Source organism: Bubalus bubalis, chromosome 15, assembly GCF_019923935.1.
Source record: "Bubalus bubalis isolate 160015118507 breed Murrah chromosome 15, NDDB_SH_1, whole genome shotgun sequence".
In the NCBI taxonomy this organism is placed as follows: Eukaryota; Metazoa; Chordata; class Mammalia; order Artiodactyla; family Bovidae; genus Bubalus; species Bubalus bubalis.
In genome coordinates this window covers 16,227,023-16,336,592 of record NC_059171.1, presented here as the reverse complement: position 1 = coordinate 16,336,592, position 109,570 = coordinate 16,227,023, and the positions used below count along the sequence as shown (strand labels likewise).

Sequence of the window (109,570 nt, the reverse complement as noted above, 5' to 3'; positions counted from 1 at the left end):
AAATTAGCCTCATATGGGCCTACCTGAAGAACGCATTTAAAGAGACTGTATTTTTCATGTTTGCAATCTTACCACCTAAGAAAATACCTCCTTTACTAAATGTTCACTATTTAGTGGTGGAGTAAATGACTTTGTTAGACTTCTATTTCCAATAACACTGTGAACTTGAGGGACAATATTTCTCTTGCATTTCCTGTAACTGTGGGAGTCACATAACCCACATTTTCCAAGCTAACATTGATTTCAAACCCTCTGTCCCATTGTTACACCATGTGTCCTGATTTTAGATGTAGCAGACATGATGACCATACCTCTAATAAGCAGTTTCATGCTGAGCACACTACTTAAACCTCACCTAACACTTAACTGATTGAAATGGAATTTCCAGCCAGTGGACATTTTGTTTAAAATATGACAAAATACAACTGGGGGAAATTATCATTTCTCATCTATTCCTGAGACACAAAATGCAATCTGGTTCTTGTGTTTTAAATTTTCTGTGTCCAGTTCTCAGGGTGTGGTTATAATGAATTGCTGAGCCGGTATGAAGTAAGATACTTGGTAATCAGGGCAAGTTTAAACAGTGTTGAACATTTTTTTAGGGTGAGTGAGCATTCAGGTTAGTGCATCCAGGAAAGACCTTGAATAGAAAGGGAGGGACACAATTAGACAGGTAAAAATCCCAACTTCTGAATTCTCTATGCAGGTAATAAAAGCTTCAGATTCCAAGAGGAAGGTTGATGAATTTTTTTTAAAGCTGATGGTAGAATCAAAGCTAAATAAAACATTAAGAATTGTCTTTTTTCCAGTAAAAATTACTTGAGGCTTTTCTGGACTGCAGAAATTATTTTCCTACTTTATAATCTGATGTGATCTTTAAAATTGCTGCTTTGTTCCAGAATGATATCTCAAAGGAGTACAAGTTATACCACTTGGAGTTCAGATAGCCTTGGTGAAAATTTAAAGCTATTATAGAAAGATGAGTGATGAATTCAAGGAAGCCAGAAAGTGCTTGAACCAAAAGCTTTCAGCTATTCAATCAAAAAATTAGCGAGAGTCAGTGACAGCTTGGGTGCCAGGGATGAAGATATAGAAGGGATGAAAGATGTCTTAGCTGGGTAGGAGACTAGAATTATGCTGATCTCATTATGAGGGATAGAGAAATTAGGACAGAGAGCCAGTTTGGAATATTTAGTAGAGGAGTGAGGGTGATGAGTGATTTCTGAGAATGTTGATCTTACGTGGAACAGGGAGATACCCTGTAAACAGCTAGAAAATACAGATTAAGAAGGTAGGTAGAGAAATCAGAACCAAAGTTGAAGTTTCCAGTATCTTTACTGTAGAATGTAAATAAATTCGAAACTGTTGACTGTGACTTCCCTATATCTACCCAAGCCAAAGATGTACTTTTCCTGGACTCCAGCTGGATGGAGTGATTTGCAGACCCCCTACATTGTCCTTGACCCTCTGGGACATGTTCCTACTCATTCCTCACCTGTCTGGAAGGCTCTCCTCCTTTCCCTGCCCCACACTCCCCAATAATTTACACCCCAACTTCAACCCAATCTTCAGGTCTTTATCTTTTCTGGATATATGCTCAGGAGTGGGATTGCTGGATCATTTGGTAAGTCTGCTTTTAGTTTCTTAAGGAAATTCCATACTGTTACCCATAGAGGTTGCATCAATTTCCATTCCCACTAACAGTGTAGGAGGGTTGCCTTTCTCTATACTTCAGGCCTTACTTTAGATATTGCCTCCCTGACTGCCCCCTTGCACATGCATGCGCACGTGTGCATGTACACACACACACACACACACACACACACATACACATACACTCCTCTGTTAGGTTAGCTGCTCTCCTACAAACTTTCAGAGTACTGAATATTTCCCCCACTACTCTGTGTTATAAAATCCTGTTTCTTGATATACTTATCCAACTTGAGTTTAAGGTTCCCAAGGGCAGGCCTTGAATCCTTCCTGCATGTGATAACATTCCTAACTCCATTACACATAATAGGCACTCCATAAATTGAATGAACAAATGAATTTTCAGAGAAGGTTGAATGTAAGCCAAGATCACAGTAAATCAAGCTCTCCAAAAAGCATGTCTGAAAAAGAGGATGATAGTTGACATTTGATGATAGTTGATACTTCAAATAACAAGCTTGAAGGGCCTAGAAAAATCTCATGGTATACATGTATCTTGTGGAATGGATATTATGGTTATGGTGTTATGCTGTGATTTTTCTAGTAAGACATGTAAGACTGAAGCACACCCATGTGGGTGGTGGGTATGTCTTCAAAGAAGCCCAAAGCCTTTCTCAGGACAGCCACCTGGGAAAGACCTGGGTTCTCAAACAGGACGTAGAACTGAGGAATGGAATGGATGGTGGAAGGCTAGACTTCATCAAGCTTAACCTGGAGCTACACCTTCCAATACAGCAGCCATTCATTAAACATATGTGGCTTTTGTGCCTTGAACTGTGCTGCCCGAACTGAGACATGCAAATGTAAAATCCAAACCAGATTTCAAGCACGTTACGAAGAAATTAAATATTTAATTAACATTTCCATGTTGACTCTGTGCTGAAATGATAATATTTTGTATATTGTTGTCGATGTTCAATCACCCAGTCTTGTCTGACTCTTTGCGACCCTATGGACTGCAGCATGCCAGGCTTCTCTGTCTTTCACCATCTCCCAGTTTGCCCAAGTTCATGTCCATTGCATCAATGATGCCGTGCAGCCATCTCATCCTCTGATGCCCTCTTCTCCTTCTGCCCTCAATATCGTTGTATATAGTAGGCTAAATAAAGTGTTATTAAAATTAATTTCACCTGTTCCTTTTTACTTTTTTCACATAGCTACTAAGATTTTTAAAATTCCCAAGTGTGTCTTGCCTTATAGTTCTTTGGGACAGTGCTGGTCTAGACTTAAGAGGAGATCTAGACATCTCTGAACATCCTCCTGGGTGAAGCCGTTAAGGCAGCAGGTAGAATAGACCTGAAAGCTTGGCAGCTAAGCCATGTCTTGTAAAAGTAGGATGATGTATGAGCATGTTTGTGTTGGTTCCACCATAAGTAAAGGCTTTCTTTACAGTGACTACCGCATGCGAGCATACTGTGCTAGGCATTGGAGCTTCAGGATAAACCAGATGCACACGGCCCTACGCTCATGAAACATACTATCTGGCCACATGATTTGGCCCTCTCCCCACTCAGGAGATTTTCCTTCCCCTACTGCCATCCCTGGAGGAGAGCCAGTGGAGGAGGGATCACGACATTTATTATTACTATTGTTATTTGTTATTGTGATTAAATTATTGAATGTTTACTCGTAAGCGGGCTAAGCACTTTCGATGCCTTGTCTCCCTGAATCTTCATGAATAATCCTACACAGCAGGAACTATTATTATTTCCATAAAGAGGAAGAAACTGAGGCCTGGGGAAGGAAAATAACTTGCCCAAGGCCACACAAAAGGGACAAAGCCCAGAGTGAAACTCAGATCCACCTGCTCGGGTGCCCCACTTTTAACCACTGTACGTCACACCTCATCACCTCACAAACACCAAGTTACAGGCACCCTCGTGGCTTCAGTCTGTGCAGGTACTGTCCTCAGGACCTAGCTTACATATTTAAGTGTGGTTCTTATTGTTTGTATTATTCCTATTGTGTGCTAAGTCGCTTCAGTCATGTCCGACTCTTTGCGACCCCATGGACTGTCATCCGCCGGGCTCCTCTGTCCATGGGATTCTCCAGGCAAGAATACTGGAGTGGGTTGCCATGCCCTCCTCCAGGGGATCTCTCTGACCCAGGGCTCAAACCTGCGTCTTTTACATCTCTTGCATTGGCAGGCAGGTTCTTTACCCCTAGAGCCACCACAAAAAGGGAAACTGAATCTCAGAAAAGTGAAGTAATGTGTCCAAGATCACAGAGCTACTCAATTATGGCATTATTGAATCTTAGTTCTCCTTTATTTAAAGTTCTCTAAATATTCCATCTCTCTAAAATACCCATACAAGATATTATTTTAAGCGTGGCTGGTAGGTAAAAGCCAACCCTCTTTGATTGGAGACTGTCAGACATCCCAAGACATCTCAGGGAGACGGATTAGTCCCTTCTCAAGTGGCTCTCTCTTCCCCTAAGTAGACAGAAGAGGAAAACAAAAACAAAAACAGTATTTGTTATAATCCAAGGAAGATAAAATTCTCCTGGACTCATCCTTCAGAGTTGGAAGCATTCTGCACGGTCACCTAGTCCAAACCTCTGATTTCACAGATGAGAAAATGAGGCTGAGGGAACTCAAATGACTTGCCCAAGGTCATGCAGCTGATTCCTGGCAGAGCAGAACTGGAGCTTGTGTGGTTTCTCAGAGAAGATGACTCTCTGCAATCCACACTGCCTCCTGAGGACTGACAAGGCCTGGGGGAGATTCAGGGAGGGGGCGCTGCCTCATTGGCTGCAGGAGGCACAGTCTGCACTGTCTTCTGGCTCACACAGTTTCTGTCCCATCCCCCAAGCACTCACTAAGAACCAACAGTGAGGCGGGCCCAGGTACACAGGACTGACAGTATAAAACCAGCACAACTGCACCGGGGAAAACAAGTCGAGGCTTTTTCTTTCATTGCTTTTCTTTCTTTTTAATCATGTGCAAATCCAGAAGAAGGGCTTTGCAGAGGGTGTGTGTATCACTCCATGCAGCGGCCTCAATGCTTGACCTGCTGGGCAGGTTTCAGAAGGCGTGTTCGGGAGGAGACGCCTTTGGGAGATGCAGCCGACATTCTGTGCTGATCCTGGAAAACTTCACACACAGTCAAAAGATTTTAATGAGCAAGCTGGTCCTAAAGCTGTTCCTGGAGGCTGCACCCCAGGCGTCAAGCTGTTCCCTGGCGCCCTGTCGGTCCCCGCCCACACCTGCACTCTCCGCTTGCATCCGGTGTTCCGTACTCCTGACATAGTCTTTCTCCTTCCCAGCACCCATTTTGGTTAAACTCTTCCCTCGGGCCCTGCCCAAGGATCATGGCCTCCTTGAAGCTATTCCAGACCATGGTCAGCCTGCTGCTGCTGCTGCTGCTGAGTCACTTCAGTCGTGTCCAACTCTGTGCAACCCCATAAATGGCAGCCCAGCAGGCTGCCCTGTCTCTGGGATTCTCCAGGCAAGAACACTGGAGTGAGTTGCCATTTCCTTCTCCAATGCATGAAAGTGAAAAGTGAAAGTGAAGTCGCTCAGTCGTGTCCGACTCTCAGCGACCCCATGGACTGCAGCCTTCCAGTCTCCTTCATCCATGGGATTTTCCAGGCAAGAGTACTGGAGTGCGGTGCCATTGCCTTCTCCGGGTCAGCCTGCTAAGCACTCCTTTTTCTGGAATCTAAGATGAACCTATGCATGCTCAGTCGCTTCGGTTGTGGCCGACTCTTTGCGACCCTGTGGACTGTAGCCCACCAGGCTCCTCTGTCCATGGGATTCTCCAAGCAAGAAGACTAGAGTGGGTTGCCATGCCCTTCTCCAGTCTAAGATGAATATCCTCCTGCATGTTGCACTTAGTTATCCAGTTCATACTTGATTTGTACTTTTTATGTACATGTTCTGGCTCCTAAACTGGCAGTTAGCCACTCAAAACAAGGGACAGATCTAGTTTCCCCTGTGGATTCCAAAATTCTTCCTACCACAGAGCCCTGTAAGCAGCAGGCACTTAAGAAACCTTGGATGTTGATGACAAGGACAATACGATGATGATAACATTGCTGGAGGAGGAGAGGGGGAGGACAAAGACAGAAAAGAAATTCTATCCAGGTAGAATGGCCTACAAATCAGATTACTACAGAGATCCAACTCCAGGCCAAAGGAAAATGGTAGAAATAATCAAATTTATGCCTGGGAAAGTTCTGCCTGCCACATTTGTCACTGCCGGCAGGCCATTTTATCAGTTTTAAAAGCAAACAGGACTGTCTCTCTTATTCCCTTTCTTCCAGAGCCTGCTATATATGGTATCTAACTTCATGAGTCAATTTGGGCCACAGGATAAGCAGGTATTTGGTCAAGCATTCCTTTGAGTGTCTCTGGGTGAGATTATCATTTGATTCAGTAAACTGAGAAGAGCAGATTGCCCTTCCTCATGTAGGTGGGCCTCATCCCATCAATAGAAGAAGAGGGAATGATGCTGACTGCCGAGCTGGGATGCTGTTCTTATCCTGTTTTCAAACTTGAACTGAAAAATCAGCTCTTCTTGTGGTAAGATTTGAAGGAAAATTCTGCCTGCCCCACCTCCAACAGCCCCAATTCTTACTCCCTTGACAGAAATACTCTTTTGGATGAAGACATCACATTACCAGGACTCTATTTAGAAAGCAAATAAGCACAAAATAAGAAGAGCTATTACTTTAATATCTTGGCATGGATTCATCCCCAGATGAAAGTAGAGAGCAAAGGAATGGGACCTGAAATGCTACCATTTACGATGAGACAGAGGGAGAGATGCCGGGGACCAGGCCTGAGGTGACACAGCCTTAGGAAGTTGTACAGAGTCCAACATCAATGAAAGCAGGAGGGACAGGGAGCATATGGAGGACAGGGCATGCGGTAGGGCTGGGAAAGAGGTCTTAAAAGAAGTCAAGATAAAGTCAGACTCCTCTGAAGGGGTGGGCACTGGATGAACATTCCATCAGTTGGATACTTGTGTTACAAGGCTGGCTGTGTTCCTGTTTCTCCAGGCCTGGGACCAGAGACTCTTATCAGCTCTCCCCTCCCTTGGCCTCTACCACCTCCTCGTGATCTCTCACTAAACTCTGCTGTTTTAAATTTCCTGTTGCTTGGATCCTGTCTTCACGTCTGGTTCTGCCCACAGGCCCTGAGGGTCATGCCAGAACGGGGCCTCCACCTTTCCACCTGGTTCCACCCTCGAGAGACCTCTCACACCTTGAGAATCGTGTCTTGCAGAGTGTGGATGATCCCTGTCCTAAGCCTCCTGTGGCTTCCAAGTGATGCACAATTAAATAAAACTCCTGGCTCTCCCTTAACAGACTCCTATTCTGCTCCTATCGAAGGTCCTTTTTGGTTATAACTAGCATTCCCATAGTGGATTGGAGTTGACGGAAACATTATTGTGAGCTATAATCCGTCTGTCATCCGATACTCAATTGAAACTGCTCAAGCAAAGATCACCAATGACTTTCACTGGTTGTTATTGCCAAAACCAAAGACTCCGCTAGCCACTGCAGGAGACGCAGGAGATGTAGGTTCAATCCCTGGGTCAGGAAGATTCCCCTGGAGGAGGAAATGGCACCCCACTCCAGTATTCTTGCCTAGAGAATCCCATGGACAGAGGAGCCTGGTGGGTTACAGTCCATGAGGCCACAAAGAGCTGAACATGACTGAGCAACGGAGGACGCACAAGTGCACGTTGCCAAAACCAAGAAACACATTTTGTTTGTTGTCTTGGTGTTCTCTTTGCTGTTGATGGAATTATTCACATACCCCTGTTTTTATTACTCTCTCCTGCCCAAGTTTCCACGGCACCACTCTATGCTGGTTCTCCTCTGCATGGTCTCCTCTGTTCAGTATCCCTGCGCCTCAGCTTAGTAAGTGCCCCACTTCCCTGAAGAGTGAGCATGTGACCTAGGTGGGCCAATCATAATACCAAATCTCTCTGTCCTCACTAATTGGTTCAGAGATGGGCCACGTGTCCCAAATCAGGCCAATCAGAGTTTTTCGCCAGGATTTGCCAATGAAGCTGGTTGGAAATACCTACTGGAGAAGGCAATGGCAGCCCACTCCGGTACTCTTGCCTGGAAAATCCCATGGATGGAGGAGCCTGGTAGCCTGCAGTCCATGGGTCGCTAAGAGTCGGACACGACTGAGCAACTTCACTTGCACTTTTCACTTTCATGCATTGGAGAAGGAAATGGCGACCCACTCCAGTATTCTTGCCTGGAGAATCCCAGGGATGGGGGAGCCCGATGGGCTGCCATCTATGGGGTCGCACAGGGTAGGACACGACTGAAGCGACTTAGCAGCAGCAGCAGCAGGGAATACCTTCAACCAATCACTTTTGTTATATAACAAGCACTCTCAAAATCTCAGTGGCCTGTGACACCCATTACTTGTTTTCTTGCCAATAGTCCACAGTCAGATGTGGCAAAGGCTGCCTTTGGGTATGTTTCACAGGTTTCTTTATTCTCTCTGGACCGGTGGCTACTTGGGACACACTCTTCTCAGGACAGGGCACCAAGCAAGCAGAAACATGTGACGTTTCTTCAAGCCTTGGCCAGAACAGTCACACTGTGACTCTGTCCACACTCCCAAAGCAAGTCATGTGGCCACATCCACAATCACTGGGAAGATACCTCTTGTGGGAGGAATTGCAGGTGTGTCATAAAAATATCCCTGCATGTAGGGGCATGAAGAACTGGGAACAATAGTCAATCTGCAGCGTTCCCTTTACCTCTCTGAGCCCAGGCTCTAAAAATGGACACTGGGAGCCGCTGTGGCCCTGCCCCCCTCATGTGAAGCAGATTTGAGGATGAAACATATACCCAAAAAATCAAGTTCCTCGACCCAGTGGTGTGACTCCGTCTCCCGCTTCCCAGATATTAGTTATGAGCTATTGAATTTCCCTTTGAATTGGGATTCTATCATTCACATGCCAAGAGGCCTGGAAAATATAGTCCCTTCCCTCTCAAGTGGTCCTTCTGGGCCTTGTGTTCTGTACTCAGCTCTTCTGTCTCTAGAACAAGGATCAGCAAACTATGGTTCATGGGCCAAATCTGGCCGGCCAACTGTTTTTGTGAATAGCTTTATTGCAACACATCCCCATGCCCTCACTTATGTATTGTCTGTGGCTGCTTTCATACTATAATATCAAAAGTAAATAGTTACGATAGTGGCCACAGAGTCCATAAAACCTGAAACAGTTACTACCTGGCCCTTTACAGACAAACAGCGCTGAGCCCTACCCTAAAAAGGGGGGGCCATGTGCTCTCTTGGTCAGTCTCATTCACCTGCAAGCTGGTGAGTCCCAAATCTATCTCCCTGGCCCTGACTTCACCTTGCATCTTGGGATAACTCTGTACACCCTTTACTGCACGGATGCCCCACAAAACACCTCAAATTCAGTAAGTTTCTGACTTAAACCAAACTCATCCCTTTTCCCCCTAAATCAGCTCTTCCTTCCAATTTGCATCAGCAATGGTGCTGGCTTGGCACCCAGCACCCAAGCTAGGCTCTTCTTTCTGCCTTCCTTCTCTGCCCCATAAACAGGTTGCTCTGGTTTTTATGTCTAAACTTTTCTTAAACTCTCTGCTTCTCTCCAGTCTTTCTATATATCCTCACGTGAGCCATTGCAGTCTTCTCACTTGTCTCTTTATCTCTGGCGTTTTCCACCTGTCCTTCCAGCGGAGGATCTTTTACAGCACCAATCTTGTCCTGCAGCTCTCTTATCTAAAGTTTCTCCATGGCTTCCATTAAGAATCAAGTCCAACTTTAATAAACCAACATGTGAAATTCTGAATCTCCTGGCCCTGCCAGTCTCCCTATCCTTACTTTAGGGTACATCTCACCCCACCTGAGACTAACGTGGAAATGTACAAACTATGCTGTTTATTGCCTCTGGCCTTTGCTTATGCTGTTCCTGCCCTGCTCACCCCTACCTCTCTCATTCATTTGGCTAACTGGTCCTTCGGGATTCCAACAGACATCATCCCCCTCTAGGAAGCCATCTCAGGCTTGCACCTGCCTTTCCGAGCTGAACTGAGTGCATCTTCTTTGCTCTTTCCTAGCTCCAGGCAGAGGTTAATTCAAGTTTACCAGCTTCCCTGCCTATCTGCTCACTACAGTGCAAGCCCCAGGGACAGGGCCCACACTTCATTCATCCTTGTGTCCTTGGCTCCTGCACAAAATGTTTGGCGAACTGAACTGAACTAAAAAATGTTTTTCTCCAGCATTACCTACCACTGAATTTTTGCAACAGTCTTTGAGAGAAATGTTATTATTTTTGCTTTATGAATGAAGAAACTGAATCCCAGAGAATTTGTCCAAAACCATGTAACTGATGAAGAGCAGAAGACTGAACTTAAATCCAGGTCTAAGGACCCTGAACTTTTGGAAACTTTGACCACAAAACTGTGTGCTTTCCTGAATTATTTATAAAATTTACATAGAAACATAAAAACATACATAGAAAGTTATGTCATATTACACATAAATGTATATTTTTAATAATAAAATGAATGCCTGTGCTCAGTTTAAGAAATAGAACATTGCCAATACCTTTGAACCACTATCCAAATTTTTTCATTCCCTTGCTTTTCTTCAAATTTTCCCACATATGGATGTACTCAATGTATTGTATTTCATCATATAAATGTATCAAAGTTCATTTGCCCACTAATTCTGTTGATAGACACTTGAGCTGCTTCCAAGTTTGTTTACGTGTTTGTTATTACAAAGCATCCTATTATCCTTGTACATTTCTGCTATCCACACACAGAAGTTTCTCTGGGGTATATTTATAAGAGTGAAATTTATACGTGCACCTTCCTCTTTACCAAACAACGTCCAATTTCCAATATCTATAGCATCAGCAATGAATAGGAGTTTCTGATGCTCCATATGTTCACCAGTATTTGGTCTAAATGCTTGTGTCCTTCTAGAATTCTTATTTAAAATCCAACCCCCTCAAAAGGGGCTGGTATTAGTAGGTGAGGCTTTAGGAGAGGAACCCTCATGAATGGGATTAATGCCTGATAAAAAGGCGCCAGAGGGATCCCTAGCCTCTTTCAATTCACATGAGGGCACAGCAAAAAGGTGCTGGCCATGAACCAGCAAGAGGGCTTCCCTGAATATGACCTTGCTGGCTACTTGACCTTGGACTTCCAGTCTCCAAAACTAAGAGCAATAAATTTCTGTTGTTTATAAGCTACACAATCAGTAGTGTTCCCAAATGTACCGAGACAATTTGTAAATTAAAAAAAAATTTTTTCTTTTGCCAAACCAGCAGGTATAAAATGGTTCTTATTGGGATTTTAACTTGGCTTTTCCTGATTATTGATGAGATGGAAGCATTTTATGTGTTTATGAGTCATTTGTATTTTCTCATGAAAAATGCCTATTTATATTTTTTGCCCATTTTTCCACGAGGCTGCCTGATGTTTTTTGTTATTTACCTGTTATTTATATTTTCTGGATATGAATCATCTGTCAATCACATGTGCAACAAATAAACGTTCTTATTTTAGTTAGTTTGTTATCTTAGTTTGTGACTTATCTTTTTATACTTTATGGTCTATTGATGTATAAAAGTTCTTAATTTTATCTTAATGGTATGCATCAATTTTTTCCTCTGTGGTTTGCATTTTTTTCTCTTTGTTTAAGGAATACTTCCCCATCCTAAGGTAATAGTAGTACCCAAGGTAATAGTAGGGCTTCCCTTGTAGCTCAGTCAGTAAAGAATCTACCTGCAATGAAGGAGACCTCAGCTCGATTCCTGGGTCGGGAAGATCCCTGAAGAAGGAAATGGCAAGCCACTCCAGTATTCTTGCCTGGAGACTCCCATGGACAGAGGAGCCCTGTAGGTTACAGTCCATGGAGTCTCAAGAGTCAGACACGACTTAGTGATCAAACCACCACCAAGGTAATAGTAAACACCAGCACTTACTGAGTCCTTTCTTTATTTTTTATGAGATTTCTTGGGGGTTTGATTTTACTCTTTGTTTTTGTTTTTCATTTAAACTTTTTATTTTATATTGGAGTATAGCTGGTTAACAATGTTGTGATAGTTTCAAGTGCACAGAAAAGCCATACAGTCATACATACACATGTATCCCTTCTCCCCCAAACTCCCCTCCCATCCAGGCTGCCACATAACACTGAGCAGAAGTCTATGTGCTATACAGTAGGTCCTTGTTGGCTGTCTATTTTAAACATAGTAGTGTGTACATGTCCATCCCAAACTCCCTAACCATCCCTTCCCTCCGTCTTCCCTCAGTAACCATAAGTTAGTTCTCTAAGTCTTATCCATTCTTCTGTCAATGGACATTGAGGTTGCTCCCTTGTCTTGGCTATTGTAAACAGCGCTGCAATGAACACTGGGGTGCATGTGTCCCTTCAGACCATGCTTTTCACTGGATAGATGCTCAAGAGTGGCATACATTTATTTATTTGGCCCTGTTGAGTCTTGGTTGTGGCATGCGGGATCTAGTTGCCTGACCAGGGGTTGAACCTGGCCCCTTGCATTGAGAGCTTAACCACTGGACCACCAGGGAAGTTCCTTACTGAGTACTATGTTTCAGTACTCTTAACTCCCTTTCATGGATGATGAATGTAAGACACAGAGAAATTAAGCAACCTGATCACTGTCACACAGTAAACACAGCGGTGGAATAAGAATGTGAACCTGACCGTCTGCCTGTAGCATTTGCATTTTAAAGACTGTTTATACTGTCAGCTGTAGAGATCATCTGGTTAGTCCAAAAGAATTAAGAGATTTACCTTTCTCATTATTTACTCTGAGGTTGGCATTTGTATATGATGTAAGATACCTGAATTAATCTTTACCCTAATATCTACCTCATCCCCTTAGACATTCATCATTAGTGAAACTATCATTGACGGACTCATGCTAAAGGTGAATTAAAAAAACAAAACTATTTTGTAGAGGCTATAAGCAAGCAATCCTAGGCAAGGTGGGCAAAATGCAACCCTGCTCGCCAAGTTCACAGTGAAGTCCAGCTTCAAATGATGTGGCTCCAGAATAGAATCCTTTGAATTAACTGAGGAAGGCAGACCTCCACTGTTCCAGCGCTGAGGACAGGAGGTTGATCAAAGGCTTTTGGCATCTTGTAAAGTGAACAGAACAGCCCCCGAAGAAACCCTGCAAGAGGCACAGGCCATCACAATGCCCGGAACAGCCTCCAGCGCTGCCTACACTCCTGGGACCAGAATAGCTCACACGGCATTCCTGCTGCCTCCTTGTGAACTGTGTGGGAAGGAACGCTGGTCACGAATCCTTTGTTTCAACCACCCCCACACGCTAGGACAGTCACAGCAACTGCAGGGACATCTTGGCATCTAGAGCAGAGCACATCACAGGCTATATACATCATACCTATTCTGCACCAAGTGCCATCATCCTCCAAAAGTAAAGGTTTAAAACAAAAATGCCAAGAAACTGAAAGTGATTTTTTATTTCAAAAATAAAATGAGCTAAATGTAGCACAGAATGGGGGCCAGATCATAAAGGGTCTCCTACTGATAGACTGAAGAAGTGTGAACTTTATTGTGGCAGTGGGCAGGTTAGGAAAGTAACACGATCCATTTATTAGTTTGCGCATTACAGACCCTATGAGTTGTTGCAATCTGGCTGAGAGAATACACTATAGAATGGTTGTGCCAAGCTCTGCCAGTGATGCCCTCCCACCCTTCCTGCTCCTTCCTCACCAGCGGGGCTCACCTCCACTCCCAAGCCTGGAAATGCCTACCAGTCACTTTCCCGGCCTCCCTACCATGTGATCCAGTCCTGGCTAATGGGATTGGAGAGGGGGAGGCAGCTGGGGGGATTCTGGAAAAGCTTTCCTGTCTAGCGAAAAGATGCCTAAGGAGAAAAGCCCCACTTCTTTTCTAAATGTGATCATGTTTGTATGCAGTGTCTGGAGCTGCCACCATGAATAGGCACAAGGCCAATACCTCAGGGATGGCAGAGCAGAAAGATGGAGGTGACAACGTGGTAGAACCGCACAGAGCCACCCTCCCGCTGGAGATAACAGATGGTCATTGCTTAAGCCACTTTTACTTGGATATTCTGTTTCTCGTACCCCAAACCATCTCAACCGAAAGGAACATTAATAAAGTCCCGGCACAAAGTAATATAACGTTATAGGAAATATTAAAAATAGACACTGTTCCCTTCAGATACTTAATGGAAATAAATGAGCCTCGAAATTGGAAATAGTTAGCTACCATATTAACTGTTCACTGAATATTTTGAGTGCTGAAGCAGGAAACGACAACTTCAGAGATGTCCCGTTCTTCTTCTATCTGAAATTATTTTTTTTCTCTTTTTATTCTCTCATTTGCACATTTCCCTAAGGAACATTGAAAACCTTCTCCTAGTTCCCTGCTAAGTAGCAATTCTCTCTTCTTGTAGGTCTATCTTTGACAAAGTCAGGGCAGTCAAAGTACCTTATATAAGAAGACTCAGCATTGTGCCAATGAAAGAGTCGCAAGTTCCAGGGTAACAATAGAGAATCATGGAGTTCCCAAGGCCAGAGGGACCTAACATCACATGTAGTAACTCAGTATTATTTGAATACAGATAAAACCAGAACATCTGGTTAGAGTTCCTTAAGCCCATTACAAATTATCTCCCAACCTAAATTGTTACACGCAATGGCTGGCAACTTTCCAGCAAGTCCTTCTGGTTCCATCGGAGGGAAGCCCATCCAGTGCCAGATACACACCAGGGTCTTCCAGCTACCACTGGAGAGTCCTTCTTTCCTTCTAGGAAATTTGATACGGTTCAGTCAAGTGTTGGCCCTGAGATGTAATCTCTCCAATATTTATTGTCCTGTTGCTTACAACATTTGCTGGGAACTCCTGAATTTTCCATATGTAAACAGTTTTAAAAATATAAGTGAGAAACACTGCATCTGAGATAGAGAGCTGGATTGCCAGCTACTGAAGAAGGTGGCTGCTTTGGGTTCACCATCAAAGGTCTGTTTAGTCAAAGCTATGGTTTTTCCAGTAGTCAAGAATGGATGTGAGAATTGGACTATAAAGAAAGCTGAGCGCCAAAGAATTGATGTTTTTGAACTGTGGTGTTGGAGAAGATTCTTGAGAGTCCCTTGGACAGCAAGGAGATCAACCAGTCAATCCTAACAGAAATCAGTCCTGAATATTCACTGGAAGGATTGACGCTGAAGCTGAAACTCCAATACTTTGACCACCTGATGCGAAGAACTGACTCATTGGAAAAGACCCAGATGCTGGAAAGATTGAAGGCAGGAGAAGGGGACGACAGAGGATGAGATGGCTGGATGGCATCACCGACTCAATGGACATGAGTCTGAATAAACTCTGGGAGTTGGTGATGGACAGGGAGGCCTGGCTGCTGCGGTCCACGGGGTCGCAAAGAGTCGGACACGACTGAGCGACTGTACTGCACTGAATGTCTCCTTTCACTCCTGTTCACTTTAGTTTTAAGTGTTGACTCGGCGCCCCTGGGGTTGGAAGCGTTTTGGCCTTGAGCGCATCCCGACCCCGCGCGCAGAAGGGCCCGTCGTGGGGCATCTGCGCGCCCAGGCCGGGCCACGCGGAGCTGCGGGCCGAGCCGAGACGCCCCGGGAGGCCGCAGTGCAGGAAGGCCCCTGGGGCACCTGGCACCGCGCGGGGGCGGGAACCAGGTGGCCCGGGCGCGCCCGCTTTGCCCGGACACCGAGCAGGAAGTGGCTCCGGCGCGGCCCGGGCGCGGCCTCCGCAGGGCGCGCCTCCTCCGCGGCGCCTGGCGGGTGCGGCTGGGCCGGGAGGCGGCCGGAGCCAGAGTCCCGGCGAGCGGGCAGCGAGTGCTCATGGCGGCGCCGGCGCCGGGGGAGCCCGGGGCCGCCGCCTCGGCCGTCCTGGACGAGCTGGCTCGGAACTTCACGTATGGGGCGCAGGGCGCCGGCAATGGCTCCCTGTCGGGCGCGTGGTACCGCCGGAACCAGGTAAGGTCCGGCCGCCCCGCCGCCCGGGGGGGACCGGGTTGGGGCCGCCCTCCGGCCGACGGTCCCCAGGACACCGGGCTGCCCACGTGGGCAGAGCTGACACGCAGTTTCCACACGTGGACCTCACTGCCCGGCGTTCGGGAGAGCGGGGAAGTCCGGGGCAGCCTCCCCGGGGAGTGGGTCACACAGGCCGGCGGTTCTGGGCCTCTGTGTCCCCAGACATCCCGCCTCTCCAGCCTCTTCTCCCAGATGGACTCTAAGGCGTGTGGGGGCAACCCTCCTCCACCCGTATTCGCCCCCAGGATCATTTTACAGTTAAAAACATGAGTGACACTGTTTCTCAGAATCAGAGAACTGGTTCAAGGCCACCAGATAGCACCTCTGTGCAGATGCTCTGAGCGTGACTGTATGTGTGTGTGTGTCCCCCGTGTATCAGCTCAGCTCCTTCCATTTCCGCACAAGGAACACTGACATTCTCAGATTGCAGTTGCCAGACTCTCTCCTTGCTCACCGGCCCTGTGGGAAAACGTCGTCAGCCTCAACAACGCCCATGAACGCTGGAAACACACATTTAACAAGATCAAAGGGGATTGGAGCTGCCCATTTATTTCAGGCTTGGTTTAAGAGCAGGAGGGGGGAAAAAAGCCCTTCCTCTAGCCACATTTATATTCTTTCAAGAACGAGCAAGTGATCTTGATATGGTGGATTCCAGGCTCCCTTCTGTTTTCATAATGTGTTACTTTGTTCTTGTTCTTTAACAAATCAATAGGTCTTTTTACTTTACAACAGTGTAATTATAAAATATCTGTTGTTGGTCTAAATCAGGGGCTTTAACCACTAATCAAACACCTGGAAGCCTTTATGCTTGCCAAGTGTTTTGAATGTTAGTTTCTGAAATGTTAGAATTTTGTTTTCAAAAATTTAGCTCAGAAGATAACTTACTTATATAAGGACAAAATAAACGTGTCCACCTTATTAGTTTTCAGCAGAGGAGAAAATGTCACTTTGAGTGTGTTTTACCACAAAACATACTAAAACAGGAAAAGTGAGAGGGCACTGAGCCTATTAGATTCCATTTCTCCTTCCTTCTACCAAGAAGAGTTACAAAGACTGTTTTTCATGGGGAGTTCTTTGAGCATATCTGTTATACTATGCTTATGCTAGCTTATGTTATAAAGCATATTATAATATGCTAATGCTAGAAACAGTCCCAAGAAAAGTCGGCTGATTTTTTTTTTTTTGTCTTTTTGGTAAAGGAATTAAAGAGTTAGTAAATGTGACCTGAGATGGCACCATCCAAAACAGGAGAAAACATTGTTTGCAGAGCGGAAACCTCTGTAGACATTAGTTTTCTTTAATGGTTCCTGGAATTCAAGATTGTCTTGGCTCTCTGACACCAGACATAGCTTATCATGTGACGTAAATGTGAAAACTTAACTTTATGTTTGCAAGGCTTAACTTGCCTTTGACAGCATAGGTTTGTACAGGTTAGAAAGAGTGTATCAGGAATATGCTAATTGAAACTACTCAGTTGACACCTGAACCATAGCTAGTTTGAGGTAAGACTGTATCAACTTTTCCCATTATTATGCAGATTTAGACTATCTTATAAGATTGTGGGATTTTAACTTTTCATTGATTGTATTTGTTTTTAAGCAAAAGTAAAACTTGATTTTTAAAAATTCATTCAGCATTTTATTGAGTGCCTCTTGTGCTAAGCAGGCCAGTAGAAATAAAATGGAATCTAATTTTTCTTTTCTTTTTGGACATTAACTGATTATGTACTGTGCTTAAGTCGCTCAGTCGTGTCCAACTCTTTGTGACCCCATAGACTGTAGCCATGGGGATTCTCCAGGCAAGAATACTGGAGTGGGTTGTCATGCCCTCCTCCAGAGGATCTTCCCAACCCAGGGATTGAACCCAGGTCTCCCATATTGCAGGTGGATTCTTTACTATCTAAGCCAGGAGGGAAGCCCTAACTGATTATAGATAGCTGCAAATGGGAGTGGCTTCAAGAAAACGAAATAAGGGATATAAGTTTAGGACTTCCATACCCAAAGTTAACCATGGTTATTGGATGGTGGTTTAGTCGCTAAGTCATGTCCGACTCTGGCAACCCCGTGTGCTATAGCCCACCAAGCTCCTCCCTCCATGGGATTTCCCAGGCAAAAATACTGGAGTGGGTTGCCATTTCCTTCTCTGGGGGATCTTCCCGACCCAGGGATCAAACTCCGGTCTCCTGCATTGCAAACAGTACTCCTGCATGCAGATTCTTTACTGAGTGAGCCACCAAGAAAGCCCTTGATTACTGGATAGCCAGAGTTTAAATTTTATGACTACTGAAATATTTGGACAGTGTCTGTTCAGTGATAGCTCAGCTCTCTGTTTTTTTAAGAGATAACCATCAGATCTGATAAATTAACCTTACTCACAGAAAAAGAGCAACTTCCCTGAAACACATTTCAGGTGACAGATGAATATTTAACAGTGCCTTCTTAGAATCAGTGACATCTAAGGCAAAGATGTGAATGGTTTTAGAGGAAGAAATCTCCAAACAAGTAATAAGTAGGAGTTCAGAGGGGAAAGTGTTCTAGGGAATCAGGGAAGCAAGCCTTTTGCCCAATCTGCATCACTTAGGCATCTGCCTATACAAGTATAAATGCAATTAAGTTCTGCAAAGGTATTTTCTTTATGTTTGATCCACAAGTTTTCAGTATAAAAAGATAATGCTTCTCAGATGATTATTGAACTCCCCACTTTGTATAAAGCACTGTGGAATATTCAACACAGTCTTTAGACGCAAACTCTTCCTTCCTTCTTGTTATTAGATGCTTGGGGAAACAAGCTATGTAGGTAACTCTAAAGCAAGGCAGTATGTTTTAAGTGTCATGTGAGGGATATAAAGTCCTTTGGGAATTCAGAACAAGGTGGGTTTTAGCAGGGGCCATCAGGGATGTTTTCCAGAGAGGTGCTATTTGAGCTGGACACTTCAAGACAGAGTTTCATTAATAAGAGTGCACAGATGGAAGGCACTGCAAGAAAGGAGAAAGTCTGCAGACCAAGGAGCAGCCCACATGGTCTGGACAGGTGCCCTTCTGAACGTTTTTGTACATAGAGTAGAAGTCAGTGGCCATTCTGGTTGCAGTGGAAAACTGACAGTGACAGGAAAGTGGAAGTACAGTTTCAGGTCTTAGATATCAACATGAGTTGCCTTGAAGGACAACGGGTTAAGATGTCTGGACTCTAACTGGTAGACAGTGGGGAGCCATTGAAGGTTTTTTTTGTGAACAGAGAGTGAAGCAATCAAAGCAAATGCTGCTGCTGCTGCTGCTGCTAGGTCGCTTCAGACGTGTCTGACTCTGTGTGATCCCATAGATGGCAGCCCCATCAGGCTCCTCTGTCCCTGGAATTCTCCAGGCAAGAATACTGGAGTGGGTTGCCATTTCCTTCTCCCAAAGCAAATGAAAGACATTTGAATTAAGGTTAGCAGTGTGAAGGAGCCTCAAACAGGCCAACTGTGGACTGAATCCAGCCTGTAGATGTGTCTTGTGTCAAACTGCACAGAGGTTTAAAAATGTTTAATACATTGCCAACATTTAAATTATGAGTATGTAAGGTTTCAAATTTCCATGATCTTTTTAAACATCAGAAGTGCTAGCAACTTGGCCCTCTTCCCCACATGATAACTGTGAGGGGGAGTTCACAGCGCAGAACATCTGTGCTCCCCACTTGGGCTGCCCCCCTGCTGTCTTCTCTTTTACCTACTGACCCCTGTAGGCATTTAATTTGCAACAAGCGTCAGAGGCTGTTGTCTAGTTTCTGCTGTCAGCTAGCTCAGTGCATGTAGGCAGGTCACACTGGGCTTCAGTTTTCCTTGCTGGTAAACTTATGCTTAGAAGGAAAGACCCACAGTCTTTTTCATGTTATCTGGTTGAATAAATAAGTGCTAATCCAGCAAGGCTGTAGAGGGAATGGACAGGAAAGAATGAACGTGGGAAATATTGTAAAGGAGGGGTTTCGTGGCTTTTCTTTAAGTTTATGCACGTTGCTAAATATCTAAATTCGAAAAGATACTGTCAGAAAGGTTTCTTCTGCATAGGGTGAAATGCAGAATTCAGATTTAATGTCCTTTGTTTGAACTTTTGATTTTCAATGGCTTGAATTTTTAAAGTCAACATATTTAAAGGAAAATTGATACATCTTGGCAGGGAAGAGGGGAATGGAAGAGACTGACATTTGTTATGCATTTGCTATGTGACACTTTATAGCTATTATCTCATTCGAGCCCCCCAACAACCTTGTAAGATATGTATTATCCTCACTGTTCATGTAAGGAAATTTGTGTTAAATCACTTGCCCCCAGATCTTACAGCAAGTAAGATCTAAACCTAACTGCAGAGCTATTTTTATTCCATGCCTGAAGGCCATTGCTTAGAAACTAAAGCTTGAAAAGAATGTGGTAAGGGAAAATGAATATGGCTTGTCTCACTGGACTAAAGAAAAATCACACTGTGTTTTATAGTGCCCTTTTATTGATTTTGCTTTGCTACCATTTATCTCTTTTCTGCTGGTCACTGCATCTGATTGCCTCTTAGAGACAGAAAAGTGTCAAAACTTACAAATAACCAAAGGACGAGGTGGAGGTTACTGGTCCTTTCCATTTCATTCCCAAGAAAAGCCTCTTTTTAAATTTTGTTTATACTTATTGACCTTTTTTTTTTTTTAAAGCCTTCCTTATATAGCCAATGTGGCATTTCCTCTTTACCAGGTTTTCTTCAAGATGTATGTACAATATAAGGCAGCAAAAAGGAGGAAGGAAGAAATCAATTACCTCCAAGCAACTGTATCAAAGCTTTTGTAACCATTATCATCATTGTAGTCACCCCATGGTCCTTAATTGAGGAACAGATTCTTAATGCTGTCGTGAATTTGTCACACCACATGTTTGTATTTAAATCTACCTGTCATTCCCACTCTTTGTGACCCCACAGGCTGTAGCCCACCAGGTTCCTCTGCCCACAGGATTCTCCAGGCAAGAATGCTGAAGTGGGTTGCTATTTCCTCCTCCAGAGGATTTTCCCAGCCCAGGGACAGAACCCGTATCTCCTGCTTCTCCTGCATTGCAGGCGAATTCTCTACCACTGAGCCACCAGGGAAGCCAATTCCTACTAACTAGTTATAAAGTTGCATTCATGCAGTCAGCTAAGTTCAGGCTGTGGGAAACTTCACCAGTTTACAGGTTTATGTGGCTCAGCTTCTTCGCAAATCACTTTTACAGGGGAAAGAAGGGGGAGAGCAAGGATAGAGATTCTCCTTGCAGATTAAAATACAACTAGAAGAGATATTCGGAGAAGGCAATGACACCCCACTCCAGTACTCTTGCCTGGAAAATCCCATGGATGGAGGAGCCTGGTAGGCTGCCGTCCATGGGGTCGCTAAGAGTCGGACACGACTGAGCGACTTCACTTTCACTTTTCACTTTCATGCATTGGAGAAGGAAATGGCAACCCACTCCAGTGTTCTTGCCTGGAGAATCCCAGGGACGGGGGAGCCTGATGGGCTGCCGTCTATGGGGTCGCACAGAGTCGGACACGACTGAAGTGACTTAGCAGCAGAAGAGATATTAGACAAAACAGACAGTCTCCCTTCACAGTGTTCAGGGATGCACACTTCTGTGGTGAAACCGTAAGGAAAAGGAAGGAAGTGATTGCCACGAAGTCAGACTAGGGTTTTCTTGGGCAACGGGAGAGGCTGTGATGGGATGAAGCAAAGGGAGGGCTTTGGGTGGGCACCCAGTTTCTGTTTTGTGATCTGGATGCTGTTATAAGAGTGTTTGCCTTATAATAATTCATTTTAGTAATTTGTTTGTCTATATCATTTTCTTTGCAGTTGCCTGTAATTACTATATTCTACAGTTTAAAAATGTTTAAAAATATTATCAATGCTATGACTGTTCAACTTGCTTGTTTTACCCAGATAGTGTGGGAAATGGTACGCTGTATTCATTTTGTTTGCTTAGGAGAATTATTTAAACAATTTCTTTTTAAAGTGTTGGTGATTGTTCAAATTGGCATTTGAGAGTTTACTATGGAAAAGATGACTTTCCCCTAAGCTATCCATTTTGTTCTAGGATAGGGTGTTTTAAAAAGCTTGGCCTCTTTACTAGATGTGTTGGCAATTTTCTTAATTTCTCCAAATCTTGACTTCTCTATCAAAATGGTAATAGCAATAACACTAATAACACTATATACCTTATAGGGTTGATGTAGGAATAAAATAAGATAATGTATATCAAATAGTTAGTGCCAGACACATAGAAAGCACAGAATAAACACTAGCTAGGGACTTCCCTGGTAGTCCAGTGGCTAAAACTCCTTGCTCCTAAGGCCCAAGTTCAATCCCTGGTCAGGGAACTAGATCTCACATGCCACAGCTCAAAGACAACTAAGACCTGGCCCAACCAATTAAAGGTAATCTGCAAAACTGTTTTTCAAAACTAGGCATTATTAGAAGTATTACAGTCAACCTATGTTACAGGAAGTATCATAAAATATACATTTCTAATGATTAGTCATTATTGAATTTCAGTCAGTTCGGTTGCTCAGTCGTGTCCAACTCTTTGCAGCCCCATGGACTCCAGCACACCAGGCTTCCCTGTCCATCACCAACTCGTGGAGCTCACTCAAACTCATGTCCATCGAGTCGGTGATGCCATCCAACCTTCTCATCCTCTGTCATACCCTTCTCCTCCTGCCTTCAATCTTTCCCAGCATCAGGGAAAGAGTCAGTTCTTTGCATTAGGTGGCCAAAGTACTGGAGTTTCAGCTTCAGCATCAGTCTTTCCAATGAATATTCAGCACTGATTCCTTTAGGATGGACTGGTTGGATCTCCTTGCAGTCCAAGGGACTCTCAAGAGTCTTCTCCAACACCACAGTTCAAAAGCATTAATTCTTCGGCGCTCAGCTTTCTTTATAGTCCAACTCTCACATCCATACATGACCACTGGAAAAACCATAGCTTTGACTAGATGGACCTTTGTTGACAAAGTAATGTCTCTCCTTTTTAATATGCTGTCTAGGTTAGTCATAGCTTTTCTTCCAAGTAGCAAGCGTCTTTTAATTTCATGACTGCAATCACCATCTGCAGTGATTTTGGAGCCCCCCAAAATAAAGTCTCACACTGTTTCCATTGTTTCTCCATCTATTTGTCATGAAGCGATGGGACTGGATGCCATCATCTTCATTTTTTGAATGTTGAGTCTTAAGCCAACTTTTTCACTCTCCTCTTTCACTTTCATCAAGAGGCTCTTTAGTTCCTTTTCACTTTCTGCCATAAGGGTGGTGTCACTTGCGTGTTTGAGGTTATTGATATTTCTCCCAGCAGTCTTAATTCCAGCTTGTGCTTCATCCAGCCCAGCGTTTCACATGATGTACTCTGCATGTAAGATACATAAGGAAGGTGACAATATACAGCCTTGACGGACTCCTTTCCTGATTTGGAACCAGTCTGTGGTTCTATGTCTGGTTCTAACTGTTGCTTCCTGACCTGCATACAAGTTTCTCAGGAGGCAGGTCAGGTGGTCTGGTATTCCCATCTCTGGAAGAATTTTCCACAGTTTGTTGTGATACACACACTTAAAGGCTTTGGAGTAGTCAATAAAGCAGAAGTAGGTGTTTTTCTGGAACTCTCTTGCTTTTTCAGTGATCCAACGGATGTTGGCAATTTGATCTCTGCTTCCTCCACCTTTTCTAAATCCAGCTTGAACATCTGGAAGTTCACAGTTCATGTACTGTTGAAGCCTGGCTTGGAGAATTTTGAGCATTTAACTCATTGCAAATGGAAATAAGAGAAATTCTGTCAGTTATTTGATGCAACTCTCTTTTCTTTAATCCAGAACCAACTATTTCTCTACCTCCACTGCCTTCCTTTCTCCATTTGGTGTTTGCCTCCCCTTCACTCTCCAGACATAGTCACATTACAGAGCACTTCTTGACCGCAGTAATTTCCTAGTTGGAACACTTGTCATCTAAGGCAAGTGTACTAAGGCAAGGATTCCCCCCATGTCTTCTGCCTCTTTCCAGACTTCTGGATTGGGGAAGGATGGAAGTGTGGCCCTGGGAACAGCTGACAGAATTTGGTGTCAGAAGTTTGATGACATCTCCAGATGCTGACGGTAGTTTAACCGACTAAGGACCAGCACCCCAGCTTGGGAAAGCTCATGCTGTGTCAGCGTTAAGACTTAAATGCTGTTTATTTTAGCTTGGGTGTTTTTGTTTGTTTGTTTTGGCTTGTTTTTTTCTCAAGGTCCAGTATTCCTCCACTCAGTTCACGCCTTTTATATTGCACTTTACATAAAGTCAGAGCTTTTCAGCACTCTGTCCTGGTCCACAGCCCAGAGGCTAGCAGGTAACACTCCACTTTCCCCTCCACCTAGTTCTCAGCATGTGCACACCTGTGCGTTTATTTCATCTTGTCACTTGGCTTGATGGTCACTCCCAGCGTGTTCTCCTGTCGTCTTTAGCACACGCCAGGAGATGCAGAGTAAACACAGGCTTGTGTAAACACAGGCTAGCTTATATTTAGTCATGAGGTCCACACCTCACCAAATATTGTGTTTGTCCTGGTGTGGCTCCTTCAGAGACCCACACTGGTCTTGGCGGGTTGTTCCAAGGTCTGCCAGCAGCCTCAACACCGTGGTTCCCTAAGCCACCCCCTCACCTTCTCAGCGCCTCTCAAATGGTTTCCCCCTTTCAGTGACCTGGGCCTGACCTCTGTGGCTTGCAACAGGGGTCCGTCTGTCTTCTGGCTTTGGCACTTCGCTTCCCGACCAAGAACGCTTTGTAAGTTAAGAGGCTTTGGTTGGCGAGTCCCAGGAAACCTAACTTTAACTGGCTTAAATAATAGAGGAAATTAATTAATTAGGAATAAAGAGGAAATTAAGAGGAAATTAATCAGTCTGGATGGCGTGGAAGGCCGGAAGAACTCCGGGTCCACACCAGCCTTGATCCACACCAGCCTTGATCCACAGGCTGCAGTCGCATGGCGAACGCAGGGTCTCCCTCTCCTCTTCCACTTCTGTTCCTCGGGGCTGTTGATCCCACTTTTTGCAGGCTCACCCCTGCAGCATTCATCCTCCCTTTTCATTTTCAGGAAGGAAAGCTTGACTTTCTCCACCAATGAAAATCCATTGCCTTTAGTATGACTAGACGAGGTTAGGTCCATGTCCTTTCCTAAACCAGTTGCCAAGGCCCAAAGAACATGAGCCCTTGGGAAGGGCTGGATGAAAAAGAGGTCCTGTAGCTAGGATGAGAGGTCCTACGTGGCCCTAACAGCAGTGACCACTGGGTAGGCTGGAGTCCTCCTCCTCTGGTTCACTGTCTTCTTGGGCAGCCACCTCTCCCCCCAGCTCATCAGAGACCTTCACTTTCTACATCCTGCCTCAGAGGAGCAGCCCCAGAAAAGTCACCCCAGTGTGGCCTGCCTTGTCGTTGTGGGTGAACCAGAGCAGTAATCTCCTTAAAAGCTTAGTTATAGGATCAGTTTCTGAAATATTTTTCTTAGCGTCAACTCTAAGCTGTGACTTATCTCTAAATTCTAGACTTACCACCCCCACTCATGCTCTCTCCCCCAAGAGGGACTTCTAGAAAAGCCTCTTGTCTTTCTGCGGACAGAAAAGTCAGAGCGTATCTGCTGGCAAAAGGAGTATCTTGGTCTTGCCTCTACCTGCTTAGTGATGTCTTTACCATCAACAACCACCTCTTCAGAAGGTAGGAGCCTCCTAAAAGTTTAGTGGATTTAGGTGAAATAGGTGTGTCATGTGAGTGCAACACTGTACGGAGTCCTAGAAGCCACGTCAGCGTTGCTGATAATGTCATTCAAGGTTGAGGTCAGTCCTGTAAATTCTGGGAGGTCTTTATTTCCTCTTCAGCCTCTGGACTTGCAGGGCTCTGATTGTTCCGGGGCTATTTGGGAGACAGAGATACTCTGTTCCCTCATTACAGCCCACACTGAGTTTGATCAGCCAGTCAACAGTGACGGCCCAAATGCAGCCAACATTCCACTCAGTAAAAATCACAAGTAGAGAGCCCTTCTCAAGAGCGTTGGGCAGTGATACCAGAGAAATCGGAAACATGGACTCTGTCCTCAAACTGTAGCCATATATGGGGTGTGATATACGTAAATTAGATCACATATCCATTATCCAGGGCTTCCCTGGTAGCTCAGCTGGTAAAGAATCCGCCTGTAATGTGGGAGACCCCAGTTCGATTCCTGGGTCAGAAAGATCCCCTGGAGGAGGGCATGGCAACCCACTCCAGTATTCTTGCCAGGAGAATCCCCATGGACAGAGGAGCCTGGTGGGCTGCAGTCCATGGGGTCACAAAGAGTTGGACGTGACTGGGCAACTAAGCGCAACACAGCACATACTTTATATGGGGGCTTCCCAGGTGGTATTAGTGGTAAAGAACCTGCCTGCCAATGCAGGAAACAGAGGCACAGGTTTGAGCCCTGGGCAGAAAGGTCCCCTGGAGGAGGGCGTGGCAACCTACTCCAGTATTCTTGCCAGGAGAATCCATGGACAGACGAGCCTGGAGAGTTACAGTCCATAGGGTCGCAAAGAGTGCACACACACAGGCATACATTATACAATGTACAATGTGTGTGTGTGAAAGATGTAGACAGAGAATGAGAATGCATTAGAAATACTTTAAAAACCACAGTTGAAGGACTGGTGTGAAGCTGCCCTTGCTTATACAATCTGATGGACTGCTTCCATTGTGCTTCCAGGACTAGCATAGTACAGTTACATAATTGTAAGTGAAGAGAGCCAAAACAGAGGAGGACACAGTGTGAAGTGCCTTTGGATGTGATTGCCTGAGCTGCAGCAGTGGAGAAACGAGTGGTTCTTTGCGAACAAGGTACAAGTGGACCTCCTGTCACAAGCGGCGGCCACAGCCACGAAGTCAAGAATAATCCTGAGTTACATGCTCAGCATTTTATTAGACTTCTGAACTGTTCTCTCAGACCCAAATCACAGTCACCATCTATGAGTTCTTTGGGTATCAGAGATGGGCTGACCATAAGGTGGGTTGGGACCTGGTTGCTGGGCCAGTGGGATGTGAAAATTTTGCCAGGAAAGGGGGAGCTTGGGGTTAGGGGGATTTATTTGGTTACGAGTACTGGCCCTTTAGAGGCAATGGAGTGTCCAGGTCACAGTGTCCCAGAGGAGAAAATCTGCACTTGATTCCTGCCTTGATGTCAGAAAGATCTGGTCTGGTGGGTGGAGAGGGCCGCAGGAGTCTCGGGCAGATGCATGTCAGTAAGAGGCAGTGTCACTGTCCCTCCCCCATATTGAGGCAAAAACTCACCCAGGGGCTGGGGCCTGACATACACAGTGGAGTTTAGTCTCCAGGAGGATGGAGCTGGCAAAATACAGCCCAAGTTCAAGGCTGGCATTGCTCTCAAAAGAGTCATGCACTCTTGAAACCCAATCAGGTGCAGGGGAAAGAGCTGTAATTCAGCGAGCTCCCAGGTTTTCCAGTTCAAGGGAGGAAGCCTCTCGCACATCCTGGGATTTCCCTGCAAAAGGCAGCTGGCAATCCTGCTTCTTTGAAAACAAAGAATGACCAATTTAGTTAAATTATTAAGAATATGTTCTTGCAAAATTTGAAAGGTATGGGACCTCATATATGGATGCAAACAATAGCATTCTTTGTGTTCAGCATGTCAGTCCTTGTTTCAAAGATCCCCTTTCCAATGTTAAACAGGATTGATTTGTTTTGTAATAGACCCAAGTTTAAGATTTCCTTAAGTGATATCTCACCTTTCTTGACTATTGTTGTTCTCCTTTTAATAAAGTGTTAAAAGCCCCCAAAGGATGTCTTATTAAATTTTTCCCATAAATTTGTTCTGCTACAACTTAAATTTCTCAAAAACAACAAACACGGTGGCTTAGTAAGCTAAGTAAGGCTTATCGTTAATGGGGTTCAGTTTTTTAAGAGAACGAATGTATAATCATGTAAGTAAACGTGTTCCCAAGTAAAAGACAAAATGTAGCAGTGCTTAATTGTATGGGAAGGCAGCATGTTGGGCTTTTTTGCCTAGGTTTTTGCGGTTGATTAAAAATTGGCATAGACTAGCTTGTAGAATAGCAACGATACGCTGTGTTTTGTAACCCTGACCTTTTCTGTTGGCTTTAAATCACCAGATTTGGATCCAATGCTATGAGACTTTCTCAGGATAGAAAGGCAATAACCTTATGGCATACAAAAACCAAGATAACAAATTAAAAATCTCTTCTGGAATGAAATTTTTTCTTTCTTCATTTTTACGTATAGGATTATAGCTTTAACTTAGTTTGGGTTAGTACTGCAGACAATGCAATTATCTACAAGGGCAAAGGAGATTAGGGGTAAGAATAGTCCAACCCATTCAGCATTCTAAAAAGCATTACATATTTCCAGCGTTTGCTGCAATGAATGTGAATATTGTTTCTTCATGGCCCTGTTGTAGTTAACTCTCCACATTTACCCTCCTTCTTCTGAGATCCCAAAGTGTCTCCTAACTGGTTTTGCTGTTCCCTGGCCTTGCTCCCTCTCAGTCCATCCTCCACTCTGCGCCAGGATGTCTAAATGTCTCCTTTGAACCTATCCTTCTCTGGTTTAGCATCCTTCGTGTTGTAGCACCACCTGCAGACCCATGGCATAAAAAGGCTGCTGCCTGCCCCTCCAGTCCAGCTATACTGGAGTCATGCCAATGTAATTAAGATAAAGATCTTGAAACAAGAAGATTATCCTGGATTATCTGGATGGACCCTAAATGCCATCACATGTTATCTTTTTTCTTTTTTTATGAGAGGGAGACACAGGGAGATTTCACATGGAAGAGGAAGGCAATGCGGCCACAGAGACAGAGGTTAGAGTGATGCAACCATAAACCGAGGACGTGCCAGCAGCCACCAGAAACTGGGGGAGGCACAGAACAGATTCTCTGCTAGAAACTCTGGAGGGAGTGTGGCCCTGCCATCTTGATTTCAGCCCAAAGAAATTGATTTGGAGCTTCCAGGCTCCAGAACTGTGAGAGAGTAAATTTCTGTTGTTTTAAGCCACTAGGTTTATGCTGATTTGTTACAGCAGCCTCAGGAAGCTAATATACTCTCCAATCTAGGCAGACTTGTGCTTTGTCCCTTCTGTTTGCATGGGTTCTATAGAGCGTACCTCTATTATAGATTTCATAGGTGGTAGGCGGGGGGCTTCCCTCATAGCTCAGTCAGTAAAGAATCTGCCTGCAATGCAGGAGACCTCAGTTCAATTCTTGTGTGAGGAAGATCCCCTGGAGAAGGAAATGGCAACCCACTCCAGTGTTCTTGCCTGGAGAATCCCATGGACAGAGGAGCCCAGTGGGCTACAGTCATGGAGTCCAAGAGTCAGACACGACTGAGTGACCAAACCACCACCAGGCTGTTACTGGGCTTCCCAGGTGGCGCTGGTGGTAAAGAATGTGCCTGCCAATGCAGGAGACGTGAGATGCGGGTTCAATCCCTGGGTCAGGAAGATCCCCCTGGAGGAGGGCATGGCACTCTACTCCAGTGTTCTTGCCTGGAGAATCCCATGGACAGAGGAGCCTGTTGGGCTACAGTCCTCAAGGTCGCAAAGAGTCGGACATGACTGAGCGACTTAGCAGCAGCAGCTGTCTGTTATTGGTCACTTTTTCTACCTCTTCTGAGCTTCTCGAGGATTCTTTGCATCCTTTGGTCCTGAAATAGGACCTAATATTTATTAGTTGCTAAATAAATACCAAATGGGTTCATGACTGAGCAAATAGCCTCTGATGTGGACTTTGTCTCCTATATCCACCATCTTCTCTGTGGTCACTTGCATTTCATGTCCTTTTCCTCCACCTTGCATATTTTTCTCAACCAGTGTCTACATGTGGTTTTAAGTTGTGCAGTGGTCTTATTTTTCTCATTAATCTCTTTCCTTAGTTCTCGCTTTTTTTTTTCTTTCCTTGTTATCATCTCCTCTTTGAACTCTTTTAAAATGAACCCATATTCTCTTTAAAAAATTCATTGAGCCTCTAAAACAGATTTTTTAACTTTTTAGTTTGGAATTTTTCCAACCTATAGAAAACTCAGAAGAATAATACAGTAAACACCACATGTCCTCATCTGAAGATTCACTTGTTAACACTATACCACATTTGTTTGTTCTTGCTCATTTCTCTTTGTCTCTCCCTCTCTCTTCCTGTTTTTTATTTATATTGTCACGTATCATTTGAAAGTAAATGGCACACATTATGAACCTTTACTCCTACAAATTTAAGGATGTATTGCGAAGACTTTGGATGTCTCCTATCCCCTCCCAACTTTCTGAAAGTGAGATTGCACCTGTTTACTAGGTGCAAATACAAAACCACCCCAGCTCACTCCTGAGCTTCCCGTGAGATGAGATGAACTGAATACTCATTTCTCAGGCATATCATCCCCTTTAGGTTCAGGTTCTGTAAGATCACTCCTTCAGTGATGAGTTGACCTAAATCACTTAACCTGTGATGTTTCCCATACTAAAACCTGGACCTCTCATTTCCATGTTCAGGGATATTTTACTGCCTGGAACAGGAGACAGCATTCTTCTAGCTGTGAGTTGAATATGACTATTACAGTGTTTAAAACTAGCTCTCACTCTATGGTTCTTTTGAACCATCTACTGGCTCCACCAGGGTCTGATTCCAAATTTATGTTTTGAAGGCAGAGCCAGAGACTGGAACCGACTATGACCAATTCCACACATCCCTATTATCATATCCCATCACCATCTGGCCAAACTCCTCCACCCATGGTTATAGGTCAGTAACTTTATGTGAAATATCTAAAGACCATTCTGGCACCAAAAAGTAGGATAGAAGATTGTTATTCCAAATAAAACAAAAATATCCTGAGTACTTATTAGTGCTGATATTTTCAAGCTCATTCTCCAGAAATTTTTGCTGTGGCTCCCACCATCTTTTTTGCCAAAACATCCTGGAAAAGCCAGACCTTAAGCTGCAGTAGTGACAGGAGTGAACCCTCCAAAACTAAAGGGCACCGTTCTGTGTTTCTGATCTGCACTTGTAATCACATTGTTAAGATGTCGAGCCACCTTTGCTTCTATTATCTTTGCTTTAGTTTACATGCACTAGGAAAAAGAAACAGATTCTGCTAAGTTTAAAATTGTGGAAAAGGAACATTGACTAGCCAGACAGTTACCTATTGCAGTCTATGAAGAAACGGTGATTCAGACATGAGCTGGGTGCCTGGGGCCAGAATTGGTCTGGTATCTATCTGTGTGACTTTGTGCAAGTCACTTTCCTTCTCCGCTCTCTGTTCTCCTTCCTGACCACCAGTCTCCAGATCAATAGGGAGGGGAGAAAAGGAGATAGGGGGAGGAGAGGAACCTAAGCTTCCATTAATTCTAGTATGCTGGAAGGCAGAGAGCACTCTGAATAAAGTAATGAAGTAAACTAGATGTCTCTTAATTTAAGTGGCAAGTTTATAAGGGCTGCTCGCTGTATGCAAATGACACCACTGATTTCTGATGAGGATTCTGTAATCATTAAAGCACATTTACCAGAGGCTCTAATTGGAAACAGGGTTTAGTAGTGCTTCAGTTCAGTTCAGTTCAGTTCAGTAGCTCAGTTGTGTCCGACTCTCTGTGACCCCATGAACCGTAGCACACCAGGCCTCCCTGTCCACCCAAACCCATGTCCATTGAGTCGGTGATGCCATCCAACCCTCTCATCCTCTGTTGTCCCCTTTTCCTCCTGCCCTCAATCTTTCCCAGCATCAGGGTCTTTTCAAATGAGTCAGCTCTTCACATCAGGTGGCCAAAGTATTGGAGTTTCAGCTTCAACATGAGTCCTTCCAATGAACACCCAGGACTGATCTCCTTTAGGATGGACTGGTTGGACCTCCTTGCAGTCCAAGGGACTCTTACCTCAAGTTATTCTAAGTCCTTGAAGGTAATTAAACCACCTTTTCTGGGAAAACATTGCAAATTTGAACCTCCCCATCGCAACCAATTAGGGACATTAATGAGGATTTACTGAATTACTACTATTTACAGGTATGTGTCAAATGAATTTAATGAGTATGCAATTAACCTTGAATAACTAGGTAAAATTTCAGAAAAACAGAATAATATATACCAGTTTATACTGTGCACAGGCATACTTCTGAGATATTGCAGTTTCAGTTCTAGGCCACTGTAATAGAGCAAGTATTGCAACAAAGTAAGTCACATGGATTTTTGGTTTCCTAGCATGTAAAAGTAATGTTTACACTTGTATTGTCTATCAAATGTACAATTATGTTGCATTTTGCATTGTGTCTTAAAAAAACAACAACAACAGTGTACATACCTTAATAATTTATTGCTGGGACTTCCCCGGTGTTCCGTTGGTTAAGATGCCATGCTTCCAATGCAGAGGGCCTGGGTTTGATCCGTGGTCAAGGAACTAGATCCTGCATGTTATAACTAAGACCTGGCACAGCCAACTAAATTTATTTATATATATATATATATATATATATATCAGATCAGATTAGTCGCTCAGTCGTGTCCGACTCTTTGTGACCCCATGAATCGCAGCACGCCAGGCCTCCCTGTCCATCACCAACTCCCGGAGTTCACTGAGACTCACGTCCATCGAGTCAGTGATGCCATCCAGCCATCTCATCCTCTGTCGTCCCCTTCTCCTCCTGCCCCCAATCCCTCCCAGCATCAGAGTCTTTTCCAATGAGTCAACTCTTCGCATCAGGTGGCCAAAGTACTGGAGTTTCAGCTTTAGCATCATTCCTTCCAAAGAACACCCAGGGCTGATCTCCTTCAAAATGGACTGGCTGGATCTCCTTGCAGTCCAAGGGACTCTCAAGAGTCTTCTCCAACACCACAGTTCAAAAGCATCAATTCTTTGGTGCTCAGCCTTCTTCACAGTCCAACTCGCACATCCATACATGACCACAGGAAAAACCATAGCCTTGACTAGACAGACCTTTGTTGGCAAAGTAATGTCTCTGCTTTTCAATATGCTGTCTAGGTTGGTCATAACTTTCCTTCCAAGGAGTGAGCGTCTTTTAATTTCATGGCTGCAGTCACCATCTGTAGTGATTTTGGAGCCCAGAAAAATAAAGTCTGACACTGTTTCCACTGTTTCTCCATCTATTTCCCATGAAGTGGTGGGATCGGATGCCATGATCTTCGTTTTCTGAATGTTGAGTTTTAAGCCAACTTTTTCACTCTCCACTTTCACTTTCATCAAGAGGCTTTTGAGTTCCTCTTCACTTTCTGCCATAAGGATGGTGTCGTTTGCATATCCGAGGTTATTGATATTTCTCCTAGCAATCTTGATTCCAGCTTGTGTTTCTTCCAGTCCAGCATTTCTCATGATGTACTCTGCATATAAGTTAAATAAACAGGGTGACAATATACAGCCTTGACGTACTCCTTTTCCTATTTGGAACCAGTCTGTTGTTCCATGTCCAGTTCTAACTGTTGCTTCCTGACCTGCATACAGATGTCTCAAAAGGCAGGTCAGGTGGTCTGGTATTCCCATCTCTTTCAGAATTTTCCGCAGTTTATTGTGATCCACACAGTCAAAGTCTTTGGCATAGTCAATAAAGCAGAAATAGATGTTTTTCTGGAACTCTCTTGCTTTTTCTATGATCCAGCAGATGTTGGCAATTTGATCTCTGGTTCCTCTGCCTTTTCTAAAACCAGCTTGCGCATCAGGAAGTTCACGGTTCACATATTGCTGAAGCCTGGCTTGGAGAATTTTGAGCATTACTTTACTAGCGTGTGAGATGACTGCAATTGTGCGGTAGTTTGAGCATTCTTTGGCATTGTCTTTCTTTGGGATTGGAATGAAAACTGACCTTTTCCAGTCCTGTGGCCACTGCTGAGTTTTCCAAATTTGCTGGCATATTGAGTGCAGCACTTTCACAGCATCATCTTTCAGGATTTGAAATAGCTCAACTGGAATTCCATCACCTCCACTAGCTTTGTTCATAGTGATGCTTTCTAAGGCCCACTTGACTTCACATTCCAGGATGTCTGGCTCTAGGTCAGTGATCACACCATCGTGATTATCTGGGTTGTGAAGATCTTTTTTGTACAGTTCTTCTGTGTATTCTTGCCATCTCTTCTTAATATCTTCTGCTTCTGTTAGGTCCATACCATTTCTGTCCTTTATCAAGCTCATCTTTGCATGAAATGTTCCTTTGGTATCTCTGATTTTCTTGAAGAGATCTCTAGTCTTTCCCATTCTGTTGTTTTCCTCTATTTCTTTGCATTGATCGCTGAAGAAGGCTTTCTTATCTCTTCTTGCTATTCTTTGGAACTCTGCATTCAGATGTTTATGTCTTTCCTTTTCTCCTTTGCTTTTCATTTCTCTTCTTTTCCCAGCTATTTGTAAGGCCTCCCCAGACAGCCATTTTGCTTTTTTGCATTTCTTTTCCATGGGGATGGTCTTGATCCCTGTCTCTTGTACAATGTCATGAACCTCATTCCATAGTTCATCAGGCACTCTATCTATCAGATCTAGGCCCTTAAATCTATTTCTCACTTCCACTGTATAATCATAAGGGATTTGATTTAGGTCATACCTGAATGGTCTAGTGGTTTTCCCTACTTTCTTCAGTTTAAGTCTGAATTTGGCAATAAGGAGTTCATGGTCTGAGCCACAGTCAGCTCCTGGTCTTGTTTTTGCTGACTGTATAGAGCTTCTCCATCTTTGGCTGCAAAGAATATAATCAATCTGATTTTGGTGTTGACTATCTGGTGATGTCCATGTGTAGAGTCTTCTCTTGTGTTGTTGGAAGAGGGTGTTTGCTATGACCAGTGCATTTTCTTGGCAAAACTCTATCAGTCTTTGCCCTGCTTCATTCCATATTCCAAGGCCAAATTTGCCTGTTACTCCAGGTGTTTCTTGACTTCCTACTTTTGCATTACAGTCCCCTATAAGGAAAAGGACATCTTTTTTGGGTGTTAGTTCTAAAAGGTCTTGTAGGTCTTCATAGAACCGTTCAACTTCAGCTTCTTCAGTGTTACTGGTTGGGGCATAGACTTGGATTACTGTGATATTGAATGGTTTGCCTTGGAAACGAACAGAGATCATTCTGTCGTTTTTGAGATTGCATCCAAGTACTGCATTTCGGACTCTTTTGTTGACCACGATGGCTACTCCATTTCTTCTGAGGGATTCCTGCCCACAGTAGTGGATATAATGGTCACCTGAGTTAAATTCACCCATTCCAGTCCATTTCAGTTTGCTGATTCCTAGAATATCAACATTCACTCTTGCCATCTCTTGTTTGACCACTTCCAATTTGCCTTGAGTCATGGACCTTACATTCCAGGTTCCTATGCAATATTGCTCTTTACAGCATCGGACCTTGCTTCTATCACCGGTCACATCCACAGCTGAGTATTCTTTTTGCTTTGGCTCCATCCCTTCATTCTTTCTGGAGTTATTTCTCCACTGATCTCCAGTAGCATACTGGGCACCTATTGACCTGGGGAGTTTCTCTTTCAGTATCCTATCGTTTTGCCTTTTCGTACTGTTCATGGGGTTCTCAACGCAAGAATACTGAAGTGGTTTACCATTCTGTTCTCCAGTGGACCAGATTCTGTCAAATCTCTCCACCATGACCGGCCCATCTTGGGTTGCTCCATGGGCATGGCTTAGTTTCATTGAGTTAGACAAGGCTGTGGTCCTAGTGTGATTAGATTGACTAGTTTTCTGTGAGTATGGTTTCAGTGTGTTTGCCCTCTGATGCCCTCTTGCAACACCTACCGTCTTACTTGGGTTTCTCTTACCTTGGGCGTGGGGTATCTCTTCACGGCTGCTCCAGCAAAGCACAGCCATTGCTCCTTACCTTGGACGAGGGGTATCTCCTCACCGCCGCCCTTCCTGACCTTCAACGTGGGATAGCTCCTCTAGGCCCTCCTGCGCCTGCGCAGCCGCTAGCCATCATCTGAGCCTTCAGTGAATCATAATCTTTTTGCAATAATAACATCAAATATCACTGATCACAGATAATCATAACAAATACTATGATAATGAAAAAGTTTGAAATATTGCAAGAATTACCAAAATGTGATATACAGACATGAAGTAAGCAAATACTGTTGGAAAAGAGGTGCTGAAAGACCTCAATGCAGGGTTGCCACAAACCTGCAACTTGTGCTTATCTGTGAGGCACGATAAAGTGAAGCACAATAAATGAAGTATGTGTCTATTAGCAGGAAACTGCTTCTGACACCTGCTTTATACCTATATATTTCAGTAGATATGAAATAACTAGACTTTAGAAGACAGCAGGCAGCTTTCTATTGCACACAAGTGGACCCTTAATTGTTGAAATCTGAATTCTGGGACAAGCTTGTTTTCTCATGAAACTGAATGTTTACTGAATTCCAACCCCAGTTGATTATAAAGTACTCCGTTTGAGATCTTCCTAAGGCCAAAGGTAAAAATTTACTATTTCTAGACAGTTTTTAATCAATCTGAGAGTAGTTAAGTTCAAATCGCCTTTAATAAACAACTTCTCTGTGCCAGAGACCTGTGCTAGTCATTAGGGTTACAAAGATGAGTTGGTAAGTCACAGCTCTGCCGTCAAGGAGCTTATAGTCTCCAGGGGAAATACACCTGTAAAGAATAATTAATAGGGACTTCCCTGCTGGTCCAGTGGTTAAGAATCCGCCTTGCAGTGCAGGGGAGGGGGCTTCAATCCTTGGTCAGGAACTAAAATCCCACCTGCTATGGAGCAACTAAGTCCACGCCACAGCTAGAGAGCCTATGTGCTGCAACAGAAGATCCCACATGACGCAACTAATACCCAATCAGTTCAGTCCAGTTCAGTTGCTCAGTCTTGTCCGTATTCTTTGCGACCCCATGGACTGCAGCACACCAGGCCTCCATGTCCATCACCAACTCCCAGAGTTTACCCAAACTCATGTCCATTGAGTTGGTGATGCCATCCAACCATCTCATCCTCAGTCATCCCCTTCTCCTCCCACCTTCAGTCTTTCTCAGCATCAGGGTCTTTTCAAATGTGTCAATTCTTCACATCAGGTGGCCAAAATATTGGAGTTTCAGCTTCAGCATCAGTCCTTCCAATGAACACCCAGGACTGAGTTCCTTTAGTATGGACTCGTTGGATCTTCTTTCAGTCCAAGGGACTCTCAAGAGTCTTCTCTAACACTACAGTTCAAAAGCATCAATTCTTCGGCACTCAGCTTTCTTAATAGTCCAAAAATACAACCAAATAAATATTTTTTAAAGATAATGATTATAGTGCAGTTTAATATATGTACTGATGGGCGTGTATATTCTGACCTCAAAGGGAGGTCAGAAATGCTGAACTTGAAGATAGATCTGAGGAACTTCTCCATAATTCAGTACAAAGAGATAAAAGTTAGATAATATGAGAGCTATTTTAGGGAAAAAATAAATAAAAAGTCTAACATACTTATAAGAGGAGTTCCACATGGAAAGGATAGAGGGAACCATAGATACTGGATTGTAATTGTGTAAAATGTCAACATCGAGGGGAAGGCTAGAGGAAGAGTGCGTAGACCTACCTGGACATTTCTTTGTAGCCTACTGTGAATCCATAACTATTTCAAAATTGAAAGTTAAAAAACATTTAACAGTAGTTACTAACAGAATATAAATAAGATATGTAGCTTCCCTGGCCAGAAGAACAGGGGAAAGAAAAGAATAAAGAAAACTCTGTCATTTCAACAGGATTTAGGAAAAGAGAAATTAGAGAGCAAAATAAAAAAGTAAGATAACTGCAAAAACAAAAATGACGTCAAAATAAATGAAAATATGTTTATAGTCACAATAAACAAAATGGACTCACCTCCCCATTTCACAGAAAGTGTCAGGGTTTTTTTTAATCCAGTTATTTTCTGGGTATTAGAGATGACTAAAATATGACACAGAAATGTTAAAGTGATGTGGAAAATGGCAAATATCAAAAGAAAGTAACTATATTAATATCAGCTAAAATAGATTTTAAAGAAAAAACATTGAGATTAATACATAATGATAAACGGAACAATTAGCTGGGACGATAAAACAGTCCTGAACCTGTATACACCTGGCACTATGGTCTTAAAAATATAAAGCAAAGCTCAATAGATTTAAAAGGAAAAATGGGTAGGTACACATTTGAGTGTATTTTTAACATAAAGACGCTTACTCCTTGGAAGGAAATTATGACCAACCTAGACAGCATATTGAAAAGCAGAGACATTACTTTGCCAACAAAGGTCTGTCTAGTCAAGGCTATGGTTTTTTCAGTGGTCATGTATGGATGTGAGAGTTGGACTGTGAAGAAAGCTGAGCACCGAAGAATTGATGCTTTTGAACTGTGGTGTTGGAGAAGACTCTTAAGAGTCCCTTGGTCTGCAAGGAGATCCAACCAGTCCATTCTAAAGGACATCAGCCCTGGGTGTTCTTTGGAAGGAAGGATGCTAAAGCTGAAACTCCAATACTTTGGCCACCTCATGCGAAGAGTTGACTCATTGAAAAAGACTCTGATGCTGGGAGGGATTAGGGGCAGGAGGAGAAGGGGACGGCAGAGGATGAGATGGCTGGATCGCATCAGTGACTCAATGGACATGGGTTTGAGTGAACTCCGGGAGTTGGTGGTGGACAGGGAGGCCTGGTGTGCTGCGATTCATGGGGTTGCAAAGAGTCAGACACGACTGAGCGACTGAAATGAACTGAACTGAACTGACACATTTGAGTGTATTTTTAACATACCTCCCTAGGTAATTAATAAACAAACAATCCAAAATTTAGTAGAATAGCAAAGATTTGAGCAATGAATTAATGGAGATAGATGAATAGATAGAATATATAAAATATATTAATTCAACTATTAAGTAATTTTTTTCAAACATACATGGATCACTTGTTGACCCTACACCAGCCAGTCACAAATTTTAATTTACACAGTATAATAGGTGAAAGGCAAATGTTAATTTATACACAGCATGTTTTCTGCCCACAACTCAGTAAAATTAGAAATTAGCAAGAAAGTGAACATCAACACCCCGTTCATTTAGAAATATTGAAAAACACACCTTTGAATAATATAGGCTCAGATTAAAATAAGATGATCATAAAGTATTTAGAACTAAATGACAGTGAAAACTGTGGATGCCAAAGCTATGCAGTCAGCTAAAACAGAAGGTATACTTAGAAATGAGTATCCCTATTTGCATATATCACTGGATAGAAAGAAGCAGAAAAAGCTGATGAGTTAAGAGTTCAAATGAAGAAGACAAAAAAGGAAAAATTGAGTAAACAAAATGAAGATATTAAAAATAAATCAAGGAAGGAAAGAAATATATTTATGTTAACTTCATAAAAACAGTCATTTGACTCTGGGAGGGAGAAGAGACTGAAGTAGAGCTCGTTATATTTGTAGCATTTTATTTCTTTGGACAAAAAAAGTAAATGCCTGTGTTTTTAAAATCATTTTATTTTTTGGTAACAACTTTATTGAAATATAATTCACATATCATATAATCTACTCATTTAAAGTGTACAGTTCACTGAGTGGTACAAACATCACCACAATCAACTTTAGAACATTTTTATCACCTCAAAAAGAAAGCCCCAGCCTTTAGCTGTCATGCCCAAGCCCCTCTTCCTTCCCACCCCTAAACAACCACAAATCTGCTTTCTGTCTCCTTAGTTTTGCTTAATCTGGACCTTTCATGTAAATAGAATCTTAAAATATGTGCTCTTTTGTGACTTAATTCTTTGACCCAGCATAAACTTTTCAAGGTTCACTTAGGTTGTAACTTATTTCATTACTTCATTCATTCTTATGGGTGAACAGTATCCCATTGTATGAATATACCACATTTTGCTTGTCTGTCCACTACTTCCACTTTTGACTAATCTGAGCAATACTGGTATGGAGATCTGTGTACAAGTTTTTGTATGGACACATTTTCATTTCTACTGGATTTATACCTAGGAATGGAATTGCTGAGTCAAATGTAAATTCTGTGCTTAACTTTTTGAAGAACTGCCAGACTGTTTTCCAAAGTGGTTGTACCATTTTATATTTCCATAAGCAGTGTGTGAGTTCTGATTTATCTACCTCCTTACTAATGCTTGTTATTATCTGACTTTATTATAGCCATCTCATTTGGTATGAAGTGATTTATCACCATGGTTTTGATTTGCAATCCCTAATGACCAGTGATGTTGAACATCTTTTCAATGTGCTTATTAGCCATTTGTCTTTTTTAGAGAAATGTCCATTCAGATCTTTTGCCCATTTTTAATTGGGTCATTTGTCATTATTACTGCATTGTATGAGTTCTTTATAGATTCTAGGTATAAGTGCTTTATCAGATGTATGATCAGATGTATGATTTCCAAATATTGTCTCCCATTTTGTAGATTATCTTTTCACTTTCTTGATAGTGTCCTTTGAAATACATAATTTTTTAATATTAATGAGTCCAATTATATTTTTTCTTTGTTGTTTATGCTTTTGATGTCTTATCTATGGGAATCCATGGCCAAATCTAAGGTCACAAAGATTTACCCTTGTGTTTTATTCTGAGAATTTTATCGTATTGGCTGTTACATTTAGGTCTTTGGTTGATTTTGAGCTGATTTTTTTGTATATGGCATGAGATAGGCAGCCATCCCATTTTACATCTCCACCAGCAGTGAACAAGAATTTCAGTTTCTCCACATCCTTACCAAAGCTCACTATTATTTTTTTAATTGTTTTTGATTTGCCTTTTGCTAATGATCAGTGCTGTTGAGCATTTTTTCATGTGCCTATTGGCCATTTATGTATCTGCTTTGGAGAAAAGTCTATTCAAGTTCTTTGACCATTTTTTCAGCTGCATTGTTAATTTTTTTGTTGCTGTTCAGTTGTGGGGGTTCTTTATGTATTTTAGATACCTATCTTTATCAGATACATGATTTGCAAATATTTCCTCCCGTTGTGTGGGTTGCCTTTCACTGTGCTAATAGTGTCCTTTGATGCACAAAATATTTCACTGTTGATAAAGTCCAACTTATCTATTTTTTCTTCTGTTGCCTGTGCTTTTCATGTCATAGCCAAGAAATCATTGCCAAATCCTGCTAACCAATTTCTAAACACTGGGCCTGGTGGTGTTTAAACTCCTCAGTGAATCATTTAAAGAATTTTGAAGTAAGTTATTTCTATTCACCAATTTACTTTTATAATTACAGAAGATTTTCATAATTACTCATTCAATCCCAAACTTCTTCTGAATTTTTATTTTCCTGATTACTGCCAAATGTACTCAATTGTAAATCGAAAGCATGGAAATAGCACATTAGATTATGATACAATTGTTCCCCATGAGGAACAGTGATCAAAATTGTTGCCAACTGCCTTTATTAGGAAAAGAAAATTCTTAACTGATTAAAGACTATGGATATTATATGTCAGCTATTAAATGGGTTTTCAGCTTTTCTGCCTCATTTTTTAAAAAATACTGAATTTCACTTCAGCACGCATAATAAAGTTCTAAAACTTCAAAGGCATTTTGCATACTGAAAAGGGTTCCTTGTGCTTGTAATGTTCATTTGAAATTCAAATAATGCTTTGGAATTTGAAGCTAGTTAAAAGTTCTGTACTAAAGAAGAAGAAGGGGGAAGAGCCCTTCTATCATTACTAATTTTTACTACTAGCAGATATTACATCTTTGTACCTAGATGCTAAGTCACTTCAGTCGTGTCCGACTCTGTGTGACCCCATAGATGGCAGCCCACCAGGCTCTCCCATCCCTGGGATTCTCCAGGCAAGAACACTGGAGTGGGTTGCCATTTGCTTCTCCAATGCATGAAAGTGAAAAGTATAAGTGAGGTCGCTCAGTCGTATCTGACTCTTAGCGACCCCATGGACTGCAGCCTACCAGGCTCCTCCATCCATGGGATTTTCCAGGCAAGAATACTGGAGTGGGGTGCCATTGCCTTCTCCGTGTACCTAGATAGTAGCAGTAAATACACCTTTTGAAGTTATCAAATAATACATATGCTATCTATAGTAAACATCTTGGGCAATGTGTCAGAACTTATTTTTTTAACCTCTGTAGTTCTTGTTTTAAACCACTATATGCTTTTTCAAGCAAGTGTTTTTTTAAGCCGCTCATTGTGTATAGTAGATGATGTAGAAGACTTGGTGGAAGCCTAAGACACGATCGTCTTCCCTTGGAGAATTTGCCATCTCTTGATAGAGCCTGATGATACACAGGACAGTATAAAAGAAGAAATAGGGACGTGCACCGTTTAGATTCTGAGACAGTAAAAATGGGCTGTGGTGTCTGAGACGGTTGTAAGGCCAGGAGGGTGAGGTCTGTTTGGAATGACATCTCCTTCAGGGAAGGAGATGCTGCCTGGGTGAGAGGAATGACCTGAGCAAAGTATGACATCTGACCGGAGAAGACGAGAACCAGGTTACCCAAGGCAGAGAGAGCACCTTGAGTGTGCTGTGGACAGCGGGCGTTCAGGATGAAGATGGATTATGGGGAGCTGGAATACTAGTTTTATATTCGATGTAGTTGACTGTAGAGAGGGATTGTGGGTTCTTGACCAGGGGAGCAGTGGAAAATTTAGTCTGTCTCCAGTAGAGTTCATAACACTTTAGAGATAAAGGGATTTTGGAAACATCTTATCCAACAACCCCTGTCTACTGGATCCAGGGATCTGAAATAGCTTGCTCAAAGTTGCCCATCAGAAAATAGCAGATCTGAACTTCAGATTTATCCTTTAATTCCAAAGGATAAATTCTTTCTTTCATACCACAATTTTCCAAAATATCTTCCCATCTACCAGAATGTCTTAAGAAAGAGAAAAGAGGGAGAAAAGCATTCACATACTTGAGGCAATGAACACCCCAATCAGAGGGGTTGCTGAGGAAAATTGAAAACAGGATAAGAAGAAGCATCTTACTCTAGTACTCTTGCCTGGAAAATCCCATGGACGGAGGAGCCTGGTAGGCTGCAGTCCATGGGGTCGCAAAGAGTTGGACACGACTGAGTGACTTCCCTTTCACTTTTCACTTTCAGGCATTGGAGAAGGAAATGGCAACCCACTCCAGTGTTCTTGCCTGGAGAATCCCAGGGATGGGGGAGCCTGGTGGGCTGCTGTCTCTGGGGTCGCACAGAGTCAGACACGACTGAAGTGACTTAGCAGCAGCAGCAGCAGCAGAAGCATCTTAGTGGGAAAAAGTGAACCTGATGACGATTTATTTTAGTAAATGGAGCAAGTACCTAGAGAATTAAATACAGATTGAACTAGTTCTAAGAAATAATATTTGACTAAAGTGAGAAATTAATCCTAATAAAACCATTGTCCGTATTCCAAATGACCCTGGCAAATGGGTGCTATGGAAATATTTGCAGAATGAATGAACAAAGGAATGAATGTATCAACTTAAATTTTTGTATATTTTTTTTCTGGTAAATACCTTACAAGTGCTATTTAAATAAAGCATTTTCTTTTATAGATTCACCTTTTTGGAGTTTTGCTGGCCATTTTAGGAAACCTGGTAATCAGCATTTCCCTAAATATTCAGGTAAGAAGAAGCTTATTTCTCTAACTTTGTAGTTTGATCCAGGAACACATTATGACTTTAATAAGCCTCAGACACTCTTGCCTTCTTCCTCCATTAAAGAAAGTGTATCTTATGTCCTTATTGATACAAAGACAGATGTAGTACTGACTGGATTGTATTCATGTTTTTTCTTCTGATTTTAAAAGAAGTTAAAAGTTTTTGTGAACCTCTTATTAATATTGTATACCCCAGTCAAACTTCATGTGAATTTGTATCACACTGAGAAAAGATGTTCATAATGTTGGCATAAACTGAGATTTATTTAATGTTCTACATTTTCTTATAGTACTTTTATTATTTTCTGAATAACTTCTGAAGCTTTTAAAAAAATTTAAAGAAAAAATTTTAAAGTCATCTAGAATTGTACATACTTCTTAAAGAAGTGAGTTAAGTTATCATAAAAATCAAGAGGGAAATAGGGCTTTATTTAATGGCCAGTTTTTCAGGAATTCACATGTTTGCAATAAAAGAATATATTCAAAGCAGATAGAAATGAGTTCCTCCATCCCAATCCTCTGCTACCAGAGCTTTCTGCCCTATAACATTTATTGTGGTAGCTACCTTGACTCATCCTAAGATATGCTTTCTTTAAATCCCTTTTCCAAAGGTGTTTCTTTAATAATTTAGTATATTTATTTCAATGATGTTTATTTTGGGAACCTGATTTTTTTTTTGACAATCTAATAAAAGAAGTATTTTGGTGTGGTAGAATAAAAAGTCACTTAACTCCTTAACATACATCCCACCTTTAGATAGTAATAATGATATTTATTCACAAGCTATGAGAATTAATTAATATTGAAGAAGGCCCTTTAAACTATAAAATACTGTGTCAGTATGAGTCATTTTTAGTATGTTTGGAACAAAACAGAAAATCGTAATAATTGCTCTATTATAATCGGCAAATAAATTTAAGAGCCATGAAGCAATTTTATAGGACCAAAATTTTCAAGGCAAGTTTTAGTTACATGGAAATGTTTTCTTATTTACATTCTGTTTGACTTCTAGAAGTATTCACATCTCCGGTCGGCACAGCAGGAGCACCCAAGGCCATACTTCAGGAGCGTGTTGTGGTGGGGTGGAGTCATGCTGATGGCCCTGGGAGAGACGGGAAACTTCGTGGCCTATGGATTCGCCCCCATTACTCTCATCGCTCCCTTAGGCTGTATGTCTGTTACAGGTGGGCCATTTCTCTGTGTTTTGACAAATAGAAATTTTAAGAGATCAGAATAATCGGTGAAAAAACATACAACTGAACACAGGCCCAGAAGAAAAAAGTCTGTTCCCTTGTTTCTTAGCATGCTCACTTGGAACAATTATACTCCTAATTTCAGTTATTCATTGTCATGATGCCCCATTAACCATGAAGAAACTGGCATTTTGTAGCTGTAACGTTTATGTTTAAAAGCCTGATTCCCAGTGTCTGAGTCAATAAATCAATAGCCACAGCAAATGTTATACATGCTTTTTAATCATTAATGAATTATCTTAAAACAGTTGTAATAGAATGACATATTTTATTCATATGTTAAACTGACATGACATGTAGAGTCCTTGATGCCTGATCCATAGTTTAGCATCTCGTTTACATTAAGAGTTAGATATATTACTATCTCTAAGAATGTGTAATTTTATAGTAATGTCATAATTAACCTACTTTCAAAATTTTTTATGACTTGCTAGATACATTTAGACAAGAGAATATGGGATGTTGCTAAAGACTAAAGAAAAAGCAAAAATTACTGCTAGAAAAGAGAGCAAATTCTCTAAGCTGTGTTAAAATCAATAAAATCTTTTGAGTTTCACCCTTTATCTGCTGCTATGGAAACAGCATGTTTCTAAGTTTCTGTGAACTTGGAATCTTCATTGAAATAGAAACAAGTTGATGGTTATTGTCTGGTAGCAACTAGATCAGGCATATTATCCCAAATGTAATATTTTCCAAAAAATTATATGATATTCTTTTTAAAAACATAATTTAAACTGAAATAATGTATACTCAAAGGGAAGTTTGTTTTATTTTGAAAGCAGTCTCCCCTTCTTAATCATTTAAAGTCTCTTATTTAAAATAATTTCATAATGTACAATAATAGAATGGTTAGCAAAGAATGCTTTTTTGGCTTTCTAGAAATTGTTCAGTTAAAATCACCCTACTCTGAATAGGCACACAATTTATATAATCATTTGACATTTTTAACATTCAGATAAAATCAGCAATTTGAAAGTATCTTATCAAAATTTAAAAAAATTAAATAAAAGCTGCTTCAGATCAGTCGCTCAGTTGTGTCCCACTCTTTGCAACCCCATGAATCGCAGCACACCAGGCCTCCCTGTCCATCACCAACTCCCAGAGTTCACTGAGACTCACGTCCATGGAGTTGGTGATGCCATCCAGGCATCTCATCCTCTGTCGTTCCCTTCTCCTCTTGCCCCCAATCCCTCCCAGCATCAGAGTCTTTTCCAATGAGTCAACTCTTCTCATGAGGTGGCCAAAGTATTGGAGTTTCAGCTTTAGCATCATTCCTTCCAAAGAAATCCCAGGGCTGATCTCCTTCAGAATGGACTGGTTGGATCTCCTTGCAGTCCAAGGGACTCTCAAGAGTCTTCTCCAACACCACAGTTCAAAAGCATTAATTCTTCAGCGCTCAGCCTTCTTCACAGTCCAACTCTCACATCCATACATGACCACAGGAAAAACCATAGCCTTGACTAGACGAACCTTTGTTGGCAAAGTAGTGGTCTCTGCTTTTGAATATGCTATCTAGGTTGGTCATAACTTTCCTTCCAAGGAGTGAGCGTCTTTTAATTTCATGGCTGCAGTCACCATCTGTAGTGATTTTGGAGCCCAGAAAAATAAAGTCTGACACTGTTTTCACTGTTTCCCCATCTATTTCCCATGAAGTGATGGGACCGGATGTCATGATCTTCGTTTTCTGAATGTTGAGCTTTAAGCCAGCTTTTTCACTCTCCACTTTCACTTTCATCAAGAGGCTTTTGAGTTCCTCTTCACTTTCTGCCATAAGGGTGGTGTCATCTGCATATCTGAGGTTATTGATATTTCTCCCGGCAATCTTGATTCCAGCTTGTGTTTCTTCCAGTCCAGCATTTCTCATGATGTACTCTGCATATAGGTTAAATAAACAGGGTGATAATATACAGCCTTGATGTACTCCTTTTCCTATTTGGAACCAGTCTGTTGTTCCATGTCCAGTTCTAACTGTTGCTTCCTGACCTGCATACAAATTTCTCAAGAGGCAGGTCAGGTGGTCTGGTATTCCCATCTCTTTCAGAATTTTCCACAGTTTATTGTGATCCACACAGTCAAAGGCTTTGGCATAGTCAATAAAGCAGAAATAGATGTTTTTCTGGAACTCTCTTGCTTTTTCCATGATCCAGCGGATGTTGGCAATTTGATCTCTGGTTCCTCTGCCTTTTCTAAAACCAGCTTGCGCATCAGGAAGTTCACAGTTCACATATTGCTGAAGCCTGGCTTGGAGAATTTTGAGCATTACTTTACTAGCATGTGAGATGAGTGCAATTGTGCGGTAGTTTGAGCATTCTTTGGCATTGCCTTTCTTGGGATTGGAATGAAAACTGACCTTTTCCAGTCCTGTGGCCACTGCTGAGTTTTCCAAATTTGCTGGCATATTGAGTGCAGCACTTTCACAGCATCATCTTTCAGGATTTGGAATAGCTCAACTGGAATTCCATCACCTCCACTAGCTTTGTTCGTAGTGATGCTTTCTAAGGCCCACTTGACTTCACATTCCAGGATGTCTGGCTCTAGGTCAGTGATCACACCATCGTGATTATCTGGGTTGTGAAGCTCTTTTTTGTACAGTTCTTAGATATTTAAAAAAAAAAGGTATCTTCTATTTACTACTGCATATACTGTGTACAGGGACATTCTTTATATTTTTTCCTTCTCAAAATCTAAGAAATAATAGATAAAAAGATATAGCTATATTGTGGTTCCCCACTGGCACTAATGGTAAAGAACCTGCCTGCCAATGCAGGAGACATAAGACATAAGGTTCTATCCCTGGGTCGGGAAGATCTCCTGGAGGAAGCCATGGCAGCCCACTCCAGTATTCTCTTTTGGAGACTCCCATGGACGTAGGAGCCTGGAGGACTGTGGTCTGTAGGGTCGCAAAGAGTTGCACGTGACTGAAGTGACTTGGCACGCACGCATAGTTATATTGTCACCTTGAGACTTCTATAGGCCCCGGTTGTTCTAAAAATGTTGTATTATTTTTCATAGCGACTGTCTGTTCAGAGCTCATCTCTAGTTTCGGTTCTTATTCTGCTTCATGCTGTTTCGGTGCAATAGCCTAGAACAGAAGTATCCAGGCAGATCACACAGAGGCCCTGGGAAGGGCTGAGTGCACCACATTGTACTGAAATTCTCCGTTTATCTCGAATCCCCTGGTCCTGGGAAGCTTTTTTCTGGGAACAAGAAAAGAGCCATTCCAACTAGCACAAAGGAAGGGGGGTTTGCGGATTTATTATAAAGACCAGAGATCTCACAGAAATGAAGATAAGCCAGGCCGCTTGGGACCCGAAGTGAGAATTCGGAAATTATCAGAGATGAAGGGCCAGCCCTGATAAACTCCTCACAGACCTTCAGTGAAGCCGCCTGTGAAGCTGCTCGTCTCGGCCTGACTTGCTCGAAGCTCTCATTAATAATGGGAGGTTTTAAGTTTAACTGCCTACCCCTCGGAAAATGTCCTCCCAGCTTTCCTGGAGGGGTGGGGCAGTCCACCCACCTTCGGACTTGGAGATGGGCTCTTCTCCACACTCTCATTCGTTTGTCTTCGTCTACCCGTAGCCTGGATTAATGTTTCAACTTTAGAGCATTTTTAGCAACCTCCCTCTCTACCCATTTAAAATGATTCCAAGAAGTAAAACTATAGCCTCAAACAAATTGTTTCTTGCTTTGCAGTCTTTGCACACGGTAATATATGCTCATAAATAATATTCCCACAGCACTCTTGCTTTGAATTCAGGTCACTGTGCAGTGTTGTGGGTGGGTAAGGGACACTGGAGATGGAGGATTTTCCCCAGAACAACCCCCTACCACTTTTATAATTCTTTATAAAGGTTCTAGAAACTCTAGAAAACGTGAAGCGAAGGGGACAGTATTTTTTAATAAATATGTTATCCTATGGCTATGTCTACAGCTGAGGCAGAAAAGGGTCTACACTTCACTAATTTCATTTCCCCTATTATTTCTTGGAAGCTTCAAGAAGGAAATCAAACCTTCCTATGACTTTTTTTTAAACAAAGGTAATATTTGTTGCAATGTTGCATGAGAGACTGCATATTCTTTTCTGGCTTTTCTGCTGTCTTTTGTGGCTTTCAAAGTTTGAAAAGAAAAAAAAAGCAGAAAGAAAACTGAAGTCCAAACATTTTTTTTTAAGTTTTAGCTCTCAAGTCCAAGTGAAGGAACTTTCTTCCATCTTCTTCATTCTCCTCGGGTAGCCTGGTTCAGACCAACACATTGTGTTCCTTTTCCTCCTCTCCAGAAGTAAGGCGATACTGTGTGGGTCACTAAGCCCAGGCTGCTAATATGTCAGTCCCACTGCTTTGTCTTACATAATCAAATTCCTCCTCCCTTTGTACACTTCAGTGCAACAGATTTTTTTTTTAGGACTAGCACGTAAGAAGCACTACAGTAACCACCAGGGACATTTCAGTTTGTACTCCACCCACGTTCTCGCCTTGAACCATCTTCCTTTCTAGTCTTTCTTTCCTTCTCTCTGTGTGTCCTGCTGCTCTACACGGACACGCTTACCTGGAGGTGGCATCTTCTCAGGCACGAGTTTTACTGATGGTTTCATAGGCATTCTAAGAAACAAAGAATTCTGTAATCAAGCAGGTTTCTGCAATATTGGATTTAAAACAGTACACAGGTTTCCTGATTAGAGGATTTCTTGAGGCTCTGGGATAGGCCCAGGCATGCTGTCAATAAATGCAGTAAGCCAGCTTTCCAAATCTATTGTCCACAAGATGCCTTTATAAGAAGCATCTCAAGGGACAACAGTTCTGCAGAAAACCCTCTAGAGAGTCCTTACGGCAACGCTCACAAGCAGTCAGAGCGTTCAAGAGACTCAGACAGGATAGATACCTGGCCGGTACCTACAGCAGGGTGGGGAGGTGGATAATGGGAGTAATCTTGATACACAGGCAGCTCTGAATGCCCCGGCCTGGGTCCTCTATTGGAGAAAGAGGCTCAGAGCCCTCATATTCTTGTATCACCTTCTACTTTTACCTTCCTTTTCTCACTGGAGGGCTTTCTCAGTGAATAATAAGTACAAAAGCTTGTTCTGGCTAAAATGCTGATTATATGCTGGCAGGCCTCCCTGGTGGCCCAGACAGTCAAGAATCTGCCCACAATACAGGAGACCTGGGTTCAATCCCTGGGTTGGGAGAAGAAAATGGCTACCTCCATTCCCTGGAGAAGGGAATGGCAACCAACTCCAGTAATGCCTGGAGAATCCCATGGACAGGGGAGTCTGGTGGGCTACAATCCATGGGGCCGCAAAGAGTCAGACATGACTGAGTGACTACCAGTTTCACTTTTTTCATGGTTAATTCTAGGAGTTTGTTTTTCCATTAATTAAGAAGTCTTAAGAGTTGGTGTTTCAGTTTTGTCTAAAGCGTTGGCTGGATACTCTTCCCAATAAGACAGGGCAGTAGAATGGTGACGAGTACAAGCCCTAGGAGCTGCACCTGGAAAGCTCTGTGACCTCAGGCAAGTGGCTTAGATGGGTTTATGCCTCAGTTCCATCATCTATAAAATGGGAATAGAAGCAGTTCTTCCCTCAGAAATTGTCATGGGAAAGAAATGAGCAAACACAAACACTTAAGAACAGTGTTGGATACACAGCGACAAGTCTGGCCATCGTCACTGTGATTTATATTTTTAATTAACTAGAAACACAGTACATTATTCTTTATAAGGGAGTTTACTTCCGTGCTTCTGAAGATGGCTGGTTGTTAAATTCTCAAAAATGAATGAACCACTTCAAGAAATGCCTTTTATTGTCCTTACCATTGTCGTTCATTGTTCAGTCACTAAAGTCATGTCCGACTCTTTGCAACCCCATGGACTGAAGCACACCAGGCTTCCCTGTCCTTCACTATCTCCCAGAGTTTGCTCAAACTCATGTTCACTGAGTCAGTGATGCCATCCAACCATCTCATCCTCCGTTGCCCCCTACACCTCCTCCCCTCAATCCTTCCCAGCATCAGTGTCTTTTCCAATGAGTCAGTTGTTCGCATCAGGAGACCGAAGTATTGGAGCTTCAGCTTCAGCATTGGTCCTCCAGTAATTAATTCTCAGGGAGAAGAAGGGTAGGCTCCTCACAGCTCATTTGTTCAGCCACTAAGCAGCAATTATCTTTTGACTCCTCCACATATTCCCCACCAAAATGTGTTGGAAACTACCAGAATTTCCAAATAACCTAGCAAAACAAAATACATATAAAAAACAAACACAGAATATTGTGCAAGGGAAAACAGTCTAAAATGTGCGTGCAACTTTCTGTCTTCTTGCTCTGGCTTCAGAGCACTTTTGTGCACTTGCTAATTAACTTCAGAGAGACATTCAGATCTAACTGCAATTTGAGAAAGTGTTTTTCTGAGAAACTATTTATTACACCAGAAATCCAATAAAGAGAAATAAGTTGGATATTCTGTTCAGTTTGTAATAAAATTTTAAACTGCTGCTAATCTTTCCTGTCCCTCTTCCCCAGGAGGCCTTTTTTTTTTTTTTTGGCTTCTGTACTAAATTAAACCGACTTCTTCTCTGCTTCCTTAGCACCCCGCATGGGCCCTCCTCTCATCTATTTGGTGCCCTTTTGTGAATTAGAAAATGACAGCTTTTCTCATGATACTTTATTTTGGTCTGCAGATTATGTTAATACAATAATGTCATCGGAGCAGGACACGCTAGTGCCATCTGTCAGAAAATTGTCCTGAGAAATATACTAAGCGCCAAGATCTGAGATGTGGGTGGTGCCCCCTCAAATTTAGTGTCTTTGTGCAGTGCACAACCTGCTCAACTGCGTGTAGAAGCTTTGAGCCTTACTTCCCCTTTGGCAACGCTCATCATGCTCAGAATGAGCTGCTTAATGTTCATCTTGGCCATTCAGCTGAGACCAGGAGATTGGGACTATGTGTCATGTTGCTGGCTGTCTGATTTTTTCAGGACAGCATGATACAAGAAATCATACAGCCTCACAGAATTGGTTTGGATTTGGATTTTGATAAAGTGAGGATTGAGTATTCTAGGACGTCCTGTTCTAGGATATAGAAAGAGAAGTGTTCTGTTCTAGGGTGTTGCTTGCTTGTTCTCTTACTTCAGTCGTGTCTGACTCTCTGCAATCCCATAAACTGTAGCCTGCCAGGCTCCTCTGTCCATGGGATTGTCCAGGCAAGAATACTGGAGTGGGTTGCCATTTCCTTCTCCAAGGTGTTATTTAAAAGATTTCAATTCCTGATGAAGTGCAATGGTTAAACATTTATTGCAAAGAACTTGTGAATATTCACTTCTGTAAAGACTTACAGGTTTATAAGCCTGTCCTTTGGGGGGTTGAGTTAGATTATTTGTGCATCTATTAATACAAAGTGTGCCCTTACATTTCATGTTTGCTTTTTTCTGTTTATCCCCTGATGGTGATCTATGCTATGCATAACCATTGAGAGATGAGTGAAAATAATAAAGTTATCAATAAACTGAAGAGTTGAAGCCCCAGAAAATGAAGGAGGTTCATGGTAGACTTCTCTCAGTATAAAATTGACTTGTCTAGGGGTAGCTAGGGAGTGGGATATGAAGGGATGTTGTTGCGGGGGCAGGAAGGGTAGGAGAAATAAAACATGATGGACATTTTTCAGTTCTATATCTCTGAGTGTATTGATTTAAAGTAATTAGAGTTCAGAGAATAGATCTGCTTTTTCCAAATTAAATTCAGGTAACAGTTTAGAAATAGTTAAAGGTAGGAAACAAATACTGAATGAACATCCACCGTGCCGGGTACTGTATGAGACATACAACCTTGTTATTTTACTTAATTACTGCCCAGGTGAATAGAAGCGAGTAATAAGTAGATTAAATTCACGATGAATTATATGAGATCAAACACTTGGAATTTTATATGGAATGATAAAATTGATAGCAGTGAGGTCTCCTTGGCCCTGGATAATTTCCTAAGAGAAGTAGTCACCCTGTGACTTGGCTAATTTGAATTAAGGCTGGAGATCTGAACTGCACTGAGAAAACGAGGCGAGAATGAAGCAGATGACTGGTAAGTCGTTTCCATCATGCATTTTCCCTAACATGCTGGCTTTTGTTCAAATTGAAATTCATGATGTGGAAATATATATTGTTTCATGTATTTCTGTGTGCCGTTATGAAGCTGTAAGCTGCAATGTGTCTGTATTCCATTAAACAATGGTCATAGCGCAGCCAGAAAACCCTGGTGAGGCCTTTTGGAATTCCAGAGAAGTCATCTCAAGCAGTAACTTTGGTCTCCAAGATTTTTATTAGAAACAAATGAAGGAAAACACAAACAGGCCCATGAGCGAGTGACCTGTAGTGTCCCACAAGCCTCGACGCGGCGGATTCTCTGTCCTTTAACGCCCTGTGCTCGGCGCCAGCCTGCATGAGGTTGTCAGGGCTCATGGGCTGCCTGTGATGGTGGCCCTTCACACGGACGCTTGTTTTTACCCTGGAAATATGCGGAAAATATCCCTTTTCTCGGTGGCTTGCTGGATTGTCTGCCTTAGCACATTTGTCCCAAAAACCTGCCTACATAAAATGTGTGGAATAAATCCCTGAAGTCCTCATTTTATGTCTGCTCATGCACTCTCAGCTGAAAGCATTCCTAAAACCCAGAAACCTTTATTTGAAACATCTTTTCCACCCATCCTTACTTTTTGAGGACACCACAGAGTATTTCTAAAGAAATTGCTGCTGATGATATATTGCGCTATTACATGTATAATACAGAGTTAATCCTGTCAGTGATAGTATTTTTACATTTTTGGAGTCCTTTCATTCAATTTAATCACTAATGTATATCAAGAAAAATGTAGAAAAGATGTTTGTTCTTAATCCAGGTAACTTTCCTCATGTGAAATTATGCATGTTACCTATAATTTCAGTATCTTCAATAAATGACAATAGCAATTTTTTCTCTTTTTAAAAAAACTGAGGTGTAGTTAACTTACAATATTGTGTCAGTTTCATGTATACAGCAAAGTGATTTAGTTATATATGTGTGCGTGTTTTTCAGACTCTTTTCCATGATAGAGTGTTATAAAAATATTGAGTGTATCTCCCTGTGCTATACAGTAAGTCCTTGTTGTTTTCGTTTTATATTTACAGCTAGAGTGTAACCATAGTTTATTTTCTATGTCTGTAAGTTTCTTTCTGTGTTGTAAATAAATTCATTTGTATCATTTTCTTAGATTCCACAAATAAGTGATAACACAATATTTGTCTTTCTCTGCCTTGCTTTACTTAATATGAAAATCTCTAGGTCCATCTACATTGCTGCAAATGGCATTATGTCATTCTTTTCGTGGCTGAGTAATATTCCATTGTATATGTGTACCGCACCTTCTTTATCCCCTCACCTGCCAACTCATCTGTCAGTGGACATGTAGGTTGCTTGCATGTCTTGACTGTTGTAAGTAGTGCTGCTATGAATATAGGGGTGCATGTATCTCTTTGAATTATAGTTTTGTCTGGATGTATGCTCAGGAGTGGAATTCCAGATCATATGGTAACTCTATTTTTAGTTTTTTAAGGAACTTCCATACTGTTCTCCATAGTGGCTGTACCAATTTACCTTCCACAAATGGTGTAGGAAGGTTCCTTTTTCTCCACACCCTTTAGCGATTTTTACTAACGTGAATTATTGGATACTTTCCTGCCAATAGGTGGTGGGACAACTTTTTTATCTGTCAAGAAACATTTTTCAGAGTGTCACATCCTCAGATTTTCGAATCCTAATTCCTTGAAATTCATTGTAATTGACATACTTCTCTCCTCCAATTCTGCAACTAAAGAGGAGTGATCCTTTTGGAGAAGTCAGTACCTCAAAATGGTCAGAGTTGCTTGAGCCTGTGAGTGCACTCAACATGCCCACGTATTTGAAGTTTGATTGTGACTGACATGAAAGTGCTTTTGTGGTTTGCTTTTTAGCAGCACAATAAAGTTGCCATTTTAAGCGGTCAGAAACCACAAGCCAGATATTTACATGTGAGGAACTGTTTGTAGCATTATTGTATAAATATGTTCTTTTCATGTCATGGGATCTTTTTTTATAAAAGAGTGTTTTCTTTAATACTTTGTGTTCTGCTTCCCAGTATTATAAACATATACCCTGGTTTCTCTTCAGATTATAGAGGTTAAACAATAAATTGAATATCTAGGCAGGCGAGCTGATGGAATTTTCATTTGCAGACTAGATCAGAGTTTACAAAGGGGTGGCCTGTAGACCAGATCTGGCCTCTGCTGTGTTTGTTTGGCTCAAAGAATGCTTTTTAAGAATACAAATTGATTTCCCATGTTTAAAAATTGGACAGTGATGCACAAAAACTGGATTTTTGTCTTAAAGAATCAGATCCGGTAACACTGGACTTAAAGTTGGCTAGGACTGAGTTCTGGCTACCGCCTTTCATTGATCTTATGTACGCCAGGTCACCACAGGCCCACAGCCCCTGATCAGCACAGCCCACCACCCTCATTGTTCCTTCTTCTTTAGAGAATTACCCAACTGGCCCCTGCAGGCATTTGGGTTTGTGACCCTGGAACCACAGGTTTTTCCTTTCCAGCTGAATCAGATAAGAATGTCATATACATACTCACATTTAAATAAAGTATAATTGATTTTTTAAAACTTTGGGTTAAATCTGTCTTTATAGCAGTGGTCATAAAAGGGTAAAAAAGTGGAGAAAAGTAAATAAATGTGAATGAAAAAATAGCCATACCATAACACATTTGAATAGTTACTGAAGCCTCTTTTGTGTTCTTAAACCCTTAATGAAAAAAAAAATTATTGTCTGTGTTGGAGAAGAGAATTTAAATAAAATGTGCAGATATATCATCATGCTGCAAACTGAAACATGTCTACACTTGGGACTGACAGCTCCTCATACTTAAACCTGGTGCAGCTGAAGCACGGGGATCTTGGCTTGGCCTCTGTTTTCATCTGGAAATCCAAGGCAGAATGTCCGTGTATCTCACCCTTGTACACAGCCATGACAGGAAATCGTTTCCATTCTGCCTGCAAGCCAGGTGACGCTTCATCACCAAAAAGAGTATAGATGACTTCCCAATAGGAGTCAGCCCGTTATAACTGTGGTTGATTCTCCTGACCATCAAGTATTATGATCAAGGCTGTGTGAATACGTGAATAAACGGCACCATGAGAGCACTCTTTTGCACCAAAGAAAATACAAGAAGACACTTTTTTGTCCTTTTCTCTTACATAGTATTCCCGCTGTATTTTTTCCCATGATTCCTATATAACCACTGTTTGAATTTGGGCTTGTTATCTTCCATAGGCTACCTTTTTTTTTTAATGCATTTAATCATTGTGGCCCACAGTGCCTCTGGAGTCACTGTGTTCACCATGCAATGAATTAACTCCTGTGCCAGGAGCACTCTGTGTAGGCCTGTGTCTGGGAGCATTCTCTGTGTAGAAGCATGACCTGTGAAAGCCAGCATGGAAAAGGATTTATGAGCCTCTGCTCAACGATGCCGTTAGTCAAAAATGTACATAAAACTGTGAGTGCTGCAGTTAGGGCTCTGTAGTAACTTCAGTTTAATATACTTAGTAAAAATCTGTTCAGTTACCAGCATTATCTGTTTCAATGCTTTTTAAACTATTGCTCTTTAGAGCTCTATTTTTAAATATTAATTTTTACTATAGAAATAAAAGCGTAATAGTTTTCCCTTCCTTGTACATGTTTAGAAGGCAAAGTTGTTGTTATAGCAACAACTAGACAGGGCTGAGTTTGACAGATTTCTGATTGCAGATGTATATGGGAACAGTTCAGTTTGCTTATTTTTTTATCATTAAAAAAATTTACTACTGTTCTTGACAGCCTGAAAGGGTGGGATGGGAGTGGGGAGGGTGGCTCAAGAGGGAGGGTGTGTATATATAATCATGACTGATTCTTGTTGTATGGCAGAAACCAACACAACATTGTAAAGCAATAATCCGCCAATTAAAAAATAAATAAAATTAAAATTTACTGCTGTTCTTAGAAATCATGTTATTAGCTGTTGCTCAGAAACTGTCTTTTTGCTCAATACAGATCTCATTTTAATCATGTTTTGCAAGATAAATTAGTTATAAGTAGATGTATCTTAATAGAATGTCCTTTTTCATTACTTTCTTTGCTAGATAAATTTTAAAAAATCTCATTCCCTTGTCTTAGCTAAAATTTTGTAGCAAATTACATGTTCTCTCAAAACTTATGGAAAATACACCAGGCACATAAATTATTTCAGAAAGTAAAAGTAGTATATTTGTGTTTCATAAGACTCTGATAACTATTTTATGGCAATTGCTATAATTTGATGTATATAGTATATTTCAGGTTTATTGTTACCAATCATGTCCTTTTTGCTTTTAGCAATGAAATTGTCTACTACATAGCGTTCTTCTGTCTTCCTTCTGAAAGTGACATTATTTCTGAAACTGTGGCTTAGCAATGAGAAGGAAAATGATGCCTTTCTTACTCTAAGGAAGGAAATGGAGTGTAGTATGCTAGAAAGTGCTCTGAAGTGGGACAAGGAAATATGGGTGCTGGTTCCAGCTGTGCTGTAATATAAATGTTTGTTAAATGAACGGATCAATAAATATGAGACCTTTGGACCTCAGTTTCCCAACTGTAAAGGTTAGAACCTAGAGTAGATTATCTCTGTATCTCCTGCTAGCTCTAAAATCTCCTTATTCCATGCAGCAGTGTCTCCCTTCTTGATGGAATCCTTCACTGTGAAATAGACATCTCAAGGATTGTTATCATGGAATGCATTTAGTATGTGTTAGTGTAATGATACTTAACCTATTTTTTTATTGTTACCTATTGTTAATCCATCTCCCTCTGCTTGGAAGGGCTTTCCTGGTAGCTTAGCTGGTAAAGAATCCACCTGCAATGCAGAGACCCTGGTTTGATTTCTGGGTTGAGAAGATCCCCTGGAGAAGGGCTGCTTGGAAAGATTCCTTACATATACACAGGACGTTAGTAATGGGATTTGGGAGTGAGATCTTGATTTTTTTTTATACCTTTTCTAATGCTCTAATGTGAAATTAGTTTCCCTGAATTATTTGGTCCAAATCTGAAATAGAAAATTTTCATACATTTTTATGCTAGTCCCAAACTCAGTTCTTAATGCAATGAGCTATGTATCTATACATTAATTTATCTGTAGAAAATATTGCTTTCATGTTCTAAAGCCACTGTTGTTGTTGTTCACTTGCTAAGTTGTGTGCAACTCTTTGCGACCCCATGGACTGCAGCACACCAGGCTTCCCTGTCCTTCACTATCTCCCCGGGTTTGCTCAAACTCATGTCCATTGAGTCAGTGATGCCATCCAACCACTTCATTCTCTGTTACCCACTTCTCCTCCTACCCTCAACCTTTCCCAATTTCAGGGTCTTTTCCAATGAGTCGGCTCTTTGCATCATGTGACTAAAGTAGTGGAGCTTCAGCTTCAGCATCAGGTCTTCCAGTGAATATTCAGGGTTGATTTCCTTTAGGATGGACTGGTTTGATTTCCTTGCTGTCCAAGGGACTCTCAAGAGTCTTCTCCAGCACCACAGCTCAAAAGCATTGATTCTTTAGCACTCAGCCTTCTTTATGGTCCAGCTCTCACATCCATACATGACTACTGGAAAAACCACAGCTTTGACTATACAGACCTTTGTCGGCAAAGTGATGTCTCTGCTTTTTAATATGCTATCTAGGTTTGTCATAACTTTTCTTACAAAGAGCGGCCACGCCACACAATCAAACTCATGCTCGGTGGACATTTCCCATGCTCTGTTTATTTTGTGTGAAACCTCTGTTTCTATAAATACCTGCCCAGGAAAGCTCTGCAAGAACGTGTCTCCCTTGAATGAGAGAGAGCTAGGTTGAGAAAAAGATGGAGGAAGCGGAGATTCCAGCTTATCTTGAATGAAGGTTTCTGGTGTTTTTATTTTTATTTTGTGCTTTTATTTTAAATCAGTTGCCAAAATACCAGATATATGTGTGTGTTAGTCGCTCAGTCATTTCCGACTCTTTGTGATCCCGTGGACTGTAGCCCGCCAGGCTCCTTTGCCCATAGAATTCTCTAGGCAAGAATACTGGAATGGGTTGCCATTCACTTCTCCAGAGGATCATCCTGACCCCGGGATTGAACCCAGGTCTCCTGTATTGCAAGCAGATTCTTTACCATCTGAGCCACTAGGGAAACCCCAACACCAGATAGAGTTACATTCAAATGTAACTGATTTGGTGGATTATAATTCAGACTCATTAAAATTATATCTATGAAGAATTTTTAATGATATGGCAAATTGTTTTTAGTACAGTAACTAAAAAAAGAAAATTTGCATTATGATTTGATCTCAACAAAAGGGAAGTAAACACACAAGTATATTAACTGTGGGTTTTTTTCTAGATGATAATATTATTTAATGGTGATTTTTCTTTCTGTATTTTTGCTTTAAGAAAACAAAAAGTTCAGCCAATGGTTTTTAAAAAATTTTAAATGCAAGTTATGTTGTGAAGTTTTGGGTTTTGTGTTTGTATTATTGCAAATTTGGATGTTCCCATTGTCTCATGATTCCAGAGGAGGAACAACTCAGATTCAGCTTACCCCACACATCTTAGTAGGTCATGGTTCGGTTGTAAGGTTGAGGGTTCATTAGCATCAGTAATGGGAAAGAGGGTTCTAAATATCACAAGGGTCAACAAAGGCAGGAGATCCCACCAACCCTTTTATTTACGTGCTGGGTACTAACTCCTTGGGCTTCCCTGGTGGCTCAGATGGTTAAGAATCCGTCTTTAATTCAGGAGCCCTGGGTTCAATCCCTGGGTCAGGAAGATCCCCTGGAGAAGGGAATGGCTACCCACTCCAATATTCATGCCTGGAGAATTCCATGGATGGAGGAGCCTGGTGGGCTACAGTCCATGGGGTCCCAAAGAATTGGACATGACTGAGCAACTAATACACACACACTAACTACATACAAGAGATCTTCAAAAAATAAGATGTATCTCAGGACTTCCAGGTCTTATCTCATAAGACATATCTCAGGTCCAGTAGTTAAGAATCTGCTTTCCAATGCAGGGGTTGTGAGTTCAATCCCTGGTCAGGGAACTAAGACTGCACTCACTACAGGGCATGCCACAACTAAGACCCAACACAGCTGAATAAATAGTTTTTAAAAAGACATATCTTAGAATAAAAGAGCCTAAATATCTTTTGCGGAAAACAGGCAAAAATAAAAGTCTTATGTAATGAGAAAGCTGTATGAGGGGTAATGACACATATGTGGAGTGGTCAACTCAGTCTGGGAGAATCCAGAGGTGATGCTTGAGTCTAGAGTTGGGTTAAAAGATGGAGGCAGAGATGCACAGGGAACTGCTTGTAGAAATGTCCTTTAGCATGAAACTCAGTGGTGCTTCTGGGGATGATGATTAATTTAGTGACAGTGGACACTGAATATAGGAGAGATGAAGAGCAAACACGGTAAGGAAATTGTCAGGAGTAAAATTGTGGCTGTCTTTGAATGTTATGCTTAGTAGTTTGGCCTTTGTCCTCATTATGACAGGAAGCCATTAAGAGGTTTTAAGCTGTGGATTTACATTTGATTTGCCTCTTAGAAAGATGCCTCTAGTGCTGTGGGGAAGGGGTAGTGAAATGGGAGGCTCCAGAGGGGAGCTGTTACCACCATCTAAGCCTGAGGTGAAGCTGGCCGGAATTGTGACAGAGGGAATGAAGAGGCAGGGGTGGACTTGAGAGACAGTGAAATCCCAACCTAACCGACCCAGTAGGCTGTTGGATGAGTCGCGTGAAGGAGAGGGGAGACCGGGAGGAGCCCTTGGGTCCTGGTGCTCAATGGAGGTATCCTTGGAAGAGGGATTTTGGGAGGAGGTAAGGGGAAGTATGTATCAGTTTGAGATATGAAGTTAAGGCGGGTTTTTTTGTCCTTTCTTTTTTCCTTCCCTTCTGTCTCTTTCTGCCTTTCCATCCTTCCCTTCTGTCTCTACCTTCCTCCTTCTTTCCTTATTCCCTCCCTCCCTCCCTCTTTTCTTTCTTTCTTTTCTTTTCACTCAGGCATTTAGTCATTCAGTCAGCCTTTATTAAGCCCTCACTGTATACCATGCGCCATCCCGGTCACTGCTGTAGGTTCATTATAAAGCAGGCCCATTTCTGTGAATCCTCAGCCATGAGGGGGACAGAGGCTGTTTCCACGGCCACAGTCACCAGGTATCTCTGACCAGGACACAACTAGTCAGACCGGAGAGTACTTAACTGCTTTCAAGTGGTGTTGCATAATACATGTTTTTGTATTTGGAAACACCTCTAATGGCCATTTTCTTTCTAGGTAGTGCTATTATTTCTGTTATGTTTCTGAGAGAAAATTTGAGAGCCTCGGATTTAGTAGGTAAGTAATTATTTAATTCAGATAATTAAAGCTCGATTTGATGAGGAAATAACTAATCCTATCCATTAAAAATGTGTGCTTTAAAAGCAAGGAACCAATTACTGCAATGGATATAGTGTCATCTAGGGGTGAATGTTATTCTGCCTTGGAGTTGCCGTCTGCTCTTTGACATGAAATACGTGCATCTTCATTGAGGCCGCTGCCCAAGCTATTGACCACAGCAGATCATTATTACAGTATTATTACTATTGTGAATGTTACAAAAATTTTATGAACGTAATAAAATCCAAGAAAACATCTGTGTTACCTAATAGAGTATTCCACTTAAAGGACATATTTGATAGATTGTTGCTTGAAGGGACTGCATGAAAATGAAAACCACATCCAAAAATTAGATGTACCAATTAACTACCTAATTTTTTGTTAGCCTTTTCCAAAAGTAACATAGAATATTGATCTTCAAAATTTTATTTAGAGGGAATTCCCTGGCAATCCAGTGGTGAGGACTCCACGTACTCATTGCTAAGGATATGGGTTCAATCCCCGGGCAGGAAACTTAAGATCTCATAAGCCGTGCGGTATAGCCAAAAAAAAATTTTTTTTTAAATTTAGAAATACAGCTATTAATGAAAAATCTCAGTAGCCTTACTGGCTGTAAAAAATGTTTCTGCTGCATGGCAAAGCCATCACATATTGATTGTATCTTCTACCTCTTGTTGGAAATATCACTGATGAGAAGAATTATAAAAATTCATATTTTCTTCCTTGACAAAATCCTGTCTGAATTACTGCCGACATATGATAATGAGTATGAGAGTTTAGGCACTTTAAATAAAGCCACATCTACTCAGTTCCAAGGAGATCATATTAAAGGAAAAACTGTTTGAGTTTAAATGTGACACCAGTGTTGGTATGTTGAACATTTGTTTCCCTGATCCTGTTTCCCTTGAGCCTAGCGTCTTGAAGGAGTTTTCACTTTTTCTTTTTCCTCCTTGATTTGATTCTGCTAGTAGAGTTTTTTAGTCAACACTGTCAAATTTTCATGGTTAAAATGTTTTTCCAAATGCATTCATATGTGAATTGTGGCTTTTCAAATACATTATTTTTCTATACTCTTTTTTTGTACTATGGTTATGGCCTCATTTGGGGACATTGTATGGAATCAGAAATAAGAATGAGCAATGCCTGAGTTTTATAGATTAAAGCAATTAGGTCCTACGTTATGTTTCTCATTTATCAAAAGTCTTATGGAAACTTTAAGTCGTTTAATCTTATGTATGTCATCTTTTGTAATTAATGGCTGATTAATGTTTAAATAAATGTAAGGTATTTAATGAAGTAATACAGATGGATATAGAGGAAGTCTTGCCAATTATTATGAACCCTTGTGATAAAATGATGATTAAGACAGAATCCCTGCCTTCAAGTAATATGGTCAATGATCAAATGTATACAAAAATACATTTTTTAAAGCAGAGAATAATATGTTTTATAATGCCTGAACTGTTAGTTTAGAACAGAGTTTCTCAACCTCAGCGCTACTAACATTTTAGGCTGGCTAATTCATCATAGGGGGATGTCCTGTGCATTGTAGTGTGTTGAGCAGCATCTTTTGGCCTTTACCCATTAGCTGCCGGTAGCACACTCTGCCCCAGTTATGACAACCAAAAATAACTTCAGACATTGTCAAATCTCCCTTGGTGGGCAGAGGGCAGGCAAAATTGCCTCCGGTTGAGAATCACTGGTTTAGAATAAAGAGAGATTACTCTAGCTAGAAAGCTTAGAGAGGATTTTCTGTAGCACAGATACCTTATTCACAGCTGAATAGGACAGGCATGGACCACCTCCCAGCACTTGGAGGATGGCAAACAGAGGGAATAACGTGAGCACTGTTGACAGATGAACGGAAGTCAAGACGAGTTTCTATGTAGTACTGTGCTACAAGCACTGCCAATGAGCGTTAGGAGAAAAATCAATGAAAGTCATAGCCATAGGAAGGAAAGAAACAGAAATAGCAATATGTGCCAGTGATTTGATTATATTCTTAGAAAACCCAAGATCAACGGAACATTACTAAAAGCAGTAAACTAGTTCAACATCAAAGGATATAAAATAAACTCACTCTCAAGGATTCAAAGCTGGATTCAACTTCTGCTATCAACTGTGTGGCCAACATATTACTTAACTTCTCTAAGCCAGTGTGCTGACAAATATAGAAGACTATTTTACGGGTCACATTGGATAATTGATACAAGCACTTTGAGACATGGAAAGCCCTGTTATTAATAATAAAATTATTATTTCTATGATTGACTTCATTCCTAAGAGGTAATACTAAAAATGTAAGAAATAGGAAATACACTCACATACACATGTAATAAAAAAAAAAACACACCTCTATTAATTCTTTGATTCTTTGCTAATTTTTCTTACTTTAAAAATAGCCAAGATTTATTAAATATCTACTTCTCTCAGGTGCTATAAGTGTTTTGCATGAACCGTCTCATTTAAATGTAGGAACATTCATTTATAGATCGGCTTTGTTGTTGGTGGTTAGTCGCTAAGTCATGTCCAACTCTTTTGCAACCCCTTGGACTGTAGCCCACTAGGCTCCTCTGTCCATGGGATTTCCCAGGCGAGAATACTGAAGTGGGTTGCCATTTCCCACTCAAAGAGTTATGTGACTTTTGCTAAATTACTTAATCCCTTTAAGCCCCAAATTTCCTCATCCTTAAAATGAAGATAGTATTACCTATGTCATAGGATTAAACAAGTATATAAAACTTGTGCCTATAAGACTCTTGGAAGAGGGTCTGTCATGTAATACGTCCTCAATAATGGCCACTAATATTATCATAGCTATTAATACCACCACCCACCGCTTTGTGCTGTTTCTTCATGAGAGAAAACCTTGATTAGGATATTTTAGTGAACTTTTAATAACATTAAAATTAACATTTCCCACAACTCTGATTGAGTTTTTTTGCCTTTTACCTGAATGCTTGGGAAATATTGAGAGCAGGAGGAGAAGGGGACGACAGAGGATGAGATGGTTGGATGGCATCACTGACTGTATGGACATGGGTTTGAGTGGACTCCTGGAGTTGGTGATGGACAGGGAGGCCTGGTGTGCTGCGGTTCATGGGGTCACAAAGAGTTGGACATGACTGAGCGACTGAACTGAACTGAATGCTTTTTGAGCAGGGATTTATCTGTGATCAATTCTTGATTAATGTCACAGGAATAAGAAAGGATATAGTCACTGATTCCATACCCATGCCTCTGACAGCAATACCATATGATTATCCTGATCTGAGATGTAATAACCCTTTTCAGGCTTAGGGAAGGACTCTTCCCCAGCCATCCTCAGTAGTGTGTTAGGTCACATATATTTTCTTGGGACCTATATTGTTGTTGCCTTGAGAAAACTTGGCTTTTTCTGTTAAAAGCTAAAAATGCATTGTTTTTTCTTTACAGGGACTAAAACCAAACAGGGAAAAGAGTAGTTAGTGGCATTTTGTACAAAATTAACATATAAGCATGCTAAAAATTAAATTGTCAAAATGTGTAAGAGAAAATCATTTATTTTTCCCTGCTTCAAGCAAATGAAAGTTTGTTTTTCATGATGGAACAAATGAAGATTTTTTTGGACCATGTGGAAACAAGCTGAACTAATTTATTGCCAAATGTTGATCTGTGGCTATGAAGCTTTTCACCACTAACCTCAAAAAAATGACCTCACAAAAGCTATGTCTGAAAGAAATCGCCAACTATTATTAATTCAATGACAGGCTTTGGACTGTGCTCTGATTCTTAGTGGATTAATAACTTTAAATTATTGTAATGATTATTTTTCCTCTAAAATGCACCAAAATTCTCTCCCCTTCAATCAGCCAAAACTATAGTATTTCCCCCTCTCCTCCCTTAGTCATCAAAAATACTGAATCTAATAGTCTGTGAGATCCTAGTTGACTTAAGTCCAGATATTGTCATCATAAAAATAAAAATTACATCAGCACTCTCCAGAGACCAGTAACTTGATTATTTCAAGTCACCTATACATGGTTTCCCCATTGATAGAATGTCACAAGATTAATAGTGAGACAAAGACCACTTCCTTCCTTCCTTCTCCCACACCAGAGGTCAGCTTGGTTTGAAGCCAGGACCTAGAATACTAATCTAGCCAAACAAAAATCATTTCTGCTTGAGAGGACAGATTGGCTATTTTGTTTTAAAACTGCCTCAAGAATGGGAGACTTTATGATGGTAGATTCAGAACTATTTAAATTCACTATATTATTTAGATAAGTTAAATAAGCAGGATGACAATATACACCCTACTTAGTTAACTTATTGAAAGGACTGACACTGAAGCTGAAGCTCCAATACTTTGGCCACCTGACTTGAAGAGCTGACTCAGTGGAAAAGACCCTGATGCTGGGAAAGATTGAAGGCAAAAGGAGAAGGGGATGACAGAGGATGAGATGGTTAGATAGTATCACTGACTCAATGGACATGAGTTTGAGCAAACTCCAAGAAATGGTGAAGGACAGGGAAGCCTGGCATGCTGCAGTCCACGGGGATCACAAAGAGTCAGACATGACTGAGCGACTGAACAACAATACTTTTGAGACTTGCCAATCCAGGGCTTCTTCAGGACTTGGCTGCCTTAAGCCTGAGGAATCTGGAGAGACTATACTGAGGAGAAGGCACCCTTTGGTGTGAAGGAATCCAGTTTATGCTGTGGTGTTTAGTGGTATACCACCACTAAAGCAATAGCTGGACCGCCATTGATCAAGCGGCATATTGTAGGCTCTAAGAAAACCAGACACTGATGTAGGGTAAGGTCAGGTTAGCTGAATTTTTCAACTCTTGAGGCTATCAGAAGTCCGATCAAGCCAGATTCCAGAAGCTAGCTAAATGGCAGTTAACACTAGCTGGCATTGAGCTGGAGAGTGGGGACACAATTAAAAGCGATTTCAGGTTTTACTTAAGGAGAAGGGTGGGCTGGGAAACTGGATGTCTTTTGAGGAAGAACTCTGCAAGGATTCTAGAACCCGAGGCTTGCGCAGGTGAGGAACTCAGCAGGCTGTAGATGCCGGTGAACAGGCGCATCAGAAGGAGCCTGACGATAGGCTGTTTTCCCTTCTTCCATCTTTATATGTCAGCCTCCATCCACAGGCATCTATAGGAGACTTTGCAACAGAGCTTCAGTAGCCTCTTGAAACAGAGGCAGTATTCTCACAGCTGGATCCAGTTAAATGTCAGGCATTTCTCAGAGTATAAAATATTCCTCCAAACTCTACTTCAGGATGATATAAATGGTCAAATATGTTTAGAAAATATTACAACCATATCCTCCCCAAGGAGATTCACAGTGAACACTAACACATTCAGACTCTCAGGGGTCTTCCAGTAAAATAGCTATTTAAATTTGTTTAACTCACCTCTTTCCAAATAGATTTGAGTTGAAACTTTTTGTGGTGGTGTGTCCCTCTTATGACACTGGGTTCTAAGGAACACCAGTTTGGAGACGCTCTTCTCAAGGAACTTCAGGGCCAGTCGGGACCTTCAGGAACAGCTGCCAGAAGGAGTCCATTCCTTCTGTCCCCTGTGGAGACGCTTCATCCAGCCTCACGTTGTGTTCAGTACAACTCCTGGGGTGCCACTCACTGAGACTACAAGGTGAATGACAGGCTTGTGTAGTCCATTTATCAGCCCCAGTCTGTTATGCATACAAGAGGCAGAAGAGTATAATCATTAAGAACAGGTTACCTAGGGACTTCTCTGGTGGTCCAGTGGTTAAGACTCCACACTCCCAATGCAGGGGGCCCGGGTTTGATCCCTGGTCAGGGAACTAGATGCCACATGCCACAGTTAAGACCCGGCACAACCAAGTAGATAAAAAAAATATATATATATATATATATATATATACACACATATATAAAAAGAGAGTACGTTACCTAGGTTCCAATTCAAGCTCTTCACTTAGCCCAGACAAGATAGTTATTCCCTCTGTGATTCAATTTTCTCATATATCAAATACGGCTAGTAATAGTTTAATAGTATCCAATGTTATATATTATACAGTATACATATACTATATGTTAGTATAGTAACATGCAGTATAGTTATTTTTGTAGGCTTTTTGTAAGAAATATTAGTTATGTTTGTCTAAAGCATTTAGAGTATGTTAAGTATTAGCTATTACTATTATAGTTCTTATTATCATCACATTTCTGTGTGATGGTGATCATAATGTAACTCTCATGTCAGCCACAATTGTCTATGGAATCTATAGCTTTGGACACGTTGCTTAAAAAGAATGATTACCTTCCCTTGGCATATGCCCTCCCAGTACACCTGGTCCATCTACTCCAAAGAGCAGGGATGAGCCTGTTTCCCTGTTTTGTATATGACAAGTTTATAGGAAGAGATTTTATTAATACTTGTATCAAGCTGAATCTGAAACACCCACCAGATCATTGTAGATTTTTATGTGACTTCAGTTATATTTGATGAGAAAATGTATTTGGTGCAGGTCTGGGCATAAGGGTGGCGGGTGAGCCCACATCCCTATATCATGGATTGTATCCAGCATCCCGTGGTTGATGACCACCTGTAGCTTACTCACTGCTGCCTGACTGCTCCACCTTTGGACCCCACCAATAGTCAGCTCTCAGTGCTTTGTGTACTGAACAGACGGTTAGGGATTCCCTGGTGGCTCAGACGGTAAAGCGTCTACCTGCAATGTGGGAGACCTGAATGGCTACCCACTCCAGTACTCTTGCCTGGAAAATCCCATGGACGGAGGAGCCTGGTAGGCTTCAGTCCATGGGGTCGCGAAGAGTCTGACCCAACTGAGCGACTTCACTCCCTGAGGTTGGCAGTGGGTAGCAAACATATGCTGGTGTTTTTTCCTCTCTGTGTTCTGTCAGTTACATCATTTCCTTTCTTCTCTGTTTTTTTAAGACCAACGGAGAGAGGTCTTCACTAGATAATCAGAAAGTGCTGAGTCCTTCCTGCCCTGTCCTTTCATTTTCAAATTGAGTTGTTAACCCTGTACAGACAGCCCCAGGGACACTCCCTCGAGTCATCTCTAGACCAATATTAGAGATACAAGTTTGGATTAATTTCGAAGTTTGACTCAGATGGCCTTTGACCCTTGGCAGTCAGCATCCTAAGTTGCATTTGTCCCAGGGTCCTTTGTCACAGGCCTCCAGATGAGCTTTCAAACATATTCTGCTCCCCAGGATGGCCTCTTCCAGAGCCAAATTCCTGGAGTCTAGCAGGTATGAAAAGTTAATTTGTGCCTAGAAATGAGGAGACTGTGTCACAGAGGGATAAACAACTCACCTGGCCTGTGCAACCAGCAGTAGCAGTGAGATTTTAATTCTGGGGAGCCAGTGTCAGTTCAGATTAGACTTCCACTGTCCAAGTCTGGACTTGAAATTTAACCATGTCCGTGGGCCAAGGGCATGTCAAGTGCTGCTTTCCTTCTTTTGGTATCTTACACTTCCAGAGCACTCCTTTGGGCAAATGGGCCAACAGAAGGTAAACTAGCAAGTTTTCTAAGTCAAAAATTTGTACCTTTCCAAAGATTGGTGGCTTTACTGAAATAAAAATAGTAGGAACTGTGATGTTTCATATTAGCTTCCCAGGTGGCTCAGTGGTAAAGAATCCGCCTACCAAGCTGGAGACACAGGTTCGATCCCTAGGTTGGGAAGATCCCCTGGAGAAGGAAATGGCAACCCACTCCAGTATTCTTGCCTGGGAAATCCCGTGGACAGAGGAGCCTAGTGGGCTACAGTCTATGGGGGTCACAAAGAGTCAGACACGATTTAGCAACTAAACAGCAACATCAACGTGATGTTTCATGCCACTTTTAAGGAACGGTGGAATATAAAAATATTTTGCAGAAATTTATTGAAGCAACTGCTAGTGGCTGTCTGCAGCACTTTTAAACACTTATGAAAAATGTGCACATGACTCATGAAGGAGACAGTAAATCACACAGGAAAATAAAATGATGCCAAAGAAATAAGCAAATAAGAGCGGTTATCCAGAACTGCCTTCCTAAACGTAGGACGTTGCTGAGATTAAAATTATTAGCAAGAAAGAACGTGTGACCTCCTGAGCTGCCATAGAGTTACTCACTAGACTCGCAGTGATGTGAGGTTCATGTGAGATAATACGTGTGAAAAATTACTTTGAAAGGGAACTCGCAAAACCATCAGTCATTGTATTTGTTTTTAACAAACTTTGGAAGGCAGAGAAGATCTGCACTGGTGGAAATGGGCACAGGCCGCACATGAGAGAGCAGAGGTGGGACAGGGAGGGGTGTGTCAGGGTGTGAAACAGGGACCATGTTGGAAATAACGCCGCCTCCATAAATGGAACACTCTGCAGACTCTGAAAGAACGAGGCTGCCCGACATGTAATGTGAAACGTTTTCGGAGATGTTCTTGGAGTAGAAAAAGATGTTCTGTTAAGTAGGAAAAAAGCAAGATACAGAAAAGTGTGTATGATATGCTAACATCATTCTGTGTAAAAAAATCAAAACGCATGCACTCTCACCCACGCCTGCCTAAAGCATCTCTGGAAAGAAAATCTCAAGCACCAGCAGCAGTAGCTCACTTTGAGGAGGGGACCTCGTGGGCCACAAGGACGTGAGAAAGAGTTTCCTTTCACTGATCCCTCTTGTATGGCTTTTGAGTTTTTTACTGTACGCATGTGCTATATATTCAAAACTAAAATTTCAAGGTTTTCCCTGCTGGCTCAGCGGTAAAGAATCCACCTGCCAATGCAGGAGACACGGGTTCGATCCCTGATCTGGGAAGATTCCACATGCTGTGCCACAACTATTGAGCCCGTGCTTTAGAGCCTGGGAGCCACAGCTACTGAGCCACTGGCCACAACTGTTGAAGCCCACGTGCCCTAGGGCCCCTCCTCTTGCAGCAAGAGAAGTCACCGCAATGAGAAACCCATGCACTGCAACTAAAGAGTAGCCCTCACTTGCCTCAACTGAAGAAAAGCCCACGCAGCTATGAAGACCAGCACAGCCAAAGATAAATAAATGAAAACCAAATTCTTGAAAAATTAAATTTGACACTAGGTACAGTTAGATGAGATAAAGAAATAACTGGCAGAGGAACTCAATATAAATAAGAAATTTAGATTTCACAAGAATAGGTTGGAAGTCTCTGAGATTGTGAAATTGTATTCAATGCATTTATTCTGCTTTACTAAGTTTAGAAAGCTGGGTTTTTAAAATATTGCTTCTTCCTAGGAATGTAATATTGAACAATTATCTTATAAGATCTTTGGTTTCTTCTTTTTTTTTTTTATTTTGGTCAAAGAAAGGACAGACCTGACCAATAATTTTGCCCAAGTTCTTATATATGGTTTTTATTGTTTCCTTTTATCACAGTGCTTAATAATGTATATTGTTTTCTTTTTAAAAATTCTCATTAGAAAATAGCTTTTAAAATTGTGTGTATAATTTCTGTCTTCACAAAGTAGTACTGAATAAATCGTTACATTAGAGTAAGCTTATTTTATAGCTTGTACTATACCATGAATAGCTATTGTCTGGCTTGTATAAAAAATCAAATGGATTCTCAGAAACTAGAGTTCAAAACTCTAAATCATTAGGTTGAGAACAATAGGAAATTGATGTCTTCAAATTATGAGATTGTTTAGACAAACCAAATTGTTTCAAGTTGGAGTGTATGCTGGTTGTAAATTATATACACGACAATGCTGACCTCAGTGGTGAAACAGGTTGAATTATGTTTTTAAGTTGTGCTACCTGAAAAATGCTACATAAATCAGTTTTTCTCAGGCTGCTAATTATTAATAAATAAGCAGTTTCCAGTGTTATTTGGAAAGCCAAATCCACTTCTCTGTGGCCACTTCTCGCCCACATTTTCCGTTCCTCCATTATTATAAGTAATGTGAAAGAGATGACAGTAACACATTCCTACATAGGTTTATAATGTGATATTTTACCAAGCTATCCCTGGAATTCTAGATTTTAAATTAGATCAAGTCAGTCTGACTCAGAGTCAGCATTCACTTTGTTATTTCTCCTAAAAAGACTCCAAAAAATGACAATGATTATGGTATTCATTTACAAGAGTTTCAAAGTGTAAAATACCCAAGTACGTGTGTGTAAAGGATCCAAGGTGAGTAAGTGCAGAGTGGACCATCAGGTGATGGATTTCCCCACTCTCTGGGCCCTGCCCTCTAGATCTAGGTGGATCCAGAGTCATCATGCACTTCCTGATCCACATGGAAACAAACAGCCAGGTTGGATGTGTTTCCATGTCTTCATATGCATGTGTTCTGATCGTCCCCATCTCTGAGGAAAGCTTCTCTGTAGAGGTCAAGATTCATCTTGAAACGACAGAGAAAAACCAGAAGTTATATGCTACCCCATCCATCCTGTGGCCCTTATATTATCCCCTTCTAAAGGTAATGTTGTTGGGTAAATGCGTGAAGTTCTTGGGATGGTTTGATGGATTGTATTTTCATAGGCATCCCTTGGAGAAGGGAAAGGCTACTCACTCCAGTATTCTGGCCTGGAGAATTCCATAGACTATATGGCCCATGGGGTCGCAAAGAGTTGGACATGACTGAGCAACTTTCACTTTCATGACTTTTACAAGTAATGCTCAGTGTATAGGAAATGTTTACATAAACAAAAAGACTTGAATGGCCCTTTTCAACATGGTTTGTCTTTTCAATTTAAAAGGTATGACGTTGGCATTGGCAGGAACATATCTATTGGTGAACTTTGCTCCAAATATAACTCAGCCTATCTCCGCAAGAACAGTACAGTATTACTTTGTTGGCTGGCAGTTCATGATCTACATGGTAAGAATTCTAAAAATTTTACTATCCCAGAAGCGATATTGTCTAGACCACTGGTACATGGAGAAGTTGGAGAGCTAGTATAATCTTTTCTTCTCAGTGTTAATAACTCAGTAAAATGTAAATATACTTGACCAATATTTGAAACACTAAATCAACAATAGAAGTACCCCTGTTCCCTGGGTATTCTGTCCTTGGGGATAACTTATCACTGGAACAGTTTCCACAATTTATGGAATTTAATCCAGCAAAGTCCAGAGTCACATATTTTAGGACAACTCAAAAAAAAAAAACCTCTCTCCCCAAGTCAAAGGAAAGTACCTTAAGACATACTTTACTTCACTGAATTTTATTTAAGGTAAGTATTCTCTTCAAAAAATCACTCATAGAGACCCATGCATAGGCTGTCTGAAGAGAAATAGGACAATACTGAGAGGTGGGGAAAAGAAAAAAACAGAATGAGCTGATGTAGAAATTGGAAGCCACTAATTGCGATTTTTTAAAAATTTGATGCAATGACTATGTCTGGTGGGTATTAAGAAAGAATGTGATTGAAATACTTGGCCTATAACTTGTTCTGGAAGTCAGTTTAGATTGGAAAATAAGAATATTCTAGGAAAGGCAGGCAGGAAGAAGAAAAATGGGGTTGTCTAGATCAGCATTTAACCAAGAACTGAATTGGTAAAATAGTTGTGAATTCAATAAAAAGAATCAAGGCACACAGAATCATACATTTTTAGGGTTAGAAGTGACCTTAAAGAGTTATCAGGCCCAGTGCTCTGCCTATAAAACAGGTTCAGTTCAGTCACTCAGTCGTATCTGACTCTGCAACCCCATGAACTGCAGCACGCCAGGCCTCCCTGTCCATCATCAACTACCAGATGATGACTTTACTCAAACTCATGTCCATTGAGTCAGTGATGCCATCCAACCATCTCATCCTCTGTTGTCCCCTTCTCCTCCTGCCTTCAATCTTTCCCAGCATCAGGGTCTTTTCAAATGAGTCAGCTCTTCACATCAGGTGACCAAAGTATTGAAGTTTCAGCTTCAACATTAGTCCTGCTAATGAACACTCAGGACTGATCTCCTTTAGGATGGCCTACTTGGATCTCCTTGCAGTCCAAGGGACTCTCAAGAGTCTTCTCCAACACCACACACAGTTCAAAAGCATCAATTCTTTGGTGCTCAGCTTTCTTTATAGGCCAACTCTCACATCCATACATGACCACAGGAAAAACCATAGCCTTGACTAGAAGGACCTTTGTCAACAAAGTAATGTCTCTGCTTTTGAATATGCTGTCTAGGTTGGTCATAACTTTCCTTCCAAGGAGTAAACGTCTTTTAATTTCATGGCTGCAAAAACCATCTGCAGTGATTTTGGAGCCCCAAAAAATAAAGTCTAACACTGTTTCCACTGTTTCCCCATCTATTTGCCATGAAGTGATGGGACCAGATGCCATGATCTTTGTTTTCTGAATGTTGAGCTTTAAGCCAACTTTTTCACTCTCCTCTTTCACTTTCATCAAGGGGCTCTTTAGTTCTTCTTCACGTTCTGCCATAAGGGTGGTGTCATCTGCATATCTGAGGTTATTGATATTTCTCCTGGCAGTCTTGATTCCAGCTTGTGCTTCTTCCAGCCCAGCATTTCTCATGATGTACTGTGCATATAAATTAAATAAGCAGGGTGACAATATACAACCTTGATGTGTTCCTCTCCTGATTTGGAACCAGTCTGTTGTTCCAAGCCCAGTTCTAACTGTTGCTTCCTGACCTGCATACAGATTTCTCAGGAGGCAGGTCAGGTGGTCTGGTATTCCCATCTCTTTCAGAATTTTCCACAGTTAATTGTGATCCACATAGTCAAAGGCTTTGGCATAGTCAATAAAGCAGAAATAGATGTTTTTCTGGAACTCTCTTGCTTTTTCCGTGATCCAGCGGATGTTGGCAATTTGATCTCTGGCTCCTCTGCCTTTTCTAAAACCAGCTTGAACATCAAGAAGTTCATGGTTCAAGTATTGCTGAAGCCTGGATTGGAGAATTTTGAGCATTACTTTACTAGCATGTGAGATGAGTGCAATTGTGCGGTAGTTTGAGCATTCTTTGGCATTGCCTTTCTTTGGGATTGGAATGAAAACTGACCTTTTCCAGTCCTGTGGCCACACTGCTGAGTTTTCCAAATTTCCTGGCATATTGAGTGCAGCACTTTCACAGTATCATCTTTCAGGATTTGAAATAGCTCAACTGGAATTCCATCACCTCCTTTGTTCATAGTGATGCTTCCTAAGGCCCACTTGACTTCACATTCCAGGATGTCTGGCTCTAGATGAATGATCACACCATCATGATTATCTGGGTCATGAAGATTTTTTTTGTACAGTTCTTCTGTGTATTCTGGCCACCTCTTCTTAATATCTTCTGCTTCTGTTAGGTCCATACCATTTCTGTCCTTTATCGAGCCCATCTTTGCATGAAATGTTCCCTTGGTATCTCTAATTTTCTTGAAGAGATCTCTAGTCTTTCCCATTCTGTTGTTTTCCTCTATTTCTTTGCATTGATCGCTGAGGAAGGCTTTCTTATCTCTTCTTGCTATTCTTTGGAACTCTGCATTCAGATGTTTATATCTTTCCTTTTCTCCTTTGCTTTTCACTTCTCTTCTTTTCACAGCTATTTGTAAGGCCTCCCCAGACAGCCATTTTGCTTTTTTGCATTTCTTTTCCATGGGGATGGTCTTGATCCCTGTCTCCTGTACAATGTCAGGAACCTCATTCCATAGTTCATCAGGCACTCTATCTATCAGATCTAGGCCCTTAAATCTATTTCTCACTTCCACTGTATAATCATAAGGGATTTGATTTAGGTCATACCTGAATGGTCTAGTGGTTTTCCCTACTTTCTTCAGTTTAAGTCTGAATTTGGTAATAAGGAGTTCATGATCTGAGCCACAGTCAGCTCCTGGTCTTGTTTTTGTTGACTGTATAGAGCTTCTCCATCTTTGGCTGCAAAGAATATAATCAGTCTGATTTCGGTGTTGACCATCTGATGAAGTCCATGTGTAGAGTCTTCTCTTGTGTTGTTGGAAGAGGGTGTTTGCTATGACCAGTGCATTTTCTTGGCAAAACTCTGTTAGTCTTTGCCCTGCTTCATTCCATATTCCAAGGCCAAATTTGCCTGTTACTCCAGGTGTTTCTTGACTTCCTACTTTTGCATTACAGTCCCCTATAAGGAAAAGGACATCTTTTTTGGGTGTTAGTTCTAAAAGGTCTTGTAGGTCTTCATAGAACCGTTCAACTTCAGCTTCTTCAGCATTACTGGTTGGGGCATAGACTTGGATTACTGTGATATTGAATGGTTTGCCTTGGAAACGAACAGAGATCATTTTGTCGTTTTTGAGATTGCATCCAAGTACTGCATTTTGGACTCTTTTGTTGACCACGATGGCTACTCCATTTCTTCTGAGGGATTCCTGCCTGCAGTAGTAGATATAATGGTCATCTGAGTTAAATGCACCCATTCCAGTCCATTTCAGTTCGCTGATTCCTAGAATGTCGACATTCACTCTTGCCATCTCTTGTTTGACCACTTCCAATTTGCCTTGATTCATGGACCTGACATTCCAGGTTCTTATGCAATATTGCTCTTACAGCATCGGACCTTGCTTCTATCACCAGTCCATCCACAACTGGGTATTGTTTTTGCTTTGGTTCCATCCCTTCGTTCTTTCTGGAGTTATTTCTCCACTGATCTCCAGTAACATATTGGGCACCTACTGACCTGGGGAGTTTCTCTTTCAGTATCCTATCATTTTGCCTTTTCATACTGTTCATGGGGTTCTCAAGGCAAGAATACTGAAGTGGTTTGCCATTTCCTTCTCCAGTGGACCACATTCTGTCAGATCTCGCCACCATGACCCACCCGTCTTGGGTTGCCCCACAGGCATGGCTTACTTTCATTGAGTTAGACAAGGCTGTGGTCCTAGTGTGATTAGATTGACTAGTTTTCTGTGAGTATGGTTTCAGTGTGTCTGCCCTCTGATGCCCTCTTGCAACACCTACCATCTTACTTGGATTTCTCTTACCTTGGGCATGGGCTATCTCTTCACGGCTGCTCCAGCAAAGTGCAGCTGCTGCTCCTTACCTTGGACGAGGGGTATCTCCTCACCACCACCTTTCCTGACCTTCAACGTGGGATAGCTCCTCTAGGCCCTCCTGCGCCCACGAAGCCACCGCTCCTTGGACATGGGGTTGGTCCTCCCGACTGCCGCCCCTGGCCTCGGGCGTGGGGTTGGTCCTTCCGGCCAACGCCCCTGACCTCTGATGTGGGGTAGCTCTTCCCAGCCGCTGCCCCTGACCTTGGACTTGGGTAGCTCTTCTTGGCCGTTCCTGCACCGTTGCAGCCTGGCATTCTGGGCCACTGCCCCTGACCTCGGATGTAGGGTAACTCCTCTTGGCCGCCACCCTTCAGGCATGGGGTCCTCCTGGCTTCTGCCCCTGACCTCGGATGTGGGGTATTTCCTCTCGGCCACGCTTAGTGCGCTGGTCACAGCTGCCCGCCTCATACACTACACACCCTTTAATAAACTAACTGATTTCCCCTCTAAACACCACCAAAAATGTATTCCCCTCTACTCCCTCAGCTCCTAGTCACTCCTCACTCGTCATAATGTAGTAGATCCCGCCCTAAGAATTGCCAGATGGAGGTGCTGCGTTGGTCCTGATCCTTCTTGCCTCTTGTGCGGCGTTTTCTGACAGCCCACTCTCTTCTCCTGGCATTGCTCTCGTCCCGGGCTTCCTCAGTTTGTTTTCCCTGTTTCTCTTCCTCCTGTCTGATCAGTCCATCCAAGGCTCTTGGTGGGCACCTCCTCCCCTTCAGCATCCTCTCTTATCTTTCCATGCTGCACAACCCTTCCAGGGTTCTCTGGAGTGATCTCATTGCCTACTCCACCACCATCATTCTTTAGAAAGACTTTCAAATCCAGACTTGCATCTCCTTCTCAGATCTCTCCTGACCCCAAAGCTATGTTTTCATCTGTCCGCTTATTACCACTGATTCAATGAATTTGAGCAAACTCTGGGAGAGAGTGAAGGACAGGGAAGCCTGGCATGTTACATTCCAAGGGGTCTCAAAGAGTCAGACACGACTGAGGGGCTGAACAACAGCAACTTATTCCTTATTCCTTTTTGGATATCCCATAGAGTCTGCAGGACTAACATCTCAAAAACTGAACTCAATATCTTCTCCCCTAAACTCTCTCCTCTCTTAAATTGGAAGGTTCCCCTTACCGTCATCCTCCAGCAAACTTTAGGAGTGGGCTTTCCAATTCAGAGTTGGCCTTCTCAGGTCTGTCGTACTTTGTCCCCCCTTCCCTCTTCAATCTTCCTACTTGTACACTGTACCCAGTCCTTTAACTATTAAAGCTTTCATCAATCATATCTAAGCACTAGAAGGACTCTGAGTATTTCGTGATAGTCTAGACTTGAAGTCCTACCAACACATTATTATTCTTTGCCTACAGGGCAAAACAAATTCTTCATCCAGTAAGAAAAGGGTCACAGAGTCTGTAACCAGAAAATTAAAAGCCTGCACTGAATCCTTTGGAGATTAAAGATGCATCAAGACTTATTTCCTGGAATAAACAGCATTGTTTGATGATGATGTATTTTATATTGTTTTAATACCAGAGAAAACATTTTAAAAGAACAAAACTACTTTTTTAAGCCTTATAATTCCACAAAAATGTATGCTGAAGTAATTGCATTTATCTATTTTCCAAAGGTAAATCTTAAGTTAATTTATTCACAAATTCATCCAACTAATTTAGTCACCTAGAATATAGAGGAGAATTCCTGAAGCAGGAATTTTACAGTCCTGGGAGAGACTCATATTCCTATAAAACAATGAAAGTGTATTTGAAAGTAAATGTCACCAAAAATGCAAATAATTGCAGATATTTATAAGACAGCATAAAATGAACCTTTAATAGAGTCACCTTTGAATAACAATATTGGCATTAAACTCTTAGGGGAATAGATCGATATTATCTTAGTTTATCTCAGTTTGGAATTTAATCCATTATATGTTACATCTCTAAAGACTCTAGAAGTTATCAATTATATACTAAGATCTTGAAGTTTGGTTTTAAGTCTGTTAACATGTACATGATTAATATTTAATCCTTCATTGTGCCAGGTTCTGTACTTTTTCTGCAAACCATGATTGCAGAGATCATAATGATAGTAATTAAGGCAATTCTTTGAAGATTCGTTCATCTAACTGTTTTTATATTGCATATTATTTATGCGGTATTTGTATTATATCTTGTATTTGTATATTACACCAAGTATAAATACAACACCTGAACTGCCTTTTGAGACTGATAAAATAAGCAGTAAAATGAATGAAAATATTTTACAATCTAAATAAATTTTACATATCTCAAAAGGGGATTGTAAAGTCATATTATTAGAGAAGGCAATGGCACCCCACTCCAGAACTCTTGCCTGGAAAATCCCATGGGCGGAGGAGCCTGGTGGGCTGCAGTCCATGGGGTCGTGAAGAGTCGACACGACTGAGCGACTTCACTTTCACTTTTCACTGTCCTGCAGTGGAGAAGGAAATGGCAACCCACTCCAGTGTTCTTGCCTGGAGAATCCCAGGAAATAGGGGAGCCTGGTGGGCTGCCGTCTATGGGGTAGCACAGAGTCGGACACAACTGAAGCAATGTAGCAGCAGCAGCAGCAAAGTCATATTATAGACCAGCTAAGAGCATCTCCTTTAATCATGTGTTTAGCTGTCTCAGGTCAATATCCATCTTCCCTTTAAGGATTACATGAAGTGGAAGCCTCAGAAACAAGGCCCAACCTCTGAGCTGGGACTCTTTGGGGAAGGAAGACGATTTGAGAAGCCTGGTGTCTACTACTCAGAGAGGAATGAAGTGTCCTTTGCTCATCCACTAAAACTTACTTTCCCACCTGGTGCTTGCCAAAAAGCAAAAAACAATCAGGTTTTCAAGGTCAAACTAGCTTGGAGAGATGCTGTGAAACATATATGGCCCCCTGAGAAATTCATCATTTCCGTTAGCATGTTAAAAACTAGAAGTCCTTTAGGGAAGAGTTAGGCTTAACCTTGTTAATCCTGCCCTGCCCAGGCTTATTTGACCACGAGGCCCTTTTCTCGAAGGGCCTTTTGTTGAATAGCAACTATGAATACCTCAGCAGAACCCACATGAGGGGCCGTGGCTCTGAGTCTCAGTTACTCTGTGTTCTTTGGCAGGCTTGATTGTGGCTTGCTAATTTTTTTTTTTTTTTGCATACCCAGATTTCCCCACAGACTATTCTCCTTCACAAAATAATCTGCATGGTGCTCATTTTCTCTCCACCAGAAAAAAAATAAGCAGAAGCAGGGGCCCAGCCAGTCGTTTGGTGTGATTTTCTACCCCAAAGCCCATTATTAAGTCAGCCTTTCCGGCAAAAGCTGCTTCAACACCCACCAGCAGGTGTTAAAACCTGAAAGGAGAAAACTCTGTTTGTGTAAGCCCTCTGTGTCTGGTGCATGAGGTTCATCTGCTCGGTTGTCTGAATGTAAGAAGCATTCACAGGTCTGCACTCGGACCCACTTCTGCAGCCGAGGTCACCAACCTCACTGAGCAGGTTGAGCCCTGTGCCCGCTCCGACCATGTTGCGTCCTTCACCCGGGCCGCAAGCAGTCCTAGACATTGGCAGATGGGGAAGCCCAAGTAGCGAGGTTCAGTAACTTGCCTGAGGTCACATAAATACTAAATGAAAGAGCCAGAATTCAAAACCAGGTGGACCACTTCTGGGGTACACACTCCAATTCATTCCCCACCCACCTCTCCATGCAGAATTGATACAGGCTGACCTCCAAGCGTCAGACCTTTGTCCAGACTGGGCTTTAGAGAGAATCTTTGCAGAGCCCATTTCTTTTGGACAAGGACACTATATCAAAAGCTACACTTTCAGAGAGAACTTGAGAAGATGAGATGACTGCAGGCTCGGAATTTTATACTGGGAGTGGGGTTTCCAGTGGTGAAATGTTGTGTATCTCTCTTGTCACACCATCCCATGGACTGCCAGTGCTCTTTTTACCACTGAAAACGAAGTGATTGTTATTGTTGTTGTTGAGTCGTTAAGTTGTGTCTGACTCTTTGTGACCCCATGGATTGCAGCACACCAGACTCCTCTGTCCTTCACTATCCTCCCAGAGTTTGCTCAAATTCGTGTCCGTTGAGTTGGTGATGTTAGCTAACCACCTCATCCTCTGCCGAAAACAGGGTGAGGAGTGCCTTTAAATTCAATTAGAGAATGAATCCAGAAAACCCAGAATCAATTCAGAAAACTCATCCTGAAGATTTTGTTCCTCTGGAAAGACTTCAAGTACCCAAACCTGAATTAGTTTCCTATGTTTCCTATAACCAACTGTCACACAATTTAGTGGCTTAAAACAATGCGATTTTATTTTCTTAACAGTTTTGAAAGTCAGAGATTCAACATGGGTCTCATGGACTAAAATCAAGATATTGGCAGAGCTGTATTCCTTGCTAGCGCCCCTGGGGAAGAATCTGTTTCCTTGCTTTTTCCAACTTCTAGAGGCGGCCAGCATTCCTTGACTTGGGTCTTTCTCATGTTACATCTCTCTCTGACCACAGCTGGGAAGGTTCTCTGCTTTTAAGGACCCTTGTGACTACTCTGGGCCCACTTGGACAATCCAGGATAATCTCTGCATCTCGAGGTCCATAGCCTTAATCATGTCTGGGAAGCCCCTTTGCTGTGTAACGTAACATGCACACAAGTTCCAGAGACCAGGGCATGGACATCTTGAGGTGGGGTGGGACATTACCCTACCTACCAGTGGAAACCTCTCTGAGCCTTGGTTTCCTTATCTGTAAAATGAGGATAATAATAGCACCCACCTTCTGAGACGGTTGTGAGAATTAAATGAATCCGTACAAGTAAAGCATGTGGAGAGCGTGCACCCCGTGCTGTTATTACTTCTGGCCTCTGAGATAGCAGTGAGCAAAGCTGCTTCTTCTGTGTTGCAGCAACCTGCAGAAGTCACAGCTTCTTTAATACTGAATTTTTGTTCAGAGAGGAGGGAAAATGTTACTAGGAAAAAAATTAACATTAACTCATGCGGCTTGGATATCTTACTCCTGGGAGCTCTGTGATCTCTTGCCACAGGACAGAACCCAGGGGCAAATAACAGTCATTCTGTGAATAACAGAAACTCATATTTTATTGATCTGAAATCATAGAGATGAAGTTTGAAAAAAAAGTCACATGTGATTTTTTTAAACTGATAGCTACCACCATCCCCTGCAAAAAAATAATCGGCATGCTAACAGGTTGAGCTAACATGCTCTATGGCTTGGTGTAGGAATGGCTGCCTTCCCTCCAGCCACAAATACCATGATCCCAAAGGCTGCTGGGAGCTGTCTGTAACCACGTCACGTGAAAAATGGACTCCTCTGGTTGAGGGGAGACCAAGCTGAGAGGGATGTTTCGGTTTTCATGGCAGCTTTCGGAAAGGTGAAGAGATGGGAGTTGAAAAGATTTTGTAGCACAACCTGATTAAATTAAAGGTCTGGCAAATAAGTCCTATAAGAAAAAGTTAAAATAATTGGTTTCATTGCCAGGAAAAAGACAAGACTAAGGGGTGAGTTCATCTTCCGTATTAGATGAAAAGGTTTTACGTGAGAAAGATGTGATCCTACTGCTTTCCGTACCCACAGAGGATTAAAGGGAGAAACAAAGCAATGGGTGAAACCTTGAGTTGGAACAAGAGACATTTGTAATTATTTAGAAAAGGCTCCATGAGTAAAATGCAATCCTGAAAGTAGTGAAGTCCCCAACTCTCATCATTTTTAAGAAAGAAAAAAAAAAAAAAAACTAGTGCCCATATTTTTACGTGTCCAATGTAAACATTCATATTTATAATTTCAGTCCAGAGATTCTGTCTTTTGGGGGAAAGAAAAGAGCTTTGCTTCAGGTATCTTGTTGTGGTTGATCAGTCGCTAAGTCATATCTGACTCTTCGTGACCTCATGGACTGCATGCAGCACACCAGGTTTCCCTGTCCTTCACTATCTCCCTGAGTTTGCTCAAATTGTGTCAATGATGCCATCCAACCATCTCATTCTCTGTCACCCCCTTCTCCTCCTGCTCTCAATCTTTCCCAGCTTCACGGTCTTTTCACTGAGTCAGCTCTTCGCATCAGGTGGCCAAACTATTGGAGCTTCAACATCAATCCTTCCAATGAATATTCAGGATTGATTTCCTTTAGGATTGACTGGTTTGATCTCCTTGTTGTCCAAGGGACTCCCAAACGTCTTCTCCAACACCACAGTTCAAAAGCATCAATTCTTCAGTGCCCAGCCTTCTTTATGACCGACTCTCGTACTTGTACATGACCACTGGGAAAACCATAGCTTTGACTGTAAGCACCTTTGTCGGCAAAGTGATGTCTCTGCTTTTTAATATACTGTCTAGTTTTATCATAGCTTTCCTTGCAAGGAACGGTCACCACTCGCAGTGATTTTGGAGCCTGAGAAAATACAAGTCTGTCACTGTTTCCACTTTTTCCCCATCTGTTTGCCATGAAGGGATGGGACAGGGTGCCATGATCTTAGCTTTTTGAATGTTGAGTTTTAAGCCAGTTTTTTCACTCTCTTCTTTCAACCTCCTCAAGAGGCTATTTAGCTCCTCTTCAGTTTCTCCCATTAGAGTGGTATCATCTGCATATCTGAGGTTGTTGATATTTCTCCTGGCAGTCTTGATTCCAGCTTGTGATTCACCCAGCCTGGCATTTCGTATGATGTACTCTGCATATAAGTGAAATAAGCAGGATGACAATATACAGCCTTGATGGACTTCTTTCCCAATTTTGACCCAGTCCATTGTTCCATGTCTGGTTCTAACTGTTACTTCTTGAAGTATATACAGGTTTCTAAGAAGACGGGTAAGGTGGTCTGGTAGTCCCATCTCTTTAAAAAATTTTCCACAGTTTGTTGTGATCCACACAGTCAAAGGCTTTAGCACAGTCAGTGAAGGTAGATGTTTTTCTAGAATTCCCTTGCTTTCTTTATGACCCAGTGGATGATGGCAATTTAATTTCTGGTTCCTCTTCCTTTTCTAAATCCAGCTGGTACATCTGGAAGTTCTTGATTCACTTATTGCTAAAACTTAGCTTGAAGGATTTTGACCATTACCTTTCTAGCATGTGGAATGAGTGCAGTTGTATGGTAGTTTGAACATTCTTTGGCATTGGCCTTCTTTGGGATTAGAATAAAAACTGACCTTTTCCAGTCTTGTGGCCACTGCTGTGTTTTCCAAAGTTCCTGACATATTGAGTGCAGCACTTTAACAGCATCATCTTTTAGGACTAGTTCAGCTGGAATTCTATCACCTCCACTAGCTTTGTTCATAGTAATGCTTCCTAAGGCCCACTTGACTTCACACTCCAGGATGTCTGGCCCTAGGTGAGTGACACACCATCATGATTATCTGGATCATTAATATCTTTTTTGTATAGTTCTGTGTATTCTTGCCCCCTCTTCTTAATCTCTTCTTCTGTTAGGTCTTTGCCATTTCTGTCTTTTATTGTGCCATCCTTGCATTGTTCCCTTGGTATCTCTAATTTTCTTGAAGAGATCTCTAGTCCTTCCCATTCTATTGTTTTCCTCTATTTCTTTGCATTGTTCACTTAAGAAGTCTTTCTTCTCTCTCCTTGCTACTCTCTGGAACTCTGCATTCACTTGGGTATATCTTTCCATTTCTTCTCTGCCTTTCACTTCTCTTCTTTTCTCAGGTGTTTGTAAGGTTTTCTCAGACAACTTTTGGGTTATCTTAAGGACCTCAAAAAAGAAAAAAAAACTAAAAAATAAAATTGAGGGTTAAAAATTATACTCGTTTTCTTAAAGGAAGGAAAATTTTAGACATTCAGTCAATTAATACTTATTGAATACTCAGTTTATTAGACATTTGGTCTGTTTTTTGGCAAACTGTTGATAATAAATTTGATGTGTAATTGACTCATTAATTCCAAAAATACTTATTGAGTGACCAACTGAGTGCCAGGCACTGGAGGCAGAAAAGGTTCCTGTTCTTACAGAGCTGATGTGCTGGTGGAGACAGACGAGAAACAAACGCATGGACAGGCATGGTTAAGACCCTCTACAGTTGCCACCTGAAGGCGAGGTTGTGCTAGATGACTAGGTGACTCTGTTAGAACAGAGTGATCTAGGAAGACCTCTCCAAGGGTCTGAGTGACTAGGAGTCATTGTGCAAACAAAAGCTCAGGGAAAGCGCATTCCAGGCAGGGCGAACTGTCAGTGCAAAGGCCCAAAGGCAGGAGCAGCCTGAGAACCACCAAGAACCGAAGTGGGGCGGTGGGGAAGCCGTTGTAGCTACTGCAGGTGGACCATCCATGAGCCAGCCGTACACGACGGTGAGGTCCCAGGAGTCTTAAGCAAAGGAATGACTAGGTCTAATTTATATTTTTACTACATGTATCATCTTGGATGAATCTTATAATACACAGTGGGGAAAAAAAAGCAAATGAGCAAAGGCAAGTATATGACTCCGCTTGTATAAAGAACAAATGTGTAAAAATAAATGGTATCATTTGGGAATACATAGGAACATAATTAAAGACAATGAATGGTAAACACAAAATTCAATATAGTGATTCCCGGGGAGGCCACAGAAGAAGGGGAGAGCAGCTGTGAAGGGAAGACTTCACGGAGATTGATGGGTTCTCGTCTCAGGTTGGGTAGAGGGCACAGTGGTACTTGTCATAGTACTGTAAATACCTAATATGTATATCAGACAAGTAATGAGTCTCTATGAATGAAATAGTTCATTATCCAAATTGCATTTTTAAATGACTCCTCTAGTTGCTCAATGGCTGGATGATTAAGAGACAGAAGTCAAGTCAAAGACAAAGTAGAAGCTGTTGCAACAGTGAGAGAGGGTGGGGGGAGGGAGGGAAAGAGAGGAGTTTTCAGCTTGTGCAACAGGGCACCTCCTAAGGGGGTGGGGGCCCAGGAGGAACAGGCAGAGAAGCTAGATGATCATGAATTAAGTGTTGCCCAAACCAGTGAAGAAAATGTGTATTGAGTCCTGGTTTCCATACTATCAGCTACCTTGGGCATAAGTAAAGTATTACACATAGTGGTATATTATTTTTATAACAAGAGTCAAACTGTGTTTCCAGGGGCTTCCCTGGTGGTCCAGTGGCTGAGATTCTGCGCTTAGTGCAGGGGGAAGAGTTCAATCCCTGGTCAGGGATCTAGACCCCGCTTGATGCAATGAAAGATCCAGCATGCTGCAACTAAGACCCCACACAGCCAAATAAATAAATTAAATATATTTAAAAAGAAAAAAAAATTTGTTTCCAAAACCACACACAGAAAAATAGTCTTCTAAATGTTGTACTGTTGATTCTTTATTTTTGTTATCACTGGAATGAGCCATGACAATTCAACCTTGTTGATGGAGAGGGGGAAAAAAAAGAGTTAAGTGTTGGGATTTCTCTGGCAGTCCAGTGGTTAAGATTCCACACTTCTACTGCATGGTATATGGGTTCCATCCCTGGTCAGGGAACTAAGATCCTACAAGCCCCATGGTACAGCCCCTCCTCCTCAAAGAGTGTTAAGTGTTGCCCATATTCATATGATATGGCTGTTGAACATGCCCGTGGGAATGTCTGGTCGATGCCTGGGTAAATGAGACTGGAGTTGCAGGGAGAACTGGAGATCTAGAGCTGGGTGTCATTGCCCTGTAGGTGGTGGTAGAACTCTTGAGTCTGGATGGCTGAGACTCCTTATGTTGTTCTTATGTATTTAGAATTGTCCTTGGGAACTCTAGTCACCCTCAACCCTCATATGATACTCATTGCAAAATCAAAAAGTGTGGCATTCTGAAGACATTGTGTAGAATAATTTAAACTTTACTCTTCCTATTTCCCTTTCTAGATTTTAGAAATATTAGTTTTCTGCATTCTCCTGTATTTCCATAAAAGAAAAGGAATGAAACATATTGTGATTCTGCTAACCCTGGTGGCACTCCTAGGTAAGGATATGTCTTATTTTCTAATTCTCTAATCTAGCCATGCTAAGTCATAAAGGAGTTTAGAGGAGAAATATTTGAGCATTCTGTTTTTTCTCATTGTTTCTACTTTTCAATTCTGATCTGTAGAAAGAAACTCCCAGTTATGCCAATTATACTTTGCATGTCCATTGCTACAATGGATATGTGTTTATTTTTTTAGTATATTAAAGGAGTTCTTGCCTGGAGAATCCCAGGGACGTGCAGCCTGGTGGGCTACCATCTATGGGGTCGCACGGAGTCGGACACGACTGAAGCGACTTAGCAGCAGCAAAGGAATTTTACTTCTTGATAATTCTCTTTGCTCTCTGACAATTTGAGGGTTTTTTTTGCAGTAAATAATTAAAGAAACAACTGAATCAACCCAATTGAAACTTTTATATCAGAAATGAACTATCAAAGCCTATCCTGTTTACATTTTTTAAGAAAATTTTAAAACATGGCTAATATGAAACACAAATGTGAGCAGTATGATTTTTTTTGTTCTTATTTATTTATTTTTGGCTGCATCAGGTCTTAGTTGAGGCATGCGGGATGTTTCATTGTGGTATGCAGGCTCAGAACATGTGGGTTGTCTAGCTGATGCCTGCAAGCTCAGCAATTGAGGCACATGGGCTTAGTTGCCCCATGGTGTGTGGGATCTTATTCCCCAACCAGGGAATTGAACCCATGGCCCCTGCATCGGAAGGCAGATTCTTAACCACTGGACCACCAGGCAAGTCAGTGATTTTCTTAAATACAACATTTCTCTCACTCATTTACCTACCCATTTCCTTTTTTCCAGATATACCTTATAAGATTTGAAAACTGATGCCTACATAAGCCCTCTCTATATTTTAAAACCTATTTTCCTTCCCCACTCCTCCATCTCTGTCTGTCTGTCTCTATGTCTCTCTGTCTCTGTCTGTCTGTCTGTCTGTCTCTCTCTCTGTCTCTCTCCCTCTCTCTCTCTCTCTCTCTCTCTCTATATATATATATATATATATATAATATCTCAACACTAGGAAATCTCATTAATCATTTGGGAAATTCCCTTTTTAAAGATTTTTATTTATAATCCTCCCTTTGCCTCTTCTTTGCCAATAAGATGACCCATCCATCCTGTGTTGTTTGCCCTGACTTTGAATTGGAAGATTTGCATTTGTGGTAGTTACTTATAGAAACAAATTTACTCTAGAACACATTCAAGTATGCAGTTGATCAAAAGAACAGAAAAGAAACTTTGTTTTCTTCCAAATTACCAGACAGGGAGAACAAAAGCAAACTGAGAAGATGTACACTACCCAGAAAATATTGAAAATAAAGGGAATTTTAAATTTTCTTGATTGTGTATATGTACCACAGCTTTCTTATCCATTCATCTGCTGATGGACATCTAGGTTGCTTCCATGCCCTGGCTATTATAAACAGTGCTGCGATGAACATTGGGGTACTCGTGTCTCTTTCCCTTCTGGTTTTCTCAGTGTGTATGCCCAGCAGTGGGATTGCTGGATCATAAGGCATGTCTATTTCCAGTTTTTTAAGGAATCTCCACACTGTTCTCCATAGTGGCTGTACTAGTTTGCATTCCCACCAACAGTGTAAGAGGGTTCCCTTTTCTCCACACCCTCTCCAGCATATACACAATGGAGTATTATTCAGCCATTAAAAAGAATACATTTGAATCAGTTCTAATGAGGTGGATGAAACTGGAGCCTATTATACAGAGTGAAGTAAGCCAGAAGGAAAAACACCAATACAGTATACTAACGCATATATATGGAATTTAGAAAGATGGTAACAATAACCCTGTGTACGAGACAGCAAAAGAGACACTGATGTATAGAACAGTCTTATGGGCTCTGTGGGAGAGGGAGAGGGTGGGAAGATTTGGGAGAATGGCATTGAAACATGTAAAATATCATGTATGAAATGAGATGCCAGTCCAGGTTCGATGCACGATACTGGATGCTTGGGGCTGGTGCACTGGGACGACCCAGAGGGATGGAATGGGGAGGGAGGAGGGAGGAGGGTTCAGGATGGGGAACACATGTATACCTGTGGCGGATTCATTTTGATATTTGGCAAATCTAATACAGTTATGTAAAGTTTAAAAATAAAATTAAATTAAAAAAAAAATAAAATAAAATATAAAAAAAAAAAAATAAATAAATTTTCTTGAAAAAACAAAGTAAGACAACAGAATTAAGACCATACATATCAGCTTTGATCATAAAGATAAATGGGCTAAGTTTACCAAGTGAAAAAGAAAGATTTCCAAATTGGACTTCAGAAAAATTCCACTATTGATTTTGAAAATGATTCTAAAATTGAATTCAGCCTGTTTGCTGTGGTTCAGCTCCATAAGGATTATTGAAATAGCATCCTGATTGGCCCTTGCTGGTTGTGAAATATTTTGACTTCATATATAATTTCATCTAAAGCAAGGTAACTCAGATTGAAAGTAAAAGAAAGCAGAAGGTTGTGAGATTACCATATAAGTTAAAATCAAGGCAGAAGCGTTAGTGCAATGGAGGATCCTGGAGGCACCCCTCTTGGTGCAAGCGTACTCAGTCACGTCTGGCTGTTTGCGACCCTGTGGACTGTAGCCCGCCAGGCTCCTCTGTCCATGGGATTCTCCAGGCAAGAACACTGGAGTAGATTGCCATGTCCTCCTCTGTGGGTATCTTCCCGACCCAGGGATCAAATCCACATCTCCTAAATTGCAGGAGAATTCTCTACCCTCTGAGCTGCCTGGGAAGCCCAATCAGGGTAGAACTGGAACTTAGAAGGGGAGGCCTTTAGGGGACTGAGGCCTTCAGTAGACTGGGCAGCAGCTATTTCAGAAAGTACATTAACAGAAATATAAGTAGAATATTGCTCTTAGCTCATGGAAATAAGTAGACAGAAAAATATGTAAAATTAGAGAAACTGAATGCTTAATTTTGATCTGGCAGTTCTATTGTTGAACTCCAAATCCAGAAAGCAGAGAATACACCTTCTTTCAAGTGCCTATGTAACATTTACAAAAGCTGATCTTATAATTGGCCACAAAGACATTTTTGATAAATTCCAGGAAGTTGAAATAGTACAGACCACATGTTCAGATCACAGTGAAAGAAAAGCCGAAAATAATAACAAAAATAGAAACCAGTAAAGCAATACCGCCTGGGAATGTTAAACACTACACTTAAACTGCAGCTGGGCTGAAGCAGAAACCTCAATTTCATTACAACATTTATTTCTTAAATTATTGTGAAAACAATATTAAACCTATAGTTTATGACTAATGCTGTATTCAGAAGGAAATTCATTGCTTTAAATGTAAGTCAGTTAAGCACTCAACTCAAGAAATCAGGGGAGGGCTTCCCTGGTGGCCCAGTGGTTTGGCATTCTCCTTGCAAAGCAGGGGGTGCTGGTTCAATCCCTGGTCAGGGAAGATCCCACATGTCGTGAGGCAACTAAACCCATGAACCACAACTATTAAGCCCAATGGCACCCCACTCCAGTACTAATTGCCTGGAGAATCCCATGGATGGAGGAGCCTGGCAGGCTGCAGTCCATGGGGTCACTAAGAGTCAGACACGACTGAGTGACTTCACTTTGACTTTTCACTTTCATGCATTGGAGAAGGAAATGGCAACCCACTCCAGTGTTCTTGCCTGGAGAATCCCAGGGACGGGGGAGCCTGGTGGGCTGCCGTCTCTGGGGTCGCACAGAGTCGGACACGACTGAAACGACTTAGCAGCAGCAGCAGCAAAGCCATCAAGTCACAACTGCTGAGCCCACGTGCACAACTTCTGAAGCCCACGTGCCTGGAGCCCAGGAGCTACAACAAGAGAAGCCACTGCAATATGACACAACTACAAAATAGCCTCCACTGGCCACAGCTAGAGAAGGCCTGAGAAGAGCAACAGAGAGCCAGCGCAGCCAATAATTAAATAAATCAGTTAGTAAGAAGTCAGGGAGAAAGCCCCGAAATAAAGCTGAGGCCAGCAGAAAAGATCAGTTAATCAAAGTAAAGGCAAACGTTAACGAAATAGAAAACAGGAAAGCAATGGACAGGTAAATAAGCCCAAGAATCAGTTCTGGTGAAAAACTAGGAATAAACTGAGAAGGCTGACTTTCAAACATGGCTCAGTATAATGTAGGGCAAAAAATGGAACTGTTATAATGATGAAAGTAATACACATCTGTTGTTGAGAATTAAGAAAACAGAGAAAGATACCAAGAAAATATAAAATGTTTTCATGTAAAACAAAAAAATCCATGTAGTTGAGCACTGCAGCATGACATGACAGAAGTGTGTCTGTTCCCCTGTAGAAGATAGTTTGCCAATAGATTTCAGAAGAACAGTAATTGTTGCCCTTTAAGTGTTTTTGTACAGATACTGGAAGAATGATATACAAAGATTTGTATTCAAGGATATTCATCACAGCTTCATTTTTAATACCAAAAAAAATGGATGCAATCTAAATATCCAAGAACATGGAATTACCAAAATATAGTATACAGTTGTACAAATCGTGTGTTAGAAGAATACTTACTGGCGTAGAAAATACTTAATGGCAATGGAAAACAGGTTCCTAAGTAATATATATTGTATGGTTCACATGTTATGATATATCTGTGCTTAGCAATAGAAAAATAACTACAAGTCTCAAATGTTAAAAATGATTTGAGGATGACTGTTGAGATAGCAGGTGATTTTTATTTTTCTTTCTAGACTTCTCTGTATTTTCCATTTTTTTTTGAATGAGCATATATACCTTTATAGTTTGAAAAAATGAGTTTAAAGTTTATTCATAATCCTAGTGCCTAGAGATAATCACGGATAGATCTTGATGTAGCTTCTTTGGGTTTTTTTCTGTGCATATGTAAGTACTTCCTATTTTTATATCTACAGCATTAGAATGATACTGCACTACAATTTGGTATTCCCACCCATCCTCATTAACCATGCTCCCCAGCCACCCCCTTCTCTCATTTAGAACTCAACACCAGCCTAGAAATAACTTGGAGAGTTACAATAAACAGTGATTAATCAGGGGGTGATGGTGCATGCTTTGAAAATATAATGATTAACTCTAGCAACTGATAGTTGGTTTTGCTAAAGAAGTCTAGTTTTGTTTTTGTTTTGTATTTAAGTATAATTTAACATCAGATGGTGATTGAATTAGGTGGCCTTTACAATTCTAAGGTTCTAAGAGGAAGGAACAGTGTGTTCAACTCTTTCTCAGTTAATGATCTGTTTGGGAAGCCTGGCTCTTTGGACCACAAACCCCTCACCACATCACGCTCTAGTTTCAAGCCAAGTGTTTAAGAGGAAATCTAAGTCCCTCAAGAGCTAACTTTATAAACTGAAACCGTTAAGTGGCATACATGTCTACAGATATTGTAAATTTCTGGATTAGCTAAAGTATGACTATTTTCACAATCTATAGAAAATATGTAAAATGATTCAGTTGAAAATGTCTAAGGTGAAGAGGGGCCCAGCTGTAAGGGCCTGTTTGTTTAGGTAGAGGGTTTATTTTTAGAATTTATCACCTGGTTTCTTCTGTTAATTATGACTTTTAACAGAGAGAAAATTCCTGATTTGGAAATATGCCCTGGTACCCTTCAAGTCAAAGTATAGTTTTAGTTTTTTTAAAATTAGGCTTTTTCTAGTTGGCCACCACCTGTTATTTTAAACACTGTACACACAGACACTCACACACATACACACACATACTTTTCAAGAGCTAAAAGGAATAAAGCTCAGATATATTATGACCAAGTAAATCAAAGGTAGTATTTCTTCTTCACATTGCCTTTGACTTACAGATATTTGATATCGGATAAAAATTATTTTCAACTTTCTGTGGGTTTCAGCTAAATTGTAGAATTATATGCAACAGTAATTTCAAGGGACCTAAGACAAAAGCTGGGAGAAATATCAATAACCTCAGATATGCAGATGACACCACCCTTATGGCAGAAAGTGAAGAGGAACTAAAAAGCCTCTTGATGAAAGTGAAAGAGGAGAGTGAAGAAGTTGGCTTAAAGCTCAACATCCAGGAAACTAAGATCATGACATCTGGTCCCATCACTTCATGGCAAATAGATGGAGAAACAGTGGAAACAGTGTCAGACGTTGTTTTTTGGGGCTCCAAAATCACTGCAGATGGTGATTGCAGCCATGAAATTAAAAGATGCTTACTCCTTGGAAGGAAAGTTATGACCAACCTAGATAGCATATTGAAAAGCAGAGACATTACTTTGCCAACAAAGGTCCGTCTAGTCAAGGCTATGGTTTTTCCTGTGGTCATGTATGGATGGGAGAGTTGGACTGTGAAGAAAGCTGAGTGCTGAAGAATTGATGCTTTTGAACTGTGGTGTTGGAGAAGACTCTTGAGAGTCCCTTGGACTGCAAGGAGATCCAACTGGTCTATCCTAAAGGAAATCAGTCCTGGGTGTTCATTGAAAGGACTGATGCTAAAGCTGAAACTCCAGTACTTTGGCCACCTTATGCAAAGAGTTGACTCATTGGAAATGACTCTGATGCTGGGAGGGATTGGAGGCAGGAGGAGAAGGGGACGACAGAGGATGAGATGGCTGGATGGCATCATCGACTCGATGGACATGAGTCTCAGTGAACTCCGGGAGTTGGCGATGGACAGGGAGGCCTGGCGTGCTGCGATTCATGGGGTCGCAAAGTGTTGGACACGACTGAGCGACTAAACTAAACTGAACTGAACTGAAGACAAAAAGAGAACACTGTCTTCTTCCTGCAGAAAAACTATGTTTCCAGAAAATGCTTCCTTGCTATCATATTGACAGAACCTTATCAAGTCACTTTTTATTTATTGATATTTGGAGCCTATGGCCTCATAGAGATAGGTTTCTCTTCAACATAGAAAATAAATAGACACTGCTTATGTAAATCTTAGACTTCTGGTTGACTCTGAGAAATGAATACTCAGCTCTGTGCTGTACTGTGTGTCTGTCTATCAAAAAATATTTTTAGTGAAACTTCTAAGCCTTTACTAACAAAAGGGCTCAACAAGCATTGTTGTACAGTGAATACAATACAACATTGTAAAGCAATTATCTTCCAGTTAAAAAATAAAGAGAAAGTTTAATAAAAGAGCTCACGTCTGGACTTTAGTACAGCTCTTAATAAACTCACTGAGTGAGTTGCTTTTCACTTTCCAGTCTTCTCATCTATTTGCCTTTAAGTCTTTTCAGTATAGTTTAGTGGTTATTTTCCCATTAACGTCACATGGGCAGTCTGCCTTTTCTTATCTCCTCCCTTCATTGTTTTTCTCCTTTCTATATACTAGTAATTATAACCTCCGCAGCATCCTTTCAACAGTGAGAGCTGGAAAATAAGCATCTTGCTCCAAAGATAAGAAGTATGTTGATTTAAGCAAATGGAAAGCCCAGCAGAGCTTGAGCAACAAGGCTACTGCTTGGCCTGCGTCTCATTCCTCCCTACACCTCTCACAGCAGTCTTCATTCTTAAAGCATACCAGGAGTATTTACTACTCTACCATATAAATTTAAGATATTTATTTGCAATTCTCTCTCAACTATGAATTTTATTTGTGTTTTGTGTTTTCTTTTTCAGCCTCGGTGACTGTTATTTCTGTAAAAGCCGTCTCAGGCATGATCACTTTTTCTGTGACGGATAAAATGCAACTAACTTATCCCATCTTCTATATCATGTGTATCATCATGATCGCATCTTGTGTTTTCCAAGTCAAGTAAGTTAGCTCCTGCACACTCACTGATCTTTCAACATTCCTGTGCTTCTCTGAGCAGTAATTCATATTGGCTTCAGATGATAATTAAAATTAGCTGCAACTGATTTCTAAGGGTGAGGGGTCTAAGCTTATCCTCAGCCAATGTGCCTGGCTTTATCCTTCACATCCAATAATAAGTTTTTGCAAAGCATTGCCTCCACATTTTGTGAGTTCTAAAGTGTGGCCCTAATCCAGCCAAGTGCACTTTGATACTTTCCTGATGCTCTTCTGCTTGTAATTAATATCCATTGTACACAGGTTGTCATTAGCAATAAATCAAAGGGGCAGGTCCACATCGAGGATTTCATTCTAAATATGGAAAATACATGAACCCTTCACCTTCATCTCTTAGCTCATGCTCATTAATTGCCCAGAGATGGACAAAACCAGACGTTTGGCTGGGAGGGAAATCCTTTCTCCAAAACTTTGCATCTTTAGCCAGAATTTTCTTTGCACCCATGGGATTGCAGAATGATTGTTTTATGTTTCTCTTGGGGCCTCACAGTGGCAACATGGAACATTTCTAATTTCTGCTCTTCTCTTCCCTCACCTCCATCGGCTCCAATTACTTCCCACCCATTTCATATTGTGATTTTGCCTTCAGCTGCTCAATTCTCCTGAGTCTACCCGCTAAGTTTTTTGTTTACTCTAAAGTGCTATGCAAGCGCACCAGCGGGGAAATCAGAGCCCAAACCTTGAAGAGAGTGGTTCCTGCCTTAGGTGCTGGAAATCAAGTCTAATTGTTATGGGTTGACTATGGACCCTGTTACAAGGAATGTGTTACTGGAGAAATCCAATGTCATGTCACTGTTTTGTATGTCATAAACAAACTGTTTCTTTCGTTTGTTTATAAGATCAAGCGTGTTTCTAATACTTGCGTCTTGCTATTTGCTTCATCTCCCTTCTTCTGAATTAATCAGTACTGTTATAATAGCTTTCAGAATTGAGTGATTAGCATCCTTAGCTTGAAACTCTTGCTTCATGAATTTAAAAGCCAAACACAATTGAAGGTAAACTACATTCCTGCCTCCTTGTTTCAGTCCCCACAACTTTTACACTAGAACTATGTGACCACAGTAGAACTGTGCAACTGGTTCTCAGCCCTGCCTGCCCATTACAATTATATTACCCAAGGAGGTTTGTTTGTACATGTATGTATATACTTACATGCCTGTATACATGCATATGTGTGTATTCCTGCATGCATGTATACACACACACACGCACAAAGGAGCACTTGGGTTCTACCCACAAATTTTATCTCCCAATTGCTCTAGAATACGACCTAAGCATTAGTGCTGTTTTGAGTGTCCAGGTGATACCTGTCTGGTGCAGTGCTTTGGAAAAGGTCTAGTCCCTAGCAAGGCCACAGCATGCCACTGTGGGAACCTGAACCCTGTTGGCAACCAGAATGGGAAGCCAAGCTTCCCACATATGCTCTGCAGCTGGAGGGCTGAGCATTGTTTTTGAAACCTTAAACATTCCTTTACTTCTCCATCTTCTCTCTTGGCACGTGGCATGTCAAGGGATAGCTAGACCATTCCCCAGATATGATATTTAACAGATTCTAGGGTCTATCCTAATGAATCAGCCCCAGTGTGATACCGGTCCAGCAGCTTGAATCGCTTCCAACTCAAACTTCTGTGGCCTCCAAAGATGATTAATTGCTTTTCATTGTTACTGTTGTTGGTTTAAACAGACCGTAAAACCTGACATCTGATCTCATACATCAGATGCATGTGAGCTATGACTGCTGATTGGAAATGCCCTTTCACTGCACTTCCTTTCCCTTTGTAGTCGCAGCTAAAGAACATGCATTTCTCATTGTTAACTTATTGTTGAGCGTCTCATAAAGACAGCGCTTCAGGCCGTGTCTTCTGCTCTAGGCTCCTGAATCAAGCCACAGAACTCTACACCACAGCCACGGTGGTGCCTGTTAACCATATTTTCTTCACCGTCACTGCCATTATCGCAGGTGAGTTTGGGCTTTCTACGCTTAGGTGACTCTACCCCTACAACAAGGGTAAAGGAAGTCTCGCTCAGAGTAATAAGGAAATCAAAGAATCTTTGGTTAGAAGGGATAAATAGCCCAAATCCTCCTAGCCACCACCCGTGTCTGACTTTCTTCCACAGCATCCTCTAGGAGAGGTTATCCTGCTTTGCGTGAATGTTCCCCAGAGCTCTCTGCCCCCCGGAGGCAGTTCAGTCCCGGTTCTAATCACTCGAATTATTTGGAGAGCTCTATTCATTAGAAGTATTACCTTGTATTGGGGCTGAAATTAGCCTCCCTGTGAATTCAAGATGCTCATCTTAGTCCTGCTTTCTGGAATCTTCTCTGTCAGTCCTTCTGATAATCAGAGCAGCGGAAGGGTCTTCTTGTGTCCTGTCTCCATGACTCTCCTCTCCCTGGCCCTCCACCGCCTGAATCAGAGAGTAGGGTCCTAAAGTGAATCCAGTGTTGCACAGAAGGCCAGACAGATGAGAATAGGAACTACTACCTTTGCAGTGATGGCCTCTGTTTTTCTACTATTGCACTTCTTTTCTTTCTATGGATAAGAATGTCCATAGAAATGTCTAAATATATCAGACACAACACTATTACAAAAACATAAGTCCAAAACTGGTCCAAACAAAACTACAGTAGATTCAGGTATGCCACTCCTGAGTTTGGTACTGGTTTGCCCTAGTTCTTTAGCTTATTGGCTGTATTTTCTACCTGGTTGTATTGGGACTTCATTTCCCCATGCAAAATTTATGTATTTTGGAGGTAATGAGGGATTATTTTTACCTAATGGATATGTCCTTTTTATTTCATGGCAAACAGTGTTCCTGCCAATGGGAAATTTTAAAATGTAATTAACTTTTCATTTCCCAAAATTGAACCTTACTTTTAAAGAGACAGGTTATATCCGAAGACATCTACTTTTTTTTTTTGCATTTTTGACAAAAGAAAGTAACAAAAGACTGTATATTTATGTGCCCTAGAATTATTGATAAAGGAAAAAAGCAAGGCCAAAAACAGTTAGAAGCATGACATACAGCATAATAGTTAAAATTACTGTGCTAAAGATCTGTAAAACATATAGTTCCCCTGAAAGGAAAGTTTTGCAAGAGGATCAACAGGGCAGAATCTGAATACTTAGCACACCTATGAGTACTTAGCACACACTCACACAGTCGATGAGTCAGGGAAGCTGGAACTTTCCAGGAGTGATAACAGTTCATCTGATGTTACTGAAGTATGGAATGGAGGTGAAGCTTCTTGACTTACTTCTCCTCTTTGCCTCCATCAAAAAGTATAGCTTAAAATTAAAATGAGATGCCATATTTTGTCTGCTAAATTAGTAAAGCTTTTGTTTTGTTCTTTTTATTACAATAAGCAATGCTGACATGGCTAAAGTGTTGCAGGCACTCTTGTGGAGTCGGGTACCAGGGTACCACCTTCCTAGAATTGAGTTTCCTAGTTTTTATCAAGAGTCTTAAAAATGTCTCTCCTCTTTGATCCTGCAACTCAAAAACAAAAAACAACCCAATTAAAAAATGGGCAAAGGACTTGAAACATTTCTTCAGAGATGTCCAACTGGCCGACAAGTACATGGAAAAATGCTCAACATCCCTAATCATTCAGTTCAGTTCAGTTCAGTTGAGTCGCTCAGTCGTGTCCTAATCATTACGGAAATTCAAATGGAATCCACACATCACCACACATCCATTAGGATGGCTACTGGCAAAAACAAAACAAAAACATAAAATAGCCAGTGTTGGCAAGCATATGAAGAAATTGGAGCCCTTGTGCACTGTTAGTGGGAACGTAATGTGGTGCAGCCACTATGAGGGACACTGTGGCAGTTCCTCAAAAAATTCAATATGGAATCACCATGTGACCCAACAAGTCTACTGCTGGGTGTATGTCCAAAAGAATTGAAAGCAGGGACCCAAACAGATATTTGTACACCTAGGTTCATAACAGCATTATTCACGGTAGCCAGATGGCAGAAGCAACCTAAGTTGATGAATGGATACAGAAAATGTGGTGTGTATATATATATATGCATACATATACAGAGGAATATTTTCAGCCATAAAAAAAGAAGGGACTTTTGATGCATGCTACAACACAGGTGAACCTTAAGAAGGACATTATCTAACTGAAACAAGCCAGTCATGAGATGACAAATGCTGTATGATTCCACTTACATGAGGTATCCAGAGTAGTCAAACTTATAGAAATGGACAGTTGAGTGGTGATTGCCAAGGGCTGGGGGAGGGTGGAAATGGGGATCTGTTTAATGAGTATAGAGTTTGTTTTACAAGATAAAAAAGTTCTGAAAATTGTCTGCACTCTAATGTGAATACAGTTGGCCCTCTATATCCACATTTCTGTATCTGTGGCTACCACCAATAGTAGATAGACTATATCCCCTCCCCCCCAAGTTCCAGAATATTCCAGAAAGCAAAAATTTAATATATTTTTATATTATATATAGCATTTTATATTATATATAGATAGCAACTATTCACATGGCATTTATCTTGTATTAGGTATTATAAGTAATCTAGAGATGATTTAAAATATTTGTGGAGAATGTGTATAGTTCAGTTCACTTCATTGGGTCAGTTATGTCTGACTCTTTGCGACTCCATGAATTGCAGTACGCCAAGCCTCCCTGTCCATCACCAACTCCTGGAGTTCACCCAAACCCATGTTCATTAAGTCGGTGATGCCATACAACCATCTCATCCTCTGTCATCCCCTTCTCCTCCTGCCCTCAATCTTTCCCAGCATCAGGGTCTTTTCAAATGAGTCAGCTCTTTGCATCAGGTGGCCAAAGTATTGGAGTTTCAGCTTCAAAATCAGTCCTACCAATGAACACCGAGGACTGATCTCCTTTAGGATGGCCTGGTTGGACCTCTTTGCGGTCCAAGGACTCTCAAGAGTCTTCTCCAACACCACAGTTGAAAAGCATCAATTCTTTGCAGTGGAAGTGAGAAATAGATTTAAGGGACTAGATCTGACAGAGTGCCTGATGAACTATGGATAGAGGTTCATGACATTGTACAGGAGACAGGGATCAAGACCATCCCCAAGAAAAAGAAATGCAAAACAGCAAAATGGCTGTCTGAGGAGACCTTACAAATAGCTGTGAAAAGAAGGGAAGCAAAAAGCAAAGGAGAAAAGGAAAGATATACCCATTTGAATGCAGAATTCCAAATAGCAAGGAGCGATACGAAAGCCTTCCTCAGTGATCAATGCAAAGAAATAGAGGAAAACAATAGAATAGGAAAGACTAGAGACCTCTTCAAGATAATTAGAGATACCAAGGGAACATTTTATGCAAAGATGGGCTCAATAAAGGACAGAAATGGTATGGACCTAACAGAAGCAGAATATATTAAGAAGAGGTGGCAAGAATACACAGAAGAACTGTACAAAAAATATCTTCATGACCCAGATAATCATGATAGTGTGATCACCCACCTAGAGCCAGATATCCTGGAGTGTGAAGTCAAGTGGGCCTTAGGAAGCATCACTACGAACAAAGCTAGTGGAGGTGATGGAATTCCAGTTGAGGTATTCCAAATCCTGAAAGATGATGCTGTGAAAGTGCTGCACTCAATATGCCAGCAAATTTGGAAAACTCAGCAGTCTCAGCAGTGGCCACAGGACCAGAAAAGGTCAGTTTTCATTCCAATCCCAAAGAAAGGCAATGCCAGAGAATGCTCAAACTAATGCACAATTGCACTGATCTCACACGCTAGTAAAGTAATGCTCAAAATTCTCCAAGCCGGGCTTCAGCAATACATGAACCGTGAACTTCCTGAGGTTCAAGCTGGTTTTTCAAATTGCCAACATCCGCTGGATCATGGAAAAAGCAAAAGAGTTCCAGAAAAACTTCTATTTCTGCTTTATGGACTATGCCAAAGCCTTTGACTGTGTGGATCACAATAAACTGTGGAAAATTCTGAAAGAGATGGGAATACCAGACCTGCCTCTTGAGAAACCTATATGCAGGTCAGGAAGCAACAGTTAGAACTGGGCTTGGAACAACAGAGTGGTTCCAAATCAGGAAAGGAACACGTCAAGGCTGTATATTGTCACCCTGCTTATTTAATTTATATGCACAGTACATCATAAGAAATGCTGGGCTGGAAGAAGCACAAGCTGGAATCAAGATTGCCAGGAGAAATATCAATAACCTCAGATATGCAGATGACACCACCCTTATGGCAGAAAGTGAAGAAGAACTAAAGAGCCCCTTGATGAAAGTAAAAGAGGAGAGTTAAAAAGTTGGCCTAAAGCTCAACATTCAGAAAACGAAGATCATGGCATCTGGTCCCATCACTTCATGGGAAATAGATGGAGAAACAGTAGAAACAGTGGTTGACTTTATTTTTCTGGGCTCCAAAATCACTGCAGATGGTGACTGCAGCCATGAAATTAAAAGACGCTTACTCCTTGGAAGAAAAGTTATGACCAACCTAGACAGCATATTAAAAAGCAGAGATATTACTTTGCAAACAAAGGTCCGTCTAGTCAAGGCTATGGTTTTTCCAATGGTCATGTATGGATGTGAGAGCTGGACTATAAAGAAAGCTGAGCGCTGAAGCACTGATGCTTTTGAACTGTGGTGTTGGAGAATGTGTATAAGTTATATGTAAATATTATGCCACTTTATATAAGGGACTTGAGCATCCTCAGATTTTAGTATCCACTGAGGGGTCCTACAACCAAATTCTTTGTATACTGAGTGATGACTGTATACCTAACACAACTGAACTGTATGCTTTAAAATGTTTAGGACAGTAAATTTTATGCTATGTATGCATGTACGCTTGCATGCTCAGTCATGTCCAATTCTTTGTGACTCCATGGACTGTACCCCACCAGGCTTCTCTGTCCATTGGAATTTTCCAGGCAAGAATACTGGAGTGCGTAGCCATTTCCTTCTCCAAGGGATCTTCCTGACCCAGGGATCGAACCTGCGTCTTTTGTACCTCCTGCATTGGCAGGTGGATTCTTTACCACTGCACGACCTGGGAAGCCCCTATTATGTGTGTATTATGTGTATTTTGCTAAAATTTTTGAAAAATTTTTACTCTTGAAGACAGAAATTCCTCTTTGAGCGATGACAACGAAAAAAGATCCTAAAATACCAGGAAGAAACCTTCCTGATACCATGCCTCAGGAAGAAACATGTGCAAAGAAGTTTATTAACATCACAAAAGCAAAAGCATTTGAAGCAATTTAAAATGTCCTTCGAGCAATGAATATTATGGGGCACTGGCTTAGAATAACAAGAAAACATTTGAATGACTCCAAGGACATGTGTAATCACAGGGAAAAATGTTTTAGCAACATTATTCACTCAACAAATATTCACCAGAATGCGACATGGCTTGTTCCCACAGGAAGTGAGGCGACAGACCTCAGACTGAGGAAGCCCCCGTCTTGGTCTCTGTGGCACCGGCAATACTTAAGCAGCAGCCGGCACTCATGACTCTCAGTAAATACTTGTCGACAGGATAGCAAGGCTAACACCACACACACACACACACAAATGTGATTCCAGGTAGTAGATAATTAAAAGATAACTTATTTAGGACTTCCCTGGTGGTCTAGTGATTAAGCATCCACCTGCCAGTGCAGAGGACATGGGTTCGATCCCTGGTCCAGGAAGATTCCACAGGGCAACGAGGCCCACGTGCCACAACTGCTGAGCCCAGGCACCCCAACTACTGAAGCCCACACGCTCTAGAGCCTGTGCTTGGCGATAAGAGAAGCCACCGCAGTGAGAAGCCATGCACCACAACTAGAGAAAGGCCACACGCAACCATAAATAAATACAGAAAATGTAAAACAAACGTAAAAGGTAACTTATTTAGTAAAAAAAAAAAAGTCTGTGAAGGCTTTGGGACCGTAGGCCAAAAGGGAATCATTGATACTAAGAAGGAGAGAAGGAGGGCTCTCTGGAATAAAGGACAGATGCACATTTCCCTTAACCCAGAAGGAAAGATCAGTTGAGGTTAGATGGGAGAGGGGTTGGCAGTGAGAAATGGAGCTCAGGCAGCACATTAGCATCCTCCAGTGCACATGTGAGCCTGTGACCAGACCCACAGACCGCAGGGTGATGCCAAGGCCAACAGCGTGGGGAACAAGTGCTGGCCTGAAGTGCAAGTGCTATGTGAAAGGCCCAGCGTCCACCCAGACGCTCAGGCCAGGCTTGCTGACCCCCGGCTTAAACGACTGGAGGTGGGAAATGTCACTCTTCTTGCACGTTCCAGTGGTACAAATCTTGCACTGGACAAAAAAATTCTGTTGGCAAAAGCTATGTTACTGGTGCTGCTTTTATAATAATGATACTTACATTATGTAAAGTCTACAAATCTGTTCTTTGGAATCATTGAAAATGTTAGTAATCTCATGCAAATATTTTTTAAACTAAGCTACTGAATGTGCCTTTTTAGGGCTTCCCTGGTAGCTCAGTGGTAAAGAACCCACCTGCCAATGCAGGAGATGTGGGTTTGATCCCTGGGTCAGGAAAGTCCCCTGGAGAAGGAAATGGCAACCCATTCCAGTATTCTTGCCTGGGAGAATTCTATGGACAGAGGAGCCTGGCGGGCTACAGTCCGTGGGGTTGCAAAGAGTAGGACACGACTTAGCGACTAAACAGCAACAACTGGATGTGCATTTTAAGGGTAACTATTTACTTCAAAAAAAGTAGTATAGTAATTTGAAAAACAATATGTAGCTATTGTAAATATTCTTACCCTAAAATTAATTTTATCTTCTGTCACTATTGTAGGGATCATATTTTATCAGGAGTTTCTTGGTGCAGCTTTTCTCACTATATTTATATATCTTTTTGGGTGAGTAAATGTCTCAGAGGTAAGGTATGTGAAATCCTATTACTTTTACGTGAGACTTTTGGCATTGGACCTGAGGCATGGAAAATTGGAAAATAATATAAGAAACATCAGTTTCCCGAGCTCTTAAAAGAAGCACATTTTTCAACTTAACACCCTACCCAGAGCTCAGTGTCTTTGTGATTTAAATATCTCTGTGAGGGATCTGAAACACTGGAGACTTTCAGTTCCAGCCAAAGTCAAGGTAAATCAAAGACCCTTGTAGCTACTCCACCTTTTTATACTCAATCAGATCTATCCCAGCCTTAGGAACCTTTAGGTTAGATCTCAGTCAGGGAACCACAGATACCTCTAGGATCACCGAGGATCCAAGGCCAAGACTGGGGCAGATCTCTGCCTTGAGACCTAATAACATCAGATTGGTGCCATCCCTCTCTTGGGTCTAGGTGCCCAGCTTTAACTCTGCCTCAGAATTTGCTGGACAATCATTGCTGGTGTTCTGGCAGATAGAGAGTAGAACCTTGACAGAATATCACCGATGTACTGATTCTTCCATTGGCGCCCACCTGGAACTCTCTGAATGCTTAGTTGCTTCTTGATGTGGTATTCTGCATGACCATTGTTATGCAAACTTGAGCCCAGACTATTTTCAACATAGAAAGCTATCTATCTTGAAAATTCATTTTTGTGAGATTTTTGGGCGAAGCTAAACTTCTGGGGTCTGGAAACTATGACTATGCTTATGGCCAAGGACAACGAAATTTCTTAGAAAATTAAAGAATAAATTATTTTTTTGCTTGTGTTGCATGCCAGCAATGGGTCTGAGCATGCATGGATAGAAAATGAGACTTAGTGTCTACCCAAAGGGTTTAGAGCCTGAATTAACCTCCAGATGGTAAAAACCTGGGGCAGAGACTTACTGGAAGCTGCCCAGGTCTTGGTTCTGGGGACAAATATTATTGGCTGCAGCAATTAAGACAATTTCTAGGCAGCTTACCATGAGAAACAGAAAGAACAAAACCAATGGAATGTATGTCATCATGTAGAAGATGGAGTTCAGTTACTTAATACCGCGCGTTCAGTTATTTAATACAGTGACCTTGTGTTCTTTATTAACATTACTCTTACAGGTGTTTTCTGTCATTCCTTGGTGTGGTTTTGGTCACAAGAAATAGAGAAAAGGAACATCTGCCACAGTCTTACATTGATTTTGGAAATGTTCCCGGTAAGATGTATATTCCTTAATTTATAATAGAAAATTTTATCCTACAAATGAATTATTGCTGGTATGATTTCTGGAGTTAAATTAATATAAAACATAATTCTTACCCTCAGAAAATGTACATTTAATGGTGAAAGCAGAGGTGATAGTTTAACTGTAAATGTTAATAATCATTTATTTGATTATCAGATTTGCACAAAACACTGGGGATAGAAAAGGACTGACCCTGTTTTCTTGATTTGGGTGGTAGTGAGAATTTCTGTTTTAGATTTCTTTAAATTGGAAAAGGGTAGGGAAAGGAGTGGGAATGGCAGGAACAGACCCTTGTTGCTTGGAGAACCTTTGAGGGGAATTCTACATCTAAGACCAGATGCCTAGGAACATCATTCCTTGGGAAGCGTGAGGTGGCCCTTGTACTGGGTCCAAGAGTGACGTTCTTCTTGGTCACCTGAACATGAAGAGCTTCTTCCCCTGTTCCTCACCTCATTCATCCAGAGGGGTTTAACATGCATCGTCATCCCAGCTCTCCACTCCCACTGAGAATAACACTTCTGTGATGCAGACTTGGGGCTTCCCTGGTGTCTCAGATGGTAAAGAATCTGCCTGCAATGCAGGAGACCTGGGTTTGATCTCTGGGTTGGGAAGATCCTCTGGAGACGAGAAAAGCTACCCACTCTGGGGGGGTTTTCCCTGGTAGCTCATCTGGTAAAGAATCCACCTGTAATGCAGGAGACCCCGGTTCGATTCCTGGGTCGGGAAGGTCCCCTGGAGAAGGAATAGGCTGCCTACTCCAGTATTCTTAGGCTTCCCTGGTGTCTCAGATGGTTAGCAATGCAGGAGACCTGGGTTCAGTCCCTGGGTTGGGAAGGTCCCCTGGAGGAGGGCATGGCAATCCACTCCAGTATTCTTGCCTGGAGACTCCCATGGACAGAGGAGCCTGGTGGGCTACAGTCCATAGGGTCGCAAAGAGTCAGATAAAACTGAGCAACTAACACTTTCAGTTTCATGTAGACCCAACAGAAGCGATGTCCAGAACAAAGGAAACAGGTTTCTGTGTCCTCACTTCCTTCCCTGCTCACCACCCCCAACAATGTCTGGCTTTGCTAGGGGTTTGGGGTGACCTATAGGCTTCTAGGCAAGCAGTAGTTATGTTCTCACAGCTTCCTCCACCATGCAGTTAGGACCAAGCCTTTGAAGCAAAAAACCATTAAAACCTTGTGCCTATGACTGAGAAAATATGGCCCCATGAGTTCTGTGTTCTCTTTCCCATTTGAACCATCTTATCAGCTAAGAACACTCAGCGCAAGAATCGGCATTCGTGGCAAGGCTGTGCCTTAGAGAGGCCTTCTATGGTTAGGGGTTCTTTGGTAGGAAGTGAAGTTTACTTACTTTTAACTTTTTTTCATTTCACACAGTTCTATATGTAGAATAAGTAAGAGCTTTAGAAGCCGTTCTGAAAGTCTGTTTTCCTCTGTTGTTACATGCATTAGACTAAACATGGACCAGGAGACAGAACAGTGGAGAGAGAGGTTTGGAGATGCGTACACACTTCATGTTAGTCTCCTGACTGATCCAGCCTGATTTCTGTCCCCAGCATGCTCATGGGGTGGGAAGACGGTTTGCTCATGTGGACAGCCATGATCTTACATCAGGGGCACGGAACCCTGTGGGCCTTTCTTCCCTGACGTTTATATCTCCTATTTAGAGGGCGACCACATTGTCCTTTTTAAAAAAGGAATAAAATCTGGCCTAGATAGAGGAGAAATTATTAAGACTTATTATTCTACAAGAGCTCAAAAGATTCTTTGTGATTATTATCTCCACAGGGAAACAAATTTTGGATAAAATACAACCAGATTCGAGCGGCTTATCCTATGGAACTCTGCCTGATGGAAGTGACTCCATAAAGAGCCCGAGTGAAGAGAAGAAAGGGGTCTGAGACGCCGAGAGGGATGGCTGTGGGCCTGTTATTCAATACCACCTTTTAAAAAATTGCACATGTTCAATTTATGTCAGCAGCTAGTTTATGCTGACATGTGCTCGCCTTCGTTTCAGTCCCTGACCCCAACTCCATGTCTATGGATGATCAGCGCCTTCCTAAGCTTTGACAGTCTAAAGTTTTCATGGAATGTAATATGAAGTGTTCCCCACCCCCTGGACCTCTCTCCCTGGTGATCATCTAACTGGCTAGATCTTAATTAGAGCCTGGCTGCCCAGGCAGGAATGTCACACAAAAATGTGCGTTCACGATTTGGCTGCAGAACGCGTAGGTTGCTTTTCCCATACAGCTTGCAAGGTCAGTTGCTTTACTTTAAAGAGACACTTTAGTCCCACAGCCTCCTCCCTAAACCAAAGGTTTGAAAGCATTCATTTTTCCTTAGACATCTTTTAGGAACCTTCCCATAAAGATTTCACCTTTCTGTTCCCAGATGAGAGTGGTGAATCATCTTTTCTGAAAACTAGCCCTATCGTATTTATCCTTTGAAAAGTAAAAGTGTCTTTTTTTTTTCATAATTAAGCATCTGTGTTTTGACTACACTTAGGTCACTCTTTCGTTTTCATCTTTCCTTTTTTTTATTGGAGTATAATTGCTATACAGTGTTGTGTTAGTTTCCCCTGTACAATGAAGTGAATCAGCTATGAAAGTGAAAGGCGCTCAATCGTGTCCAACTCTCTGCGACCCCATGGACTATACAGTCCATGGAATTCTCCAGACCAGAATACTGGAGTGGGTAGCCGTTCCCTTCTCCAGGGAATCTTCCCAACCCAGGGCTCGAACCCAGGTCTCCTGCATTGCAGGCAGATTCTTTACCAGCTGAGCCACAGGGGAGGCCCAAGAATACTGGAGTGGGTAGCCTATCCCTTCTTCAGTGGATCTTCCCAACCCAGGAATCGAACCGGGGTCTCCTACATTGCAGGCAGATTCTTTGCCAACTATATGTATACATATATCCCCTCCCTCCTGAGTCTCACTCCTACCCTGCCATCCCACCCCTCTGGGTCATTGCAGAGCACCAAGCTGAGCTTCCTGTGCTTTATAGCATGTTCTCACTAGCTGTCTATTTTACACATGGTATAGTGTATATATGTCAGTCCTAACCTCCCAATTCAGCCCACTTTTCTCTTCCCCTCCATCCTGCCCCAGGTCCATATGTCTGTTCTCTACATCTGCATCTGTATTCCTATCCTGGAAATAGGTTCATCTGTGCCATTTTCTGGATTCCACATGTATCGGTTAATGCACAATACTTCTTTTTCTGACTTACTTCACTCTGTATGACAGATTCAAGATCCAATTTATACCCCATTTGATGATGGAGTATACCAAAACCAGAAGACCTTGGCTGGTGAACTTTTCAAGCTTAAGAAAGGAAAAACTTAAGAATTAGTACCAAAAAATGAATCAGTATCAATTTTTTTAAGTAAGAGTGTAGAGCAGTGATGTTTTCCTCGGCGTATGATCCTGTTATACTTGAAACTGAAGAGAAACTTCATATCCTATGCCTTTATTTGTTTAGATCTTATAATTCATCAAGTGGGTTTTTAATGTTTTTAACTTTCAACATTAAGTCTCAAAAACCATATTTAAATTTTTAGTGATATTTTCATGAACACTCCATCTTTTCCTCAAGTCATTACTTCAAGTTTTAGAATAAAATCCTTCTAGGGAAAAGAACTGTTATGATTAGAGAACTGGATTTCAGCCATTTTCAATCCACAGGCATAGCACACAGCCAGGTGGTCCAGCCTGAGTCTAGTCCAGGTTCTCCTGTGCCCTGAATGGCTCTTCTGCTGCCATAGACGCAGGTCTACAAAGACACATTTGCAGGTAGAGTCCATAATTGTATCTGTTATTATTTATGATCTCCTAATATTGAAATGAGGCAAAAAGAGCTAGCCTTCATTGTAAGCAACATCAAATAATAAGCCCCATCCTTAATGACATTTCAAAACCTTCAGATCACACGCCAGTCCAATACTGTTCCAGCCAGTTGTCTTGCGTTTGTTTGATTGTTTAACTCAGGGCTATCGAAAGTGTAGTCTCAGCTGCTTTAGGTCTTTAATCTTTGTACTTTGTCATGACCTGCACTACTGACCAGACCAACCAAACCTGGCCACAAAGGTGAGATTCAAATCTATCACCGAAGTATGAATAATAACCTAGAGCCCACGTCTGGCTTTTGAACTCCTGGTAACAATTCCTGCCATTGTAGAAAGTGTCCCATTAATTCAAATAACATAGTCATATAATTTATGGCATGCTTCACTGAATTGGTCCAGCATGTCAGCATTGGAAGGCTCAGCTAAGAAATGTGTCTGGTGTCTTAAACTACAGCTTTCTGGTGACTCTTACGACTGGTTTCAAAGATTTGGAAAATAATTAGACAGAAGAGTTTGACTTGAAGTGGGACTGTATTTATAGCTACAGCACGTGGTTTGCACATTGTAGAATTTTGCACAGAGACAAGCATAATGCCAGTACTCAGTGGTCGCCAACATTTGTATCTTTTAAAAGTTGTAAGAAATGACTTTGACTTATGCACAGTTGGGCAACCCAGAAATGCTTTAGAAGTTTAGGCAACATATAAAATATAGTTAGGTAACATAAAATATAGTCAGACTTAATTTTACTTTCCATACTGCTTCTCCAAAGTAAGGTGAATAGGAGTTTTACTTGTACCAGCTTGTAAAGATTTTCTAAATTACACACTGCGTGACAACAACCAAAGCCAATCCCGTCCTTCTCTTGGCATTGTGAGTTGGGGACCTTTAGCCAACACTTGGCTCAACTGACTGTCTAGACCAGGGGTCTGTGAACTCTTCCTGTAGCAACACACAGAGTAAATATTTGGGAGTTTTGTTGGCCATACGGTGTCTGTCGCAACCACTGAGCTCTCCCACTGTAGTACGGAAACAGCCATAGACAAGACATAAACAAATGAGCATGGCTGGTGTCAGTAAAACTTTATTGACAAAAGGCAGGTGGCCAGTTCATGCACTACCGTTTTCCAACCCTCAGTCTAGACTGCTCTGCCCTGGCTGTGCAGCTTCTTTCTCACTCCTTGAGCATTCAAGAGTTTGAAAAACAAATTGGACACAATGGGAGTGTTAGCCAGGTGTTGATGATATTTACATTAGGATCTTGTTGCTCGTGTAAGATACAAACAGAAGCAATGAGGACATCACTGGTGCCCGAGTTCTCTCTCGAAGGCAGTGGTTCTTTTGTGAGCACCACTAACTGCACTGGAGGAACCTCTCCAGTCCCACACTCCCAAGTGGATAATTGCTTCATAAACAAGTAGAAGTTACCTCTCATGTAGTGGATTAAAGCAGAGATCCTTACCATCTGATTATTTTCAGTTTAAATGTTTGCTTGCCCTGTGACTATACTACTTTCGTCACCAGAGTCACTTGAAAAAATAAAAAAATGTCTCAAGCAGTGACTTGAGAATGTAGTTTTCAATCCCTCAACCCATCCCCACAAGCTCCTGGAGATTCTGTTTTGTGGCAGAGAAAGAAAGGACAAAGACAGATTTCGTAGATTGGTGTCATTTCAGTACTGTTGAATGAGTGATGGTGATAATGTGTACATCTGGCTCCAGAAGAAGCCGGTGCAATGGTGGACATGGCTCAGATGGATAGAACCATTGAGCCAAATTCCTGAAGCCAAGAACCCTCTTTA

General features: G+C 41.6%; 1 protein-coding gene across 3 annotated transcripts; it reads left to right on the top strand.

The window, feature by feature from the left end:
- Positions 1 to 15,444: 15,444 nt before the first annotated feature.
- NIPAL2 (NIPA like domain containing 2) lies at positions 15,445 to 106,401 on the top strand. 3 transcript variants are annotated; one of them, XM_006048773.4, is made up of 11 exons: positions 15,448 to 15,696; positions 43,254 to 43,322; positions 44,370 to 44,541; positions 60,981 to 61,040; positions 71,800 to 71,921; positions 85,905 to 86,001; positions 93,626 to 93,761; positions 95,687 to 95,775; positions 102,605 to 102,668; positions 103,796 to 103,890; positions 105,714 to 106,401. In XM_006048773.4, exons 1-11 carry the CDS (start codon positions 15,562 to 15,564, stop codon positions 105,824 to 105,826), a joined length of 1,152 nt encoding a protein of 383 aa, XP_006048835.3. In that variant the 5' UTR covers positions 15,448 to 15,561; the 3' UTR covers positions 105,827 to 106,401. The 3 variants fall into 3 exon arrangements, with proteins under 3 accessions (XP_044784489.2, XP_025120859.3, XP_006048835.3); XM_025265074.3 differs by lacking the exon at positions 60,981 to 61,040 and having other exon boundaries at positions 15,447 to 15,696; XM_044928554.2 differs by lacking the exons at positions 93,626 to 93,761; positions 95,687 to 95,775 and having other exon boundaries at positions 15,445 to 15,696.
- The last annotated feature ends 3,169 nt before the right edge of the window (positions 106,402 to 109,570 follow it).

Bases quoted from the DNA above. Each gene is read 5' to 3' on its own strand.
- NIPAL2 (XM_006048773.4), top strand. From the start codon at position 15,562: ATGGCGGCGCCGGCGCCGGGGGAGCCCGGGGCCGCCGCCTCGGCCGTC. The intron at 71,922-85,904 runs GTAAGAATTCTA...TTCCCTTTCTAG, and splicing joins GGCAGTTCATGATCTACATG to ATTTTAGAAATATTAGTTTT. The intron at 86,002-93,625 runs GTAAGGATATGT...TTTCTTTTTCAG, and splicing joins AACCCTGGTGGCACTCCTAG to CCTCGGTGACTGTTATTTCT.